The sequence below is a fragment of the Nicotiana tabacum genome, chromosome 6, assembly GCF_000715075.1.
Source record: "Nicotiana tabacum cultivar K326 chromosome 6, ASM71507v2, whole genome shotgun sequence".
In the NCBI taxonomy this organism is placed as follows: domain Eukaryota; kingdom Viridiplantae; phylum Streptophyta; class Magnoliopsida; order Solanales; family Solanaceae; genus Nicotiana; species Nicotiana tabacum.
Genome location: NC_134085.1, coordinates 115,488,266 through 115,632,444, shown reverse-complemented (window position 1 = coordinate 115,632,444; position 144,179 = coordinate 115,488,266). Strand labels below are relative to the sequence as shown.

The 144,179-nt window shown below is 38.7% G+C and overlaps 4 protein-coding genes and 2 long non-coding RNA genes across 17 annotated transcripts; 1 reads left to right on the top strand and 5 right to left on the bottom strand.

Annotated features, from left to right (window-relative positions):
• Positions 1 to 61,039: 61,039 nt before the first annotated feature.
• On the bottom strand, positions 61,040 to 62,819 carry LOC107772209 (uncharacterized). The gene is made up of 2 exons (XR_001645015.2): positions 62,231 to 62,819; positions 61,040 to 61,309 (listed from the first exon to the last, which is right to left on the bottom strand). It is a non-coding gene; the product is annotated as an uncharacterized LOC107772209 (long non-coding RNA).
• A 12,039-nt stretch (positions 62,820 to 74,858) lies between these two features.
• LOC107772208 (uncharacterized) lies at positions 74,859 to 76,648 on the bottom strand. Its single transcript, XR_001645014.2, has 2 exons — positions 76,126 to 76,648; positions 74,859 to 75,190 (listed from the first exon to the last, which is right to left on the bottom strand). It is a non-coding gene; the product is annotated as an uncharacterized LOC107772208 (long non-coding RNA).
• Positions 76,649 to 78,595: 1,947 nt separating this feature from the next.
• On the bottom strand, positions 78,596 to 80,486 carry LOC107772207 (PLAT domain-containing protein 3-like). The gene is made up of 2 exons (XM_016591700.2): positions 80,335 to 80,486; positions 78,596 to 79,110 (listed from the first exon to the last, which is right to left on the bottom strand). The coding sequence occupies exons 1-2, from the start codon at positions 80,476 to 80,478 to the stop codon at positions 78,670 to 78,672; spliced, it is 585 nt and encodes a 194-aa protein (XP_016447186.2). The 5' UTR covers positions 80,479 to 80,486; the 3' UTR covers positions 78,596 to 78,669.
• Positions 80,487 to 82,962: 2,476 nt separating this feature from the next.
• LOC107772206 (autophagy-related protein 3) lies at positions 82,963 to 112,107 on the bottom strand. 11 transcript variants are annotated; one of them, XM_075255206.1, is made up of 10 exons: positions 111,791 to 112,107; positions 110,890 to 110,960; positions 110,270 to 110,386; positions 110,026 to 110,192; positions 91,118 to 91,203; positions 90,936 to 90,987; positions 85,104 to 85,169; positions 84,611 to 84,738; positions 83,844 to 83,948; positions 82,963 to 83,260 (listed from the first exon to the last, which is right to left on the bottom strand). In XM_075255206.1, exons 1-9 carry the CDS (start codon positions 111,949 to 111,951, stop codon positions 83,852 to 83,854), a joined length of 945 nt encoding a protein of 314 aa, XP_075111307.1. In that variant the 5' UTR covers positions 111,952 to 112,107; the 3' UTR covers positions 82,963 to 83,260; positions 83,844 to 83,851. The 11 variants fall into 11 exon arrangements, 2 of the variants coding, with proteins under 2 accessions (XP_075111307.1, XP_075111308.1); XM_075255207.1 differs by lacking the exons at positions 110,026 to 110,192; positions 110,270 to 110,386; positions 110,890 to 110,960; positions 111,791 to 112,107 and adding an exon at positions 104,870 to 107,238; XR_012710644.1 differs by lacking the exons at positions 82,963 to 83,260; positions 83,844 to 83,948; positions 84,611 to 84,738; ... (3 more) ...; positions 110,890 to 110,960; positions 111,791 to 112,107 and adding exons at positions 91,344 to 91,461; positions 94,261 to 94,371; positions 103,178 to 103,266; positions 103,670 to 103,729; positions 103,828 to 104,863.
• Positions 112,108 to 118,248: 6,141 nt separating this feature from the next.
• On the top strand, positions 118,249 to 131,150 carry LOC107820404 (8-amino-7-oxononanoate synthase-like). Of its 2 annotated transcripts, XM_075255204.1 has the most exons (11): positions 118,249 to 118,642; positions 118,989 to 119,128; positions 119,224 to 119,331; positions 127,307 to 127,545; positions 127,629 to 127,670; positions 127,949 to 128,036; positions 128,614 to 128,747; positions 129,440 to 129,528; positions 130,123 to 130,273; positions 130,358 to 130,426; positions 130,841 to 131,150. In XM_075255204.1, exons 1-9 carry the CDS (start codon positions 118,411 to 118,413, stop codon positions 130,242 to 130,244), a joined length of 1,194 nt encoding a protein of 397 aa, XP_075111305.1. In that variant the 5' UTR covers positions 118,249 to 118,410; the 3' UTR covers positions 130,245 to 130,273; positions 130,358 to 130,426; positions 130,841 to 131,150. The 2 variants fall into 2 exon arrangements, with proteins under 2 accessions (XP_075111305.1, XP_075111306.1); XM_075255205.1 differs by lacking the exon at positions 129,440 to 129,528.
• A 517-nt stretch (positions 131,151 to 131,667) lies between these two features.
• Positions 131,668 to 135,503, bottom strand: LOC107820403 (protein AMEIOTIC 1 homolog). Its single transcript, XM_075255777.1, has 9 exons — positions 135,383 to 135,503; positions 135,062 to 135,183; positions 134,271 to 134,968; positions 133,805 to 134,188; positions 133,612 to 133,674; positions 133,446 to 133,509; positions 133,288 to 133,344; positions 132,189 to 132,896; positions 131,668 to 132,079 (listed from the first exon to the last, which is right to left on the bottom strand). Exons 1-9 carry the CDS (start codon positions 135,501 to 135,503, stop codon positions 131,855 to 131,857), a joined length of 2,442 nt encoding a protein of 813 aa, XP_075111878.1. The 3' UTR covers positions 131,668 to 131,854.
• Positions 135,504 to 144,179: the final 8,676 nt, after the last annotated feature.

Here is a 144,179-nt window from a genome sequence, read left to right as displayed (position 1 = left end):
AAATCACACCCTTGCCCCGATCATTCTCTCCGACATTTATCGGGCGTTGACTTTATGTAAATCAGGGGCAAAGGTCTTCGAAGGGTGCAAAATTTTGTTGCAAATGTGGATGATTGAACATCTCCAACGTCACCCCAAGCTCATACAGTATGGTCCAAGCCATCGAGAGTTATGAAGAAAGAATAAAAGATTATAAGTCACCAGAAGGGGTCGAAGCCTGGGTATCTCATCTAAGATCTTTAACGGCAAGTCAAATTGAGTGGACTTTGGGATGGCTCCCGGTAAGGGAAGTGATACACATGTCAACCTCGAATAGTTATTTGCTACTATTGGGATTGAGAAGCATCCAGCCATATGCGCCACAAAGAGTTCTAAGACAACTAGGGAGATACCAAGTAGTTCCCGATGATGAAGATTTGAGTAAGCAAGTAATCGAGTTACACCCTGAAGCCACTCTTCCCGAGGCTTTAATTCAGCAGATGTGGAATGGGTGTCGATACTTGAAAGATGATACTCAAGTTCCAGACACTACAAAGGGCGATATAAATCCAGGATATGCAAGGTGGTTTGAGAAACGGTCCCGCGTGGATGATGCACTAGAACCCGATCTAAAAAGGCCAACAAAAAGACCCCATGTTCAAACCTTTAACGACAAAATCCAAGAGCGGTTGATTTGGGGAGAAAAAGAAAAAGGGTACAAAGCAACTATCCATGCCCTAAAGGAAAATCTGAGGAGCCTCAGTTTGGAGAAAGATTTGCAAGCACAAGAAGCAGAAGGCGAGAAGAAGAGTCTAGCTTGTGAGAATAAAAATCTTCACGCTCAATTTCAAAAAATGAAGAAAGCTTCCGAAACACCAATGAGGAGTTGGAAGGATCAAAAAATCATCGCCAATCTTTTTGAAATAATGCAAGATTGTGATTCCATTTTGGCAAAAACCGAAAAGGCGTTGAGCAAAGCTAAAGAAAGAATCCAACAATTAAACGAAGAGGCCAGATCTAATAAGGAACGCCAAGTAAGGCAATCCGAAGAAGACAGGGCACAATTCAAGAAGGAAAAAGACCGTTGGATACATTCAGAAGCCCAATTTCATGCACAACTGGAAGAAGTGAGAAGATACAACAGAGAGCATCAGCATGCAGACATCGACAAAGAAAGAGCACAAGCAAGACTCGATCAGGCCAGACTCCAAGCTCAATTAGAGTCAGCTTTAGATCGTGAAGACCGTATCAGAGATATAGCCACCACTCGCCAACAGCAACTGCAAAACCAAGACCAACGTCTCCAAGACTTCAGGGCACAAATCCATGATTTAGCGGTTTACACATCTCAAAGTTATGTAAACTGCCAAGGGATGGATTGTGAAAGGTTTATAGAGCATGCACCTATTTTTGCCCGTCATCTGGCAATGGAGTTAGAAAGAATGTATCATACGCTGGGAGGTCATCCGGGTCAAGCCCCACCATGAGCAGATAATCCGATGATTGACAACAAAAGTGGGAAGTGGAGCGTGTTCAGAGATGTTAAGAGTTGTGTCTTTTATTTGATTTGGGTGTGTGTCGAGTTTTTAAATCATTTTTCGTATAATGTTTTCCAAATGTAATGTTTGTTCCATTTTTATAAAATAAATAAAAGTGTTGACAATTGCCTTATGGTCCGAACTACGCAAGGTCTGATTCATGTGGGGGCATGATACGTAGGCAATCTCTATAAGATTCGACCACAATCATAAAAAATAATAAATAAATTGAGAGTGAGTAACAATAAAAAATTTCAAGAAAGCTGGGATGACACAAGCAGCCGAGCAAATGCATAATAGAAAAGGGTTATTTGTCTAGGAACATTGCATCTCCACGTGCCATTATATATGTTAACTCTCAAAACTAACAAGTTTGCTCATTTCCAGAATTCAAGCAGTTAGTTTTTCTAAGAGATACTGGCATATTATCATTATCACACCAGATCAAAAGGATCGATACCCGAAAGTATGTCTATTCCAGATGTCGACACAGGTATTGAGATAGAGGAGATGGACGTTGGAAAAATGAAAGAAGAAATGCTTAAGCTCAAGCAGCAAATGGCTGAGATTTACCGAGCCTGGTCTACAGGGCAACCACCCCCATCTTACCCAGCTAACCCTTCTCCATCACTAGCCCAAGCTCAGGATAATCTTACCACTGAACTATCCCCAAATTTCCCCATCTACCAACACTACCGAGGCACCACCTCTCAGACACCGCAGACTCCACCTCCGAAACCAGTTCCATACCATCCTCCACCAGTGACTCCTGTCTTCGTAGCACCTCCCCCGGCTACATTCCACAAATCTCCTAGTGAGCCTATACTCCAGGCCCAGGACAATCAATACTACCCCCGGAGCCCACCTTCAAAGCCTCCGAAATCCATTCAACTACTCCTCGTTTTGACCTCCCAACCGAAATTGACAAGCCAGCCAAAAATGCTGAACAAGAAGAGATGTTCAGAAAGGTCAAAAGTCTAGAACAATCGTTCCGAGACATGCGAGGGTTAGGAGGACAGGTCAGTGTGGCCTACAAGGATTTATGCTTATTCCCAAATGTGCAATTGCCAGTTGGTTTCAAGATGCCCAAATTTGACCTGTATAACGGGCACGGTGATCCAGTAGCCCACTTGAGAGGATTCTGCAGCAAGATGCGAGGAGCTGGGGGAAGAGACGAATTATTGATGGCTTACTTCAGTCAAAGTTTGAGCGGATCAGCTTTAGAGTGGTATACACGCCAGGACCTTGGGAGATGGTACACCTGGGATGACCTAGCACAGGCATTTGCTTACCACTTCCAATACAATCTGGAAATCATCCCAGATCGACTATCTTTGACAAAATTTGAGAAAAAACACAATGAAAGTTTTAGAGAGTATGATTTCCGGTGGAGGGAACAGGCAGCAAGGGTGGATCCTCCTATTAAGGAAAGTGAAATGGTAGACTACTTCCTACAAGCCCTGGAGCCAACTTACTATGCCCATTTGGTTTCAGCGGTAGGAAAATCATTCAACGAAGTAGTGAAGATGGGAGGTATGGTGGAAGAAGGCCTCAAGACAAATAAAATCATGAGTTATTCGGCTATTAAGGCGACTACTCAAGCTATTCAAGGCGGGGTAGGAGGAATCGGAAGAAAGAAAAGGGAGGAAGCAGCGGTGGTTGATTCAGGAACTTGGTCAGGATCCGGAGGTTCACCTCATTACTACAATCAACATCGGTCCCACCAATCAACTTACCACCACAATTCACCGCAACATTACTATCACCCGTCGGAACCTCATTTTTCCATCAATCATGCACAAGCATATAATCAACCACTTGCTCACGCTCATTGGCGCGCCCCTGTCATATCAAGTACTTACCCACGAGCCTACCCCGGACCAGGTTTCAGGCCTAGGCAAGCATTCAGGGGAGAAAGGGAACAGAAAAAGAAAACCTTCACTCCATTGGGTGAATCCTACACTAGTCTGTTCCACAGCTTGAGACGGCTAGACATGCTAAGGCCGATATAATCCAAGCTGTCCAATCCTCCTCCAAAGAATCTGGACTACACCATAAGCTGTGAATATTGTTCCGGTACACCAGGCCATGATACAGAAAAATGCTGGCATTTGAAGAATGCAATACAAGAGCTGATTGATACTAACAAAATTGAAGTTCAAACCCCCGAAGCTCCCAATATCAACAAAAATCCAATGCCAGCCCATCAGGAGGCCAATATGATAGAAATAGTACGGGCTGATGGGGAAACAAAGAAGCCATCGCAAACCGTCATGATGATTAGGTCTCATGAAGCCAAGCCAAATAAGCAGTTAACAGAGGAGAAGTTGGTACCTAAGAAGAACAAAAATGGTGCTGAACCATCTGTGGTATTTGAGAAGGGATCTTCAAGCAAAATTGCTACAAAGCAGGAAGGATTAAAAGTGATTGTACCAGGGGTCGCCAACAAACCCATTGTAGTCGTGGAAGGAGCCCGTAAAGAGCGGGTTATTATCAAGCCGGTAACCCAGTTACCAGTGATCAACAACAAGGCCATTCCATGGAACTATGAACGGATGATGGTAATGTACAAAGGAAAAGAAGTCAAGGAAGAAGTCTGTGAGGTGCAAGGCTTGACTCGGTCGGGAAGATGTTTCACTCCCGAAGAGTTAAGAAAAACTAAAAATCCAACACTAATAAAGAAAGCTGTGACGGAAGAAGAAGCGGAAAAATTTTTGAGAAAAATGAAGCTCCATGACTATTCTGTTGTGGATCAATTGAAAAAGACGCTCGCTCAAATCTCATTATTGTCATTACTAATCCATTCAGGGGAGCACCGTCAAGCTTTGATGAAAATCCTGAATGAGGCACACGTTCCTGATAAGATCTCCGTGAATCATTTGGAAAAAATAGCCAACAGAATCTTTGAGGCAAACAGAATCACATTTTCTGATGATGAACTGCCTATGGAAGGTACTGAGCACAACAGAGCTCTTTACCTCACATTGAAATGTGAAAACTCCGTAGTAACCCGGGTATTGGTTGACAACGGGTCAAGCGCAAATATCTGCCCTCTCTCCACTCTGGGCAAGTTGAAAATCAAAGAGGAGAGGATCCAGAGGAATAGTATTTGCGTACGGGGGTTTGACGGTGGAAGTAGAGATTCATTTGGCGACATAATGCTGGAACTGACAATAGGGCCAGTTGAATTCACAATGGAGTTTCAAGTGCTGGACATAACTGTTTCCTATAAATTGTTGTTGGGTCGACCATGGATCCATGCTGCTAAAGCAGTCCCGTCAACACTACATCAGGTAGCTAAGTTTGAATGGGATAAATAGGAAATAGTTGTGCATGGGGAAGACAGTTTAAATGCTCGCAGCGGTGCCATTGTACCAGTCGAGGGAATAGAAAATGACCAGGGACCATGGGTTTACCAAGTGTCCGACACAGTGTCGGTAGAGAAAATTCCAGAGGGGAAGTACCTTCTAAATCCAAAGATAACCTCTGTATCAGTCATGGTAGCCTATGAAATGTTAAAAAATGGTTTTATACCCGGCAAAGGTTTGGGCTCATCTTTGCAAGGAATTATACAACCAGTATCTCTCCCCGAGAACTGGGGAACATTTGGTTTGGGATTCATACCCACTGTCACCAACGTGAGAAAGGCTAGAAAGCTGAAACAAAAGGCATGGGTTCTTCCAAAACCAGTCCCACATCTATCAAAGTCTTTTATCAAGATCGGTGCTAAAAATCACCCGATAACAACGATTCCTAAATCCTTGGTCAATCCTGAGGAGGAATTAATTGAAAGATTCGAGAAATTGTTTGACGATGTGAATATGGTGGAAAGCAGTGAAGGTTCTAGCAACACAGAAGTGCAATTCGTCGGGCCAGAGACAAGGCTTAATAATTGGAAAGCCACTCCTCTCCCTATTCGAAAGGAGTCTTGGTAGTTTATTTTGATTTTCCTTCAGTTTGTTTGGGTTACCTCAGTGTTGTAATCCCAATGTTTATCTTACAGTTTGTTTGAAGTGTGCGAACCATGTTATCTTTCATCATCCAATAAAATACAGTTTCCCTTTCATTATCATTCCTGATATTTTTCTTTTCTTTTCTTCTTTTTCTGTACAGTTCTTTTTACGCTGGCTCTAGTGATATGGCATGCATGAGGAATCCTCAACCCAGTCTTAAAAATCAATCTGACTCCGAAATAATAATTCAAGAAGTATATTGTGATTATGAATCAGAATATGATGAGGATGAGGCTTTCGAATAGATTAGTAAAGAGTTAATTCATTTTGAGGAAAAAACCAAGCCTAACCTGAGTGATACCGAAGGCATCAACATAGGGGACAAGAATAATATCCGAGAAAATAAAATAAGTGTCCATCTCGAACCAAAGATCCGAGAAGAGTTAATTAAAGCACTCATAGAATTCAAAGATGTTTTTGCATGGTCGTATGATGACATGCCAGGTTTGAGCACTGATTTAGTGGTTCACAAATTGCTCACTGATCCAATGGTGCCTCCTGTCAAGCAAAAATTGAGAAAGTTCAAGCCTGATATGAGTGTGAGAATTAAAGAAGAAATCACCAAACAATTGGAGGCAAAGGTCATTCGAGTCACTCGATATCCTGTTTGGTTGGCTAATATCGTTCCTGTGCCAAAGAAAGACGGCAAGATCAGAGTATGCGTCGATTATCGCAATCTCAACAAAGCAAGTCCGAAGGATAACTTCCCATTGCCCAATATCCATATTTTGATCGATAATTATGCCAAGCATGAGATAGGATCTTTTGTGGATTGTTATGCCGGGTACCATCAAATTCTGATGGATGAAGAGGATGCAGAGAAGACGGCATTCATCACCCCATGGGGAACTTATTGCTACAGGGTAATGCCCTTTGGTTTGAAGAACGCCGGGGCAACTTACATGAGAGCAATGACCACGGTGTTTCATGATATGATACATAAGGAGATTGAGGTATACGTGGACGATGTGATCATAAAATCAAAGCATCAAGCCGACCACGTTGGGGATTTGAGGAAATTCTTCTTGAGACTTCGCAGGTACAACCTCAAGCTTAACCCTGCCAAGTGCGCATTTGGTGTTCCATATGGAAAGCTGTTGGGATTCATAGTCAGTCGGCGAGGCATCGAGCTAGACCCATCAAAAATCAAAGCCATCCAAGAACTACCACCTCCAAGGAACAAAACTGAAGTAATGAGTTTGTTAGGGAGGTTGAATTACATCAGCAGGTTTATTGCTCAGCTCAAGGCAACCTGTGAGCCTATTTTCAAATTGTTGAAGAAAGATGTTGCGGCCAAGTGAACTGACAAATGTCAAGAAGCATTTGATAAGATAAAAGGATACTTGTCAAATCCACCCGTGCTGGTTCCGCCAGAGCCAGGAAGACCTTTGATTCTTTACTTGACGGTCTTAGAAAATTCCTTTGGTTGTGTATTGGGGCAACATGACCTCACCGGCAGAAAAGAACAGGCCATCTACTACCTTAGCAAGAAATTCACAGCTTATGAGGTTAAGTACACTCATCTGGAAAGGACATGTTGCGCCCTAACTTGGGTAGCTCAGAAATTGAAACACTATTTGTCATCCTACACTACTTACCTCATTTCGCGTCTGGATCCGTTGAAATATATCTTTCAAAAGCCTATGCCAACGGGGAGACTTGCAAAGTGGAAGATATTGCTCACCGAATTTGACATCATCTATGTGACTCGGACTGCAATGAAAGCCCAAGCATTGGCCGATCATTTAGCCGAAAACCCGGTCGACGAGGAGTACGAGCCATTGAAAACCTATTTTCCCGATGAAGAAATAATGCATATCGGTGAGATGGAGCAAATTGAAAAACCTGGCTGGAAACTTTTCTTTGATGGAGCCGCTAACATGAAAGGAATTGGGATAGGAGCTGTAATTATTTCTGAGACCGGGTATCACTATCCTGTTACGGCTCAACTTCGATTTTATTGCACCAATAATATGGCTGAATATGAAGCTTGTATTTTGGGGTTAAGGCTAGCCGCAGACATGGGTATCCGGAAAATCTTAGTCATGGGAGATTCGGATCTTCTGGTACATCAAATTCAAGGAGAATGGGAAACCCGAGACTTGAAGCTCATACCATACCGACAATGTCTACATGATCTTTGTCAGCGGTTTCAATCAGTGGAGTTCTAGCATATTCCAAGGATCCATAATGAGGTTGCCGATGCATTGGCTACCCTGGCATCAATGTTGCACCATCCGGACAAAGCTTATGTGGATCCACTACATATTTAAGTCCACGGTCAGCACGCTTACTGCAATATGGTTGAGGAGGAATTTGACGGTGAACCATGGTTCCACGACATCAAAGAGTATATCAGAATGAGGATATATCCAGCACAAGCCACAGGGGATCAAAAGAGAACCATTAGGCGATTGGCAAATGGATTCTTCTTAAGCGGAGGAGTTTTGTATAAAAGAACACCAGACCTTGGATTGTTAAGATGCGTAGATGCCAGACAAGCTACGGTTGCCATGTCTGAAGTACATGCGGGAGTTTGCGGACCCCACATGAGTGGATATGTGTTGGAAAAGAAAATTCTCCGAGCCGGTTACTATTGGCTTACCATGGAGCGAGATTGTATCAGTTTTGTGCGCAAGTGTCATCAATGCCAGATACACGGGGATTTGATTCATTCTCCACCATCTGAGTTGCATACAATGTCGGCACCATGGCCCTTCGTCGCCTGGGGCATGGATGTGATTGGACCAATTGAGCCGGCAGCATCCAATGGGCACAGATTCATTCTGGTAGCCATTGATTATTTTACCAAATGGGTTGAGGCCAAAACATTCAAATCAGTGACCAAAAAAGCTGTGGTCGATTTTGTTCACTCAAATATCATATGTCGATTCAGAATCCCAAAGGTGATCATCACAGATAACGGTGTTAATCTTAGCAGTAACTTAATGAGGGAAGTATGCCAACAGTTTAAGATTATACATCGCAACTCTACCCCATATCGGCCCAAGGCGAATGGAGCAGTCGAGGCAGCCAACAAAAACATAAAGAAGATACTTCGGAAAATGGTAGAAGGTTCCAGACAATGGCACAAAAAATTACCATTTGCGTTGTTGGGATATCGCACTACTGTTCGCACTTCAGTAGGAGCAACTCCTTATTTGTTGGTATATGGCACCGAGGCAGTAATTCCTGCAGAAGTTGAAATTCCTTCCCTTCGGATCATCGCCGAAGCTAAGATTGATGATGATGAATGGGTCAAAACCCGTCTGGAACAGTTAAACTTGATTGATGAAAAATGATTGGCAGCAGTATGTCATGGCCAATTATATCAAAGAAGAATAGCAAGGGCATACAACAAAAAGGTGCGTCCCTGAAAGTTTGAAGTGGGTCAACATGTGCTGAAACGTATTCTTCCACATCAGGCTGAAGCAAAGGGCAAATTTTCCCCAAATTGGCAAGGACCATTCATTGTGACCAGAGTATTGTCCAATGGTGCATTATGTTTAACAGATATTGAAGGAAAATGCATAGACATGGCTATCAATTCTGATGCGGTAAAGAGATATTATGCATGATTTCTCTTTGATATAGTTATTAAATGTTTGTATTCGGCATTATTTCAAAGATTGGAATGACAAAGGCAATTTATTCTGCTATCCAAACACCGTACCCTTTGTTTCCCCTTTGAGCCACATTCATTTATTTCTTACCCTCTCTTGGAATCAATGAAAGTCAAATAAAAAAAATAAATTAAAAAAAAAAGATAGAAAATCACTATTATGGAGCGAACTACGTTTGACCTGATTCCTCAAAGAGGATACGTAGGCGCCTCACGGTTCGGTCGTAGGGTGCATAATATGCATAATATGCATAATGTGCACAAAAGGAAACATCAAGAGACCTCAATCAAGAAACTGGGGCAGGAATTGTATTGGCAAATAAGAAGAATGATTCCAAGGGTTGTAATTTTTAAAACCCCTATCAAAATTGTTTAACTTTTGATACCTTTCCATTCCAACCACATACCAAAAGACCTTTCGACCAATCTTAGAAAGAACGCCGAGTCAAACAAATGAAGATGATTCATAACACTCTGGTCCAAACAAGAAGAAGTAATGAAAATGAGAGAGTCTCATAGGTGAAAACCCTCACGGGCACCATGAGACGACGGAAGCTGAGAGAAAGAAAATGAGAGAGTCTTATTGGTGAAAACCTTCGCAGGCACCATAAGGCGAAAAGGAATTAAGAAATGAACAAATGAGGAAGGTTTGTCAGTGAAAACTCTTTTAGATACTGCAAGTCGAACAAGGTTTGTAAATTGGTAAAAGTAAAATTGGGTTATGGAAATTTTGGGAAAACAAAAACAATTGAAAAAGAGATTGGTTAAAAAGACTGGGTTGATTAATCCAAAATGCATACCCTGATCATTGGTGCCAGTGACTCCAATCAGATAAGTTCTTTATTCCTTCTCCAACAGTCATCCAAATTTGGATTTTTCTTTTCATTCTAGATTGTCGAAAATCGTCATGTTTTCGTCACTAATAATCTTACTCTTCTAAAGCTTTTGAGGTAAGTTTTGTTCCAAACCAAACAAGAAGGAATGTCAAGGTATACTACCAAGATTCAAGATTGCATAAGGCAAAATACGGCCATGATGGGCAGGAAGTAATAGGATAAAAAATAAGATATGGATGTAAGAAAAGTTGAATCAAAAAGTGGTTCAGCAATGTCAGGAGAGACATATGATTACACTTGAAAGGGTTTGAAGTGAAAACAACAGTTGAGGATACTATGGTTAAGGATCAATTACAAAGACAAAATTGTCTTTTCAACCGCTCCAAGGCAGTAAAACAAGACAAAGAGAAACACCACCCTCAGCAAGAATGCCACAACTGACCACCCTGCTTTAAACTGACGAAATTTTCTTTGATTTGAAACAGGGGCAAAAACAACATTTGTGTCAGGAAACACCCGGTGAAGGAAATAGAAAAAATCAGGCGTCCACCTGGAGAATAAGGAAGAACAAAGGAAATAGCAATCAGGCGTCCACCTGGAGAACAAGGATGAGGAAAGGAAATAGCAATCAGGCGTCCACCTGGAGAACAAGGATGAAGAAAGGAAATAGCAATCAGGCGTCCACCTGGAGAACAAGGATGAAGAAAGAATAGCAATCAGGCGTCCACTTGGAGAACAAGGATGAGGAAAGGAAATAGCAATCAGGCGTCCACCTGGAGAACAAGGATGAAGAAAAGAATTAGCAATCAGGCGTCCACCTGGAGAACAAGGATGAAGAAAGAATTAGCAATCAGGCGTCCACCTGGAGAACAAGGATGAAGAAAGGAAATAGCAATCAGGCGTCCACCTGGAGAACAAGGATGAAGAAAAGAAATAGCAATCAGGCGTCCACCTGGAGAACAAGGATGATGGAAGAATTAGCAATCAGGCATCCACCTGGAGAACAAGGATGATAAAAAGAAAATAGCAATCAGGCGTCCACTTGGAGAACAAGGATGAAGAAAGGAAATAGCAATCAGGCGTCCACCTGGAGAACAAGGATGAAGAAAGGAAGAAGTAATCAGGCGTCCACCTGGAGAACAAGGATGAAGAAAAGAATTAGCAATCAGGCGTCCACTTGGAGAACAAGGATGAAGAAAAGAATTAGCAATCAGGCGTCCACCTGGAGAACAAGAATGAAGAAAGGAAATAACAATCATGCGTCCACCTGGAGAACAAGGATGAAGAAAAGAAAATAGCAATCAGGCGTCCACCTGGAGAACAAGGATGAAGAAAGGAAATAGCAATCAGGCGTCCACCTGGAGAACAAGGATGAAGAAAGGAAGAAGTAATCAGGCATCCACCTGGAGAACAAGGAAGAGCAAAGGAAATAGCAATCAGGCGTCCACCTGGAGAACAAGGATGAAGAAAGGAAATAGCAATCAGGCGTCCACCTGGAGAATAAGGAAGAACAATTGAAATGGCAATCAGGCGTCCACCTGGAGAACAAGGATGAGGAAAGGAAATAGCAATCAGGTGTCCACCTGGAGAACAAGGATGAAGAAAGGAAATAGCAATCAGGCGTCCACCTGGAGAACAAGAATGAAGAAAGGAAGAAGTAATCAGGCGTCCACCTGGAGAACAAGGATGAAGAAAAGAAATAGCAATCAGGCGTCCACCTGGAGAACAAGGATGAAGAAAAGAATTAGCAATCAGGCGTCCACCTGGAGAACAAGGATGAAGAAAAGAATTAGCAATCAGGCGTCCACCTGGAGAACAAGGATGAAGAAAGGAAATAGCAATCAGGCGTCCACCTGGAGAACAAGGATGAAGAAAAGAAAATAGCAATCAGGCGTCCACCTGGAGAACAAGGATGAAGAAAGGAAATAGCAATCAGGCGTCCACCTGGAGAACAAGGATGAAGAAAGGAAGAAGTAATCAGGCATCCACCTGGAGAACAAGGAAGAGCAAAGGAAATAGCAATCAGGCGTCCACCTGGAGAACAAGGATGAGGAAAGGAAATAGCAATCAGGCGTCCACCTGGAGAACAAGGAAGAAGAAAGGAAGAAGCAATCAGGCGTCCACCTGGAGAATAAGGAAGAGCAGTTGAAGTATCAGAAGTCAGGCGTCCACCTGGAAAACAAGGAAAAGCAATTGAAGTATCAAGCAATCAGGCGCCCCCCTAAAGAACAGAATGGCAATTTATCTTGACATTGCGGGATGAAGTCAAAAGCCCGCCCATATAAGAAAAGAGCACACTTAGAGTCAATAAAGCAGAGGAGACCAACCAAGTCCCCAGCAGGACACAACAAGAGTCCCAAACAGATAAAGGAAATACGAAACACAATGAAAGGAAATGCGTAAAAGATGCCCAAGAGTCACCAAGACATCAAGACAACAAGAAACGCAAGGGCAGAATCTAGATAAGATTTTGTAACTCATATACCATATTCTAGTTTAGCTTTTTGTTTTACCTTTAAAGCAGGGTGTAATAAGGAGGTCAGCAAGCAGTAAAAGTAGCACAAAACAGCAGTAGCATCACAGTCCCATGGTAGTCCCAGCTACCCGAAACTTCCCGAACTACATTGACCTGATTCCTTTATAGCCAAGGATATGTAGGAAACCTTTGAAGCAGAGGTTCGGTCAAATCTTTTAAAAAAGTGCTTCCCACAGAGTATTCGAACAGGCAAAAATCGCTCGTATCCGCTCACTTTATCTTTGCACGAAAACTCTTCGCGTTTCCGCACAAAGAGGGGCAGCTGTGAGCACGTGATTTTTGCCTCACGAAAACTACTCTAAAATAAATCAAAAAATAAAACAAAATTCTCTTAGTATGCAATTTTTAGAATTTATGTGGCGTTTATTAATTATTTATGTTTTGTCCGTAAATGTTTACTTTGTTATAGTTAAATGAAAAAATAAAATAAAAATACATGTTGCATGCATATCTAGGATTTAATTATGCATTTAAGAGTTAATTAAAAATCACAAAAAATATGCATTTATCTTATTTGTTCGTCATTTAAATATGTCATTGTGTGATTAATGATTTGTCTTGTATGTTAATGTTTGATAAAGGGTGATTAATGTTTTGTAAGGTTAATTTTGTTTTTATAATTAAAATTAGGAATTTAATAATTAGGAATAAAATTAGGAAATGGAAAATAAGTTATAAAGGTAAAAAAATCGGACCTGGACTGAAATCCAGGCCCAAACAAAATAAACTTCCCCACAGCCCAATCCAAACACCCCATATCCGGTCGAATTCAACCAAACCAAACGACGACGTTTGGTCATATTTCATCAAGGGCCGTTGGATTAAATCAATCCAACGGTTGATATTCCACACCCCTTACCCATAACCCCTACCCGATCCATTGCCCGGGCCGACCCATTCCCTAACTAAACCAAAACGACGCCGTTCTTGTAAGTGGATAGATCCTGGCCATCTATTCCGCTTGATCCAACGGTTTAGATCAATTCACCCCTCCCCTATATAAACCCCAAATCCATACCCCGACCCCCTAACTAAACACCCCCCTCCTCTCATGTTCATCATCATCTCCGAAAACACACCTCTAACCCTAGCTGCCCTAACTCCCCCTCGCCTGAAACCCGGCGGCAACAACACCGCCGGTCACCACATTAACACCCCTGAATCCCTTGACCATCCTCTATCCAAATCTGTTAGCCACTGAGCTCGAATCCTCCTGGAGGTTCTCGAATCTTCATTTGAAGATTCGAGCCAAACTCAGATCCAAACCAACCAGCCCCTAATTAACACCATAGCACCCCCTAACCTACCTTGTTATGGATCTGTTATTAGTTTAGCTCGAATCACCTCAGAGCTTCTCGAATGTTCATTTGAAGATTCGAGTCAAACAAGAACTCACCCAGATCTGTCTTACATTCACACCCAATGACCCATAGGCCTCCCTCACCCCTAAGGCATCTTTGATTCCCTTCGAATCTACCCAGAATTGGTCGAACCCTAAATTTGAAAAAATCTGAAACCCTAAATGCCAAATCGTGGGAGTTGTCCGATTAATTAAGGGATTGAGGTCTAAGAGACTTTAATCGAGGTATTCTCAATTGAGAATACTTCGAATAAAGTCTGTTCAGCCTCAAAAGGTCCAAATCCAAGTTGACCCTGTGTCCGTATAAATTTGAAGGTTCAAAGGTATTTTTCCTACTCCTTTCTGAGTTTTATGTGTATATTGTTGCCTATTTTCAGTAGCCTGTGTAATTTTCCTATTTGTTTATTTGATTCTGTCTCATACCCGTTCATGTGATCAAATAGGGGCATTGTTTCTGTTGGTTATGATTATTGACAATGTGTGTAATCGACTCGATTAAGTTCGTCGATTAGTTATATTATAAAATCCTGTTTCTGATAATGCTGATTGCAATAACTTGTTTACCTGTTTTTGATTGATTATTATCATTTTATTGTAATCAGTTAATTAGTTCTTGCCAATTAGTTGGTTCTTGTTTAATAAGTCAAAAAGTTTATCTAATATTTGTGTATTGATTTCTGAGCAGTTGGTTTCAGGCAGTGTCAATACTGACAATGCTCCTGCATTTGTTTGATTTTAGTTCTATTTCAAGGTTAGTTCAAATTGTTCTGTTGTTTAGTGTGATTGTGATGTTGGGTTTAAATGCAATTTCACAAGTTTTGATTAGATACAATTGTGTTAGAAGGTTGCATTCTCAGTTAAGGTTCAGTCTAGAGCTTAAGAAAATTGGTTATAGCTGTTTAAATCAGAAAGCAGGTTGATAATTAAGTTTGAACAGATTATAAAATCTGTTTTGTATCAGATTCTGATTTTTGTACTAAGGGCAGTAATAACAGTAGGATTTCAGGGGTATTTCTGGGATTGAAACAGTAGGGATAATATGTTAGTATTAGTGTGTTATAGTGGAATGTTGATGACTATAATTTATTGGGATAATGGGAAATAAAGGATAATGGAAATGCTGAAAATAAGGAAAAAAGTACCTTTAGTGGCTGATTTATTAAAAAATCAGCCTTAGTGCTATGGGAGTGGAGATTTTCTGATTTTTAAAAGAGAAAGGGGTTCGGACAGTAGGCTGCTAGAAAGGGGGCAGACCTGTATAAGATAGAGGGGTTGGGACTAATTTGAAAAAAGGAGAGGAGAGAGAGAAGTATATACAGAGGAGAAAGAACACACACAGAGGGAGAATATAGAGAGGAATCTGAAAAAGAGAGATTGAGAAGAGAAGAAAAACAGAACTAAGAAAAATAAAAAAGAAGAAAGAATCTGGAACAAGAAAAATAGAAGAGAAAGAAAGAAAATCTGAAACATTGTTTCTTGAATCTGTTCGGGTTTTGTTTGTCGATATTGCTTGGTTTTAAACCGAAATTCTTCTTAAATTTTTGTTACTGTTCGTTTGGTTTCACGGGACTTGTCTTGCTCAAATCTGCTGCATTATTGGTATATTCTGTCGGTTTTGCTGTTGTTGCTACTGCTGAACTTTACCTCTTTCACCCTTATTTCCAGGTATATATCTTTAGACTCGTGCTGTGGAAAGTTTCAAAATTGCAAAATGAATGAAGTTTGGAATTAATATTATGTCTTCTACTCGTTTAAGTCGATTGGTTTAAATTGTAATTTTGTTTCAGTTGGTTAATATAGTAGTATGCTTGACATGATGACTATTAGTTAATCATTCCCTTTTTAAGTTCATATAAGGGTTGTAATAATGTTATCTATTTCAGAATTTCGTTAAGTATAAGTTATGTTCGAATTGTCAAGATAGGGAACATGGTAGAAAGTTGGCCATTAATTCGATCTTGTGATATTGTTAGCTAAGTAAAGAATAGTGTAGAAATATCAAAAAAAAACTATATTATTAGCCTATTTTGTCAAATATCCGATTTTGTTTAAGGCTAGATAATGTTAATTGTATTTCGTTCACAGATTGCATAATAACGGTTATGTGAATAGCCATGGTAGAAATATGAATTGATATGATCCGTCCCGTTTATGATGTTGGAATATGATGAATGGTTCGGACGTACCACTACATTGCATGTGATGCCATTTTATTAAGTCAATTTGTATAATAGTTCTTTTTCTCACCAACTAGATTATTTATCATTGTAAACAAATTAACCAAACAATTATAACTTTGGACTAAAAACAAGTATATGAGAATGAGATGGGATGTATAAGCACGAATTGCAACATTTTATGTCAAGGATATGTAGAAATAGAGTTTGCACTAAATATAAATAATAAAAATTCTTCGGAAACTATTAACTTGTTTATCAAATTAATTCTTTTCCCAGTTTTTATATGTGATTCGATTTTTGTGTATACCAATGTTGTATTCACGATAAAAATGGTAGTACTAAGCCCACGCTGTTTATTTTTTTTTACTCTTTAAATTCGAATGGTTTTTGAGGAATATAATTCACACGCGAAAAAATATAATTTGTGGTCAACACTTAATAAATTGTGAATTCTTTCCAAGGAATTTAGAGGCATCTCAAATAGGGATTTCTAATGACTTTCACATAAAAATGCATGGACGTAATAAACAATTTGTGGAAAATTTATACTACCATCAAGAATGTTTTGTGTGATTAGGGATACGTTCGCGTGACCTGATTATATTTCTGAAAGCAATTCGGATTATGCGTTCGCGCAATTTCGAGCGAACATTTAATAAAAAAGGGGTTCTTCGGAGAATATCAAATTAATTTCATATAACCCGAGATGTGCAGTTCACTATTTAATCATACAAGAGCGACTAACATTCTTAATTTTATTTTTAGCACATTTTCGAACATAAGTCTATTTTATTTTTTATATTATCAATCTTATCGTGTACACGTACGCGTGACACGATTCTTCACGTTTATAAAATATATACGACATGAATATACGTACGCGTGATTCGTTTAAGGGTCTATAATTATGAACAATCTAAAGCGGTAACAAAAATCATGCAATAAAAATGTATTTAACAAATCAAGATAATTAAGCCAAATATAAAAATGGTTAAGCGACCGTGCTAGAACCACAGAATTCGGGAATGCTTAACACCTTCTCCCGGATTAACAGAATTCCTTACTCAGATTTCTGGTTCGCAGAATAACAAATAGAGTCATGTTCTCCTCGATTCGGGATTAAAATCGGTGACTTGGGATGCCTTAAAATTCCCAGGTGGCGACTCTGAAACAAACAAACAAATTCCATTTCGACTGTCCTTTAATTGGAGAAAACTCTCTCGCACCCTCGCCGGGGGCGGAAGAAGGAGGTGTGACACCGACTTCTTCTCCCGTCGAAGGCACTCCGAGGGATGTTCGAAGCCAGGGTCCACATATATCGAGCGATTGTATCCCAACTGGGAGCAATTCTACTAGGGTTGATGGAGCTAGACTAGTAGATGTATGCTCAACTTTTGAGGAAGCTCAGCGGCTCTACTTTGTGGTGAGTTTTGGTCGATCGTATTGGTTTTTTAGTTTTTGCAATTTTTACTCTCTTATTGAGTTTCTCCTTTATAGGCTTTTAACAAGCTCAAGTCTGAGCTACTTCATCGTGAGACCAGGCTGCGAAAAGTCGTGGATGGGGAGAAATCACTCAGGCTTCTTTGCAATGAAAGGGGAGACGAGTTGGCACACTTGCGGTATGAGGCGAGTCGAAGTCTGAACTATTAAAGCTACCTTGAGGAGAAGGTAATTTTTGTTTCAAGGGAGTGCATGTTTCTTCTTCTATCTTCTGAGGCTAATGTTTTGTTTAATTCAGTTGTAGAAAAAGATGGAGGACCTGGAACGCCTTTGGAGCGAAGTTGGTCAAGCCAAGTGTGAGTCTCATGAGCTAAAGGCTCGGGTGGACACCCAGGTTGCGGCTAAGAAGGATGCTTTGGCCAAGGCTTCCGCCCTTGAAGTGAAACTTTGCAACGCTCGAGTCTGAACTTGTGAAGATGAAGGCTGAAGTTGTGAATGCCCGAGCTGAAGCCGAAGCGATCCTAACTAAGGCTGATAAGTAAGTGGTCGTCTATTTGAAGGACGCTGCCGACGCTCGTGCTGAGCTGATGGGGGCTATCGACCAGGAGAGTAGGAGCAAAGAGTTTGTTAGGTGTCAATCCTGGAGGGAAACCCTTGAGGAGATCCATGCCAGGGGCTTCGATCTCTCGGAAGAGATAAAGCAGGCAAAGGCGGACGAATATGACGCTAAGTTCCTTCTGTCTGATGCTGAAGATAGCGAGAAAGAGGCCAACGGGCCATAGTCCTCGAGGGGGATATAGATTAGGCCGTTCTTTTCTGATTTTGTGTATAGTGCTTTTAAAGAACATGGAGCTTTGTATTTTTATCACATATACGTACATAAAAGGAAGCCTTGCGGTTTCATTTTTTATGCACTTCCCCTTGCTTTAGCCAGATGAACTGGTCTACGAGTCAAAAGAACCCTTAGGTTTATAGTACGGCCCTAGGGCTTGTTGGGCTGGCCCGCAGGCTCTTACGTGTTTGGTCGGTATGACCTTTAAGTATAAGCCAGCGTTTAAGCTCTTATGCTTTTGCTCCTAGGCATATCCAATTAACTATTTCGGGTTCAGTCTTCGAGTCAGGTTTCGACTCGAGTTCATTGACCCTTAAGTTTTTGAATTTAAAGTTGGTCCTTAGGCTCTTACGTGTTAGGTCAGCATGACCTTTTATATGGGCAAGCGGTAGTAGCTCTTACGCGTTGGGTCAGTACGACCCTTTATATAGGCTGGCGACAGTGGCTCTTATGCATTAGGTCAGTACGACCCTTTATATGGGCTAGCGATAGTGGCTCTTACATATTGGGTCGGTACGACCTCTGTCGCGCCCCCTTTTTCCTCGCAGAATCTGGGTTTATGACATTTGAAAGGACAACTCATTCCTTTTGGGAATTGGGTTTGAATTTGAAGAGTCGCTACCTAATGATTAGGGTGCATTAGGTCATCAAAGGGTTTGATTTGAACAACCAGAGATAGGGTAAGGGCTTGAAATTATTCCAAGGGGAAGGTGTAAGGCACCCCTCAGAATCCACTAGTGTGGTTTTCGGCCAAACAATTATTGTGAATTTGGAGTGCAATTACCATATAAGCAAATAAGGCTCAAATAAGAGGGGATTTCAACACATGATGGTTTGAAAGTAAATAAAGTTTGAAAGAACAAATAGAAAAGCTGATTTTTTAGAATAAGGAGTTAAATTGCTAAAAGAATAAAGAATAAAGAAAAGGTGGTCCTAGGTTTATAAAAAATATGGATCACCCCACACAATGTCCGGTAATCACTCCTCAATGAGGGGCTACACGTGACATTATCGTGTGGTCATCATATCCATATCTACCATTCCCAGTCCGTTAAGGTATTAAAGTGCGGATTGGTCTCGATTACTTATTGAATGCTATTACCCGTACCATTCCTATCAGTCCCGGAGGCACCTAGGACTACTAATCCTAAAAGGGAGGGATGTTGTGCTTATTTAGAGTTTCAAAGGTAAAAAAATTCTAAGGCGACATACAAAACACATATTGCATATCAAGGGGAAAGCATATACACAAACAAGGCTCATATATACCTCCTTAAACAAAGAAAGTACATAATTAGAATGACTTGCACATACTGTTTAGGTCTGATTTCAAGGTAAGGGGATTGTTGAAGCAGTTTTAGTTTATTACATAACTCAGATAAGAAGCTCGAATCAGGCCTGCCTGCTGGTTGTAATGATTAACAGGAGCAGGTTTAGTTTATAGTTATTACTCTAAGGATTTCCTAAGTGTTATACGGGTCCTATAGGCATGATATCTACCGAATTTAGAAGGGGATAAGACAGTAAAACTCGAAATGAATTGTTTGACCCATATAGGCATGCTTGCTAAACTTTATTAAGCTAGGGGCTTAGATTGTCAAAGAGATGCAAAATTTAAACAAATTGATTACAGGTTCTACTATTACTGATTTTATATCTAACGTCGGTTGTGAATGAGAACGGATCAAAATTACTCGAAAAACCCTATAGGCATAATTTCTATGCGTGACTGATTTCAGACATAATGCACGACTCGTTTAAGCCTTATAGATATGGTATCTAAATGCAGAATATTGTTTTAAACCTTATAGGCATGGTATCTAAATGCGGTTGAGTATACAGGATTAATTAGTCCTATAAGAATGGTTTCTATATGGAGTTGAATGTGCAGAATTAGAAAAACCCTATTGGCATGATTTCTATATGTGACTGAATACGCAAAAGATAAAGCATTCCATCGTATTCAGAGTATAATGAGTAAATCACATAGAAAATTGTCTCAGGACTCGAATGAACTCCAAATTTTAGGGTTTTCACCATCACTCGAGTATAGAGATGAAAAACAAGTAAATCGGGCAAAAACATCAACAAAATAAAATCAGAAAACTCAAGAAGGAACTAAGACTTTTAATCATGCACACTCCAGTAGAAGAACAACATAAAGAAACACAGTAGAACATGCTAAAGATCAGAGAAAGCTTCTGAATAACTTAACCAAACCCTAAATTGGAAAAGATAAAGGTTCTAAAGGTAAAGTTTTGAAAGAAACTTTGAGAAAACGTTTAGAAGTTTAGAGTAAACATAGATCTACAAGGGATCTAAAAGAATCGGAAGAACCTCGAAGGTTTAGGGTTTCAGAAGAACCCAGATGGTGAGAAAGGCTTGGAAAGTCAATGATCTAAGCAAGAGAAGTCAAGATCAGGCTTGAATAGCCATGGCTGGACGGAGCAAGGTCGGAGACATCCAGAGAACTGAAATCAACCCAGGTCTGGACCAAAACTTCTTCAAGGTTCGGCCTTGAAAACATGATAATCAGGCAGGTAGAAATCATAGGAGGTAGATACAGACCTTTAATGGCTTTGGAAGCCATTGATTCAGGCGGTTTTAGGGTGGTGGTTGAAGGTGGAGACTAGGGTTTGAGAGGGAGATTGAGAGAAAATTGGGAGAGAAGGGGAAATTCAAAGGAGGCTGTAGGTGGAAAGTGATTAGGGTTAGGGGGTAGTTGGGAATTAAAAAAGGAAAGGTTTAATGTGAGCCGTTGATCTGAGCGATCAACGGCTGGGATTAAATGGGAATCCGAGCGGGTCGTTTAAAAGGGGTCATGGGTCGGTTCAGATAGGGATTGGGTCCTAGTAATTGGGCTCCAAATTGGGGTTCAATTCAGGCCATAATTGAAACAAAATGAGGGTAACATTTAAATAGCCACTTTTCCCTATTTGATTTATAAAAAATAATAAAATAATTTTTGGAAATAAATTAAAGGTACAAAAATGATTAATAGTACATAATTATCAAATTAAAAATATTGGATCTGATTTTTATATATATAAACGTAACTAAATCTAAAAGAGGCTAATATTGCAATTATATGCAATTTAGCTTCAAAAATACTAAATAAATTTGTAAAAATGTGCAAAAATCACATTAGCTATATTTTAGTATAAATATGAGAGTTCAATAAATGAATCACCAAAAATGATAATTTTGGGAATAATTATTGGGTTTTTTATGGATACAGAGCTTAGTCTCGAAAGGCAGAATGGTAACCTTATGCAATGCAAAAATGCATATGGAGGTAGAGCTTAACCTCGGAAGGCAGAATGGTAGCCTTATACAATGCAGAAATGCAGATGGAGACAGAGCTTAGTCTCAGAAGGTAGAATGGTAGCCTTATACAATGCAGAAATGCAGATAGAGATAAAGCTTAGTCTCGGAAGGCAGAATGGTAGCCTTATGCAATGTAGAAATGCAGATGGAGACAGAGCTTAGTCTCAGAAGGTAGAATGGTAGCCATATGCAATGCAGAAATGCAGATGGAGACAGAGCTTAGTCTCGGAAGGTAGAATGGTAGCCTTATACAATGCAAGAATGCAGATGGAGACAGGGCTTAGTTTCGGAAGGCAGAATGGTAGCCTTATGCAATGCAAGAATGCAGATGGAGATAGGGCTTAGTCTCGGAAGGCAGAATGGTAGCCTTATGCAATGCAGGAATGCATATGGAGACAGGGCTTAACCTCGGAAGGCAGAATGGTAGCCTTATGCAATGCGAGAATGCAAATAGAGGTAGAGCTTAACCTCGGAAGGCAAAATGGTAGCCTTATGTAAGAAATAAAATGGCAAATGATGATAGAGCTTTCTTAGCGGATAGCATATTGCGGTATCATGACTGCTGGGGATATTGTGACACACGGAATATCACCGACATGAGTGGATAGCAAATGTTGGTAAGTGCGATAGTTCTGGGAGAATTCCTGAACAACGTTCATCTGATGAGTGTATAGTATGTCTGATGCTTTCGCAATCCCAGTGCCTGCATCCAAAGAAAAATCGTGAGTTTTGTAAAGGGGGAAGGTTAGTTCGTATCCCCATTGGCTCTGCTTGACTTGCTCGGCTTCGATATGGTGATACTATATGTATCATTGGGGTAGCGTTGCTAAACAAGGCAATTTCAGCAATAAACATGCATGATTTTGTAAAAATATGACATAAGTATATAATCAAGAAATAACTTTTTAGATGAACCGGCGACTGTGACGTGGTTCAAGACATTGTAACCTCTCTTGCTACGGAATTTTGAGGGCCCTCCTCAAAATTCTGCCCCAGTTGTTTACAACGATTGACTGAAATCACTTCTAAATTTTTAGGGTCCTCCTCAAAATTCTACCCCAGTTTCCAATTTGGGGGAAATGAAAATTTTATTGCATTGTGACCGAACCCATAGGGCTGCCTACGTATCCCCTCTTAAACGGGAATCAGGTCAGGCGTAGTTCAATTTACATCATATAGGAAAGCATAAGATTACACATAGTTTTTATCAAGTCACTGTTGAGATTGGAGCCATTATCGGTAATGATTGATTCTGGAATCCCGAATCGACAAATGATGCGGTCGCGGACAAAGTCTGCCACGACCTTCTTAGTTACCACTCTGTAGGATGCTGCTTCGACCCACTTGGTGAAATAGTCAATTTCTACTAGGATAAACCTATACCCGTTGGAAGTGGCAGGTTCGATTGGTCCAATAACGTCCATTCCCTAGGCGGCGAACGGCCACGGTGAGCTTGTTGCATTGAGTTCGTTTGGGGGTACCTTTATCATGTCTGCATGTATTTGGCAGCGGTGGCATTTCCGTACATATTGGATGCAGTCTATCTCCATAGTCATCCAAAAGTAACCGGCTCGGAGTATCTTCTTTGCTAAGACAAAACCATTCATATGTGGACTGCAGGTCCCAGTATGAATTTCCTCTAGTAGCCTGGATGCTTCCTTTATGTCGATACACCTTAATAATCCAAGATTAAGAGTCCTCCTATACATGATTCCTCCGCTATGAAAGAAATTATTGGACAACCTCCAAAGTGTGCGTTTCCGAGTAGGATTTGCAAGTTTTGGGTATTCGCCTTTTGCCAAATATTCCTTGATATCATGAAACCAAGGCTTTCCGTCTGTTTCTTCTTCAACATGGGCACAATAATCTGGCTGATCGCGGATCCTTAATGGAATGGGATCAATGAAGTTTTTGTTTGGATGTTGTATCATAGATGATAGGGTAGCCAATGCATCGGCGAACTCGTTCTAGACTCTGGGAACATGTTGGAATTCCTTCTTTGTGAACCTCTTTCTCAATTTATGTACATAATGCAGATACAGAAGTATCTTGGAGTTCTTGGTCACCCATTATTCTCGGACTTGATGTATAAGTAGGTCTGAATCTCCGATCACTAGCAACTCCTGAATGTTCATGTCAATAGCCATCTTAAGCCCTAGGATGCAGGCTTTGTATTTGGCCATATTATTGGTACACGGGAACCTATGTTTGGCAGACACTGGATAATGCTGACCAATTTTCAATACTAGGACTGCTCTTATACCAACTCTTTTAAAATTTGCTGCTCTATCGAAAAACATTCTCCAACCGTCATAGGATTCTACAATATCTTCTCCTATGAATGATACCTCCTCGTCAGGAAAATACGTTTTCAGGTGTTCGTATTCTCCGTCCACGAGATTTTCAGCAAGGTGATCTGCTATCGCCTGTCCCTTGATTTCCTTCTGAGTTACGTAGACAATGTCAAATTCGCTCAAAAGGATTTGCCACTTGGCTAGCTTTCCAGTGGGCATGGGCTTCTGAAATATGTACTTCAAGGGATCCATCCTTGATATGAGGTATGTGGTATAGGCACAGAAGTAGTGCCTCAGCTTCTGGGCTACCCAAGTCAAAGCACAATAGGTGGGCTCTAACAGAGAATACTGGGCCTCGTACGGAGTAAACTTCTTACTGAGGTAATAAATGGACAGGTAGAGTAATAGAGGTCTACCTGGCTCGGGCGGGACCAAAATTGGTGGTGTTGACAAGTACTCCTTGATTTTGTCGAAAGCTTTTTAGCAGTCGTCAGTCTATTTGGTAGAGGTGTCCTTCTTTAACATCTTAAAGATTGGCTCACAAATAACTGTAGATTGTACTATGAACCGGCTGATGTAGTTGAGTCTCCCCAAGAAACTCATCACATCCTTCTTGTTCTTTGGTGGTGGCAATTCTTGAATAGCTTTGACTTTTGATGGGTCCAATTCTATCCCTCGGCGACTCACAATGAACCCAAGCAACTTTCCAGCTGGAACCCCAAACGCACATTTCGCATTATTCAGTTTCAGGTTGTACCTTCTTAGTCTATTGAAGAATTTCCTCAAATCTTCCATGTGATCAGTGGCCTTCTTGGACTTGATGATAACATCATCTACGTACACCTCTATCTCCTTGTGTATCATATCATGGAAAATGGTAGTTATGGCCCTCATGTAGGTGGCCCCAGCATTCTTCAGGCCGAATGGAATCATCTTGTAACAGTACATCCCCCACAGCGTAATGAAAGCCGTTTTCTCAGCATCTTCTTCATACATCTAGATCTAATGATAACCAGCGAAACAGTCCACAAATTATTGCATCTCATGTTTGGCACAATTGTCGATCAGGATGGGTATGTTTGGCAAAGGGAAGTCATCTTTCGGACTGGCCCGATTGAGATCCCGGTAGTCAACACAGACTCTAACCTTCCCGTCTTTCTTTGGTACTGGCACGATGTTGGCTAACCATGTCGGGTATTCTACTACCCTGAGAACCTTAGCTTTGACCTGGCTTTGACCTGCTTATAGACTTCTTCCTTGATTTTCAGACTCATGTTAGGCTTGAACATTCTGAGCTTTTGCTCTACCAGCAGACATGTTGGATTAGTTAGCAGTTTGTGAGCCACAATAGATGTACTTAGACCAGTTATATCATCATACGACCAGGTGAATATGTCCTCATATTCTCTTAGAAATTCCGTGTATTCCTTCTATTTTGATGGCGTTAAGTGGACGCTGATTCGTGTTTCTTTAACATTTTCTGCATCTCCCAAGTTAACCACTTCTGTTTCATCTAGGTTGGACTTAGGTATGTTCTCAAAATTCTCAATTTCTTTAACAATCTCTTCTGGTACGTCATCTTCCTCTAAATCTATATTTGTTTATTGCGTTGTCTCGTTGCATGTCACAGTCATTGGTTCATCAAGATAAGTAATAGTAATGTTGTATAAGTAAAGTGATGAGAAAAATAATAATGAGTGTTGATTCATAAGAAAGGTCAAAATACTTTGATAAATTGCATAATCGTTTTGAACGTTGAAGATCTTATTGCAGTAATTGAAAACATGCGAAAAACAAAATCTTTTAGGAAATCAAAACAGTGCTTGTTTTAGCCTCGCTACCTCGAGGCTAGTCGGGCCCTGGTTGTCCTGATGGTCTAGTTATTGAGGCGTGCTCCTCTTCTTACAGCCTGTACGGAAGGGTCTTCCTCCCCTCCTCCTCGAGAACAACATAACAATCCATGTCATTGTCCTATAAGAACAAGTTTTTCACAGCTGCCAGTGCTTCCTCTTCTTCTGACCCATAGATAACATCGACCGGTTGGAAAGTCTGCTCCAAATGTGGTATTGGCTGCTCCACTGGATAGTAAGGACCGCGCCATGGTGGAGACCAGTTGTTGAATTCCTCCCAAGTGTACTCATATCCTATTCCGAAAATGGTGCCATGTTTCTTGAGTTTTATGGGCTTGACGAATCCTTGGAGGTTCTTTCCGAGCCCTTTTCCAGGTAAGTACCCACTCCAGTTCAGTATACTTTCGATCTTGTCATCCCATTATTTGTCTTTGTCAATAGCATTTACCCGCTCGATGTGATGGTAAGTCTCTCCTCCCAGCTTCTTTCTCCCCTCGATTGATGGAATGGTCTGGCGACTGTATATAGGATTGCTACCATCGTCGTGAATGATCACTTCCTGGTGATTCCATTCAAACTTTACCGCCTGATGTAGTGATAATGCTACAGCTCCGGCAGCGTGAATCCATGGCCATCCCCATAGTAGATTGTAAGATGCTAGCACGTCTATTACCTGGAAATCAACATCAAACTAAGTTGGCCCCATTTGTAAACACGGACTAATCTCTCCAATGGTGGACCTTTGGGAACCGTCGAAAGCTTTCACGTTGATGGCTTCATATTTTACCTCGTGCATCCCCTTTCCCAACTTCTTGAGTGTTACCAGTGGACAGATGTTGAGACTTGAACCCCCATCGATCAGGATCTTGGTGATGAAGTGGTCTTCGCATTGCACAGTGATGCGCAACACTTTGTTGTGTCCTAACCCTTCAGGCGGTAGCTCATCCTCATGAAAAGTAATTTTGTGACTTTCCAATACTTGTCTGACCATGTTAGTCATTTCCCCGCCAGTGATGTTGTTTGGCATGTATGCTTCACTCAGCACCTTCAACAGAGCATTCTTGTGTGCCTCAGAATTTTGTAGCAAAGCAAGTATGGAGATCTGCGCCATTGTTTTGTTCAACTAGTCGATGATCGAGTATTCCTTGGCCTGTATCTTTCTCCAAAGATTGTCTAGACCCATCTCAATGATGGGCGGCCGATTGGAGGCCAGCTTGCTTGACTCAGCTAGGTGTTCCGGGGTATATACCCTACCAGTTCTTGTAATACCCTGTGCGGCAACAGTTTTCTCGAACCTAACCATGCCTTTCCTCCTTGCCTCAACTGTATAGTCCTATGGTATAGCCTTTGTGTGGAATGGTGTCATGGTCGACGTCGCCACTAGGATCGACACTGCTATCTTTACTCCGAATGGAGCATGGGCCTTGGGTGGAAAAATTGCAACTTCGAATGGCATAGGTGTGTTTGCTGGAGACACGAATTTGACCTCAATTAGCGCTGGTGTCTTTACAGATGACGTGGTTTCAAACTCAGGTGGCACGGACATATTTATCTCAGTGTTCCCCGAGGGCTGAATCTGGACCACGATCGGTTTAAGAGTAATTATTGGCTTCTTTAGGTCATCACCTTCTGCGATCAACCCGATAGACCCCTCGGGATCCCAATCATCCTTTATTTCAATCATGTGAATGCCTCCACCCTTATGGTCTGGTAGAGTTGCTGCAAACATTCGGAGCGGGTTCCTTTGGCACGATAATATTATTGTCAATCAGAGCCTGGATCTTGTCTTTCAAGGAACGACATTCGTTGATGGTGTGCCCTTTCATGCCAGAATGGTATGCACAAAATTTGTTTAGATTAATCCACTGAGAAGGATTCTCAGGGGTTACAGCAATGATAGGGGTGACATAACCAGCAGCTTTGAGTCTTCTCGTACAACTGGTTAATGGGTTCAGCAATGGCTGTATACTATTTTAGAGGTCTGCGGTCAAAATTTGGTCGAGGTCTAGGGACGTTTTGGCATGTAGGAGGTGATTGATAGTGTGACAGTTGAGCATTGCAGGCTTGGTAAACATGTGCAGGTTGGGAATATTAGGGTGAAGTAGGCTGATATGTGGGAGGTGGAGGTGATTGATAAGTGGGTGGTGGAGTTTGCTAAAAGGGTGAGGGTGCTTGGTAGTTTGGAGTAGGTTGATATGTGAGTGGAGGCATTGGATAAGTTTGGTATTTGATAAGAGATTCGGTTCTCTGTGCAACCATTACGGCCCCTACGTCCCTTTTCTTGGATGCACTACCAGACTGTAAGGCCTTATTGGTAGCATACAAAGCCTCGAAGTTCGTAACCATACCGCTTTTGATGCCCTCTTCAATCCTTTCACCCAGCTTGATAATGTCGAAAAATTATGGCTCTCAATCAACATCAGCCTTTCATAATACTACGGGTCCTGAGCCCGGACGAAGAATTTGTTCATTTGTTCCTCTTCTAAGGCAGGTCTGACCTTAGCAGCTTCAGACCTCCAATGAGTAGCATACTCGCGGAATGTTTTTGTAGGTTTCTTCTTTAGATTTTGAATGTAGAACATATCCGGCGCATTCCCCGTGCTGAACCTGAACCTGTCCATAAAGTCGGACGCCATGCCTACCCAGTTTGACCATTTCTTAGGATTTTGGCTATTGTACCAAGATAGAGCATCTCCTTTCAGACTTCTCATGAAAAGCTTCATGCGTATTCTCTCGTCTTTCCCTACTCCGACCAACTTGTCACAGTAAGTTCTCAAATGGACCCTTGGACCCCCTGTACCATCAAACATTTTGAACTTCGGAGGTTTGTACCCCTCGAGCAGTTCGACATTGGGCTGTATGCAAAGATCCTCATAATATAGAATTTCAATTCCTTTACTTCCTTCAACGCCTCGAATTTGGCTAGTCAATTTCTTAAGTTCTTCCGCCAGGTTCCTGGTGAGCGAGTCTTTATCATCAGACTCGAGTGTGCTTAAGATGTGTCACATGGAGTGTGGCATGGTTTCCACGTAGATGGGAGTGTTGTGATGAGTGTGGAAGTGGTCATTTGTGGAGTTCAAGGGTTCTGGGACGAGCGGTGAAGTATTGTTGGAAGTATGGCAAGTGTTGCAGTGGTGGTGAGGAGCGGGATGGTTTTGTGGTTTTAGGATATTTTGTGGAGGTGTAGGGTTCTGAGCATTTGGGAAATTTACATCTGGAGTGGTGAGGTAAAATGACAGATTCGCCAAATTCCGAACCTGATCAAGTTCTTCTTGAAATTTCAGCAGCTTTTGTTCAAGTTGGGACGCACTTTCCTTAGGAACCAGAGTACCATGACCATGAGTGACCTCTACCCGTTTAGTTGAATTCTCCTTTCTGGTGTTGCTCAAATCTTCCATTTTTCCTTTGTTCTTGTTTCTGACAGGACTAAGAGGAGGAGTGAGTGGAGGGCCCCTGGATCTCGTGGAATAAGATGATGTTGCCAGAGTGCACGAACTAACCTTTGCGTAGGGGAATAAAACAAAAAATAAAAACAAAAGGTAACAAGTTAGTGAGGATTATAAGAAAATGTTGCAATGTTTAAACACATAATGCAAGAATGTAAATCGTGTCTTAATTTGGGAACCTCTTTGTGCCCGAGGTAAGCCTAGCGACAAGTTGATTTGGAGAACTCAGAATACTAAATACCTCATTTCATTGATCAAAAAAATAGACGAATCCTAAATCGACACTAAATAACACGAAATAAAGTCACTAATGGCCATTGGCCTTGTTACATTTCATAAAGCAAAAGAAAAATCCCTATCTACTTGGTCCCAGAAGGACCCTCCCCAGACTCGGCATCTTTAGCTCTGTTGAACAGCTTTCCCAGCTCGCGAAGTCCCAGAAATAGGTAGGTTGGGGCTAGATGTCCGCCTTCATTTCCTTCAGCATTTTGGCAGTCCTCGACCCTCTTAAGAAACTTCCTTTCTAGCTCCACTATGCCTCGCTCCAAGTATCCCAGACGCTTGTTGGCACTGATAGCCATGTCTTTCCACTTCTCAATCAGCTTTTGGTTGGCTTCTTGTATCTCACGGTGCTCGCTTTCACATTCCCGGATCCTCTTGAGCAGTTGATTGTATTTATCCTGTGCCTCGGCCCTCTCATCTATGATCCTGTGACCCCTAGCAAACCCTGGCTGGGCCAGACCATCGTGATTATCTTCCAACTAGCCCGAATAGTAGGGAGCACAACCAGCATGGTATCTATCTGGCTCAATGGTATCTCTTCCCATGATGATCTTGCAGTGCCACATATGCTGAGTTTGGCACTTATAAGGACTGTTATCAGCCTGGAAGTCAGCCTGGAAATGACTCATCTTGTCAACCCTGGGTATAACCTGCTTCCTACCAGCTTGCCTCATAACCCGGAGAGGGATGTAAGGGTATGTTCCCCTCAGATCGATCAGTATCAGAAAGGGTGCATCCCTAGACCGGGCGATGAATTCCTCGGTAGGGAACCACTCGAACATCCATTGTACCTGATCCTCAGTTAGATTTTCAAACATCTCTACTCATCCCTTGGCGTCTTCTGGCTGGGCGAACATATTGGGCATGTAATTTATTCGCCTCAGATGATGAAGCGATATGATCATCCTAGTCTCTTTGCTGGATCTCTTGTCGGTATTCACCTCTTTGAAGATGCTCCATAAGCCAGAGCTGAAGTAGAAAATTGCAGCCCTCGAAGTGTTTGGCTCCTCGTTAACACTTTTCCAAGGCTCGATATATTTTCGCAATGATCATGAGCACAATACTGAATGGCTGCCCACCAATGCACTCCATCAGAGTTTTAATTACCATAGCTAGCCTGGTATGGATCCTTGCTTTCTTCATTGGAAATACGATCATACCCAGGAAACAGAACATGAATACAAAGACCCTTCGGTGAATATGCCCTAATGAGGTGATAGCAAACTCGTCCGGATAGGTACGGTAGGATTTGTTGTGACCGTACCTCTCGTACAAATAATCAAAATAGATATAAGATTCTATTAGACATGTCAGTTCCGGATTCTTCTTTAGACCCATCATTTTGAGGAAACCCCTGCCCTTACGGTTCTCGGGCATTAATAGACCCAGAGTTTCCCATAGTATACTAGCCAATCCTCCTATTTCTTCTAGAAAGGGGGTAATTTCAATATCCCCAAAGCGGAACACAGACCTCTCGCAATCCCAGAATAGAGTAGCATCTTCTATAATCTTGTTGTTGGATTGGATTTCTAGAAGGGAAGGTAGATTTCTCAAATATTTCCAGACAAGAATCTAATCACTGGAATGAAGATCCCCCCACCAACTTAGCAATTTTGGGTGGATGTTAGTAACCATGCTGAATTTGGGGACTTCGTGCCTCATATTTCTGCAAGACAAAAGGGTTAGGCCCTTACCCCCACCGGACTTGACTATTTAATATCAACAATTGGCATAAAGCATTTAGTTCTCCAAATAAATACACAGAACGTGATAATGTCCGTTTGGGTTTAGGGAAACCCAGTGAACTTTGGACAAGGCTATCTTAAAGAGTCATTATGCGGACAACATAACTGACTTGGCTAGGCTGACCATGATGCATGCACAGTTTAAAGAGAGTAAGGTTTCTATGGGGTTTTAGACTAGCACCCTTGAGCAGACAACTCAAGGGGGAAAGGCACGGAACCGTCGACTACACTGTTGATCGACTGGTTTTACCGCAAATACGCCTTTTTCGGATTTAGGAGGTGATAATATCGGAAGAGCGCAACCACTCATTATAAGCGTTGCTATAGGATTTGTTTTGGCACGAGTGGAATATGATGTTGAACATGATTATGCAACAATTAAAGGCATGTTGTCATTTATTTGCACGTTTAAGAAAGCATTAAATACAACAATTTCATAATTTAAAGCAGTAGTAAAGGAAAGAAACAAGAAGACAAGTCAGTTTGGCAATCGAAAAGGAAATTGAATGCTTAAAAGAAACAAACAAATAATTGCGCATAAATTCACAAGAATAGTCTGAAATGGTAAAAGTCTAAAGATTCCCAGCAGAGTCGCCATGCTGTCGCGCCCTCTTTTTCCTCACGGAGTCCGGGTTTATGACATTTGGAAGGACAACTCATTCCTTTTGGGAATTGGGTTTGAATTTGAAGAGTCGCTACCTAATGATTAGGGTGCATTAGGTCACTAAAAGGTTTGATTTGAACAACTAGAGATAGGGTAAGGGCTTGAAATTATTCCAAGGGAAAGGTGTAAGGCACCCCTCAGAATCCACTAGTGTGGTTTTCGGCCAAACAATTATTGTGAATTTGGAGTGCAATTACCATATAAGCAAATAAGGCTCAAATAAGAGGGGATTTCAACACATGATGGTTTGAAAGTAAATAAAGTTTGAAAGAACAAATAGAAAATCTGATTTTTTAGAATAAGGAGTTAAATTGCTAAAAGAATAAAGAATAAAGAAAAGGTGGTCCTAGGTTTATAAAAAATATGGATCACCCCACACAATGTCCGGTAATCACTCCTCAATGAGGGGCTACACGTGACATTATCGCGTGGTCATCATATCCATATCTACCATTCCCACCCCGTTAAGGTATTAAAGCGCGGATTGGTCCCGATTACTTATTGAATGCTATTACCCGTACCATTCCTATCAGTCCCGGAGGCACCTAGGACTACTAATCCTAAAAGGTAGGAATGATAGGCTTATTTGGAGTTTCAAAGGTAAAAAATACTAAGGCGACATACAAAACACACATTGCATATCAAGGGGAAAGCATATACACAAACAAGGCTCATATATACCTCCTTAAAATAAGAAAGCACATAATTAGCATGACTTGCACATACTGTTTAGGTCTGATTTCAAGGTATTAAAGATGAGGGAAAGGGGATTGTTGAAGCAGTTTTAGTTTATTACATAATTCAGATAAGAAGCTCGAATCAGGCCTGCCTACTGGTTGTAATGATTAACAGGAGCAGGTTCAGTTTATAGTTATTACTCTAAGGCTTGCCTAAGTGTTAGACGGGTCTTATAGGCATGATATCTACCGAATTTAGAAGGGGATAAGACAATAAAACTCGAAATGAATTGTTTGACCCCTATAGGCATGTTTGCTAAACTTTATTAAGTGAGGGGCTTAGATTGTCAAAGAGATGCAAAATTTAAACAAATTGATTACAGGTTCTACTATTACTGATTTTATATCTAACGTTGGTTGTGAATGAGAATAGATCAGAATTACTCGAGAAACCCTATAGGCATGATTTCTATGCGTGACTGATTTCAGACATAATGCAGGACTTATTTAAGCCTTATAGACATGGTATCTAAATGCAGAATCTTGTTTTAAACCTTATAGGCATGGTATCTAAATGCGGTTGAGTATACAGAATTAAATAGTCCTATAAGCATGCTTTCTATATGGAGTTGAATGTGCAGAATTAGAACAACCCTATAGGCATGATTTTTATATGTGATTGAATACGCAAAAATTAAAGCATTCCTATAAGCATGACTTCTACCCTTGCATGCATAGCTACCTAACCCTTTTCACTAGACAGTCCCAAATGTTTATTACAACGAATTACAAACTAGAATAATGAATTACATCAGAACAGAAAAAATACAAAGAAATTACAACCAGAGGAGGCCTGATTCTCGACTTCCTCTCTGAGTTACGAGATAAACCAACTCAAAGATCATTGATCCAAAGCCTTTCTCCAATTTGAGTGTGTCAGAGTTCCCTAAGAGCCTCAATGGGACTCTGGGCAGTGCTCACACACAAATTGTATTACCAGAATAGGGACTAGTGTAGTGTGGAAGTGTCAGCCCTCAAGTGTCCAAGTTCAGAGGGAGCTCATGGGTCCCAAGGCAAGGCTCACAAGAGGGGGCAGATCTTAAGTCTAAGAGAGAGTGCAAGTAAATAAACAGAGTAAAGAAGAGGGAAGGAGGTGCTGGGAAATAGTTACAGAATTAAGGACTTCACACAAAGGGGTTCAGGGATTGGGGATTGCAAAAGGCCTATACACTTAGGCATTAGTTAATTTTGGGCATGCACAGCAATAGGGAGTGTTGTTATTCTTACAAAATCAACCAGAATACACAACCATATAATGGTAACATAGAGGCTATGATCCCGAGGGAATCACGTTTGAGTCATAGACAGCAATACTTAATACTGTCATGCCTCAAACAAAACATCAGTATCAAACACATTGGGGTAGGGGTTTAGGACACATAATAGATTCAAAATAGGTAGAAGGAAATTACAGCATGCTAAAATAAGTACTGGACTGAACAGAAGCAGTAGGCAAACGAGAAGGTAAAAGTATTAAGTAAATACATTGTTGTGATGCTGGAATTTTAATCGGAACATACTAGTTCAAAGAAGCAAAATACAGTAAAAGCAGGTAGCAAGACTTTGAAAATAGCTTTGGCTTTCAGCCAGCTAAATGGGTCACAGTAGTAGTAAAGCAGGAGAGAATATTTTTAGTGTAAGAGATTTTAGAACTAAGTGTGTTCGTGTGTGTATTAATGAAAGAACAAGGTATTTATAGTGTGAAAATAGGCAGAAAAATAAGGCAATAAAATAATTATGGAACTGTGTACCAATTAAAATCAATCAGTATAAGAGCTTCCTTTAATTAAGGAGTTTAAACTTAAACGGTAATGGACAGAAAACCTTTAAGGAAAGAAATCAAGTAAGCATCTTGTGCAAAGTAGGCAATTAGGGGTAAATACATAAGGGTTTAATTAAGGGAAGAATCTTTGAAATACTCATTTAACCAAATAAGGTAAGAAAATAGAGTAAAGTTGCAGAATATAGAGGCAAATAGTAAATCAAGGAGTCGGGGATTTAAAATTACGGATTTGGGGAGAATAACAGGGGTTCCCATGAACAAACAAATAAACCAAGTCAGAAACAGGAGAATGGAAAGTCTAAGGAAAGTTTTCAAATCAACCCAAGAAACAGGGAAATCAGTAAGGCGAAACAAGGAAAGAGTCAATCACTTAACACATGAATGCAATCAAAATTACACAAGGAGATCTGAAATCAATCCCAAAATTGAAGGTCACTTCAGAGGGAAATTCAGCATATAAAAGAGTACACAAGTATTAGGCATGCAAGGCTGAATTTAGGACAAAGAGAAGTGTCATGCAGTCACAAAGTCAGTAATAGTGAACTATAGGAACATAGTAGTCCCATAGGTCAATCTTAGTAACTCAGTAATAGAGAAAAGAGAGAGTATCAAATAGTATGCAAAAGGGGTCAAGTAAAAGACCTTATAGAGTTTAGCAGGAAGTCAGAATCATATAAAGAAACAAAGATTTTGAAATTTAGTCGAGCAACAGGTGAAGCAACTTCAGAAACTTGAATAGGTTCAAAGGGGTTTTGAAACCCATCGTATTCAGAGTATGACGAGTAAATCACATAGCAAATAGTCTCAGGACTCGAATGAACTCCAAATTTTAGGGTTTTCACTATCACTTGAGTATAGAGATGAAAAACAAGTAAATCAGGCAAAAACATCAACAAAATAAAATCAAAAAACTCAAGAAGGAACTAAGACTTTTAATCATGCACACTCCAGTAGAAGAACAACATAAAGAAACACAGTAGAACATGCTAAAGATCAGAGAAAGCTTCTAAATAACTTAACCAAACCCTAAATCGAAAAAGATAAAGGTTCTGAAGGTAAAGTTTTGAAAGAAACTTTAAGAAAACGTTTAGAAGTTTAGAGTAAATATAGATCTACAACGGATCTAAAAGAATCGGAAGAACCTCGAAGGTTTAGGGTTTCAGAAGAACACAGATGGTGAGAAAGGCTTCGAAAGTCATTGATCTAAGCAAGAGAAGTCAAGATCAGGCTTGAATAACCATGGCTGGCCGGAGCAAGGTCGGAGACAGTCATAGAACTGAAGTCAACCCAGGTCTGGACCAAAACTTCTTCAAGGTCCGACCTTGAAAACATGATAATCAGGAAGGTAGAAGTCACAGGAGGTAGATACAGGCCTTTAATGGCTTTGGAAGCCATTGATTCAGGCGGTTTTAGAGTGGTGGTTGAAGGTGGCGGCTAGGGTTTGAGAGGGAGTTTGAGAGAAAATTGGGAAAGAAGGAGGAATTCAAAGGCGGCTGCAGGTGGAAAGTGATTAGGGTTAGGGGGTAGTTGGGAATTAAAAAGGAAAGGTTTAATATGAGCCGTTGATCTGAGCGATCAACGACTGGGATTAAATGGGAATCTGGGCGGGTCGTTTAAAAGGGGTCATGGGTCAGTTTAGATAGGGATTGGGTCCTAGTAATTGGGCTCCAAATTGGGGTTCAATTCAGGCCATAATTGAAACAAAATGAGGCTAACATTTAAATAGCCACTTTTCCCTATTTGATTTATAAAAAATAATAAAATAATTTTTGGAAATAAATTAAAGGTACTAAAATGATTAATAGTACATAATTATCAAACTAAAAATATTGGACCTGATTTTTATAGACATAAACGTAATTAAATCTAAAAGAGGCTAATATTGCAATTATATGCAACTTAGCTTTAAAAATACTAAATAAATTTGTTAAAATGTGCAAAAATCACATTAGCTATATTTTAGTATAAATATGAGAGTCTAATAAATGAATCACCAAAAATAATAATTTTGGGAATAATTATTGGGTTTTTAATGGATAAAATAGGGCAATAAATTGATTTTTAAAATCTTTAAAAATTAAGGAAAAATAATTAAATATTGGACATACTTATATATGCATACATATGCTATTTTAAAAGTATTTTGCATATTAGAAATATATAGAGAAAAATTGGGTATCAACAGCTGCCTCTCTTTACCCGGGAAGGATGAAAGAGTTGTCGGGTAAAGATATGATGGCCAATTTTGACCGAATGAAATGGTTCGAGGAGACCTGGGCCATGCTCTAACTTCTGAGCTGCCTATATATCCCTGGTCTTACAGGAATCAGGCCAAATGTAGTTCAGGATCCATCGGCGGAGTATGTCGATAGAGACTTTCAAGAACGGACGCAGTATTTAAGATGGGGTGAATGGTTAAAGTCTGATAGGGCTGCGGGAACTGGAGCGGGATCGCCCCTACCGAGATGGTTATTGCTCGCCGATTCACCTACAAATAAGTAATACAAGCGTGTATGGTGTGTAAATTTAAACATGATGCAAATTTCTGTCGGACCATGAATGTTTGTCTTTGGACGGTTAGGATGACGTCCTTTGACCGTGATGTCCTGGGCCACGAAGCGTGTAATAAAGGATTCGCGGGCCATGAAATGATGCTCTCAGGCTCTGAGGATGATGCCTCCGAACCATGATTCCTTTGAATAATGATATGCAAAATATTAAAAGGGGTCCTCAGGCCATGGCATGGTGTTCTCGGGCTATGAAAATGGTGCCTCCGAACGATGACGCCTTTGGACAATTTGGTGATCTTTCAGCCCATGAGATGCAGTAGGTGGCGATCTTTCAGCCCATGAAATGCATTAGTCGGCGATCTTTCAGCTTTGCAAACGTAAATAGGGTGGCGATCTTTCGGCCATGTAAACGTAAATAGGGTGGTGATCTTTCAGCCATGCAAGTGTAAATAAGGCGGCGATTTTTCAGCCATGCAAGTGTAAATAAGGCGGCGATCTTTCAGCCATGCAAATATAAATAGTTGGCGATCTTTCAGCCATGCAAGTGTAAATAAGGCGGCGATCTTTAAGCCACGCAGATGCAGATGGAGGTAGAGTTTAACCTCGGAAGGCAGAATGGTAGCCTTGTGTAATGCAGAAATGCAGATGGAGACAGAGCTTAGTCTCTGAAGGCAGAATGGTAGCCTTATGCAATGCAGAAATGCAGATGGAAGTAGAGCTTAACCTCGGAAGGCAGAATGGTAGCTTTATGCAATGTAGAAATGCAGATAGAGACAGAGCTTAGTCTCGGAAGGTAGAATGGTAGCCTTATGCAATGCAGAAATACAGATAGAGATAGAGCTTAGTCTCGGAAGGCAGAATGGTAGCCTTATGCAATGCAAGAATGCAGATGTAGAAAGGGCTTTGTCTCGGAAGGCAGAATGGTAGCCTTATGCAATGCAGAAATGCAGATAGAGTAGAGCTTAGTCTCGGAAGGCAGAATGGTAGCCTTATGCAATGCAGAAATGCAATGGAGGTAGAGCTTAACCTCGGAAAGCAGAATGGTAGCCTTATGCAATGCAAGAATGCAGATGGAGACACGGCTTAGTCTCGGAAGGCAGAATGGTAGCTTTATGCAATGCAGAAATGCAGATGGAGATAGAGCTTAGTCTCAGAAGGCAGAATGGTAGCCTTATGCAATGCAAAAATGCAAATGGAGACAGAGCTTAGTCTCGGAAGGTAGAATGGTAGCCTTATGCAATGCAAGAATGCAGATGGAGACAGGGCTTAGTCTCGGAAGGCTGAATAGTAGCCTTATGCAATGCAGAAATGCAGATGGAGACAGGGCTTAACCTCGGAAGGAGGAATGGTAGCCTTATGCAATGCGAGAATGCAGATAGAGGTAGAGCTTAACCTTGGAAGGTAGAATGGTACCTTATGCAAGAAATAAAATGGCAAATGATGATAGAGCTTTCTTAGCTGATAGCAGATTGCGGTATCATGACTTCTGGGGATATTGTGACATACAGAATATCACCGGCGTGCGTGGATAGCAAATGTTGGTAAGTGCGATAGTTCTGGGAGAATTCCTGAACAACGTTCATCTGATGAGTGTATAGTATGTCTGATGCTTTCGCAATCCCAGTGCCTGCATCCAAAGAAAAATCGTGAGTTTTGTAAAGGGGGAAGGTTAGTTCGTATCCCCATTGGCTCTGCTTGACTTGCTCGGCTTCGATATGGTGATACTATATGTATCATTGTGGTAGCATTGCTAAACAAGGCAATTTCAGCAATAAACATGCATGATTTTGTAAAACTATGACATAAGTATATAATCAAGAAATAACCTTTTAGATGAACCGGCGACTATGACGTGGTTCAAGATATTGCGACCTCTCTTGCTACGGAATTTTGAGGGTCCTCCTCAAAATTCTGCCCCAATTTAGTGGGTTGATGCTTCTGACTATTTCTTGCGACGATTTACTAAAATCACTTCGAAATTTTGAGGGTCCTCCTCAAAATTCTGTCCCAGTTTCCAATTTCGGGGGAAATAAAAATTTTATTGCATTATAACCGAACTCATAGGGCTGCCTACGTATCCCCACTTAAACATGAATCAAGTCAGGCGTAGTTCAATTTACATCACATATCAAAGCATAAGCACATAGTTTTCATCAAGTCACTGTTGAGATTGGAGCCATTATCGGTAATGATTGATTCTGGAATCCCGAATCGACAAATGATGTGGTCGAGGACAAAGTCTGCCACGACCTTCTTAGTTACTGCTCTGTAGGATGCTGCTTCAACCCACTTGGTGAAATAGTCGATTGCTACTAGGATAAAACTACGCCCGTTGGAAGCGGCAGGTTCGATTGGTCCAATAACGTCCATTCCCCAAGCGGTGAACGGCCACGGTGAGCTTGTTGCATTGAGTTCATTTGGGGGTACCTTTATCATGTTTGCATGTATTTGGCAGCGGTGGCATTTCCGGACATACTGGATAGAGTCTGTCTCCATAGTCATCCAAAAGTAACTGGCTCGGAGCATCTTCTTTGCTAAGACAAAACCGTTCATATGTGGACTGCAGGTCCCGGCATGAATTTCTTCTAGTATCTTGGATGCTTCCTTTGCGTCGATACACCTTAGTAATCCCAAATCAGGAGTCCTCCTATACAGGATTCCTCCGCTATAAAAGAAATTATTGGACAACCTCCGAAGTGTGCATTTCTGAGTAGGATTTGCAAGTTCTGGGTATTCGCCTTTTGCCAAATATTCCTTGATATCATAAAACCATGGCTTTCCGTCTGTTTCTTCTGCAATATGGGCACAATAAGCTGGCTGATCACGGATCCTTACTGGAATGGGATCAATGAAGTTTTTGTCTGGATGTTGTATCATAGATGATAGGGTAGCCAATGCACTAGCAAACTCGTTCTGGACTCTAGGAATATGTTGGAATTCCGTCTTTGTGAACCTTTTTCTCAATTCATGTACATAATGTAGATACGGAAGTATGTTGGAGTTCTTGGTCACCCATTCTTCTCGGACTTGATGTATAAGTAGGTCCGAATCTCCGATCACTAGCAACTCCTGAATGTTCATGACAATAGCCATCTTGAGCCCTAGGATGCAGGCTTCGTATTCAGCCATATTATTGGTGCACGGGAACCTGCATTTGGCAGACACTGGATAATGCTGACTGATTTCTGATACTAGGACTACTCTTATACCAACTCCTTTGAAATTTGCCGCTCCATCAAAAAACATTCTCCAACCGTCATAGGATTCTGCAATATCTTCTCCTGTGAATGATACCTCCTCGTCAGGAAAATACGTTTTCAGGGGTTCGTATTCTCCGTCCACGGGATTTTCAGCAGATTATCTACTAGCGTCTGTCCCCTGATTGCCTTATGAGTTACGTAGATAATGTCAAATTCGCTCAACAGGATTTGCCACTTGGTTAGCTTTCTAGTGGGCATGGGCTTCTGAAAGATGTACTTCAAGAGATCCATCATTGATATAAGGTATGTGGTTTAGGCACAGAATTAGTGTCTCAGCTTCTGGGCTACCCAAGTCAAAGCACAACAGGTGCACTCTAATAGAGAATACCGGGCCTCGTACGGAGTGAACTTCTTACTAAGGTAATAAATGGCATGCTCCTTCCTCCCTGTTTTATCATGCTACCCCAGAACACAACCGAAAGCTCCATCCAATACTACAAGGTAGAGTAATAGAGGTCTACCTGGCTCGGGCAGGACCAAAACCGGTGGTGTTGACAAGTACTCCTTGATTTTGTCGAAAGCTTTTTGGCAGTCGTCAGTCCATTTGGTAAAGGTGTCCTTCTTTAACATCTTAAAGATTGGCTCACAGATGACTGTAGATTGTGCTATGAACCGGCTGATATAGTTGAGTCTCCCCAAGAAACTCATCACATCCTTCTTGTTCTTTGGCGGTGGCAATTCTTGAATATCTTTCACTTTAGATTGGTCCAATTCTATCCCTCGGCGACTCATAATGAACCCAAGCAACTTTCCAGCTGGAACCCCAAACGTACATTTTGTGGGATTCAGTTTCAGGTTGTACCTTCTCAGTCTATTGAAGAATTTCCTCAAATCTTCCATGTGATCAGTGGCCTTCTTGGACTTGATGATAACATCATCTACGTACACCTCTATCTCCTTATGTATCATATCATGGAAAATGGTAGTCATGGCCCTCATGAAGGTGGCCCCAGCATTCTTCAGGTCGAACGGCATCATTTTGTAACAGTACATCCTCCACAGCGTAATGAAAGTTGTTTTCTCAGCATCTTCTTCATCCATCCAGATTTGATGATAACCTGCGAAACAGTCTACAAATGATTGCAGCTCATGCTTGGCGCAATTGTCGATCATGATGTGTATGTTTGGCAAAGGGAAGTCGTCTTTCGAACTGGCCCGATTGAAATCCCGGTAGTCGACATAGACTCTAACTTTCCCGTCCTTCTTTGGTACTGGCACGATGTTGGCTAACCATGTCGGGTATTCTACTACCCTGAGAACTTTAGCTTTGACCTGCTTAGTGACTTCTTCCTTGATTTTCAGACTCATGTCAGGCTTGAACTTTCTGAGCTTTTGCTTTACCAGCGGACATGTTGGATCAGTTAGTAGTTTATGAGCCACAATAGATGTACTTAGACCAGTCATATCAACATACGACCAGGCGAATATGTCCTCATATTCTCTTCCGTGTATTCCTTCTTTTCTGATGGCGATAAGTGGACGCTGATTCGTGTTTCTTTGACATTTTCTGCATCTCCCAAGTTAACCACTTCTGTTTCGTCCAGGTTGGACTTAGGTCTGTTCTCAAAATTCTCAACTTCTTTAACAATCTCTTCTGGTACGTCATCTTCCTATGAATCTATGTCTATTTGTTACGTTGTCTCGTTGCATATCACAGTCATTGGTTCATCAAGATAAGTAATAGTAATGATGTATAAGTAAAGTGATGAGAAAAATAATAATGAGTGTTGATTCATAAGAAAGGTCAAAATACTTTGATAAATTGCATAATCATTTTGAACGTTGAAGATCTTATTGCAGTAATTGAAAACATGCGGAAAAAAAAATCTTTTAGGAAATCAAAACAGTGCTTGTTTTAGCCTCGCTACCTCGAGGCTCGTCGGGCCCTGGTTGTCCTAATGGTCTAGTTATTGAGGCGTGCTCCTCTTCTTACAGCCTGTACGGAAGGGTCTTCCTCCCCTCCTCCTCGAGAACAACATAACAATCCATGTCATTGTCCTATAAGAACAAGTTTTTCACAGCTGCCAGTGCTTCCTCTTCTTCTGACCCATAGATAACATCGACCGGTTGGAAAGTCTGCTCCAAATGTGGTATTGGCTGCTCCAGTGGATAGTAAAGACTGCGCCATAGAGGCGACCAGTTATTGAATTCTTCCCAAGTGTACTCATATCCTATACCGAAAGTGGTGCCATGTTTCTTGAGTTTATGGGCTTGACGAATCCTTGGAGGTTCTTTCCGAGCCCTTTGCCAGGTTCGTACCCACTCCAGTTTAGTATACTTTCGATCTTGTCATCCCATCATTTGTCTTTGTCAATAGCATTTACCCACTCGATGTGATGGTAAGTCTCTCCTCCCAGCTTCTTTCTCCCCTCGATTGATGGAATGGTCTGGCGACTGTATATAGGATTGCTACCATCGCCGTGAATGATCACTTCCTAGTGATTCCATTCAAACTTTATCGCCTAATGCGGTGTTGATGCTACGGCTCCGGCAGCGTGAATCCATGGCTGTCCCAACAGTATATTGTAAGATGCTCGCACGTTTATTACCTGGAAATCAACATCGAACCAAGTTTGCCCCATTTGCAAACACAGACTAATCTCCCTAATAGTGGACCTTTGGGAACCGTCGAAAGCTTTCACGTTGATGGCTCCATATTTTACCTCGTGCAGCCCCTTTCCCAACTTCTTGAGTGTTACCAGTAGACAGATGTTGAGACTGGAACCCCCGTCGATCAGGATCCTTGTGATGAAGTAGCCTTCGCATTGCACAGTGATGTGCAGCGCTTTGTTGTGTCCTAACCCTTCAAGCGGTAGCTCATCCTCAAGAAAAGTAATTTTGTGACTTTCCAATACCTGTCCGTCCATGTTGGCCATTTCCCCGCCAGTGATGTTGTTTGGCACGTATGCTTCACTCAGCACCTTCAATAGAGCATTCTTGTGTGCCTCAGAATTTTGTAGCAAAGCAAGTATGGAGATTTGTGCCGGTGTTTTGTTCAACTAGTCGATGATCGAGTATTCCTTGGCCTGTATCATTCTCCAAAGATCGTCTGGACCCGTCTCAATGATGGGCGACCGATTGGAGGCCTGCTTGCTTGACTCAACTAGGTGTTCCGGGGTATAGAACCTACAAGTTCTTGTCATACCCTGTGCGGCAATAGTTTTCTCGAACCTAACCTTGCCTTTCCTCCTTGCCTCAGTTGTACAGTCCCATGGTATAGCCTTTGTGTGGAATAGTGTCATGGTCGACATCGCTACGGGGATCAGCGCTGCTATCTTTACTCCGAATGGAGCATGGGCCTTGGGAGGAAAAACTGCAACTTTGAATGGCGTAGGTGCATTCGCTAGAGACACGAATTCGACCTCAATTGGCATTGGTGTCTTTGTAGATGACGTGGTTTCAAACTCAAGTGGCACGGACATATTTTTTTCAGTGTTCCTCGAGAGCTGAATCTGGACCACGATCGGTTTAAGAGTAATTATCGGCTTCCTTTGGTCATCACCTTCTGTGATCAACCCGATAGACCCCTCAGGATCCCAATCATCCTCTATTTCAATCATGTGAATGCCTCCACCCTTATGGTCTGGCAGAGGGTTGTTGCATACATTTAGAGCAGGTTCCTTTGCCACAATAATATTGTTGTCAATCAGATCCTGGATCTTTTCCTTCAAGGAATGACATTCAACGATGGTGTGCCCTTTTATGCCGGAATGGTATGCACAGGATTTGTTTGGATTAATCCACTAAGAAGGGTCCTCAAGGGTTACAACAGGGATAGGGGTGACATAACCAGCAGCTTTGAGTCTCTCGTACAACTGGTCAATGGGTTCAGTAATGGTTTTATACTGTTTTGGAGGTCTGCGGTCAAAATTTGGTTGGGGTCTAGGGAAGTTTTGGCGTGTAGGAGGCGATTGATAGTGGGACGGTTGAGCATTGTAGGCTTGGTAAACATGTGTAGGTTGGGAATATCAGGGTGAAGTAGGCTGATATGTGGGAGGTGGATGTGATTGATAAGTGGGTGGTGGAGTTTGGTAAGAGGGTAAGGGTGCTTGGTAGTTTGGAGTAGGTTGATATGTGAATGGAGGCATTGGATAGGTTTGGTATTTGATAAGAGATTCGGTTCTCTGTGCAACCATTAAGGCCCCTACGTCCCTTTTCTTGGATGTACCACCAGACTATAAGGCCTTATTGGTAGCTTGCTAAGCCTCGAAGTTCGTAACCATACCGCTTTTGATGCCCTCTTCAATCCTTTCACCCAGCTTGATAATGTCAGAAAATTTATGGCTCTCAATCAATATCAGCCTTTTATAATATTGCTGGTCCTGAGCCCGGACGAAGAATTTGTTCATTTGTTCCTCTTCTAAAGCAGGTCTGACCTTAGCAGCTTCGGACCTCCAGCGAGTAGCATACTTGCGGAATGTTTCTGTAGGTTTCTTCTTTAGATTTTGAATGTAGAACACATCCGGCGCATTCCCCGTGTTGAACCTGAACCTGTCCATAAAGTCGGACGCCATGCCTACCCAGCTTGACCATTTCTTCGGATCTTAGCTATTGTACCAAGACAGAGCATCTCCTTTCAAACTTGTCATGAAAAGCTTCATGCGGATTCTCTCGTCTTTCCCTACTCCGACCAAATTGTCACAGTAAGTTCTCAAATGGACCCTTGGATCCCCTGTACCATCAAACATTTCGAACTTCGGAGGTTTGAACCCCTCAGGCAGTTCGACATCGGGCTATATGCAAAGATCCTCATAATTTAGACCTTCAATTCCCTTACTTCCTTCAACGCCTTGAATTCATCTAGTCAATTTCTTAAGTTCTTCCGCCAGGTTCCTGATGAGCGAGTCTTTATCATCAGACTCGGGTGTGCTTGAAATGTGTCGTGTGGAGTGTGGCATGGTCTCCACGTAGATAGGAGTGTTGTGATGAGTATGGAAGTGGTCATTTGTGGAGTTCAAGGGTTTTGGGACGAGCAGTGGAGTATTGTTGGAAGTATGGAAGGTGTTGTAGTGGTGGTGAGGAGAGGGATGGTTTTATGATTTAGGGATATTTTGTGGAGGTGTAGGGTTCTGAGCATTTGGAAAATTGACATCTGGAGTGGTGAGGGAAAATGACAGATTCGCCAAATTCCGAACCTGATCAAGTTCTTCTTGAAATTTCAGTAGCTTTTGTTCAAGTTGGGATGCACTTTCCTTAGGAACCAAAGTACCATGACCATGAGTGACCTCTACCTGTTTAGTTGAATTCTCCTTTCTGGCATTGTTCAAATCTTCCATTTTTCCTTTGTTCTTGTTTCTGACAAGACTAAGAGGAGGAGTGAGTGGAGGGCCCCTGGATCTCGTGGAATAAGATGATGTTGCCAGAGTGCACGAACTAACCTTTGAGGAGGGGAATAAAACAAAAAATAACAACAAAAGGTAACAAGTTAGTGAGGATTATAAGAAAATGTGGCAATGTTTAAACACATAATGCAAGAATGTAAATCGTGCTAATTTGGGAACCTCTTTGTACCCGAGGTAGGCCTAGCGACAAGTTGATTTGGAGAACTCAGAATGCTAAATGCCTCATTTCATTGATCAAAAAAAAATAGACGAATCTCAAATTGACATTAAATAATAGGAAATAAAGTCACTAATGGCCATTGGCCTTATTACATTTCATAAAGCAAAAGAAAAATCCTTGTCTACTTGGTCCCAGAAGGACCCTCCCCAGACTCGGCATCCTTGGCTCTGTCGAATAGCTTTCCCAGCTCGCGAAGTCCCAGCAATAGGTAGGCTTTGGCTAGACGTCCGGCTTTGTTTCCTTCAGCATTTTGGCAGTCCTTGACCCTCTTAAGAAACTTCCTTTATAGCTCCACTATGCCTCGCTCCAAGTATTCCGGTCGCTTGTTGGCACTAACAACCATGTCTTTCCACTCCCCAATCAGCTTTTGGTTGGCTTCTTGTATCTCACGGTGCTCGCTTTCACATTCCCGGATCCTCTTGCATAGTTGATTGTATTTAACTTGTGCCTCGGCCCTCTCATCTATGATCCTGTGACCCCTAGCAAACCCTGGCTGGCCCAGACCATCGTGATTATCTTCCAAACAGCCCGAATAGTAGGGAGCGCAACCAGCGTGGTATCTGTCTGGCTCAATGGTATCTCTTCCCATGATGATCTTGCAGTGCCACATATGCTGAGCTTGGCACTTATAAGGACTATCATCAGCCTAAAAGTCAGCCCGGAAATGACTCATCTTGTCGACCCTGGGTATAACCTGTTTCCTACTACCTTGCCTCATAACCTGGAGAGGGATGTAAGGGTATATTCCTCTCATACCGATCAGTATCAGAAAGGGTGCATCCCTGGACTGAGTGATGAATTCCTCGGTAGGGAACCACTCAAACATCCATTGTACCTAATCCTCAGTTAGATTTTCGAACAGCTCTACCCATCCCTTGGCGTCTTCTGGCTGGGCGAACATGTTGGGCATGTAATTCATTCGCCTCGGATGATGGAAAGCGATATGATCATCCCATTCTCTTCGCTGGATCTCTTGTCGGTATTCACCTCTTTGAAGATGCTCCATAAACCAGAGCTGAAGTACCAAATTGCATCCCTCAAAGTATTTGGCTCCTCGTTGTCACTTTTCCAAGGCTCGATATATTTCCGCAATGATCATGGGCACAATACTAAATGGCTGCCCCCCAATGCCCTCCATCAGAGTTTTAGTTACCATAGCCAGCCTGGTATGGATCCTTGCTTTCTTCATTGGAAACACGATCATACCCAGGAAATAGAACATGAAAACAAAGACCCTTCGGTGAATATGCCCTAATGAGGTGATAGCAAACTCGTCTGAATAGGTACAGTAGGATTTGTTGTGACCGTACCTCTCGTACAAATAATCAAAAGGGATATAGGATTCTTTCAGACATGTCAGTTCCGGAATTCTTCTTTAAACCCATCATTTTGAGGAAACCCCTGCCCTTGCGGTTCTCGGGCATTAACAGACCCCGGAGTTTCCCACGGTATACCAGCCAATCCTCTTATTTCTTCTATCAAGGGGGTCATTTCAATATCCCCGAAACAGAACATAGACCTCTTGCAATCCCAGAATAGAGTAGCAGCTTCTATGATATTATTGTTGGGTTGGATTTCCAGAAGGGAAGATAGATTTCCCTAGGTATTTCCGGACAAGAGTCTGATCACTGGAATGAAGATCCTCCCACCATCTTAGCAATTTTGGGTGGATGTTAGTGACCATGCCGAATCTGGGGACTTCGTGCCTCATATTTCTGCAAGACAAAAGGGTTAGGCCCTTACCCCCACCGGACTCGACTATTTAATATCAATAATTGGCATAAAGCATTTAGTTCTCCAAATAAATGCATAGAACATGATAATGTCCGTTTGGGTTTAGGGAAACCTAGTGGACTTTGGACAAGGCTATCTGAAGGAGTCATTATGCGGACAACATAACTTACTCGGGTAGGCTGACCATGATGCATGCACAATTCAAAGAGAGTAAGGTTTCTATGGGGTTTTAGACTGATACCCTTGAGTGGACAACTCAAGGGGGAAAGGCACGGAACCGTCGACTACACCGTTAATCGACTGGTTTTACCGCAAATACGTCTTTTCTGGATTTAGGAGGTGATAATATCGGAAGAGCGCAAATACTCATTATAAGCGTTGCTATAGGATTTGTTTTGGCACGAGTGGAATAACATGTCGAACATGATTATGCAACAATTAAAGGCATGTTGTCATGTATTTGCATATTTAAGAAAGCAGTAAATACAACAGTTTCATAATTTAAAGCAGTAGTAAAGGAAAACAGTAAAGGAAAGAAACAAGAAGACAAGTCAGTTTGGCAATCGAAAAGGAAATTGAATGCTTAAAAGAAATAAATAAATAATTGCGCATAAACTCACAACAATAGTCTGAAATGGTAAAAGCCTAAAGATCCCCAGCAGAGTCGCCAGGCTGTCGTGCCCCCTTTTTCCTCGCGGAGTCCGAGTTTATGAACAACCAGAGATAGGGTAAGGGCTTGAAATTATTCCAAGGGGAAGGTGTTAGGCACCCCTCAGAATCCACTAGTGTGGTTCCCGGCCAAACAATTATTGTGAATTTGGAGTGCAATTACCATATAAGCAAATAAGGCTCAAATAAGAGGGAATTTCAACACATGCTGGTTTGAAAGTAAATAAAGTTTGAAAGAACAATTAGAAAAGCTGATTTTTTAGAATAAGGAGTTAAATTGCTAAAAGAATAAAGAATAAAGAAAAGGGGGGTCCTAGGTTTATAAAAAATATGGATCACCCCACATAATTTCTGGTAATCACTCCTCAATGAAGGGCTACACGTGACATTATCGCGTGGTCATTATATCTATATCTACCTTTCCCACCCCGTTAAGGTATTAAAGCGCGGATTGGTCTCGATTACTTATTGCATGCTATTACCCGTCACATTCCTATCAGTCCCAGAGGCACCTAGGACTACTAATCCTAAAAGAGGGGGATGCTAGGCTTATTTGGAGTTTCAAAGGTAAAAAAAATTCTAAGGTGACATACAAAACACATATTGCATATCAAGGGGAAATCATATACACAAACAAGGCTCATATATACCTCCTTAAACAAAGAAAGCACATAATTAGCATGACTTGCACATACTGTTTAGGTCTGATTTCAAGGTATTAAAGACGAGGGAAGGGGGATTGTTGAAGCAGTTTTAGTTTATTACATAAGTCAGATAAGAAGCCCGAATCATGCCTGTCTGTTGGTCGTAATGATTAACAAGAGCAGGTTCAGTTTATAGTTATTACTCTAAGGCTTTCCTAAGTGTTAAACGGGTCCTATAGGCATGATATCTACCAAATTTAGAATGGGATAAGACAGTAAAACTCAAAATGAATTGTTTGACCCCTATAGGCATGCTTGCTAAACTTTATTAAGCGAGGGGCTTAGATTGTCAAAAAGATGCAGAATTTAAACAAATTTATTACAGGTTCTACTATTACTGATTTTATATCTAACGTCGGTTGTAAATGAGAACGGATCAGAATTACTCGAGAAACCATATAGGCATGATTTCTATGCGTGACTGATTTCAGACATAATGCATGACTCGTTTAAGCCTTATAGACATGGTATCTAAATGCAGAAGCTTGTTTTAAACCTTATAGGCATGGCATCTAAATGTGGTTGAGTATACAGGATTAAATAGTCCAATAAGCATGGTTTCTATATGGAGTTGAATGTGCAGAATTAGAACAACCCTATAGGCATGATTTCTATATGTGACTGAATACGCAAAAATTAAAGCATTCCTATAAGCATGACTTCTACCCTTGCATGCATAGCTACCCAACCCTTTTCACTAGCTAGCCCCAAATGTTTATTACAACGAATTACAAACCAGAATAGCGAATTACATCAGAATAGAAAAAATACAAAGAAATTACAACCAGAGGAGGCCTGGTTCTCGACTTCCTCTTTGAGTTACGAGATAAACCAACTCAAAGATCAGTGATCCAAAGCCTTTCTCCAATTTAAGTGTGTTAGAGTTCCCTAAGAGCCTCAATGGGACTCCGGACAGTGATCACACCCAAATTGTATTACCAGAATAGGGACCAGTGCAGTGTGGAAGTGTCAGCCCTGAAGTGTCCAAGTTCAGAGGGAGCTCATGGGTCCCAAGGAAAGGCTCACAAGAGGGGGCAGATCTTAAGTCTAAGAGAGAGTGCATGTAAAGAAACAGAGTAAAGAAGAGGGAAAGAGGTGCTGGGAAACAGTTACAGAATTAAGGACTTCACACAAAGGGGTTCAGGGATTGGGGATTGCAAAAGGCCTATACACTTAGGCTTTATTAATTCAGGGCATGCACAGCAATAGGGAGTGTTGTTATGCTTACAAAATCAACCAGAATACACAACCATATAATGGTAGCATAGAGGCTATGATCCCGAGGGAATCATGTTTGAGTCATAGACAGCAATACTTAATACTGTCATGCCTCAAACAAACCATCAGTATCAAATACATTGGGGTAGGGGTTTAGGATACATAATAGATTCAAAACAGGTAGAAGAAAATTACAGCATGCTAAAATAAGTACTGGACTGAACAGAAGCAGTAGGCAAATGAGAAGGTAAAAGTATTAAGTAAACACATTGTTGTGATGCTGGAATTTTAATCGAAATATACCAGTACAAAGAAGTAAAATACAGTAAAAGCAGGTAGTAAGACTTTGAAAATAGCTTTGGCTTTCAGCCAGCTAAATGGGTCACAGTAGTAGTAAAGCAGGAGAGAATGTTTTTAGTGTAAGAGATTTTAGAACTAAGTGTGTTCGTGTGTGTGTTAATGAAAGAACAAGATATTTATAGTGTGAAAATAGGTAGAAAAATAAGGCAAGAAAATAATTATGAAATTGTGTACCAATTAAAATCAATCAGTATAAGAGCTTCCTTTAATTAAGAAGTTTAAACTTAAACGGTAATGGACAAAAAACCTTTAAGGAAAGAAATCAAGTAAGCATCTTATGCAAAGTAGGCAATTAGGGGTAAATATATAGGGGTTTAATTAAGGGAAAAATCTTTGAAATACTCGGTTAACCAAATAAGGTAAGAAAACAGAGTAAAGTTGCAGAATATAGAGGCAAATAGTAAATCAAGGAGTCAGGAATTTGAAATTACGGATTTGGGGAGAATAACAGGGGTTCCCATGAACAAACAAATAAACCAAGTCAGAAACAGGAGAATGGAAAGTCTAAGGAAAGTTTTCAAATCAACCTAAGAAACAGGAAAATCAGTAAGGCGAAACAAGTAAAGAGTCAATCACTTAATACATGAATGCAATCAAAATTACACAAGGAGGTCTAAAATCAATCCCAAAATTGAAGGTCACTTCATAGGAAAATTCAACCTATAAAAGAGTACACAAGTATTAGGCATGCAAGGCTGAATTTAAGACAAAGAGAAGCGTCATGCAGTCACAAAGTCAGTAAGTAGTGGACTATAGGAACATAGTAGTCCCATAGGTCAATCTTAGTAACTCAGTAATAGAGAAAAGAGAAAGTATCAAATAGCATGCAAAGGGGGTCAAGTAAAAGACCTTATAGAGTTTAGCAGGAAGTCACAATCATATAAAGAAACAAAGATTTTGAAATTCAGTCGAGCAACAGGTGAAGCAACTTCAGAAACTTGAATAGGTTCAAAGGAATCAGGGTTTTGAAACCCATCGTATTCAGAGTATGACGAGTAAATCACATAGCAAATAGTCTCAGGACTTGAATGAACTCCAAATTTTAGGGTTTTCACCATCACTCAAGTATAGAGATGAAAAACAAGTAAATCAGGCAAAAACATCAACAAAATAAAATCAAAAAACTCAAGAAAGAACTAAGACTTTTAATCATGCACACTCCAGTAGAAGAACAACATAAAGAAACACAATAGAACATGCTAAAGATCAGAGAAGCTTCTGAATAACTTAACCAAACCCTAAATCGGAAAAGATAAAGGTTCTGAAGGTAAAATTTTGAAAGAAACTTTGAGAAAATATTTAAAAGTTTAGAGTAAACATATATCTACAATGGATCTAAAAGAATCGGAAGAACCTCGAAGTTTTAGGGTTTCAGAAGAACCCAGATAGTGAGAAAGGCTTGGAAAGTCATTGATCTAAGCAAGAGAAGTCAAGATCAGGCTTGAATAGCCATGGCTGGCCGGAGCAAGGTCGGAGACAGCCATAGTACTGAAATCAGCCCAGGTCTGGACCAAAACTTCTTCAAAGTCCGGCCTTGAAAACATGATAATCAGGCAGGTAGAAGTCATAGGAGGTAGATACAGGCCTTTAATGGCTTTGGAAGCCATTGATTCAGGCGGTTTTAGGGTGGTGGTTGAAGGTGGTGACTAGGGTTTGAGAGGGAGATTGAGAGAGAATTAGGAGAGAAGGGGGAATTAAAAGGCGGCTGCAGATGGAAAGTGATTAGGGTTAGGGGTAGTTGGGAATTAAAAAAGGAAAGGTTTAATGTGAGTCGTTGATTTAAGCGATCAACGGTTGGGATTAAATGGGAATCCGGGTGGGTCGTTTAAAAGTGGTCATTGGTCAGTTCAGATAGAGATTGGGTCCTAGTAATTGGGCTCCAAATTGGGGTTCAATTCAGGCCATAATTGAAACAAAATGAGGCTAGCATTTAAATAGCCACTTTTCCCTATTTGATTTATAAAAAATAATAAAATAATTTCTGAAAATAAATTAAAGGTACTTAAATAATTAATAGTACATAATATCAAATTAAAAATATTGGACCTGATTTTTATAGACATAAACGTAATTAAATCTAAAAGAGGCTAATATTGCAATTATATGCAATTTAGCTTTAAAAATACTAAATAAATTTATAAAAATATGCAAAAATCAAATTAGCTATATTTTAGTATAAATATGAGAGTCCAATAAATGAATCACCAAAAATAATAATTTTGGGAATAATTATTGGGTTTTTTATGGATAAAATAGGGCAATAAATTGATTTTAAAAATTTTTAAAAATTAAGAAAAAATAATAAAATATTTCGACATACTTATATATGCATACATATGCTATTTTGAAAGTATTTTTCATATTAGAAATATATAGGAAAAAATTGGGTATCAACAACCTCTAGTATAGGCTTTATTTTTCCCTCGTGAAGGACTTTTTGAAATTGTGTTTGCATGACTCTTTGACGGTTCGATAAAAACCTTGATTGTGAGTTGCTATGTGGTGACGAGCACCTCAGGAGGTTTTGCTCGGTGGCTGAGTGTTTCGAAGCCTATAGTTCAGAGCTGACATGGTCGAAGCTCTTTTGCCTATGTCGAGAGTAGCCTATTTAACTTGTTCTTTTCGAAGTACTTTCAAAGTAATTGAAGGCCTGTGATTTTACAATGACAGTCAGGCATCCCCGAGTCACGTTAGTTTGGCTAGTACAGTCTTGTGATAGTAGTCATTGTGTTTGGCCGGAGCCTTTCAGTCCCCGAGTGAAGTAGTTTCGGCGTCTACATCGAGGGTATGCCTTTTTAGGGGTCTTACAAGTTCGAATATATATATCCTTAACTTTAAGTTCGGGATAATGCCTTTTTGTAACGTCTTATAATTTTTACATGTCTTTGAGGTCTTATAGTTTTGGTTACCTGGTACAAGTATGGTTCATGCCTTGCTTGAGGTCTTACAGTTTTGGTGTTGCCTTATAAAGGTCTTACGGGATTGAGGTTGCCCATATGGGGTCTTATGGCCTCGGCAGTCCCCGGGAAATTGAAAGTTTTGTTGGCCCTGGAGCTATTTTGTAGACTTGACGTTGTCTCATTAAGGGCTTACAAGTTTGAAGCTTCCGACCCGGGGGTCATACGGTTTCGAGTTTTTGACGCCAGTCCCCGAGTGTTCAGGGCGTTCTTGGCTTCTATAGCCATTTTTGTAACCTTGACGTTGCCTCATTAAATGCTTACAAGTTCAAAGATTCCGACTCGGAGGTCATGCGACTTCGATTTTTTGACATCAGTCCCCGAATGTTCGGGACGTTTTTGGCTCTGGAGCCATTTTTTTAAAAATACCGAACTCCTTCGAAATGCTTTGATGGAGGGGAAAGTATTCTTTGATTACTTCGTACAAGTATACATGTTTTTGTTGTCAAGGGTTCGGTTATTCTATACGAACACGGTTCATTCGACCGTTTGGCCCGGTACATCATTTTCCTATCGAGACCCCATTTAACACATTTTGGCTTCTCCGAGGAGGTGACCTTCTGGGAGGATGCCCCCAGTATTCGAGGTTGATTGAAGATAAGCCTTGAATACTTGTTGAGTCTTCCTTAGGTAGCATATGGATGTTGCCTCGTTAAAAACCTTGCCGGTAAAACCCTTCTTGGGATAAAAACCCGGTCGAAGGAAAAGAGTGCAACGTACGCTTTTGGAACCTAAGGCCTTCGGTTTGGAAAGCGCTTAGGCCATTTCAATCGGATACCTACACTCGGGTTAGTATAAAATGTAACTACTAAAAAGAAGAGATGACCATACCTTAGTGATGATGGCGCTTCGGGCCTCGATATGTTTTAATCGTTTGTTCTGAGGACGCGATATGGTCCTTTGCTTTGTTTGGTCGGGTGTAGCCGAGAATATAGCTTGTTATTTCTATTTTATTGTTTGCTTATCCTTTAGCTCCTTTGACGGTGGGGGTATTGGCACCGGTGCCACATCGTGCACCGCAAACATCTCTTTTGCTGCATGTTGTTCCCCGTAAACGGTTTTTATCCCATCCGTTGTCGTAAATTTCATCATTTAATGGAGGGTGGATGGTACTGCTCTCATGCAGTGTATCCACGACCTTCCAAGCAATGCGTTGTACCTCATGTCTCCTTCGATGACATGGAATTTGGCATTTTGGATAGTGTCGGCCACATTGAGCGGGAGGGTGATTTCCACTTTCGTTGTTTCGCTCGCCATGTTGAACCCGTTGAGGCCTCAAGAGGTGGGAACAATTTAGTCAAGAAGTCCGAGCCGTTATACTACCCTCGACCTGATAATATTGGCCGAGCTACCTGGATCCACAAGTACACATTTAATTTGAAATTTATTTACAAGAAAAGAGATTACCAATGCGTCGTTGTAAGGATGGGACAAGGTCTCGATATCCTCGTCGCTGAATGTGAGAGCATCCTTAGGTATGTAACCTTGAGTTCGCTTTTCCCTGGTGATGGATATTTTTGTTCTCCTGACCATGAGTTCTTGTCGATGCCTCCTAAGATCATGTGGATGACATGTTGTGGCTCATCTGTTTTATTCTTCTTGGTCGTCTCTCTTTCCCAGAATTGATTTTTGGCTCGGTCGCTAAGGAATTCTCGGAGGTGACCTTTGCTGAGTAATCGGGCTACTTCTTCCCGGCGTTGTCGGCAGTCCTCGGTCCTATGACCGTGTGTGCCGTGAAATTCACATGCCAAGTTGTGGTTCATTTGCGAAGGATCTGACTGTACATGCCTTGGTCACCTGGCGTTTCTGATTTTACTGATGGCAAATACGATGTCCAAAATGTCGACGTTGAAGTTGTATTCCGACAAGCGAGGTGCCTCCGTCGGCCCTGTGGGCCTATCGAATCCAGCTCTGCTAACAAGTCCCCGAGGATTCTGGCCTCGATCCATCCTTCGATCATTGTAGGGTATGTTGTGCCTCGGGGCATTCCTTCTATCCTCAGTGTATGGTTGGTATCTTTCTTTGTTTGGTTTTGGCTCCTTTGCCGGAAGCCTTCTAGGATATACCGATCCCGAGGGGACTCCTAGTTGGTCGTCTTTGACCCTGATCTTTAATTGGTATCGGTTGTGGACATATGACCAAGTCACGGCGGGATATTCGACTAAGTTCTGCTTCAGCTGCTTCGAAGCCACCGAGCTTTATTTGTTCAAACCTTGGGTGAAGGCCTGCACTGCCCAGTCATCGGAGACTAGTGGTAATTCTATTCGCTCCATTTGAAAGCGAGATATGAACTCTCGCAGCATCTCGTTCTCCCTTTGCTTGATTTTGAAGACGTCGGATTTCCTTGTAGCTACCTTGATGGCACCAGCATGTGCCTTTATGAAGGAATCTGCCAACATGGCAAATGAATCTATCAAGTTTGGGGCCAGGTTGTGATACCACATCATAGCCCCTTTGAAAGCATCTCTCTGAACGTTTTTAGTAGGAAGGATTTGATCTCGTCGTCCTTCAGGTCTTTGCCCTTTACTGCACAAGTGTAAGCAGTGACGTGCTCGTTAGGGTCCGAGGTTCCATTGTACTTCGGAAGGTCGGGCATTCTGAACTTCTTTGGAATGGGTTTTGGGGCCGCTTCCTGTGGGAACGATTTTTGTGCGAACTTCTTTGAATCTACACCCTTCAAGATTGGGGGTGCGCCTGGAATTTGATCGACCCTAGAATTGTAGGTTTCCACCTTCTTGTCATTGGCTTCTATCTTCTTCTCGCCTCACTCGATCCTCTTTGTGAGGTCCTCGAACATCTTTATGATGGCGGGGTCGGTTGCCGACTCGTTGTTGTTTGATATTTCTAGTGCCTGCTCGGCTTGGGGAGCCGTTTCCGATGCTACCGTACTGGGAGTTTTCTGGTGGCTTTCTAGCTGAGCAATTGCCAGCTATTGTGCCTGTAACATTTCAAAAATAACGTGAAGGCTAACCTCTCCTTATTCCCTAGCTAGGATTTTCTGAGCTTCTTGTTGGTCTCTTTGGTGTATGCTCCTGTTAGTGTGGGAGCTTATATCGATGTGTTGGGCATCACGTGAGACCACATCCGCAGAGATTTGCTCTGGCACACCTTCAGGGTTCAGTGATGGTTCGCCAATACCTGGAACAGCTACACCATTTTCTCCATCGTCCTCAAGACCGTTGTTTTCATACGCATTCACTGAGTTAGACATTTTTGACCTGAAATCAAAGATTCTTGGACAAGGAAAAACGTGAAAGATAACTCGTGTTATGTAGTAAACCATCAAGAAAATAATCACTATTATTTTTAGACCCACGGTGGGCGCCAAACTGTTTACTTTGAAAATGATAATAATTAGATTTGATTTTGTGGTTCTAAAAATATGTGATCTATTTTATGCTAGTTGTTAGGGAATAGATGCTAAGTGAAGGATTAGAAAATAATATAATAACTTGTAGATAGTGTAATAATCAAACTGAATGGTTGGGAATCGGGGCCGCAAACTTGCATATACGGGGCTTCGAGATCGAGTCGGATGCCTGGCTAAGGGCAGTTGATGGGGGACTAACAATTATGACAAATTTGATTGCGGCTCTTTATGACCAATAATGAGCAATAAAATGAAGAACAATAAATAGAACACAATGAATATAAGCAATAAATGTAAGTATCAAGACAGTGAGTCCAAGTTAGAGAACAAAGAGAATGTTCTTGTATTGAATGTGGTGTGTAGTATCTATTCTTACAAAATGACAAGGGTCCAATTTATATATGAAGGGGGAATCCCAAAATAGTACAAATGCATTTATTACCAAGATAGATAGCTGGTACAGCCATTTAATGTCACGGTATGGGCTTGAACTAGCCAAATAGACTTTGTCAGCTCTAGTCACGTGCCTTGGGAACCTCACATCGATCCACTGTAGCCACTAAGTTACACTGCCTCGAGGTCGATCATTGAGAACCTCGGGGTTGAAACCCCAGGCTGAGCTTCGAGCCTTCTGGGGGCAATCTTTACGAGGCGCCTTAATGATCATAAAATTGGACCACCGATTTTTACCATATACAAATACTGAATAATAGTCGCTAAATATTTTGCTAACTCTAACAGCTTCCAAAAACAAGTAGCGAGTCAAATTTTACCTTGAAATCAGATTTAACTCTTTGTTCGAAGAGATAATAAACTTCTAAGTCATCAATGTGAAGTATAGATTCTGTAAAAAGCCCTAGCTATTTCGCATTCATATCAAAATGTACTTGTTATGCTTGTGCAGAATATTAAATATAATAATCCATATACTTAGTTTTTCGTATTGCTAAGCTCATATGTGAAATTGAGAATATGTTGAGCCTAACTATGGTTGTCCAATGGTGTAAATGGAACAACTCGTTAGGCCCGTCCTGTTCTATTAACTAACGGGAGGGGAAGGGACGAGACGGGATATGGGCCCCACGTGAATTTTTTTATTTAAAAAAAGTTAATTTATGTTGGCAACGACTATTTTCTAAATTTACCAACTACTAATATTTTAAAAGTTTGCAACAACTAGTTTTTTAAAGTCAGCAACTCGTACTATTTTTATGATCTTAAACTAAATGAATTATAAAAAGCTAAGTAAGAAATTATAAAATATTAAAACAAAATACTTATAGCGAAATATTTTTGTAAATATAATAGACTTGTATATATATAGGCCCGGTATTTTTAGTTTGGTGTCATTTTGATCCATATTTTAACTGGCTGTGATTGGGACCGGTTAGGATCGATATATGCAGCCCGATAATCATTTCGGTACGAAGACCGGCCATGTTGTTTTTTGCCAAGATCGGCGCGGAACGGCCCCGACCCTTTGTCACCTTTAATTTTCCTTTTGTGTTAGACAAAACATCAGAGGATTTGCATCTATACCTATTTTTTGGGTCATGTTTTAACTTGTGCCCGCTTTACAAAAAAAATTGCAATCATACTCACTTTTTCGCGGTACTTCAGCATACGGGGCTGAAGTAGCAAAGGTAATCACGCAAAACTTCAGCATTTTAGTAGCCGGGTCTGAAGTAGACCAAGTGTGTTGAAGTTTTTGTTTGTAATTGCTGAACTTAAGCATTCTAGTGCTGAAGTTTTGTTCTCTATTTGCTGAACTTAAGCATTCTAGTACTGAAGTTTTGTTCTCTATTTGATTAACTTGTTTTTGTTATAATTGTTGAACTTAAGCATTCTAGTAAAGAAGTTTTATTTTCTATTTGCTGAGCTTAAGCATTCTAGTAGCTGAGTTTTGTGATGCTGAAGTTACTTAGTTCATTTGTAAAAACTTCAACACTAAAAACGCTAAAGTTTTTTTGTTCTGGATAAGCTTTTTCAAAAACTTCAGCAGAAGATGCTGAAGTTATTTAGTTCATTTGTAAAAACTTCAGCACTACATAAGCTGAAATTTTTGAAATAAAATTTGACTTGAAACTAAATGGCAGTAGAAAGGGGAACATCAACTTCAGATTAACGGACATGCAAAGCAAGCTGAAGAATCAGCCAACTCCATACAATCCAAAGAGCTGAGCAAAAAGAAACGCAAGAAATTCTTAATTTTTGTTGCACTCTCTACTCTGTTTCAAATTGCAATCACTCTCCTCTCTTCATTGTACATAATGAAAGTCAGAACTCCCAAGTTTCACGTCCAGTCCGCTACCTTTGATGTGTTGTCTAAAAATGCAGAAAACTCTTCATTCAACATTACAATAAATGCTGAATTTGGTGTCAAGAACACCAATTTTGGACCTTACAAGTACAGAGACAGCAGTGTTTATTTTTTCTATAATGGTACGAGTATTGGAGAAGCCTTTGTTTCCCATGGCAAAGCTGGTTTTCTATAATGGTGCGAGTATTGGAGAAAGAGGGGGAGAAAGGGGGCTGAAATTGTTTTAAAAGTGGGTACAAGTTAAAACTTTTTAAAAAATAGGTATAGGTTAAATGGGGGCGACCAAATAGGGCGCCCCGTGCAATTTATACCAAAACATCGTATATCACTAAAGTCGAGTCATGTGTCATTGTTTTAGCTTATTTACAAATTGGCAAGTAAGAAAATTCTATAAACTTGTAACATGTTTGTCACACCCCATTTCTACCCCCCAATAAAGATATGTACGATGAATTGTGGGTTAAAGATTTTTTTCAATTAAAGTGACAAATTTGAGTAGGGATTATTTTATTGTTCAGAGACGCCACTTGGAATTAATTTTTGGGTGTTCCAAGTCACTTTTTATTTTGAATCCCTAGTCAAAGGAAGGTTTGACTCTATTATTATTGGTCTGCGAAAACAAAATCCGGGTAATGAATTCTGTTGACCGGGAAGAAGGTGTAAAGCATTCTCCGAATCCCGTAGTTCTAGCACGGTCACTTTTATTGACTAAAATTGGCTTGAATTAATTTTGGATAAATTGTGCTTTATTTGATTTTCATGTTTGCATATGTCCACTTTTATTGTTGATGACTTTATTAATCTCAAACTAAGACAAGTATCCCCGACCCTAGCTTACACTAACCAAGATGAGTATCCCAAACCTTAGTTCGTGCGTCGTATCCAAAATTGGAGTCTACTCGAAGTTAATTAAATAACAAAAGTTTTATTTACTTGAAAGAATTGGAACAAGATGTCCTCACGACCTTGCCATTTATTTATATTTTTATTCTGAAGCGAGTCTTCCCGACATCAGTTAAAACGAAATTATTTACCTTAGTTAAGACAAATTACTATAGGGGTTAGATTACGGAAAAATAATTGTTTATCTGTATTATGAAAAGAAAATGCCTCTTTATAAGTTAATGGTGGTAGGACAACATACGAATATGATTGATATTGGACTTTATTTATCACCTTTATTTCTACTAAATTATTAAACCCAGACTAATTGACTTACTGCCATGAAACGATCGCCTTTTGAAGCTTTGATATTATTTAAAAAAATCAACCAAATCAAATGAATTTTTGTTCAAGAACGTCATTTAATGCCAATGATTAAACCATAAGGAAATGAAAGAAAAATTACTTAAATACGAAAACTTACTTAAATAGGAAAGTTTACTCTACTCTTAAGAATTGCACTTGAAGAACAGGGAACCGTCATCATAATAACAAATTTTAATCTCTGAAGCTTAACTTTGGCTAGCTAAATAACGTTGAAATAGAGACCCAAATACAAGATTCAATTTTATTTTATTTTAATGGAACAATATTTCAATTAATTTAAAACATCAACCCAAAAAAAATACTATTATCTGCTAGATGTATGACCATGGATTGCTATTCTCTTGAAATGAGTAACATGAATCTATATGCCAATTCATTATCAAAACTGCTCTACATGAAAATAGAAACCTTTTCAAAACCAATAAAGCAGAGCACCTAATTTAAGCTCAACTACGGGCTGAGACAAAGAAATAAAATACATAACAACACCACAGATTTCATTTGTCATGTAACCACAAAGAAAAACTAATTGATACCTATAATATTTACTCCATGTTTAAAACCAAGGAAAGAAAAGGCAAGTTAACATGTTGTTTTCATGGAAATACCTTATACATTTAACTAAATTTATGATATTAAAAATTGAGACAGAAACTTAAACATTTGAACCTATATCAGTACATTGCTGTTTTGTTGGCGATTTTTTACAAAAAACAAACAAAAAAAAAAAAAAAAACAAAGGTGACAGTGAGTCACAATAACAAAGCAACTATTTATTATATATGCTCACACACAAAACCTTACAAAAAAACAGAATGCTTTAAAAGCTTAGAACAAACTGAAGAGAACTCAAATTGGTTCGTCTCCATTCATTCTTGACTCAAAATTACTGTAGCACTTTAAGAGAATTACCTGGATAGCAGAAAGAAAATGTCAGCAAGGGAGGAACTAAATTTCAGCAACAAATAGCAACGCAACAGTAGCAAAATCAACAACTTATGACCCGAGAAACAACCCAGAAAAATCCAACAAAAAAGTATTTGAAACCAGTAGCTACTTCCCCAGCAATCACCTAGGATTCCTTTATTTTCTTACAAGTTTTACACTCTAGGAAGCACTCACGAAGTTCAGAATTTTCAGCTTACTATTATGTATGTTCAGGTGATCTCTTCTGAAGTTTGTGTGCCTTTTTAGAGTGTAGAAGGTGATGTCTAAGTGTGTTAAGAGTGTCTGAAAAATCTGCAACTTAATTGAAAGAAAGACCTCTCCTTTCATAGGAGAGGGTGGCATTCAATTATTATTGACAACCTATATTCAAGGATAGATTTTCCACCAAAAATCTGTCCCAACAGTTCAATGGACAGATTTTTGGTCAAAAATCTGTCTAAAGAACAATTGCTTTACCAACTGTGTGTAGTGTTTGGAACAGTGTACTCAAAATAGCTATTAAAACACTAAAAGCAACCAAACATGGGCCCTACACTCAAGTACCCCTGACTTTATCAACAAATAACTGAATTCAAAACTCAAAACTTCAAACTCAACAAACTATGGATTGATAAAGCAACACTCAAACAAACTAGATTGATATAAGCTGGTTCAAGTATAAAAATAGTGAACGACTACAATCACAATTATTGTGAAAACGGAATTTAACAAAACCTGAGCTAAAATATGATTCAAAGTTATGAAGTAATAGGTAATTCAAAACTTATATGATCATCATTCATTTATACATAACTAACAGAAACATGAATAAAAAATTAAGCCTTAAACCTGATACAAGTTACAAAATCGAAAAATCAGAAAAAGAAAAAAGGAGACAGGGTTTACTGAATACACGAGTCTTGGAGAATCAATCGGCTTGCCGGAATAACAAACGGGCAGCCACCAAACTTGGGATGTTGTGCCATCTCCAATCGATATAACAAAAAATAGCCAACTTATTGAAGAGCGCACAATGTCTCAAGCTTAATGACTCAAAAAGAAGGCAATTTCAAGTAGTAATGGTGGTATGGAAGTGATGGTCGCCGGAATTTTGGTCGTCGGAGTTCGGCCGTGAAACCAAAGGGGGATTGATAGATCTTTAAGAGATCTATCCGGTGATGAAAGAATTAAAGTGTAGGGATGGCCAGAGTTCGTCTAATTCGAGAAAATAGGCGGCGGCTAGAGTTCGGTTTTGGAGTAGACTTGAGAGGATTGAGAGGGATTTGAGAGATATGGGGTTTGGATTCAGGTAAAAGGTGAAGAGAGGGATGGTTGGGTGAAGTTTTGGGAGTGTTTGGACGGCGGCAGGTGGTGGTGCCGCCATGGAGAAGGCGGGGGCAGCGGCAGAGGAGGAGTGGGAGAGAAGAGAGGGGGCTAGGGTTTGTGTTACGTGAAAATGAGGCCAAAAATTCTGATTATTAGAGCTTTATATACGTCATATGAGATTGATTTTGCACAAAATAAGTGGCCAGGATTTGATCTTGAATATTTAACCAAAATGACGTAGTTTCGATATAAAACTATGTCGTTCGGACCCTCCTCTGGCAGCCCCATTTGGACCGAATTTGTGGCTCTATGGGCTTCTGATTTTGGGCCAATTTTGGCTCAATTTCAATTAAAATACAGTAGCCCAATCCCTTAACCCCTAATTATCTTATTTAGTCCTAAAGAAAATATACAAGTAGAAAGAAAATCTTTTTGGTATATATAATTTAAAGATGCAAACTAAAATATACAAATAAAAGGTAAAAAATATTTTTATATATTTAATAAAGGAAGGCAAATAAAAATGCACAAATAACTAAAAATCATCCAAAAATTAATATTTGTAGGAGAATTTGAAGCGAGCAAAAATTAGTTATTCACAGCTGCCTCTCTTTGCTCGAGAACATGAAGAGTTTTTGTGCAAAGAAAAGTGAATGCTATGACTAATTTTTGCTCGTACATCACTACAATGAAAGCATTTTTTGTGAAAAAGGTGATCGAACCTTGATTCCGAGGTTGCCTACATATCCTTGACTATAAAGGAATCAGGTCAGTATAGTTCTGGAAAAATTTGGTAGCTGGGACTACCGGACACTAGAGTTAAGACTGTTGCTGTTGTTGTTGTTGTTGTTGTTACTGTTACTTACATTAAAAGAAAAAGAGAAGAGAACTACATATTACTACAAACTAAAAAGTTACAAAATTCTTATCTGTGTCTTCTAGAGTCAAATCTTGATTCTTGACTTGCACGTTTTTGTTGACCTTAGTTTGGATCTTGATACTCTTTGAAGAAAAGATTATGACTCAATCTGAATTGCTTGCTTTCCTGATCCGAAATTGAGATGATAAATCTTCTGAAGCTGGGTTACTAACAGATTGTCAAAGTTAACTCCAACTATCTTGTGATCAAAAGACCTTTTTCTTCTAATGATAACTAAAACTACAAGCTTTGATCATCACAACATGTGCTCTATGGCGGGGCCTGCAAAGCCATCAAAGTCAAACAAAACAAACAAAATTTTCTGCCCTATCTTGGTACTGAGAAAATTTTGTGAGTTTTGGGTAACACTGCAAATCAGCTTTATTTTATTTGAAAGATGCAAAAAAAGATACTGAAGACTCTGAATCGAATGTGCTTCTCTTAAGAGTAGAATTGATAAACTTAAACTAGGAGGTGCATTTCCCATGGGTAGCATTGGAATGACTACGAGGTTAAAGGACTCGAACTAAAAATTGCGTCTCCTAGGATTAATGATTCATATTAGGAAGTGTGTCTCCTAATAGGATGAATAGAGTTGACTCAAGCTAGGAAGTGTGTCGCCTAGGAGTGAGGTTAAGGGACTTGGACTAGGAGGTGCTTCTCTTAGGAATAAAGGTTTAGATTAGTAAGTGTGTCTCCTATTAGAATGACTCAAACTAGGAAGTGTATCTCCTAGGAATAAGATTGAAAGACTTGGACTAGAAAGTGCATCTCCTAAGATTGATAGTTCAGATTAGGTAGTGAGTCTCCTATTGGAATAACTCAAACTAGGAAGTGCGTCTTCTACGAGTGAGGTTGAAGGACTTAGACTAGGAAGTGCGTCTTCTAGGATTAATGGTTCAAATTAGGAAGTGCGTCTCCTATTGGAATAACTCAAACTAGGAAGTGTGTCTCCTACGGGTGAGGTTGAAGGGCTTGGACTAGGAAGTGTATCTCCTGGGAATGAGGTTGAAAGACTTGGACTAGGAAGTGCATCTCCTAGGATTAATGATTCAGATTAGGAAGTGCGTCTCCTATTGGAATAAAGATATGGATTTAAGAAGTGCCTCTCCTAGGATTGATGGTTCAGAGTAGGAAGTGAGTCTCCTATTAAAATGACTCAAATTAGGAAGTGCGTCTCCTACGAGTGAGGTTGAAAGTCTTAGACTAGGAAGTGTGTCTCCTAGGATTGATGGTTTAGAGTAGGAAGTGTGTCTCCTATTGGAAAGACTCAAACTAGGAATTGCATCTCCTACGAGTGAGGTTGAAAGGCTTGGACTAGGAAATGTGTCTCCTAGGATTGATGATTCAGATTAGGAAGTGCGTCTCCCAATAGAATGACTCAAACTAGGAAGTGTGTCTCCTACGAATGAGGTTGAAGGGCTTGGACTAGAAAGTGCGTCTCCTAGGATTGATGGTTCAGATTGGGAAGTGCGTTTCCCATTGGAATAACGCAAACTAGGAAGTGCGTCTCCAACGATTGAGGTGGAAAGGCTTGGACTAGGAAATGCGTCTCCTAGGATTGATAGTTCTGATTAGGAAGTTCGTTTCCTATTTAATAACTCAAACTAGAAAGTGTGTATCCTACGACTGAGGTTGAAAGACTTGGAGGGAATGTAACCAGTGGTTGGCGCCCTGTATCAATTAGAAAGAATATAACCAGGGGTTGGTGCCCTATATCACTAAGAAAGAATATAACCAGGGGTTTGCACCTTGTATCACTAAGAGGGAATATAATCAAGGGTTGACGCCCTGTATTAGCGATAAGGAATGTAACTAGGGGTTGTCACCCTGTATTACTAAGAGAGAATATGGCTAGGGATTGGCACCCTTTATCGCTAAGAGAATGTAACCAAGGGATGACGCCTTGTATCACTTAGAGATAAAGTAACCAGGGGATAAGATACCTTGTATGAAAATGGAATCTCACTAAAGATTGTTGTACCTTATGGTTTCAGCTATGGATTGGTGTACCCTATACTAAAGATGAGACTAGGGAGTGGTGTGCTCTATGTCAAAATGTAACCTCAACTAAGGACTGTTGTACCTTATGCTGGAAAATGCAGTGGTCGATTATGTGATTATAGGCATATCTAGAAAGAAAAAGCACAAACTTTGAAGAATTTACCTTTGGTGACATTCCTCCTCTGAAAACTTCATTTCTACACTACTTTGTTTCATGCTTCAAACAAAGAAAGATTTGTGAGTTTTCAAAGTGGTGGTCGGTTTGTGGCCTTGAGGTCCTGAGTAGTCTAAATTCGCGGTGACCTTCTGAGGAAGAATTGATTCTTTCAGTGCGGTACTGAGTTGCTCGGATAATCTGTATTAATTTATGAAGACCTTGGCTTTCTATCGTTGCCCCCGACTATTTCGTACCCGGATGTCACACACCCTTTGGCGATTTTTTTTTTATCAATTTTGATTATATTGTGGCCGGTATCAGTTTATGTCTGGGGTGCGATCCACTTTTCCCATGAAGTAAGTCTTGCTTAGCGACCTTTTCAATTTCTTCGAAACACTTTGTTCGGCTTATCAGAGAAAATCACGGTTGGGTTTGTGCCTTTGTCAATGTCGTGTATGCCCCACATCATTTGTTTTGCACTTTCGGGAAACGGTAACCAATTTTGTGGCTCTTTCTTTGATGGATTTCTAAGCAAATAGACCAACAAAGTTTTCTCTTTGGAACTTCTATTTGCATGAACCCTCGGATCTTGTTTAACTTCAACAACTTATTGTGCATGTTGCTCCCTAGGTATCTCCTCTTTGATGTGATAGGATAGACAGTTAGAAAGCTAGTAACAGATTTTGAAATCATTTCTTGTTTGTTTTAACAAAGTTTGACTCAAAATAATAATGCAAATGGACACAATGACGCGATGTAAAAGTGAGAAGGAACAGTATTTAACTAAAAAATGCTACTTTAGGGGAAAAGAAAGAAAGAAAGAGATTTTTTGAATGTGGTAGCCAACTTTAATGATCATGACATGCATTTTGGACTGAGCTGCCGAATCTGTCCAACCAATCTACCTTTTCTTCTTGTTGTTCCTTTTTCGTCTTTAAAGTTGGCCTCTTTATGTCAAACATTTGCATCAAATCACAACTCACTTTTGACGAGCAGTGCCCTGAAATATTTTCACCAACCATCCTCTCTCATTTATTTATCTCTACTTACCATCGTCTTACAGTTCCCATGAGGGTTTTTACCAATAAGACTCTCTCATTTTCATTCATTATCTTCTTCTTCTTTTTCTTCTTCTTCTTTTTTTGCCTTTTTGTGCGAGCAACTTGACATTGTTCTATGTCGTGTGACAATTGTTGCTTATTGTGTGCTTCCGATGGTATGATAAAAGACTAATTGGAAGGTATTTATTTGGAAGGGTTTTGGAGAGGGTAGAAAGAAAGAGTCATATTAAGGCTCAAAATAAACTCAAGATGATATGTCGTATATTTACAACTCTTGGAATCGACTCTTCATAAAAACATAACATAAAAAAAATCTGCCCTAGTTTCAGATACTGGGGAATTTTTTATTTTTGATTTGGTTAGACTAAACCCTAGTGTAGAGCTGCCTATGTATCTTTTAAAGGAATCAAGTCAAACATAGTTCAAACTAACACGAAAGATTCCTTTGTTGTTTTTCTTTTCATTTTTCTTTCTTTCTTTCCTCTTTTCCGTTTCTTCTCTTCTTCCTCTTTTTTATAAAACAAAATGTCCTAGCTCCTATTTTCTAGTGGCATGGATATTAGATTCTTTTTTTTACTCTATACTTGATTCCAACAGAGGGGGGTCAGGAAAAAAAAACAGGCTCAAAGGGGTATCGAAGGGTATAAAGTATTTGGTTAGCAGAAAAAAGGCCTCCCAGCCTCAAGAATGCCAAACATTCTATCTCTTCTCAGGTTCGGCATTGATGGACATGACTGCCTTCTTAGTTTTGCTAGTTGTATAGCTCCGTAGTCAATATCTTGTTCGCATCAAATGGCCTTTGACAAATTGGAGCCACCTTTTCTTGGTCTTTGCCTTAATGTGAAATGATGCACTTCAGTACCATCTAATCAATTTTAAATTCCCTGGAATGCAACTTCTTTGGAGATTTGGGTCATCTTTCCTGATATGATTAGATTATGGCAGGTCGTGGCCAAAAAGCCTTTCATCGATTAGTCCAACTAGGCTTCAAAACTTTCAATTATCCTTAAGCCGATATTCATGATAGGTTTGAGATAAACATCTTTAACCTCTACGGATATGACTATATTGGTTCCATATGACACCAGCATATTATCAAAGTTCTTCAACCTCTTGTTTATCCTCTGACTATTTTTTCTCGATTCAATTCAAGATTAGACTGTCTTTCTAAAATCTAGCCGAAAACTCCGCATGCATGTCATGTCACTAAAATTGGCGTGAAAAGAACTATATATGCAAAAGAACCATACAGAATGGATTAAAATGACACAAAGCGAAAAGTTATATTTTATTAATTAAAGGATAAAGAGGCTTGATGACAGGACAAACAAACAACATCTGGATCACAACCTCGAAATAATCCAGATGATAGAGATTATGACAAAATAAGTTACCAAAACTCCTTCCCGGCAAAGTGGGGAGTGGCTTTCCAATTATCAAGTTCAACATCTTAGCTACGAATTTGGGCATCAGCATCAAACAAGACCTTCAACAATTTTGATTGACTTGCATTCAGTGGACAGGTTCTTGACATTAAAGCCATGTTTGGGGAGTAGTATTGTCCATCATAAACATGATATGGTGGCTCATTATTTGGCCTCGTCACAGGAGGTGGTGGCGGAATTGTATACACAGGCGCACCAGACACAACGAGAGGTGTGTTCCTAACCGGTGCGGCAGGAGGCTGCACATTAGAGGAACCAGGGTCGGCATGGAAGCTGTAGTTTGGCACATACCCTGGTGGTAGAATGTGATCGCTCGTTGCAGGGAGCGATGGTTGAATATCCTGGGGTATGGTGGAAGTTCCCTCAGAGGGACCCTAAGGCGGAGGCTGACCAGAGACCCAAGCCTGATACACATCAGTCAGTTGATGTTTCAATCTTCTTACTTCCTCCATCTCTTGCTCAACCGATTGACTCTGAGGGTCGTCATTGGCCAACTCGATTTCATCATTGTTAACCATCGCTACCTTCCCCTTAGATCTGGTAAAGTAATGATGTGTTTTTTCACCATAAATTGACCATCTTAAGCTTACTATATAAGAGGAACAAACGTGTTAGGGTTAAGCATTTTACAAATACGAATCACACGTAAATATGCAACGCTCCTAACATTGTCACCGCCTCTAACATGTTTTTAGAAGGCTTCATGTTTCATTCCGGCTTATAAAGTTGCTGCTTATCGACACTCTTATTTATTCATCTTTTTCGCCTTTTTTTACACCTCGCCTTATTTTAGAGCCGTTGAAAAATATTTTGGTCGAACCGTTTGGGGGTTGCCTACATATCATGTCGCCGCATGAATCAGATCATTACGTAGTTCAAGGACCATGACCATTTGTTTTGTTTTGTTTTATTTTTAAATTTACAAAAACAACTTCTTTTTGGTTCATTTTTGAATTTTTCTAAAACAAAATCATTTTCATTGATTTTCGAATTTTTTCTTCTCTTTTTCTTTATACAAGACTCAAAAAACAAAACTTACATAAAGATAAAACCTAAAAAAGACAAACATTTAAACAAGAACGGACTCGATTCAAAAAAATCTTAAAAAATAAATGTCAAATAACAAGACTCGAAACACCAAAAGACTCTTACAGAGCTGATGACAACAAATGAACAATCAAAGTGGACTGCTAACTAAAAGAAGACTTCGATCTCTGTAAGAGAATCCACTAACATCATTGTAGTCAAGGTGCTTATTCTTGTGGTTGACCTCCCATATCATGGTATATGCGCTTCAAGTCTGTGACAATATGGCGTGCAAAGTTGGGCGCTACTATAGCAAATTGCTCTCGAGTCAAACCTTGACAAGTCACACACCCTCAGGCGGTATAAGTAGCCACTTCATAGACCCTCCTTCTAACATGCTCCTAGCTCTGACTTAAGAACTGGATCTGTCGTTCATGGTTATTGGATATGTCTGATATATCCGCCTCACATTGTAATGCAAGATTCAGCTGGTTCTGGACCCTTGCTATCTCATTCTCTAGCTGGTTCTTACTTGATTTTGTAGCCCTGGCCCGAGCCCTTAGATCATGGATGATAAGGTTGTAATACATTTCTTCATGATTTGGAATGGCCGTTTGTTGCTGAGTAGCGGCCTCTATTCTCGCTTGTTGAAGTTGTGCTTGAAGCGCTTGAACCTCATGTATTAATCTGGTTTTCTCCTCTTTAAACTCAATATACTGCAAATCCCTATTCACGTTGGCAATACTTATATCCCTACATAGTTCTTGGATGATGGATTCATAATCTCTTGATATTTCCTCCTTGGCCTGCCCCACTCTTGTTCTGATTTCAGTCTCTCATTCTGTCGTGCTCTTTAGAACTGTCTCTTGCCTAGATCCAAAAGCATCTTGGTCATAGAACTACCCAAAATATGGGGGTCTAACTCTCCTCGATCCTGATCTTCTACCATAGTATGAAATTCAAGCACCTTAAATTCATCCCAAACCTGCTGAGCATAAGCCTCACGAACAGGACCTCCGATGTTACCTCCCACATGAATCTTTGCATGTGCTCCACTGTGGGCACTACTTGTTTTCGACCTAATTAGCGTAGAGCTCTCATAGGCACATACGGCTGAAAACCCCGAAGACCCATCAAAATAAAAAACGAATGGTGGTAAGACCTGTATATGACCTCTTTTAGTGAGAACCAGTGGTATTTCCATGTGATTTCAGAAGCGGTCAACTTTTGAAAATACCCTCTCCATGCTTCGACGCCCTTGGGGAAGCTACTATCTTCGGTCAAAACTTTAGACCTATCTTCGAGCTCATTGTTGCACCAACGAACGCTAAAATTTACCCGCACGGGATGAAGGAGAAGGTGCTCTAAAAACCATATCTAGAGTATGATGTTACAGCCCTCAAAGAAATCTTCTCCTTTCTAACATTTGGTTAGGGCACGGTAAATATCCGACAATACCATAAGAATGATAGTGACATCCTTTCCATGCAATAAATTGGTGACTATTCCATATAATCAAATATCAAAAATTTTGTCATGCCTCAGGAAATACATCGTCCCTAGAAATGCCACTAAGAATGCTCTTCGCTCATGGCTTTGTCAAGCTTTGTATCCAGTTTTATTATCAAGCTTTTTCCCGTGCTTTGAAAATCCACCCGGACACTCATACCTGTCATACAAGACATCTAATCGAATGTGCCCTCATTCCACATTTGCTATTTTATTTTGGTTGATTGTCATCTGCTCAAAGAACTTACTGCCAGGGACATCCCTTGGGGCCAAGGGTCTCTTCTTCAGAAGCTCATCTCCTAACTTTATGTATCCAGCTAACTCCTCCAAAGTGGGACTCATTTCGAAACCATTAAAATGGAACATATTGTTATTAAGATCCCAGAAATGCAGCAACGCCTTGATTAAGTCCCGCCATGGTTTGATCTCCATAATATTCACAAAGTGACCTAGATGGTCCTTTATCTTTTCCTGCTCACAAACGCCCATATTTTTCCACCATTGCCTCAGCAACCGGGGTGTTTTATGCACAAGCCAAATCTGTAAGGGCTCATCTTCCTTTGGCTTTTTATCATGTCTTCCACTTATTGAATTCATATCTTACCTGGATAAATAAAAATGTGAGGTCAAGTCCTAATATAAACTCGAAGAAATGACACCAAGCAGACTTGTGGATAAGACAATGAACGAACTTCTCAGGGAAGAATTCCGCGTATTGAAGGATCAGTCAACTAAGACCCAACTTATCAGACTTGATTGATATGCCAGATTTGGATGAAACGGACCAGACTCAAGAACGACTAACCACGTATCTCACCGAGGAACAAGACATGATAAACCCGGTTGGTCGAGAGACAAATGATAAAAGATGACAAAAGGGACAAGATGGTTATTCTTATGAAAACGACTATTCAGTACTTTGAAGGAAAGTACTAAGGCTGTCTCGGCAAAAACATCCGGACACATGGATAAACGGGTAAAAACAGACAAAAATTTATTCTTTTACGAAAACAGCCATTTGATACTTCATAAAAAATTTTAAGGTTGACTCAACAAAGATGGCCGAAAATAAGGGCTACAAAGCAAAAATATGAAACTAAATAAACAAAATGAATATTTTGCGAAAATAGCTCCTCGACCCTTCCAGTGGAGGTTTAAAGATTGTCCCGGAAAAAACGGCCAAAAACAAGGACCAATTGGTAAAAGGTGTTCGAAAAACGAGCAAAATAGCCATTTTTAAAAATGGCCCTTGGACGTTTCCGAGGAAGGTTTTAAGGCCATTTCGATAAAATGATTCGTCATGGGGGAAATGGTAGAATGTTAGCTATTTTACGAATACAACCCTTCGACGCTTCTGCAGAGAGGTTTGAAGACTGTCTCGACAAATATGATCAGACAAAACTAGATATGATGGTTATTTTTATGAAAACAATCTTTCAGTACTTTCGTAAAAGGTTTAAGGCTATCTCGGCAAAAACGTCGAATATAAAGGCAACAAAGTAAAAGGCAGACAAAAACAGATGAAATTGTTAATTTTACAAAAATAGCCTTTCAGCACTTCCGTGGAAGATTTAAGACTATCTCGGTAAAAAGGACCAGACATAGGGACAAAACAATAAAAATTACCGCAAAGGAGAAAATGGCTATTTATTCGAAAACAACCATTTGGTAATTTTGAGAAAGATATTAGGGATGTATTGGAAAAAATAATCAGATATAATGACAAAATGACAAAAACGACAAAATTTTCGATTATTTATTTATTTATTATTATTATTATTATTATTATTGAAAAATATTATGGACACACTAAGTTTTCAAAAACTTTTGCAAAAATAGAGGCCGAACCCGATAGAGGTTGCCTACGTATCACATTGGATTTGTGAGAACCCGTATAGTTCAAACCAATACACAAAAAAAGTTGACCAATTTGAAAATTTTGATTATAATTTTTTTTTTACAACTTTACACCGAACCACTTCCAAAATATTAGTAAAAGTTGGGTATTTGTACCAAGCCCGGGGGGAATGATGATTTTTTTTATAACTCCGCTCTAATTTTTTTTAAAGCCAGTCAACCATGCAAACAAGCCTTCCAAATGATGTAACAAGTAGCACATAAGTGAACATGGTGGTCTCAAAAAGGATATTTGTCCTATACGAGTCTGACCCCTATGTCGACCTTCGCTAAGTTGAATGTTGCAATAAAATGATCCTACTAGGGATAACCAGACATGTGGCTTGTTCTTCTAGGTTTTTAAATCTTACAGGAGAAGGTATCTAGACATGGCTTACTCGGGCGGACAACCCAAGATGAGGAGCGTCAGCGTGCCAGCCATAGAATGATTCCAGCTTTACTAGTGGTTCTCCCCGCCTAAACATGTGTGACTAAATCCTTCACCAGGAGCAGGTCTGCACACTGGCTTTATCTCAGACAGAAAATTTTGTGGAGATGGTCAGCACATACAACACTATTACTTATCAGAAGACTCAGATGGGGTAAGAGAGAAGATAGTTTATATATATAATTAAAACAATATCAAAGCAGTAAATGAGCGACAATTAGCACATTAGGCTCACATACACAGTAATATTTAAAATTAATAAAAGCCAAAAATTAATCAATGTACAAGCTCGAATTCTTATAAGTCCTCAGCAGAGTCGCCAGAGCTGTCACACCCCTTTTCTACCCCCAATAAAGATATGTATGATGTATTGTGGGTTAAAGAATTTTTTCAATTAAAGTGACAAACTTGAGTAGGATTATTTTATTGTTCAGAGTCGCCACTTGGAATTGATTTTTGTGCGTTCCAAGTCACCTTTTGTTTGAATCCCTAGTCAAAAGAAGGTTTGACTCTATTATTATTGGTCTGCGAAAATAAAGTCCGGGTAAGGAATTTTGTTGACCTGGGAGAAGATGTAAGGCATTCCCCGAGTCCCGTGGTTCTAGCACGGTCGCTTTTATTGACTAAAATCGGATTGAATTAATTTTGGATAAACTGTGCTTTATTTAATTTTTATGTTTGCCTATGCCCACTTTTATTGTTGATGACTTTATTAATCTCAAACTAAGACGAGTACCTCCGACCCTACCTTACACTAACCAAGACGAGTTTCCTCAACCTTAGTTCGTGCGTTGTATCCAAAATTAGAGTTTACTCGAAGTTAATTAAATAACAAAACTTTTATTTATTTGAAAGAATTGGAACAAGACGACCTCACGATCTTGCCATTTATTTATGTTTTTATTCTGAAGCGAGTCTTCCCGACATCAATTAAGACGAAACTATTTACCTTAGTTAAGACAAATTACTATAGGGGTTAAATTATGATAAAATAATTGTTCATCATTATTATGAAAAGAAAATGCCTCTTTATAAAATAAAGGTGGTAGGACAACATACGAATATTATTGGACTTTATTTATCGCCTTTATTTTTACTAAATTATTAAACCCAGACCAATTGACTTACTGCCATGAAACGATCGCCTTTTGAGGCTTTAATATTATTATTTTTTTAAAAATCAACCAAATCAAATGAACTTTTGTTCAAGAACATCATTTAATGCTAATGATTGAACCATAAGGAAATGAAAAAAACATTATTTAAATAAGAAAACTTACTCTACTCTTAAGAATTGCACTTGAAGAACGGACCGTCATCATAACAACAAATTTTATTCTCCGAAGCTTAATTTTGGCCAGCTAAATAACGTTTAAATAGAGACCCAAACATGAGATTCAGTTTTACTTTACTTTAGTGGAACAATATTTCAATTAATTTAAAACATCAACCCAAAAAGAAAATACTTTTATTTGCTGGATGTATGACCATGGATTCCCGTTCTCTTGAAACGAGTAACATGAATCTATATGTCATTTCATTATCAAAACTGCTCTACATGAAAATAGAAACTTTTTCAAAACCAATAAAGCTGAGGACCTAATTTAAGTTCAACTACGGGCTGAGACAAAGAAATATAAAATACTTTCTTATAACTACACCACAGATTTTATTTGTGGTGTAACCACAAAGAAAAACTGATTGATACCTACAATATTTACTCCATGTTTAAAACCAAGGAAAGAAAAGGCAAGTTAACATGTTGTTTTGTCATGGAAATATCTTTACATTTAACTGAAATTTATGATATTAAAAACTGAGACACAGCAACTTAAACATTTGAACCTATATCAGTACATTGCTGTTTCATTGGCGATTTTTCACAAAAAAATAAAAAATAAATAAAGGTGACAGTGAGTCACAATAACAAAGCAACTATTTATTATATATGCTCACACACAAATCCTTACAAACAGAGTGCTTTTAAAAGCTTAGAATAAACTGAAGAGAACTCAAATTGCTTGGTCTCCATTCATTCTTGACTCAAAATTACAGTAGCACTATAAGAGAATTACCTTGATAGCAAGAAGAAAATATCAGCAAGGGAGGAACTAAATTTCAGCAACAAACAGCAATGCAACAACAGCAAAATCAACAACTTATGATCCGAGAAACAACCCAGAAAAATCCAGCAAGAAAGTATTTGAAACCAGTTGCTACTTCTCCAGCAATCACCTAGGATTCCTCTATTTGCTTACAAGTTTAACACTCTAGGAAACACTCACGAAGTTCAGAATTTTCAGCTTATTATTTTGTATTTGCTTACTATTTTGTATGTTCAGTTGATCTTTTCTGAAGTTTTTGCGCCTTTTTAGTGTGTAGAAGGTGATGGCTAAGTGTGTTAGAGTGTCTGAAAAATATGCCCAATTGAAAAAAGAACTCCTTTTATAGGAGAGGGTGGCATTCAATTATTATTGCCAACCTATCCAAAGGATAGATTTTCCACAAAAAATCTGTCCCAACAGTTCAATAGACAGATTTTTGGTCAAAAATATGTCTAAAGGACAGTTTCTTTACCAACTGTGTAGAGTGTTTGGAACAGTGTACTCAAAATAGCTATTAAAATAGTAAAAGCAATCAAACATGGGTCCTGCACTCAAGTACCCTCTGACTTTATCAATAAATAACTGAATTCAAAACTCAAACCTTCAAACTCAACCAATTATGGATTGATAAAGCAACACTCAAACAAACTAGATTGATATAAACTGATTCAAGTAAACTAAAAATAGTGAACGACTACAATCACAACTATTGTGAAAACAGAATTTAACAAAACCTAAGCTAAAATATTATTCAAAGTTATGAACTAATAGGTAATTCAAAACTTATATGATCATCATTCATTTACACATAACTAACAGAAACATGAATAAAAAATTAAGCATTAAACCTGATACAACTTACAAAATCAAAAAATCAGAAAAAGAAAAAAAGAGATAGGGTTTACCGAATACACGAGTCTTGGAGAATCAATCGCCTTGCCGGAATAACAAACGGGCAGCCACCAAACTTGGGATGTTGTGCCATCTCCAATCGATGTAACAAAAATTAACCAACGCATTGAAGAGCGCACAGCGTCTCAAGCTTAATGGCTCAAAAAGAAGGCAATTTCAAGTAGTAATGGTGGTATGGCAGTGACGGTCGCCGGAGTTTGGCCGTGAAACCAAGGGGGGATTGATAGATCTTTAAGACATCTATCCGGTGATGAAAGAATTAAAGTGCAGGGATGGCCGGAGTTCTTCTAATTCGGGAAAATAGGCGGCGGCTAGGGTTCGGTTTTGGGGTAGACTTGAGAGGATTGAGAGAGATTTGAGAGATATGGAGTTTGGATTCAGGTAGAGGGTGAAGAGAGTGAGATTGGGTGAAGTTTTGGGTGTTTTGGACGGCGGCAGGCGGTGGTGCCGCCATGGAGAGGGGCGGCGACGGCGGCATAGGAGGAGTGGGAGAGAAGAGAGGGGGCTAGGGTTTGTGCTATGTGAAAATGAGGTCAAAAATCCGATTATTAGAGCTTTATATACGTCATATGAGATCGAGTTTGCACTGTTGGATCAGAGGAAGTATGTGGCCAGGATCTGATCTTGAATATTTAACCAAAACGACGTAGTTTCGATATAAAACCACGTCGTTCGGACCCTCCACTGACAGCACCATTTGGATCGGATCTGTTGCTCTTTGGGCTTCTGATTTTGGGCCAGTTTTGGCTTAATTTCAATTAAAATACAGTAGCCCAATCCCTTAACCCCTAATTATCTTATTTAGTCCTAAAGAAAATATACAAGTAGAAAGAAAATCTTTTCCTTCCCTCTTATATCACTGAAGGAACCCGAAATCATAACCATCAAAAGTTATTGTTGTGTATGAGCTTTGAAGATTTGGCTTCAATTTTGACTGGTTGTAGAAGAAAAAACCTTGATTTTGGACGGTAATGATAGAGAGTTTCAATTGTTTTTCTGGTTTTAACAGAGGGAATAATGGTTTGAAATGTGGGTGTATGGTGATACATGGGTGAGGTTGTGGGGTTGGGAGAGAGAAACGTGGGGGGTGGGGATTTGGAGGAATACGGTACTATAAATTTAGGAGTGATATAAGGTACAATTAATGTACAGTTAAAACACCTTATGGTATATAATTGGTAATTAGGTATACTAAATGTAATTATATCAAACCTTAAATATTGAGGGTAATATAGTTTCCTATATGGCATAGGAATATAAAAATTCCAATTGAAAATATGTTAAGCCTAACTATGAGTGTCCAATGGAACGGAACGGGACGATTTTACCAGAACGGAATAGGACGTGACGTAAACTTAATCGAATAAAAGGGGTTGGGCCTTACCCAGGCCGGGCGACTCGTTAGTCCCGTCCGTCCTACTAACTAACAGCGGGATGGGACGGTACATAGGTCATAAGTGATTTTAAAAAAATAATTTATTAATTTAAGTTGGCAAAGACTATTCTTTTAAAGTTACCAACAACTATTTTTTTAATAGTTTTGTAATGGCTAGTTTTTAAAGTTAGCAACGGCTAATTTTTTAACGACTATAAAGAAGCTAAGTAAAAAATTATAAAATATTAAAACAAAAGACTTATAGTGCAAAAGATTTTGAGGAGAAATTTCGAGCTAATATCTTATAGATCCACAAGACACACAAATGTCAAGCATAAATTATAAAGACTGTCTTTTATCCATTAGAGTCTGCAGCAGCTTCATCATTTCTTCTGTTATAAACACATTTCTTCTATCACTCGGGTTGATAAGAACTTACCTTCTTTGCAATTCAATAATTTGTCCAACAAAAGATATTTTGTCTCTTTTTAGAATACTAACAAATATACATAAGAATATAAACTAATTGAGCATAAATAGATAGGACAAAAACATTCATCGAAAGAGTCTTTTCAACAACGAACTTTATCAGTACGAACTCGAATCAACGACGAATTTTTGAGCGATAGCATATTACCTTGTGCAGAAAAAAAATGCTATTGTGAAAATATTTCAAAAACTGAAACTTCGTTGAGTACAATTCTGATAATGTAATTACGTTGTGTTTTCATTCATAGAATTGTATTTTTTAAATTTATTCGTGTGTTTACTTCTTTATATTTTAACACCCCTTTAAGAAAATCATGGCTCCACCATAGCTATAGGCTTATGCTACGTTAATTTTTGGGATTTTTACATAAATTGCGAGCCATATTTATTATTTATTTTTTCTAGCGATATATAGTTTATACATTGACTATACATAATTATACACATATAACACATAAATTATGCATATATTATACTTTTACTAGCTATTCTTAGTTTAAGTGGTTGCACAGACGGTTATTTGGGTTAATTCTTAAGAGAGTTTTAAAACCCGTACATAAAAGATTGCAATTGCCAAAGAGCCAATAAGTCAAAAGATATGACAACTAAACAAACAAGAAATTTATTTCAACACAGGACAACGCGTACACATCAAAATCATCTCATTGGGCTTTCACACAACAAAACGCCGAGCATGTTGTCGAAGCCCAGTCTTCTTTTTACAACCATCAAGAGAAACTGATAACTCATAGGGAGGAGCATCAGAAGCCAACCATTGTTCGACATAGAATATGGATTGGCTACAAGTTTTGTGTGGCCCAGTAAAAGTAGTCTCAACAAAATCAAGAAACCAACCGTGGTGGTCACCTGATCCATCAGAAGTAACATTAAGCCTGCAAATTGGTGGGCTAAGACATAGGCCTCTACCAGTGAAGATGTCCACATTACCCCTTTCGTAGTAATCATAATTTGGGCCCATTAAACCCCACTTTTCTAGATCTGGAATATATACTGATTTTCCTTTAGCATCGCCAAGTGTAACGCTGATTTTGGAGTCTGTTCCACCCTTTATGATTGATCCAGTTTTAACATACAATGTGTATACACACTCTTCCTGCATCACCAAAATATCCATAAGACATCATCTTCCAAAAATTGCGAAAGTTTAAGAATAATAAACACCGAAAGTATAAAGATTTTTTTACACTAGCAGCGTAGTTAATTTGTTATTCCAGGTCAGTCACCATTTTTATTTGGTAATCAGTTACTCCCTCCGGTTCACAATAAGTGTCCAATTTGCTTTTAGCACGCCCATTAAGAAAATACTAAATTATATACAAAAATACCTACTATGACTAAACTACCCCTAATTAAACATTTAATGTGAGGAGTAAGAAAACTTTTTAGGAATATGTTGTAAAAACAAATTGAATTCTTTCTTGATTACATAACTGGACACTTATTTTGAACCAAAATGAAAAAGTAAATTGGTCACTTATTGTGAATCGGAGGGAGTAACGTTTTATCATAAAAAGCTACCTATAACTATCTTATAAATTACCTGATTGTGCACGGTCTTTTTTGTATCGTTAATGCATAAAATTTTGAACTTATAGTTATCACAAACGTAACCATAAAGTCATGGCATAGAAAGCTGCAATTGACCAGGAGGAGTAAATAATGTACTAAAATTTCTCGTTCCTCCTTTTCTTGGAACATTTTAAATGTCTCAAAACCATTGTATTTATATCCAACTTTTCTAAGAATGAAATCCGTCAAGCTAATCAAATACTACTACTAAACTTTGATGTGATGTTCCTTTGTCAAACTAACAATTCAATTATAAATTTTAACATTTTCCTCTATGACTATGACAGTTAATAAAAAGACTAGCTTTACAGGATGGTGTTTATGAATGTACAGATTCAGATCTCAAGCATATGCTTCACTATAGAATGAAAAGAAGCAGGGAAAACAGGTAAATAGATACTGGTTCAAAAAGTTATACGAGTGTGTTGATCTAAAAATGAAGAGCAAGGCAAGCAAAAAGGGACATAATCATATATCATATATAAAAGCACAGTCACATTATACTGGAATCTGGATTATGCAATAAATTAATAATTACAAAAGCAACATATGATCTGTAATCATAGTAGAGTTTGACGGTTATGTAAAGAAACAAGAAGCAACAGTAAGTATTAGAGTCAACATATCGTACCACCAAAATTAATGAAACTCAATCCTAAAGTTGGATCAATTGATCTTTAAGATTTCAGCTGGAATAAAGCTAAAAGATTCAAGTATAGTGAAATCAAGAAATATATAAAGGGCTTACAGAAGAATCTGCAGCAACAGCTGAAAGAAAGAAAGTGAAAACAACAGCAAAGAGGAAGTGGCGATTCGTCATCATTTCTTTCTTTCTTTTGAGATTTTCCCAAACTTGGCTTCGTCTAATTAAAATAAAAATAGCACCCTTCATTATATAGGAAATACGGGGCCGCGTCATTACTGATTTGCTGTGCGAAAAAGTCACTAGGCCCACCACACCCCCTTTCATTAATTAACTCAATAACCTAATGGATGAATTATATATATATCGGCTAACAAAAGTTACTCAATATTGATTGATATTTGTGTAACAACAACTTTTGAAATAAAGTTAAATTGCTTTTCTCTTCTTTTTTTTATTCATATCATTTCTTTTATTAAAAAGAAAATACTATATGTAAATTCTCGATCCGGAATCCACTCTTCTCTATCTTTCTCTAATATTTTTATTTTGCTCTTTTCATTGACTTCAGATATTCAAGCTACTCTCCAATTTCAACAATTAAATTCACATTTCTTATTCAGAAGATCATTACTATTTTACCAGTTCGTGAACAGTTCATTGGTTTTCTTTTTCTCCGGGTTCATCGGTAACCTATATCTGCCTTTTGTTTTCCCATTTGAGATAAATTATTTTCTTTAATCTATTTGTTGGGAACGTGGAGCGCAGAACTGGATATTGTATTTGTTAAGAAAAAAAAAGCTAATGGGACCAGAGCCCTAAAATAATAAATACACATAATGAGTAACGACAATAATAATTAATAACCAGTAAATATATAAGGGTGTATAATCTAATGTCTACATTACTTTCTGAAAATTAGGCTATTTCGGGAAGGCCTCGTCTCTACTGCAGGTTTAAAGATATGCCACGAGAGGCATTAAATGATAATTATTCATCAAATTGGCAAATTTTCTAGTATTTGCTGTCACACATGGGCATTGGCAGATTTATTTCGACCATACCTAAAAACAGAGGCGGATTCAGTGTGAGAGTTACGGATTTAATTGGACCCATAACTTTCGACACGGAGTAAAAATTTATGTGTAAAAATTCATTAAAATTGCAAAAATAATAGATTTAAACCCATAACTTTAAATATATAATGAGTTCAATGTTAAAAATCTTAAAAATTAAACTCATAAAATTTAAATCCTGGATCCGCCTCTGCTTAAAAACTGTTTAATTGTTCACCTACTCAATCTGAACATAAAATATTTAAGAATGGATGATGATTCACGTATGAGGGGATAAGAACGAGCACCACGACAGGCATCTAAGATCGACACTGTTATCATGCTAATTATTCTATTCTTTTTTATAATAAAAATTGATTACGAATATCAACTGATATCACCCTCATATTGAATCAGAGATATTTTCCCCTGATGGAAGGGATAATTGAGTTTTCCAGAACAGAATTACAGAGAAAAAATATACATGAAAAGAAATAAGTGTATGAATCAGCTATATCGGTGTATAATGCTTGTATGCTTAACAGTTGAAGCATATAATAAAGAAGAAAACAGATTGTGGAAGCTCATGGATTGAAAAATTACATCTTGAAAAAAAGAAGATTTTGGGAAATAATCCAAAGAAATGTGCTGTTTCGAATACTTGGTCCGAAATATTATTATTATTATTATTATTTTTAAAGCAAAAACATCAATTTGGATTCTTGTCTTGTTCTCCGGAGTATATTTGTTGATTGATTTTCATGTGTATTTACATTTAAGCATGGCTAAACTTCTATGAAAAAATTTCGAGAACTTTTTATTAAAAAAAGTCCAAACGATTTTAGGTTCTATTATTGCTGGTGATGACGGTGAGTTGGTGACAATGTCAGTCCTTTATTTGGTTAGTAGAATGCCCTGACCACTGTTATTTAATGTAACTTCTCCTCATCTAAACTTTACGCAGAGGTGCATAAGAATAATGTTGAATAGGGTGTATTAGTAATGCTGGTATTAATTATGCTTACATTAGTTATATTGGTATTAGTTATGCTGACATATTTCTTATCCATTGTTTGGTTTGATGTATCAAAGCATTGCACAATTTCTAAAAGAATTGTTTGTTTACAAAAATGCCCTCAAAACTAGTTCACACTAACTTTTTAAAAGAAATTTATGTTGAGAAATATTTTTATATGAAAAAGTTTACAAAAAATTATTTGATTTGTCTACCTATATTGTAAAATAAATTTAATATTTATTTATAAAAAAGAAAATATGCTAAGTATTTATTTATTAACTAGGGATAATTTTATTTCTCACTATTTGGATTATTTTGAACTTGCATTAATATACTAACTAGCATATTTTAATCAAACATAAATTTTGAAGGACAATTTTATCTTTAACTAAGCTAATGCATGTATTAAAACTCATTGCATTGCTAATACCATTGTTTTTTATGCATTAGTTATGCATAGGATAATACCAAATAGGATGTATATCTAATGCTTGCATAACTAATGCATAGGTTCAAAATGTGTACCAAACAATGTATTATTAATACACAAAGCTAATGCATGCATTATTTTATCTAATGCATCCTACCAAACGACCCGTAAGTACCAAAAAAAGGGGGGAAATAGAAAAAGAATCGATGTAGGGAAACAGAGACCGTTCCTTTTAGAGCAATTTCAGTTAATCACCACTTCTGTTGTTATCGTTCAGTTACCTTAATAAAAACTAATAAAAAGTTTCAACCTTTAAGTTAATCGTGCAAATTTACATTCAGAATTAAGATCAAATTCGTCTTACTAAATGTAAAATAAACAAGAAGCTGCTGATAAGCATATGCACCACATATTTCAGAATTAGAGCTAATAATGCTATGTACAAACTGTACAAGCAACACTGATCACAGGTTGGATGAAATGAAAAGACGCATCATCGCTAGGGTCTCCGGCATGACACATATTCATCTGAAAAGAGGTGGGGAAAAGGAAAGAGCTTGAAGCAGGAACATTCAAAATCATCACCATACCAAAATATTGAAAACCCCGGAAAAAAAAATAAAAAAAAATGACACCATGCCCCATTCACTCTTAGTATCTGAAAATGATAAAGCATACAATTTTCAGCAGACACTTCACTTGGGGTCTTTTTTGCCCCTAGCTTTAGAATGCAGACACAAGCCAAAGCAGGAAACCTCTTTTTGGGTACAGCAAACAGCAAAAAATCCCATCGACATCAAAAGCCTTACAAAAAAAAGGGAAGTCCGGTGTACTAAGCTCCCGCTATGCGCAGGGTCTGGGGAAGGGCCGGACCACAAAGGTCTGTGTACGCAGCCTTACCCTGCAAGAGGTTGTTTCCACGGCTTGAACCCGTGACCTCCTAGTCACATGGCAGCAACTTTACCAATTACGCCAAGGTCCCCCTTCATCAAAAGCCTTACAAGGTAACCTAAAAACTTATCTAATGGAGGTCATTTCTGATTTATGGTTAGCCTATAGTATAAGCTTGAAATAACTCACAGAACTATAGACGTCAAATAAGGAAGTTTACCTCTTAATTCAGGTGCTGCTGCTACCAAGATCAAAGTCCATGGTGTAATCATATTCAATTGTCGGAATGACGGAAGCCATAAATTTCAAGAATAGGAAAAGGTACCTGTCAATCGGGGTGCTTCAGATCAATGTTCCAGAGAAGAGATAAAAACTTTTATCATGAAACCTCATGCAAATATACAAAAAATTCAAATGAATTACTTTTAATCTAGTAAAATGAATTTCTTTTATAATAATGTTTTACTTTTCAAAAGAAAAATCTAATGGGGCTGGAGATTTGTATGTGTCCAATTTATTCAAATGAAACAGCATGTCTAAGACTATTGTGGCTACAAGATGCTCCTGCAGCTGCATGATCCCTTCCAGGAGTCCCCAATGAGATATGAAGAAGAATCCGAGAACATGATGCAAGGTTGCCAAATAGCTTCTAGCAAAGACACAATTGATTCCTAAACTTCATGAGGGAAACCATCACTGCACGTGAAAAAGCTAATGGCAAAATTTAAGCTAAAACCCCCAGGTGGTTAATAGCTACAGATCAAAGAGCGTTTCCGTGTGTAATGACTAACATAACTAGTATTGCATATGCATGCTATACATAGATGCCATGACGTGCACAAGCATTTGTATGTATTCACATATGTTGTGTACAATTGATCTTCCAGTGACCAAATTAGATCATTTTGTACCATGCATATTATGTGAGCAAGTCTATTACTGGCTGAAAAACATAGGTAAATGAACTAAAGTTAGAATTTACTGTACTTGTCAACTTCTGGTTCAACTCCCCGTGACATCAGAACATCAATGATCTTTTTCATGACAGCCCCATGTCGACATGGATGTACCGAAGCATGTTTTCCTGGTAGATGTGGATGGTCTTCAATGGTTACCTGTATACCAATATTGACAACCAACAACTAAAAGTAAAGTGACAGACTTCCCAATGAGGAATTCAGAGACTTTTTCTTAAAGGCAAAAATACCTAGACAAACTCACAAAATGCATAAGAACTTAAAAAAGAAATAAGGGTAAAATACACGCGCTTAAACCAGACTCCGCCAGGAAACAACACAATTTTTCCAACTTGATCAGAAATTGTAATGGAACTAGATTCAAGCAACAATGCACCTGCTTGTATTGCTGTGAGTCTCTAACTCAACAGCAGTAGCTTTAAAGAAAGAAAAGAGCTAATGTCTCACAAATTTAACTGAAGCTTGTCCATAAATAACATCCAGACCTAAAACATGTTGCTCACCGTTTTACGTGCATGGTCTTGACTGACATCTTCAAGTACAAGTTCTGGTTGCAGAAGCATCCTTGACTGCCATAAAAAAAACAAGAGCAGCACTCATTTACTATGTGCCAAACAAAAACTTAGGCCTCGTGAAATTCCAAAGGCCCAAAAGTTTTCATAGTTGATCAGTTTTCAAACAATTATAAAGTTCTGCAGAGAGGACCGTGATGCATGCCTAAGAAAGGGAATCTTATTTCCTCCAGAGGAACATACATTATCGCCTGTATAATGATGTTTTGAAAGACCAGAATATAACTTATGTGACTTTCAATAAGGGAACCACACTGATTCAGTGTTAGCTGAATTGTTAAGTATGAATACAGTGCTTCAAGCAGTATCCGTAAATAGGCAAAAGAAATCAATCATTAAGATAGGTAACCTATATTTCGTCGCAAAAGAACGCTGCACAGTTCTGCAGATAAAAGAAATATAAGCACGGCATGATAAAAATAAAATAAAGATGGAAGGTCGGATAATGCTGCTCGGTGGGCCGGGCCTGAACCGGACCGGACCGGGCCCGCGGTCCTAACGGGCCTGGTGGGCCTGGTGGGCCGGTCCTGGGTGGGCCGGTCTTGGTGGGCCTCTGAGCCCGTCACGGGCTGGTCTCCATGGTTGAGCCCACGAGCCCGGGACCGTTTGGCCCGGGACCGGCAGGCGGGCCTGGGCCGGTCCTGGCGGGCCTGGCGGGCCCAACGGCTATTTTAAAAAAAAAAAAAAAAAAAAAAAAATCAAACGGCCATATTTAAAATCTAGCCGTTTGGGCTGAAAATATGACCGTTTTTTAAGTTAAAAAAATGGCCATTTGGCCCCCAAACTTTATTTTAACCCCAAACTTTATATAATTACACTTTTCCCCATTTCTCAACTATAAATACCCCCTCATTCTTTCATTTTTATTCACCAATTCATCAATATCTCTCAATATCTCTCAATCTCTCTCAATCTCTCTACTACAATTACTTAATTTATTGTTGAAATTTCGTGAAAAATTGTGAAGTTGTTGAATTGAAGTTTTCAAGTGTTCAACGATTTTCAATTTTCAAGAAGTTGTTCGGCAATCCGGTAAACTCGTTTCAACTCTTACGTTTTTATAATATATTTTTGTGTGGTTTAGTTTGCATAATTATAATTAATATGGCATTTACTTTGAAAAAAATGTTTGGTAAAGGAAAAGATAAAACCGGTGAAAGTAGTGGCCAACCAACTACCCTTCCCCCGGCTCCCCGACCTAGAAAAGATAAGCAAGTTGAAAGTAGTCGCCAACCTAGACGTCCTCCTCCTTCCGTAATTCTTGATAGTGATCACCCTTGTTTTCAATTTACCGATAGTGAATTTTATCATAATGTTGCACCAGGTGATAGATTAGATGATGAAATTATGAATGCTCTTTATCCTAATGAAACCATCTTAGAAAATAATGAGGAAAATGAGGATGATGATGAAACTCAAGCACCGGATTTAGATGATACACCTACTAGTCCTCTTAATAACCCAAGTGATGCACCGGTCGACCCACCTGTAGAAACTCCTACTTTTAATAGAGAACCTGCTAAACGCTTAGAAACATCATTAGTTTGGAATTTTTTTACTCAAGTAAGAGAAAAAAATAAGGCTAAGTGTAAAACTTGTGGGAAATTAATGTCGCATAAATATGTAGGAGACCGTAGCGGCACAGGTAGTTTGACTAGGCACATAAAAACACACCCTAGAGATAAGGCTAGATTTTTTCAAATGAAAGCGCATCTAGAGGGGACAAGTGTAGATTCTGCGATTAACCCTAGTACAGGTTCAAATCTAGTTCAACCAGGAATTAACACTGTCACTGGAGGTATTTTATATTACGATCCAAATAGAGATCGTGAAGAATTAGCAAAGATGATTACTGTTATGTGCTTACCTTATACTTTTGCTTCTAATCCTAATTGGGTTCATTATATTAGAAGAGTGTTTAATCCTACTTATAAAGGTTGGCCTCGCGCAACAGTTAAGAGTGATATTTATAAATTCAAACATGAATATGAACAATATTTGCGTTATTTATTTACTCATATACCTAATCGGATTTCTATTACTACTGATATTGGTAGAAGTGGTAATGATTGTGATTACCTAACTGTTACAAGTCATTGGATAGATGAAGAATGGATAATGCAAAAACGCATAATTGCATATAGAATAATTAATTCGCGTCACACAGGTAAATTTATAGCTAACACTGTTGCAGATATTTGTAGATATTTTTGCTTTAGCGATAAAATAATGGCAATTTCAATGGATAATGCTTCTAGTAACACCAGTGCTATAGGCATGCTTACAACAACACTAAATCCTGCATTTACTAATATTTTCCATGTTAGATGTATTTGTCATATTTATCATTTAATTGTCGGTGATGGTATGCGAATATTAAACATAGAAATTGAAAAGGTTAGAATGGCTCTTAATTGGCTTTTTTATTCAAACCGTAGAAGTAGACTTAGAGAGTATTTTAAAAAATGTGATGAATATGGCCTTAGAGAAAGAAAGGTTCCTAAACCTTGCCCGACTAGATGGAATTGTATGTACGAAAGTTTAGTAGTAGCATATGAATATAGAAACCCAATTAATGCAACGTTTAATTCTCGGGTAGGTGGTGAAGATGATGATGAAATGCTTACCACTCAAGATTGGACTAATGTTAAAATTCTTTTAGATTTTTTAGAACATTTTCAAATTGCAACAAATGCATTTTCTGGGCAATATTATCCTACTATTTCAAACTGTTTAGTTTATATTGCAGCACTATCTGATTTGTTTGTTGAATTTAGTGAGGGTGGGGATATTTATGAACTTGCTATAAATGAAATGAAACAAAAGTTTAAAAAATATTTTTTCCTATCCCTCCTATTTATGGTCTTGCTGCAATGCTAAATCCTACAATGAAATTGGGAGGTCCTCATTTTTGGTATTCAAATATTTATAAGGCTTTAGATCTTTCAAATGAGGAAATTGCGACACTTGCAGATGCAAAAGCTTCAATTAAGATTAACGCTCAAACAGTTTATAATGCTTATCAACTTGCCTTAGAGCATGCTAGGCCAACTATTCCAACCCCTACTTCGTCTAGCTCACAATCCTCTAAAAGAGTTGCGGGCTTAAAAGCTCTTAAATCTTGGACGGAGTTCAGGGGGTCTCAAGGTGAAAATTATGATGAAACTTCACATCTAAATGAGCTTCAAGTTTATTTGTCTCAGGGACTTGAAAAGGAGAATCCAGACGGCTCTTTTGATCTTTTGGAATGGTGGAAGGCAAGGGAAAAACATTTTCCTGTTCTTGCAAGGATGGCTCGGGATATTTTATCAATTCAAGCTTCAACTGTTGCATCAGAGAGCGCTTTCAGTCAAGCAAGACTGCAAATAGGTGATCATAGAGCGTCTATGAGGGATAGCTTGGAAAAATCAGTATTGTTTAGAGATTGGATCCGCTCGGAAAGAAGAAACTTTGGAATTGCAGAAGCACAACCGGCGATAGATGAAGCTTATGAAGAAATGATAGCGGAACTTACGGAGGATTCGGCTTCGCCCGGAAGTGGTGATGAACAAGCTTCTTTTCCACCACCACCAACGCAACCTCCTCCGAACCTTGAAGGATTTATGAGATTTGTTAGAGATAATACATAGAATAATATGTAACTTGTATTTTGGCACATCTTCCTTAGTTTTTTTCCTTCTAATGGTGGTATTAGTACCTTGTTGTGCTCATTCCATTGGGGGAAGGATGACTAAGAAAGATATGTCATTTTTGGTAATAAAATTTATTGCTTCTACCCATGAGCTTCTTTTCGCAATATTTCTTTGTCTATACTTAGAATTATTTATATGCTACAATATATACATAATATACAATATATATACTACAAGAAAATATATTTATAAGATACAATATATACATAAGATACAATATATATACTACAAGAAAATATATAAGAGAATATATATACATAAGATACAATATAATATACTACAAGAAAATATATTATGCTACAATATATACATAATATACAATATATATACTACAAGAAAATATATAAGAGAATATATATACATAAGATACAATATAATATACTACAAGAAAATATATTATGCTACAATATATACATAATATACAATATATATACTACAAGAAAATATATTTATAAGCTACAATATATACATAAGATACAATATATATACTACAAGAAAATATATAAGAGAATATATATACATAAGATACAATATAATATACTACAAGCAAATATATAAGAGAATATATATACATAAGATACAATATAATATACTACAAGCAAATATATTATGCTACAATATATACATAATATACAATATATATACTACAAGAAAATATATTTATAAGCTACAATATATACATAATATACAATATATATACTACAAGAAAATATATAAGAGAATATATATACATAAGATACAATATATATACTACAAGAAAATATATTATGCTACAATATATACATAATATACAATATATATACTACAAGAAAATATATAAGAGAATATATATACATAAGATACAATATAATATACTACAAGAAAATATATTATGCTACAATATATACATAATATACAATATATATACTACAAGAAAATATATTTATAAGCTACAATATATACATAAGATACAATATATATACTAAAAGAAAATATATAAGAGAATATATATACATAAGATACAATATAATATCAAGAAGTGATATTTATGCATGACAATTTAGTGTTTTACTATTGTTTTGTTATTTTCTTTTTCGTCAAGCACTTTAATAATTAGATATACATATATACTACATATTAATATAGCCATGATACTACAAGAAATTGTCTTTAAAAAAAAAAAAAAAAACCCGCTAGGCCCGCGAAGCCCACGAGCCCGGCCCGTTAAGCACAGGACCATGTGGGCTTAGGCCCGTCACGGGCCGGTTCCACCCATTAGGCCCACGAAGACCGGGACCGCCAGGCCCGGGACCGCCAGAGCCCGGGACCACGAAGCCCGGGACCGCGAGGCCCGGCCCGTTAGGCCCACTAAGGCCCGGGCCCGGGACAAAATACAGCCCTAAGTCACATATTTCAGGAACTCCAGTAAATTCAGTTTATCAGAACCAGTAAACTCAAAGATGATACACTGCATTAGATATTACAACAACAACAACAAAAAACCCAGTGAATTCTCAAGTGGGGTCTTGGGAGGGTAAGATGGGTAAGATGAATTAGATAATCTAATACGCTGCATTAGATATTGCTGTAAATTTTTAACTTCTTTTGTGAATTGCAAAAATCAGGATAAACAATCATTTTGAAATAGAAAAATCTGCAGAGAAATGGACATAGGTTATATTTTACATAATCTAAGCAGATTTCAGTTAGATTAAATCATGCTTTTGCATTTGTTTCTGAAATTAATGATAAATAATGGAGAAAAAACAATGGGAGGAAAATCTGAGTACATCAAGCATATACATAGTGATATAAAAAAAGAAAGGAAACTCATGGGACTTTCTATTCTAGGAACCACTAATTTGTCTGTTTTTTTATATATGTGCAAATTTATCTTAAAAAGATTGTTGAGCACAGGAATGAAATGAGAAGATATCGAGAGTTCATATAGCTGATCCAGCTAATTTGAGATTGAGGCATAGCTGTTGTTTTTTTTGAGAATAAATTTTTTTTTTTTTTTGAGAATGATAGCTGTTGTTGTAGTATGAAAACCAACAATTAATTAAAATAACATCAGTTTATTATGACTGACCTCATCATATCCAGTGAGCCACACACGAGGGGTTTGATAATACTTATCATACCTGTAAAAAGTAACCATCTGATAACACTTCCTTAATCCAGATGAGACATCTAAATTAGGCCCACAAAAATAAGCACTTATATTAAATTGGAAGCACAAGAATGACTAAGCTAATGAATGAGTTGCCTTACGTGATGCTGATATCATAAGTTCGGGTTCTTAGAATATTGTCATCGTCAGGCTCATGAGCCACAAGATATGCAGTCTGAAGGGTAGCCTGCAAAAATTTCACGACAAATTGAAAATATTGGCATTGTGATCAAATAATCTCACAGCATGATAATTTACTGAAATCCAGCCCTTGTATCTGAAGTCTGAACAGATTTGCAGAAAAACATAGGGAAAAAATCTTCTTACACAGACAACAACAACAACGAAGTGAAATCCCACTAATGGGGTCTGGGGAGGGTAGTGTGTACGCAGACCTTACCCTTACCCCGAAGGGGTAGAGAGGCTGTTTCCGAAAGACCCTCGGCTCAAGAGAACAAAAGGACAAAAACAGAGAATATTAGTATCACCACAGAAATAATAAGAAAAAATATGAATATGAAATCCAGAAGAAAAATGCAAAGTAAAGCGATAGCTATTAAATACGTCATGCACTGAAATAGTAAGACACAACAATGGCACTAGCTATCTTAGGTAAAAACTCTGCCAGACTAGTCTCGCAAAGGTATAAGTAAGGCAAGACTCAACTACCTCCTAACCTACAACCTTAATACTCGACCTCCACAACTTCCTATCAAGTGTCATGTCCTCGGAAATTTGGAGTCTCGCCATATCATGTCTGATCACCTCTCCCCAATACTTCTTAGGCCGCCCTCTACCTCTTCTCGTCCCCTCCACAACTAGCCGCTCGTACCTCCTTACTGGAGCATCTGGACTTCTCCTCTGAACATGCCCGAACCATTTGAGCCTCGCTTCCCGCATCTTGTCATCAATGGGAGCCACTTGCACCTTCTCCCGAATATCATCATTCCTAATCTTATCCATCCTAGTGTGCCCGCACATCCACCTCAGTATCCTCATTTCTGTTACTCTCATCTTCTGGGTATGTGAGTTCTTAACAGGCCAACCATGGCAGTTTGATAGGAAATGGAAGGAAGGTGACACTTTCACCTTTAAAACCGAAGCAAGTTTTTGAAGATCAAATGAAGTTGAGACATTCTCATGGGAATAAGGAAAAAGAAAAAAAAACATAAGAAAAAAGAAGAGAAAAAAATAAATGAGTGAGAAAGAAAAGATGATTTTGTGTATATTGAGAGACCCAATGAGCAAGAAAAAAAGAGGGAAGAGAAAATGAAAAACATTTGTGAGGAAAAAGAAGATGAGGTAAAAGAGAAAAAATAAGCATATATGCAAAATCCAGAGAGCGTATAAGTGCTTACAAATCTAGGTCACACCTTGTGGTTCTTTTGTATAAGGGATCTTATTTGAGCGCTAATGAACTAACCATTCCTTTACCTAGTGTTGCTTTTTCTCTTTTGTAGGAATTTAAGGATATCATTCCTGAGGATGTTCCAAATGGATTGCCACCAATTCGAGGAATTGAACATCAAATTGATCTCATCCCGGGAGCGTCTATTCCAAATAGGCCAGCTTATCGAAGCAACCCCGAGGAGACAAAAGAGTTGCAAAGGCAAGTAGAGGAGTTTTTAGCAAAGGGATACATCTGTGAAAGTATGAGTCCATGTGTAGTGCCAGTGCTTTTAGTGCCAAAGAAGGATGGAACTTGGCGAATGTGTGTTGATTGTCGCGTCGTTAACAAGATAACGGTAAAGTATCGTCATCCCATACCTAGACTAGATGATATGCTTGATGAATTACAGAGTTCATGCATATTCTCTAAAATTGATCTTAAAAGTGGATATCACCAAATTCGTATGAAACTTGGTGACGAATGGAAGACTGCATTCAAAACTAAACATGTTTTGTATGAATGGATGGTGATGCATTTTGGATTAACTAATGCACCTAGCACTTTCATGCGTTTAATGAATCATGTTTTACGTGCTTATATTGGAAAGTTTGTTGTGGTTTATTTTGATGACATCCTTATTCATAGCAAGTGTCTTGATGAACATGTAAAGCATTTAAAATGTGTTTTGGAAGTGCTTAGAAAAGAAAGATTGTATGCTAACTTGAAAAAGTGCACATTTTGTGTGTTTTGGAAGTGCTTAGAAAAGAACGATTGTATGCTAACTTGAAAAAGTGCACATTTTGTATGGATAAGGTAATCTTACTTGGGTTTGTTGTCAGTAGTAAAGGGATTGAGGTAAACGAGGAAAAGGTGAAGGCTATCAAGGATTGGCCAACGCCAAAATCTGTGACCGAAGTGCGAAGTTTTCATGGTTTAGTTAGTTTCTATCGAAGGTTTGTTAGGGACTTTAGCTCTATTGCAGCACCACTGACTGAGGTCATAAAGAAGGATCGGGGTTTTACGTGGAGAAAGGAACAAGAGAATGCCTTTAATTTGTTGAAAGAAAAACTTTGTTCTGCTCCAATATTGCAATTGCCAGATTTTGACAAAGCTTTTGAGGTTGAGTGTGATGCATCAGGAATCGGGATAGGTGTTGTACTGATGCAGAATCAAAAGCCAATTGCATTCTTTAGTGAAAAGCTTGGAGGAGCTACATTGAATTATTCAACATATGATAAGGAGTTTTATGCACTGGTGAGGTCGTTGGAGACCTGGCAACACTAGCTTTGGCCTAAGGAGTTCGTTCTTCGGACAGACCATGAATCTTTGAAGCATTTGAAAGGCCAAGGAAAGCTCAACCGAAGGCATGCCAAGTGGGTTGAATTTATAGAAACATTTCCTTACGTGATTCAATACAAGCAAGCTAAGGAAAATATAGTTGCTGACGCACTATCTCGCAGGTATGCCCTTCTGTCAACTCTTACATCTTCGTGTTAGGACTACCTAGGTCAAAAAGGGGGATGGATAGTATATTTGTTGTTGTTGACAAATTCTCTAAAATAGCTCATTTCATACCATGTCACAAAACTGATGATGCTACTCATGTTTCTACTTTGTTTTTTAGGGATGTTGTTAGGTTGCATGGCATTCCTAAAACTATTGTGAGCGATAGAGATGCAAAGTTTCTTAGCCATTTTTGAAGGGTTTCGTGGGATAAGTTGGGAACTAAATTATTATTTTCTACTTCTTGTCATCCCCAAACTGATGGTCAAACAGAAGTGGTTAATAAAATGTTAGGTTCTTTACTGCGTGCTGTGATTACAAGGAACTTGAAACGTTGGGAAGATTGTATACCTCTTGTTGAATTTCCGTATAATAGAACAGTGCATTCTTCTACAGGCTTTTCTCCGTTTGAAGTTGTGTATGGTTTTAATCCTTTGACACCATTAGATTTGGTTCCTTTACCTGTAAAAGAGTTGGTTAGCTTAGATGGTAACAGGAAGGCTGAGATGATGAAGAAAATCCACGAAAAAAATGGACAGTATGCATCGAAAGCTAACAAAGGAAGAAAACGTGTGACCTTTCAAACCGGAGATTGGGATTGGGTACACATGAGAAAAGAAAGATTTCCAACTAAAAGAAAGACCAAGTTGCATCCACGTGGAGATGGACCATTCCAAGTCTTGGAAAGAATCAATGATAATGCATATAAAATCGACTTGCCAGGTAAGTATCAAGTAAGTACGACTTTTAATATCTCTGATCTTTCTCCCTTTGATGTAGGTGAAGATTCGAGGACGAATTCTTTTGAAGGCCGGGAGAATGATACGAGCACGCTCGATGAAATTGCAATCAAGGATCTATATTACCATCTGGACCAGTCACAAGAGCTAAAGCTAGAAAAGCTCAAGAAGTAATGCATGGGTTGGTAAATAAGCTACTTGACATGAGATCAGAAGTCATAGGTGTGGATGAGAATCCAAAATTTATACACGTATCTCAAGTGATCCAAAATGGAGATACTCATGAGTAAATGGTGATGAACTAACTTGTGATTAACTCTTTTGCATCTCTCTTAATAATATATTTTGTAATACTTTATTTTTAGAATATATTACTTTGAGTGTGTTTTTATTTTTGTAGGCATGCAACATTTGGTGAATACTTTGGGAGAATTGGAGCAAAGAAGTGATATTTAATGCTATCCAACATTCACAAAAACTGTTTGAATAATGACCCAACTTCAAATATTAATCTGTTCAAGTGTAGATCAAATTGTGCTACAAAATTCATCATGATTAAAGATATTGAAGTCTAGATTCTAATGAGCCAAACCGTTCTTAATTTGGAGCTTCCTACATCAAGTTATGGCCATATAAGCTACAGTTATACAAATCTGGACAGAATCACACTAGTCCACTTCAAAATTAGTTGTGGAATAGAATACAATGAATTTAGCTGTGAAACTTACCAAACGTGTAGCCTCATATGTCTTCTTTTCAGAGAATCAAGAATGCAATTTCAACACTCCTAGACAAAATTATGGACTTTCTACCAAGACTGCACCAATCTGCCGAGATTTCCAATACAAGAGATTCAATCATTCATATTTGGTGGAAACATTGAATTGAATTGTTCTTGTGAACTCATTTAAAAGGTGCAGCAAGTAGTTAGATGATATGACTACATTTGTAGGCCACCATAAGATTTCTTGTAGGACTTTTAAGGCCAACATTGTTGAAGATTGCAGGTAGCCACCATTGAAGACCATTTTAGTATTTGTTTTCATACTTGTAGTTTGGTAAAGAGTGGTTGAAATGACTCTATAAATAGTCATCGCTCTTTCATTGTAAGATCAGATTATTGAGTGTTATATGAAATATATTCATCTTTTTGAGAGTTTAGGAGAGTTCCCCTTAAGTTCTACCAAGAACTTGTCTTGATTGCTTCAAGGATAGTTTCTCCTTGTAAGTAATCTTAGGTGATAGATTAGATTACTTGATTATTGCTCTTGAGGTTGTGGATTTAATATATCCATGGTTGCTTGCGCTTCTAATCTTGGGGTCTAATCTCCTTGTAAGTTTCATAATTTTATCTTTTATCATACGTCACTTCCTATCATATTTACGTCATATATCTTTTGATCTTTGGGTTCCGCATCATTTGGTATCAGAGCTTTTGAGGTTGAGTGTGATGCATCAGGCATCGGGATAGGTGCTGTACTGATGCAGAATCAAAAGCCAATTGCATTCTTTAGTGAAAATCTTGGAGGAGCTACATTGAATTATTCAACATATGATACGGAGCTTTATGCATTATCTTATATATTTGTCTTATTGTAATAATGGAGCAGAACAAATATATTGTCTTATATATTTGTTTAAGTTTTGAGCTCTTTATTTAAAACAAAAAAAGATATATGAAGTAAATATGATAGAAAGTGACGTAGGATAAAAGATAAAATTATGAAACTTACAAGGAGATTAGACCCCAAGATTAGAAGCGCAAGCAACCATGGATATATTAAATCCACAAACTCAAGAGCAATAATCTAGTAACCTAATCTATCACCTAAGATAGAAGATTACTTACAAGGAGAAACTATCCTTGAAGCAATCAAGACAAGAACTTAAGGAGAACTCCCCTAAACTCTCAAAGAGAAAAATATATTTCATATAACACTCAATAATCTGATCTTACAATGAAAGAGTGATGACTATTTATACAGCCATTTCAACTACTCTTTACCAAACTACAAGTATGAAAACAAATACTAAAATGGTCTTCAATGGTGGCTACATACAATCTTCAACAATGGAGGCCTTAAAGTCATCATAGAAATCTTATGGTGGCCTACAAATATTGCCATACCATCTAACTACTTGCTGCACATTTTAAATGATTTCTAAAAGGAGCAATTCAATTCAATGTTTTCCGCCAAGTATGAATGATTGAATCTCTTGTATTGGAAATCTCGGCAGATTGGTGCAGTCTTGGTAGAAAGTCTATAATTTTGTCTAGGAGTGTTGAAATTGCACAATTCTTGATTCTCTGATAAGAAGACATATGAGGCTATACTTTTGGTAAGTTTCACAGCTAAATTCATTGTATTCTATTCCACAACTAATTTCGAAGTGGAGTAGTGTGATTCTGTCCAGATTTGTACAACTGTAGCTTCTATGGCCATAACTTGATGTAGGAAGCTCCAAATTAAGAACGCTTTGGCTCATTAGAATCTAGACTTCAATATATTTAATCATGATGAATTTTGTAGCCTAATTTGATCTATACTTGAACAGATTAATATTTGAAGTTGGGCCATTGTTCGTACATTTTTGTGAATGTTGGATAGTATTAAGTATCATTCCTTTGCTCCAATTTTCCCAAAGTATTTACCAAATGTTGCATGCCTACAAAATAAAATACAAACACACTCAAAGTAATATATTCTAAAAATAAAGTGTTACAAAATATATTATTAAGAGAGATGCAAAAGAGTTAATCACAAGTTAGTTCATCACCATTTACTCATGAGTATCTCCATTTAGGCTCACTTGAGATACGTGTATAAATTTTAAATTCTCATCCACACCTATGACTTCCGATCTTATGTCAAGTAGCTTCTTTACCAACCCATGCATTACTTCTTGAGCTTTCTAGCTTTAGCTCTCGTGATTGGTACAGATGGTAAATACAAATCCTTGATTGCAATTTCATCGAGCGTGCTCGTATCATTCTCCCGGTCTTCAAAAGAATTCGTCCTCGAATCTTCACCTATATCAAAGGGAGAAAGATCAGAGACATTAAAAGCCGCACTTACTTGATACTCACCTGGCAAGTCGATTTTATATGCATTATCATTGATTCTTTCCAAGACTTGGAACGGTCCATCTCCACGTGGATGCAGTTTGGTCTTTCTTTTAGTCGGAAATCTTTCTTTTCTCATGTGTACCCAAACCCAATCTCCTGGTTGAAAGGTCATACGTTTTCTTCCTTTGTTAGCTTTCGATGCATACTGTCCATTTTTCTTTTCAATTTGTTGTTGTTAGCGGAAACGTAAAAGAAAGAACACAAGATTTAACGTGGTTCGGATCAAAATAATCCTACGTCCACCAGAGAACAGTTGCCTTTTTAATATTAACAAAGGAAGGGGAGAGTTCCCAATTACACTTAAGAGAATTTCTCTCTTAACTCTCTACTCACTACAATGTGTTGTATTATTTTTGGGATGGTTTCTACAAATGAAGGAGTGCATCTATTTATAGAGGTAAAGACCTCCTCTTGATGTCATTGGTGACATCAAACTACCTCCTCTTGATGTCATGGGTGACATCAAAGGAGGAAGCTTCCTCCTAGCATCCACACCAACTCTTCCAATTGGCATGTCATTGTTGACTAAACATAAACCAACACCTTCAATCTCCACCTTGGTTTGCGTTTCGAGCGTGCATGTGAACAACTCTGGCCAAAACTTCTAAGCTTACTGGGCAACCCCGTTGTAAGAAACAAGAAGAATCAAACCATTATTGAACATACCACCTCCATCTAACAAATGTTCTCTTCGGAGTTGCATCAGTTGATGCACACCCCCGCCAAGTCCTTGCAGTGTGCAAACTTAGCGAGTGGGACTATCTTGGTCAACATATCTGCAGCATTATCGTCTGTGATAACCTTCACGACCTTGATAGTTCCCTCTTCAGCAATATCTCGAATAAAATGAAATCTGACATCAATGTGTTTAGTGCGCTCATGAAATCTCTGATTTTTCATTAGATGAATAGCACTCTAACTATCACATCTAAGAGTTGATTCCAGCTGAACCAAACTCAATTCTGCTACTAAACCTTTCAACCAGATAGCTTCCTTCACCGCCTCCGCTGCTGCCATGTATTCTGCTTCTGTCGTAGACAAAGCGGCAATCGACTGCAGAGTCGACTTCCAACTAACGGCACTGCCAACGAGGGTAAAGATGTATCCAGTTGTGGACCTTCTTCTGTCAAGATCTCCTGCATAGTCAGAATCTACATAACCGAGAATTGAAATACCTCCACCACTTTTTCGAAAGGTCAGACCAACACCAGAAGCTCCTTTGAGATATCTCAATATCCACTTGACAGCTTCCCAATGCCTCTTTCCTGGGCTGGACATGTATCTACTTACCACACTTACAGATTGAGCAATATCTGGATGTGTGCATACCATAGCATACATAATGCTACCAACTGCACTGGCATAAGGAATCTTTGACATATGCTCCACCTCATCCTCGGACTGAGGCATTTGTAACTCTGAAAGTTTAAAATGAGGAGCTAATGGTGTACTTACAGGCTTGCACGTATGCATATTGAATCTCTTGAGAACCCTTTCAATATACCTCTTCTGAGAAAGATGTACAACACCGTCTTCTCTTGAAATCTCCATACCAAGGATTTTCTTTGCAGCTCCTAAATCCTTCATGTCAAATTCCTTACTCAACAGTTTCTTCAAAGCATTTATCTCTGTAATGTTGTTAGCAGCAATAAGCATATCATCAACATACAACAGTAAATAAATCATTGAGTTACCAGACATCTTCTTGTGATACACACAGCTATCAAATGCACTCCTTGAGAATTCATGTGTAGTCATGAATGCATCAAACCCCTTGTACCACTGTCTAGGGGATTGCTTCAAACCATACAAAGACTTCTTTAGTTGGCATACGTGATCTTCTTTTCCCTCAGCTAGGAAACCTTCAGGCTGATCCATATAGATTGTCTCTTCTAGATCACCGTGTAAGAAAGTAGTTTTGACATCAAGTTGTTGAAGCTTCAAGTCAAATTGGGCAACCAATGCTAGTAGCACGCGAATTGAGCTATGCTTCACAACTGGAGAGAAAATCTCATTGTAGTCAATTCCCTCCTTCTGACTGAATCCTTTTGCAACCAATCTCGCCTTGAACCTAGCATCTTCCACTTCAGGAATTCCCTCTTTCTTTCGGTAGACCCACTTGCATCCAACTGTCCTCTTCCCCTTTTGTCTTTTCACTAAGACTCATGTCTGATTCTTGTGAAGAGACTCCATCTCTTCAGTCATGGCTAACCGCCATTGTACAGCATCCTTGCAAGAAGTTGCTTCAATATACGAGGAGGGCTCCAGATCCTTAATCTCTTCTTGTGCAGCTACGAACGCATATGCAATCAAGTTTGCTTGATCTATAAGGCGTTCCGGTTCTCGTGTCTGCCTCTTCTCCTTCCCCTTTGCAATTGTGTATGGTTCATTGACAACAAGTTCTTCAAGGTCTACATCTTCTGACTCATCTTTAACCTGAGTCTCTTGATCCTTTTCCTTGGCAAGCTCCACTGGAAGCTCCACCTGCTCGTCGTTCTTGTTTCCTGAAAACTCCACGGAAACTTTACGGGGATCAAGTATAGAGGATTCATCAAAGGTGACATCTCTACTAACTATAAATTTGAGTAAAGACAAACACCAAAGTTTGTACCCTTTTACTCCATCCACATACCCTACGAATATGGCCTTCTTAGCCCTTGGTTCAAGCTTTCCTTCATTAACGTGATAATAAGCTGGACACCCAAATACTCATAAGTATGAATAGTTAGAGGGTTCACCTGACCATACCTCATTCGGAGTCTTAAAGTCAATTGCCGATGCTGGAGATCGATTGACAATATGAGCAGCAGTGTGAACTGCTTCAGCCCAAAATACTTTGGACATTTTGGCTTGTAGGAGCATACAACGAGCCTTTTCAAGAAGAGTTCTGTTCATTCTCTCGGCAACTCCATTCTGTTGTGGGGTATGTCTGACAGTCCTATGTCTTGAGATCCCATGAACCTTGCAGAATTCATTAAACTCTTCATTGCAAAACTCCAAGCCATTGTCTGTGCGAAGATACTTGTTTTTCCGCTCCATTTGATTTTCAACCAAAATCTTCCACTCTTTAAATGCTTCAAAAGCATCACTTTTTGCCTTCAAAAAATGCACCCAAACCTTTCGTGAGAAATCATCAATAAAAGTGAGAAGATACCTCTTTTTGCCCTTCGATGGAAGTTTAGAGGGACCCCATAAATCTGAATGGATGTAGTCTAGCACTCCTCTTGTCTTGTGTTTGCCAGTGCTGAAGCTGACCTTCTTTTGCTTCCCTAGAACGCAGTGCTCACAGAAGTCAAGTGTGCTGATCTTCTCACCTTCCAAAAGGTTACGATTGCTCAACATCTCCAGTCCACGTGCGCTCATATGACCCAGTCTCATGTGTCATAGTCTTGCCTTGTCATCATTAGATAACTGCACTGTAGATGCATTTGCAGAGCCAACAATGGTGCTTCCGGCCAATGTGTAAAGGCCGTTCTCCAGCTTGCCTTTCAGCATGACTAAAGAACCTTTAGTCACCTTTATAGTTCCTGCTTCGCCCATGTACCTGTAGCCTTGTTCATCCAGAGTACTCAGGGAGATCAAATTCTTCTTTAGATCAGGAACATGACGGACTTGTGTAATAGTCCTCAGGACTCCATCATGGCAGCAAACCCGAACTGAGCCAATCCCAACTATTGCACAAGTTGCATTATTGCCCATTACTACGGTTCCTCCACTTTTCTCATAGCTGCTAAACCAGTCTTTTCGGAACGTCATATGCAGAGTGCAAGCAGAGTCTAACACCCATTTGTTTCCATAACTACTATTATTATTACACGATGTTGTTAGTACATAATCATTATCAAAATCATGTACCTGTTCAACTGTGGATGCACTCGCCTTTTCCTTGGACTTTGACATTGGGCAGTCTCGTTCAAAGTGCCCCTTCTTGCCACAACCCCAACACTCTGTATTCTTCTTGTTCACACGAGACTTTGATCTGTGCTTTGATTTGCTCTTTCCCTGTTGGCTAGTCCGGCCTCTCACAAAGAGCCCACTTGCCTGGTCATCTCTATCTCCTTCAATGTGCCTCCGCACATCACTAGAGTTAAGTGTCTGCCGCACTTGCTCAAGCTTGATAGGCCTTCTTGCTATACATCATTGAATTCTCAATATCACGATATCCTGAAGTCAATGAAAATAGCAAAGCACATGCAAGCGTCTCCTCCTCCTTTTTAATTCCTGCAATCTGTAAGTCAATGACAAGTTTATTGAACGCATCTAAATGATCTTGTAACGAAGTACCTGACCCCATCTTAAATGTGTGAAGACGTTGTTGTAACAACATCCTTATTGTCACTGATCGGTCTTGGTATAGCCCTTCTAGCTTTTCCCATAACTGTTTGGCCGTCTCTTCGATACCCGTACTCACTTCACAAAGCACGTTAGGTGCAAGGGATAGTTGGATTGCACTCAATGCATCTCCTTCAATCTTCTCCTTGTCGGGAGCTGATATATCCTTAGGATACTTTCCGTCAATAGCATGGATTGAACCTTCCCTCCGCAGTAACGCCATCATCTGGATCTTCCAGATATTGAAGCTGTTGCGTCCACAGAATCTATCAATTTCAAACTTCATGCAACTCATCTTTGCTTGTTCTTCCTCCTTGGATCGTTAAAGAATCTTGTTGCTCTGATACCAATTGTTAGCGGAAACGTAAAAGAAAGAAAACAAGATTTAACGTGGTTCGGATCAAAATAATCCTACGTCCACCAGAGAACAGTTGCCTTTTTAATATTAACAAAGGAAGGGAAGAGTTCTCAATTACACTTAAGAGAATTTCTCTCTTAACTCTCTACTCACTACAATGTGTTGTATTATTTTTGGGATGGTTTCTACAAATGAAGGAGTGCATCTATTTATAGAGGTAAAGACTTCCTCTTGATGTCATTGGTGACATCAAACTACCTCCTCTTGATGTCATGGGTGACATCAGAGGAGGAAGCTTCCTTCTAGCATCCACACCAACTCTTTCCACCAACTCTTCCAATTGGCATGCCATTGTTGACTAAACATAAACCAACACCTTCAGTTGTTGTGCTTGTTGGTGGATTTTCTTCATCATCTCAGCCTTCCTATTACCATCTAAGCTAACCAGCTTTTTTACCGGTAAAGGAACCAAATCTAATGGTGTCAAAGGATTAAAACCATACACAACTTCAAACGGAGAAAAGCCAGTAGAAGAATGCATTGTTCTATTATATACAAATTCAACAAGAGGTATACAATCTTCCCAACTTTTTAAGTTCCTTGTAATCACAGCACGTAGTAAAGAACCTAATGTTCTATTAACCACTTCTGTTTGACCATCAGTTTGGGGATGACAAGAAGTAGAAAATAACAATTTAGTTCCCAACTTACCTTACAAAACCCTCCAAAAGTGGCTAAGAAACTTTGCATCTCTATCGCTCACAATAGTTTTAGGAATGTCATGCAACCTAACAACATCCCTAAAAAAAACAAAGTAGAAACATGAGTAGCATCATCAGTTTTGTGACATGGTATGAAATGAGCCATTTTAGAGAATCTGTCAACAACAACAAATATGCTAATCCATCCCTCTTTTTGACCTAGGTAGTCCTAACACGAAGTCCGTAGACAAAGCAACCCAAGGTCCACTAGGTACAGGTAAAGGTTTGTACAACCCATGAGGCAAGAGTTTGGACTTTGCTTGCCGACATGATATGCATTGGACACAAATTCTTTCGACGTCCCTACGCATATAAGGCCAAAAGAAATGTTCATGCAATATGTCCAAAGTCTTTTGAACACCAAAATGCCCCATCAAGCCTCCAGAATGGGCTTCTCTTACTAGTAACTCTCTTATAGAACACATAGGAATACATAGTTTACCTTCTCTGAATAAATAGCCTTCGTGTCTATAATATTTACCAAAAGAAGAGTCTCCACATGCTGCAAATATTTGACAAAAATCATGATCTTTAGCATACAATTCTTTAATATGTTCAAATCCTAACAACTTAGATGTAAGAGTTGACAGAAGGGCATACCTGCGAGATAGTGCGTCAGCAACTATATTTTCCTTAGCTTGCTTGTATTGAATCACGTAAGGAAATGTTTCTATAAATTCAACCCACTTGGCATGCCTTCGGTTGAGCTTTCCTTGGCCTTTCAAATGCTTCAAAGATTCATGGTTCGTCCGAAGAACGAACTCCTTAGGCCAAAGGTAGTGTTGCCAGGTCTCCAACGACCTCACCAATGCATAAAGCTCCTTATCATATGTTGAATAATTCAATGTAGCTCCTCCAAGCTTTTCACTAAAGAATGCAATTGGCTTTTGATTCTGCATCAGCACAGCACCTATCCTGATTCCTGATGCATCACACTCAACCTCAAAAGCATTGTTAAAATCTGGTAATTGCAATAATGGAGCAGAACAAAGTTTTTCTTTCAACAAATTAAAGGCATTCTCTTGTTCCTTTCTCCACGTAAAACCCCGATCCTTCTTTATGACCCCAGTCAATGGTGCTGCAATAGAGCTAAAGTCCCTAACAAACCTTCGATAGAAACTAGCTAAACCATGAAAACTTCGCACCTCGGTCACAGATTTTGGCGTTGGCCAATCCTTGATAGCCTTCACCTTTTCCTCATCTACCTCAATCCCTTTACTACTGACAACAAACCCAAGAAAGATTACCTTATCCATACAAAATGTGCACTTTTTCAAGTTAGCATACAATCTTTCTTTTCTAAGCACTTCTAAAACACATTTTAAATGCTTTACATGTTCATCAAGACACTTGCTATAAATAAGGATGTCATTAAAATAAACCACAACAAACTTTCCATTATAAGCACGTAAAACATGATTCATTAAACGCATGAAAGTTCTAGGTGCATTAGTTAATCCAAAAGGCATCACCATCCATTCATACAAACCATGTTTAGTTTTGAATGCAGTTTTCCATTCGTCACCAAGTTTATACGAATTTGGTGATATCCACTTTTAAGATCAATTTTAGAGAATATGCATGAACCATGTAATTCATCAAGCATATCATCTAGTCTAGGTATGGGATGACGATACTTTACCGTTATCTTGTTAACGGCGCGACAATCAACACACATTCGCCAAGTTCCATCCTTTTTTGGCACTAAAAGCACTGGCACTGCACATGGACTCATACTTTCACGGATGTATCCCTTTGCTAAAAGCTCCTCTACTTGCCTTTGCAACTCTTTTGTCTCCTCGGGGTTGCTTCGATAAGCTAGCCTATTTGGAATAGACGCTCCCAGGATGAGATCAATTTGATGTTCAATTCCTCGAATTGGTGGCAATCTATTTGGAACATCCTCAGGGAAGATATCCTTAAATTCCTGCAAAAGAGAAGAAGCAACACTAGGAAAAGGAATGATTAGTTCAATAGTGCTCAAATAAGATCCCTTATACAAAAGAACCACAAGGTGTGACCTAGATTTGTAAGCACTCATACACTCTCTAGATTTTGCATATATGCTTATTTTGCTCTCTTTTACCTCATCTTCTTTTTCCTCACAAATGTTTTTCATTTTCTCTTCCCTCTTTTTTTCTTACTCATTGGGTCTCTCAATATTCACAAAATCATCTTTTCTTTCTCCCTCATTTATTTTTTTCTCTTCTTTTTTCTTATGCTCTTTTTTTTTTCTTTTTCCTTATTCCCATGAGAATCTCTCAACTTCATTTGATCTTCAAAAACTTGCTTCGTTTTTAAAGGTGAAAGTGTCACCTTCCTTCCATCTTTTTCAAATGAATATCTATTCTTGTAACCGTCATGCATTGTTTTCCTATCAAACTGTCATGGTCGGCCGAGCAAAATATGACATACTTGCATAGGCACAATGTCACACAGTACTTCATCACTATACTTCCCGATGGAAAATGGCACCATCACTTGCTTACTCACCTTCACTTCTCCACTATCATTTAACCAATGCAACTTATAAGGAGTAAGATGTTTTAAGCAATGTAAACCCAATTTCTCAACCATAGTTGTGCTTGCTACATTAGTACAACTACCCCCATCAATTATCATGGAACAAATCTTTTCCCTTACCTGGCACCTGGTGTGAAAGATATTTTCTCTTTGCACAAGAACATCATCTTCCTTTATCTGCAAACTCATGACTCTCCTTAGCACCATCAATTCACCAATTAGAGGTGACTCAACATCACTACCCTCCTCATAGTGAGGTGCGCCAACCACATCTTCACTATCATCATCATCACTCTCCACATCCGTCTCAAAGCTCCCATCAGTTTTTAAAATCATTGGCCTTCTATTAGAACATTCAGAAGCAATATGCCCAACCCCATGACATTTAAAACATTTAGTATCTCTGTTTCTAGTATTAGTAGGGAATGAACTAGTACCTTGAGCTTTGTTTTCCTTGATTTTGTCTTCTTTAGGCCTTTGGACAGCTCTATCATCTCTTGGCTTACTCCAATTTCCCCTCCAAGAAGTGTTGCCTGTATCCTTCGATTTTTCCCAACTTGGACTAGGAATAGGCTGTTTGTTTCGACCCTTGAACTTGAGCTGCCTTTTACTTTTATAGCCATGTGCACAAGTTCCTCCATCTCCACATAATGTTGTAAGTTTACAACATTTGCAATTTCTCTATTCAATCCATTAATGAACCTTTGCATCGTTGCCTCGCGGTCTTCTTCAATGTTGGCTCTAATCATAGACATCTCCATCTCTTGGTAATATTCCTCAACACCTTTTGTACCTTGGTATAAGGTTTGAAGCTTCCTATGAAAATCTCTATAGTAATGTGAGGGAACAAATCGTTTCCTCATAATAGCCTTCATCTCTTCCCAAGAAGAAACTGGTCTTTCCAAATTTTTCCTCCTATTCACCACTATCTTATCCCACCATGTTGAAGCATAATCGGTGAATTCAGTAATTGCTAATTTTACCGTCTTCTGCTCCGAGTAATTATGGCAATCAAACACCTTCTCGACCTTTCTTTCCCAGTCTAGATAGGCATCCGGATCACTCTTCCCTTGAAAGGAAGGGATGCTCATCTTAATACTACCCAAATTCCTATCAACCCCTTCTTCATTCCTAAGTCCTCTTTGCGGTCTTCCTCTTCTACCCCCTCTTTGACCATGTCTTCCCATATCAATATAGTCATTATCACTATCTTCTTCAATGCCATTGAAGTGTTCTTCACCAACCCGTGGTTGTGCACGTGGTTGTTCTTGCCTCCTTTCGTTCCCTAGGACTCTTCTCCTATTTTCATTTTCTTCCAGCCTCTCTTGCATATTATCTAATCTCATGCTCATCCTTGAAAATTCTCGTTGCATCGCTTGAATGGCAACCAATATATCTGGATTGGCATTTACACTTCCTGTGCTTTCACTACCATTACCTGCATGTGACATGCTTATACAAAAAAAAATTAGGGCCTCACAACACTCCCTCACGTGTTTACACTCGCTCAATTTCACACAACCCTCGTGTTTGTCCCTCAATAGTAAAAATTCACTCAAGCCTTTTACTACTATAGAGTTTTCCTTTGTAGTTCTGCCAGGTAACTAAATCTGGATGACTTCAAAAGAAAGTTTCTATTGTAGAATTCTAATATAAAAGGCTCATGAGTTGACAAGAGAAGAAACAATGATGCTGAAAAAATAAACAAAGGAAACAACAAAATTCAGCAAGAATAGCTGAATACAGAGGATTGACTGTATGGATTTAATCATAACTGAAAATACACGAATAAAATGATTTGATTCAGAGAGGACAAAAAGGATCACAATAGGTAGTATTTAAGTAAAATACTACTTGTTGAGTAAGAAGAATAGATGACTAAAAAAATTCCAGAAAGAATAGATGACTAAAAAAAATTCCAGAAACAAAAGAATTCTCTAGATTATAGTATTTTTGGATATATATAATTTTTTGTTTTTTTTTGTTTTGTTTTTTTGTTTTAAATAAAGAGCTCAAAACTTGAACAAATATATAAGACAATATAATCAACAAGGCTCTGATACGAAATGACGCGGAACCCAACGATCAAAAGATATATGACGTAAATATGATTGGAAGTGACATAGTATAAAAGATAAACCCCAAAAAAAAACCCCAACAACTTTCTTTCCCTCGGGGAGGATAAGATTAATTCATTAAAAATAGCCAAAGGACTTGTGACCCTTCTTTTCACACCAACAAAGTTACAGCAACATAAAATAAATTATCTGGCTCTTCAAGCCTTCCTTTTAAACCATTAACTTATTTATTAATGCATATACGTGCATGGGTTCTTACACAGACAAAGGAGATGCAAAAGGTTTGGGAAAAAACAATCAAGTGCATACCAATACACTCTCATTGCAATTGTACTTGTACGCTCTTGAATAGTAACCTTATCTGTTAAATTTTTTTTTTTTAAAACAACACCGTTAGCTTTGAACAGATCTTTTTCCAGAACATATTAACTGCAGAAAACCATAAACTTATTATATAATCTCATAAGCCAACACAGGCCGTCATACAGGCAAATAGATGCAGAAGGTTTTCGAGTAACACGTATGATCTCCACAACACTTTCATAATCATTTGTACTTGTATACTGTTGAGTAGTAACCTTAGCTGTTCAGAGACTTTCACAACAGATCTTTTCCAAGAATATCTTAGTGGTAGAATAGTTACACAGTCAACTTTTGCCATGAAAGTTATAAGACCCATTTGGTTGGTAATGTGATCATCTATAGTACAAATAAAACCTCAATTCCTTAAACTAACCAGAAGCAGCAAACCCAAGATTTTATAGTCGTGAGTGCTTGTTGGAAGGAGCTCCAAAAGAGGAGTGGAAAAGAAGTTATGTTGTGTTGTGAGGGAAGAGAAAATTTCGTTTGTTTGGGGGAAAATGAGATTGGAAAAGGAAGAAATACAAAAGGTAAGAGGAATTAAGAACGGAAAATAGAAAAGGAAAGAAAAGAGTTCTAGTTTGAGAACGAGGGTTTGGGGGATTAGAGAAAAAAGGTAAAAAGAGAAAAACGAAAGTAAAACAGAAAGCAAATAAGGAAAAATTGGATAATAAGAAAGCAAATAAAGAAAAATGAAAGGAAAAGAGAAAAAAACAGCACTCAGTTGAAATTTTTCAAAGCAGGAAATGATCCTGCACCACAATGTATGGCAGATCACCTGCTTCCAAGTGGACCTATTTGTCTTTTATATTTAAGGGTGCTCACTGAATTTTATGGTACTTGTTCCTCATTGCCTATGTAAGCATATCAAATCTGATCAACTACAATGGACGCGTGAACACCCATGATTCTTCATGTAGGTCGGCCATTGCTAACCAACTGTGCATGACACAAAAGCTAGAACCCAGACTGGTCATTGTGTTTGCACTATTAATATCAGCAACCAAGGGGCATTTTCGTCTCTTCACTACACCTACATGGCTACATTTCTGACTTTTACCCACCATCTCCCATTTCCATCTCTTTTTTGTTATAGTGGGAAAAAAATTCCTAATCTTTGTAATGTTGCTTCAATTCATATTATTTTATATATATGCATGTAGCGAGTCCCACAAATTCTAGCACTATGACACCAGGGGCGGATTTAGGGGGGTAGAAGGGGGTTCGCCCGAACCCCTTCGCCGGAAAATTACACTGTCTATATATGGCAAAAACTGTTTTGTGTCTCTATATATTATATTTTGAATCCCCTTGGCACGGCCCAAATGCATAGCTCAGTAGACAAGGGGGGTCAAAATCCATTGTGAGGTTGTTGGTTCAATTCCCACTGGCCACAGTATCTTTTAATTTTTTAACCTTTTCTTTTTTGAACCCCCTTAGCGGAAATTCTGCCTCCGACACTGATGACACCCGTAACTAGTGGTCCAACAAATGCATGCATATTCTTCTTATATGAACTCCCGCTAGAGTCGAGCAAAACCGTTATCAAAAACAATCTTGTTACCATCATGCAATTTACTTGATGAGTGTGAACAGTTACAACCAGGTGAATAGATCATTTTTTTGTAATATAAAACAATTCATTTGTCTGATTAAAAAGAAAGACAACAGCAAATAGATGCAAAAACTCTGTAAAGGCCTTTTGGAGATAAAATACAAGAAATTGCAGCAGGGTGAAACTGAAGATAGGAGAGATTAACCACAAATCACACACTTTTAGAAGAGCAGGTAACAAGGGGAAAAAGAAAAGGAAACCACACGGAGATTCAGCACATACAGGATCCGTTTCAATGAGATTGTCAGGTTCATCGTACTCTCCCATGTCTGGAATATCTTCCTCCTCCTCACCTCCAAAGTATGAGGAGATTGACTGGATAGTATTCCTTTTGCTAATTTCTAATGTTTCCATTGATGGCAAATTGTCATCCTCGTCACTTTTGCTTTCTACGAAACAAATGGGACAAATGTCACAATGAAAGATTAATGCAATTTGTTGTTAGACACACAGTTATGAAGAATACCTTTAGGTTTCCCATGTGTGGCAAGCCAGCCATCATTTTCCTCATTATCAAGCAGAACTTCACCTCCAGCAGCTTCATATTCTTCCTCTACTGATGCAGCTCTCCTCAAGCAAGGAACTGCGATAAAAGTTAAATTGGCACGTAACTTACTGGTGAATGATAAAACTCTTCCATTCTAGGCATTCCAAAAAGAAGATAAGAGGACGTTTAAGAGCAAGTGAATATCAGAAAAGGTCTACTCAAACTAGCATGATAAGAAAGTTTAATTTGTGTAATTCTTGACGTTCCAGAATTTGATGATGTAGTAGGTGTGAAACGGGAAGATAATATTTGTTCCAACAGTTAAATGGGTACATCAACTGTGTTTAGACCAAGCAACACGCAGAAAATACTTGGCAATTCTATCAGAACTAATTTCTCAGTTATTTAAAGTACTTCTAACACCTAATTTAGCTTTTCAAAATCAACTCTGCTACTTCCTATAATAAAGAAGTGAAAATTAATACTCTAGCTAATTGTGGATAAAAAATGAAATCATCATGAGCACATAAGTTAGCTAGCTCATGTCAACCCAAATGTATTGAATGCTATGAAGAGTGGAGGAGTTATATGATAAGTACCATTTCTAGTTATCAAGAATTGCTTGTCAGCAGGTAAATATGACTTCCTCTTGCTAGGTTCACCTGATTCCCTGTCAATGAACAATTGAAGGGTGACACGAGTAACATATAGCAATAATACTACATTGACCCATGCTTAAACAAAATCCTAGAAAGCAAACAAATTTTTCATCTTCAAAGCATAATAATATGCATCAGAAGCCGAGAATCAATGTAGAACAAGCAAAAGTAGACAACACCCTAAAGACTGAAAACTAGGAAACCTAAAGCATGAGAGATAACAATAGTCTCTAGTCAGTAAATTCATCATTTCAGACGACATAACTAATAATAGTGGGCATCAATCATCTTAGCTCGTTGATAATCAATACCAGATATGAAAGAAAGAGCAGTCATATGGTAAACAGTAAGTCAAAACTCAAAAGAAAAACATAACTGCTCAGCAATACAGTTTTTGAATTTGACAACAAGAAGCAGGGGCAAATCCACCTCTTATAGCAGCAAGTGCGGGACACTAACTACTTTTGGCTAGAATTATAAATCTAGGGGATTCTCAATAATATATTTATACTAAGTCAGCAACCATACTCTGCAACCACGGGCTTTTAGCCTGGATCCATCTCCGACAATAAGTCAGCTCATCCTACCAGTAATGTCCACTGACTATATATACACACCAAATTTTATATTAATTGTACCATCATATACACGTATACTGATCTAATTCCATCTCACATAAGTTTAGAGCATGAATTGGAGCTTATGCATAGAAATTAGACGATAAAATCTGGCTTCTCTTCCGCTTTCTCATAATCTCTTTTTTCACCTTTTTTTTCTCTTTGACTTATAAACTGAGCAATTGATGCTAAAGTTGAAGGGGAAAACGAAGTGAAGGGTTTACCAAGACCAAGTAGGGCATTTGGAGACGAGATTATCGCCGGCGATGATGAACTCATTGATGCTGAGAACGCCTTTCTCTTTGAAAGCAGAAACGGTGCGAGGGCTTGTGATTCTCTCCACTGTGCCCTTGAATGCTTCGTGAATCTTCTGCGACAGTACCATTTTCTCCACCCTCCACTTTCACAGGTATCGGAATTCCGAGAACTGAGTTATAAAGACTTCTCACCTTTCCTGTTGGAAGTCGGAAGTCGACGACTCACGGTGCTTTCCGTGTCCTTACGGGGCTAGTATTGCGCCCAATTACCGTATCTTCAACTTGGCCCGTTATGTTTATACCTTTATCAATTCACACCCCATACATTTATTTTGTCATACGCTACAACGCACTAGTTGGTAATTGGGAGCCAAAAAACACTAGCTGGTAATGTTTACACCAATTCAAACTTATCTCTAATAGTTAAGTGATAAATAAAATTGAGAATGCATATTAATTAATTATGATTTAGTGATATCATACTTGTAAAAATATGTATCATATATTTTGGGTTGAATGCTACTTCTTAATTGGTGGAATCACAAAGTCCTTAAACTCGTGGCTTCATATATATTATTACCAAGGTATTATATGTAGTTGATTTGTTTGGTAATAAAATGCTAATAAATATTTATTATAAAAATGATTAATATTGCTATGGTAAGAGTATTTGGAGAATTTAAAAAGATATTAGAGATGAAATAGTAAAGTATTTAGTCAAACTAAAAGTGCTTGTAAGTCAACTTATGACTTTTGATTCGTTTTAATTTATAAACACTTACAATTTATTTGAATAGTTGTTATGTATCGTTTCATAATGTATCATAAAATATTGCATTGTATTGTACTATATCGTTTTGATGTATACAATGTTTGGATTGATTGTATTGTTTGTTGTCATTTCATGGTGCGTGCACCAATAATATGAAGAATAAATTTGTAATATTATAAAGAAAAAGTAAGGTACTAGGTAATATTGTTATATAGAAAGGTAGGGTAAATGATAAAGTATGATTATTTAATAATAAAAAGGGCAGGATGAGAAAAAGAATAAGGTAACGACGCGACTACACCAAATCGATCGTTCCATAAAGTGACGCTTTTCGTCGTTACGTAATGACGAATTTATCAATACGATACAATAAAATTTAAATAATAATCAAAACAAACATAGTATTTAAAGTAACAATACACTACAATACAATACAACATGTAATAACCATCCAAATAAGTTGTTAACATATCAGCATGTTGGTGTTTGTAACAAGTAGATACAATAACATTACAAGATGTAGGATAAAATATCAGGATGGTGTTTAAAATATTTTTTCATTGTAAAAGATAAAAAATATTTGGTTGTTTTTTCTACAATAAAAAAAAAAGTGTTTGAAATTGGTATTGAAAAGGATATTTAAAGCAGTGTGCACTCTCCCTTCGGAGGATTTGTGACAGAGAATTTAACCATTACTCACTTCGCGTACCCATCTTTCTGACATGCTCCTAAGGTATCATAATCCTCTATTTTCATCTAAAAACTTATATACATACAAGAGGGATGAGTATAGTGGTTATGTAAGTTTAGATCTATCTTTCATTCGGAACCTTGGCAAAGGTTATTTGCCTTGCCAAGAAGAATATGTTCTATAGCATTATCACTCAAGTCTTGCACTTGAATTCTGTGCTGTCTTTGATGTCTGATATTAAGGTAGTCTAATTCCAAACCAACTGCAGTATTTAAGTTATCCTTTAACACATTAACCATTCTATAAATAAGGAGCCTTTGCAAGAAGTCCATAGGCTAGGGAGATCAAATATTTCCTCAGGAATAAGACATAACTATTGGGGTTTCTTTTATAATAAAAAAAATCAAGATCCCTTTTCAACATGGGCTCAAAGGCCGACCTCTTCCGAGCCAAAGCTAGAAGGAAGATGGGGCTTGGTCCATATCGATAAAAAACGTTTGTAAAAAATGAATCTTCGATGGTTATAAGACATCTGGAGTTATGGTTATAATATTATATTTTTTTTAAAAGGATTGGCACATAGTCAAAGATGAAGTAACAGATGCAGTGAATGAGTTCTTCGCCACTAGTAAATTGATGAAGGTTGTGAACTGCACTAGTGTAACTTTAATACCTAAAGTTTCTAACCCAACCACAGTGAAGGAATTTCGGTCAATAACTTGTTTCTCTATCCTCTATAAATTGATCTCCAAGATTCTAGCTTATATAATCCAAAAGGTAATTGTAGGTCTCATTTGTGAAGCACATGTTGGTTTTATATCTGGGAGGAGAATAGCTGACAACATCAGTTTAGTTTATGAATTGGTGAAATCCTATACTAGAAAGAATATATCTCCAAGATGCATGAATAAAATAGACTTCCAGAAAGCTTATGACTCTGTGAAATGGATCTCCCTGACGCAAGTTCTGGAAGGATTGGAATTTCCATCAAGGTTTATATCATGGATTATGGAATGTGTGCAAACAATCAATTACATTATCTTGAAAAATGGAAAAACTACAGAGTTTTTTTCTGTCGCTAAGGGGCTGAGGCAAGGAGATCTTATGTTTCCATTTTTATTTGCAAATGCAATGAAATACTTGAGTAGGAGCCTCAATGTACTTAAAGAAAACAAGCAGTTCAAATTTCATCCCAAATGTGCTAAGCTAGGAATAACTCGTTTGAGTTTTTGCATATGACCTGCTCCTATTCACAAGAAGTGATTTGATGTCTATCTCTGCTATGCAATAATGCTTTCTGGACTTTTCAAATGCCTCAGGGTTGCAAGCAAACATGGGAAAGAGTTCAGTCTATTTTGGGGTATCACACAACAGACCAAAAATGACATTTTGAAACAACTGGATTTGTGCAGGGAGAATTACCATTTAAGTACTTGAGGATCCCATCGTCAACTAAAAAAACTCACATTGCTCCAATGGCAACCATTGGGGGGAAAAATCACTGTTAGAATCTCCTTATGGACAACAAAAAGACTATATGCTGGAAGAGCTCAGTTAATCCAGTATGTATTATTTGTTATACAAGCATACTGGGCACAACTTTTCACCTTGCCCATGAAAGTGATCAAACTAATAAATGCCTATTGTAGGAGTTATTTGTAGTCTGGTGATAATCAACTAACCAAAAAAACTCTAATAATTTGTGATAGAGTATGCGTACATAAAGTTGCAGGTGATTTGAATATAACAAATATCCAACTATGTAACAAAGCAGTTATAACTAAATCCTAGTGGGACTTAGCTCGTAAACAAGAAAGACTATGGATGAAGTGGATTCATGAATATTACATCAAGAGACAACAACTCAATGAAATTCGAGTACCACCACATGCCTGTTAGATGATGAGGCAAATTTTGCATGCTGCGGGGAACTTACAACAACTTCAATATATTTTCCCTCCCGGTAAACGTTATGCAGCTATTGGGAGATTATACCAGAGTACCATGAAAATGCTTAGTATTTAATAATGATGCAAGACCAACGACCAGATTTATTACGTGGCTGCAATTACAAGGAAAGCTATTAACAACTGATCGATTGCTTTGATAAGGACTACAAATGGATTCATGTTTTGTCCTATGCCCAAATTGTAATGAGTTGAGAGATCACTTATTTGTGCAATGTGATTACACAAAACAATTGTGGAAGGAACATATGAGATGGATACAATATGATCACATGCAGGTAGGAACCTGGGAACAACATTTAGATTGGATCATTAGCATGCCAAAAGGCAAATCAAAGGCTGCTCAAATATTCAGGGTGGTATATGCTGAGAGTGTCTATGCAGTTTGAATGGAGAGAATCAAAGAGTGTTTGAGAATAAGAGGAAAGGATGAGATCAAAATGCAAAGGAGATTGCGTATAGCTGCTGTGTACAAGCCCACTAGAATTCAAATACTTTTAGACAAATTTATATTCTAAGTAGTAGCTTATGAGATAGTTTTGATTTGTATACTTTTTTTCTCTATAGATAGCAAGATGTGCGAGCTTGGCTATGGTATTGTAAAGATTACAAGTGGTAATTAATAAAAAGTTCAGTTAATTACCAAAAAAAATAAAAATATTTGAAAGTGAATTCAATTGGGGAAAAAGTTAAAGTTTTATGTTTCTTTATTGGGATCTTTATTTGAAGTGATAAAAACCATTTTCACTTAAAATGTCCTCAAACTAGTTTATTAAATTTTTAATCATCTAGTACAACTTGAAGTTAAAAAAGTAGACCCAATATTTGTTAAACTTTTTTTCCAAATATTATCTATGGGCAATGACACAACATAACTACTCGGATACTTCTAAAATAAAGGCCTTCCCATATAAGAGTTCAAATATTTTCTCCGTTAGGTGAAAAATATTTTCATCGGAGAATATCTTCACAACTTAAATAACTAAACACTAAAATATATTTTCTTAGGGTGTGTTTGGTATGAAGGAAAATATTTTCTGAAAAATATTTTCCAATTTTCCCATGTTTGATTGGCTTGAATGTTTTGGAAAACATTTTCCTTATGAACTCATTTTCTCCAATTGGAGTAAAATGTTTTCCTTACCAAGAGAAGGGAAAACATTTTCCAAAACTCCTTCTCAACCTTCCCCACCCTCACCAACCTACCCCACCCTTCTCTCCAAAAAAGGCATTTGTTTTTCAAATTTCAGTTTTTTTGTTACCACTCACCCTACTACCCCCACCCCCACCCCCTTCCTGCAAAAATATTATTTCTTTTACCTTAAATTTTTTACAATTTCAAATTTCTATTTTTTTTGTTTTCAGCACCACCCACCCCACCCCCTCACCTGCCCCCACCCCGCACAAATTCGTTTTTCTGCACCACCCACCCCCACCCTCTCACCTGCCCCCCACTCCGTACATTTTTTTTTTACCTTTTTTTGTAATTTCAGATTTCTATTTTTTCGTTTTTCGGCCCCCCCTCCAAAAAAATATTTTTAAAATATATTTTTTAGTTTTAGTTTTTTTATTTATTGGTTTAAAGTTTTAAAATTTTACAAGTTCTAAAGTTATGAGTTCAGAGGTTTATGTGACTGGAAGTTTACAGGTTTAGAATTATAAAGTTTACGGGTTTCAAATTCTGCGATTTCGAAAGTTTAGCAATTCGAAAGTTTATGAAATTTGTGGGTGCAGACAGGGGCGGCCCGACGGGTTTTGTGGCCTAAAGCCAAACTTTATGAGGGGCCTTAACTTTTAAAAAAATATTTATTTATTTAAAGTCTATTTTTTCTAGCGTTTCTTAAGTACAAAGTTGTTAATAATTTTCTTATAATCAATAACTCCTAATAAATCTTTCTTAATTGACAATATAACTAATCCATTTAACCTTTCTTGAGACATTGTTAATCTTAGGTAAGATTTTATCAATTTTAATTTTGAAAATTTCTTTCCGTTGAAGCGAGGGTAACAAGATTAATTAACATTATTCCATAATTAATATATACATTGAAAAAAAGAATCAGATCTTTTTATTTGACCGAGTGTATCAATTAAATTGTTATCTTCTAATTGTACTATTTTTCTTAATATTTTTAATTTCGAAAATAAATCTAAACTAGATATCGAAAATTATTATGCTTTAAGGAACATTCAAGATTGAGGCAATATTTTTCCAAATTTCCATCATCTAGTGATCTTAATTTTTACAGCTAAATAGTAAACCAAAATATTTTCATACGCTTCGAATTGTTCAAATCTATTTTGAAGTGAAAAAAATAGCCTTGTTTACTATGTATAAAGTAATCAACCAAAGGACTATTCGAAAGATTATGAGATTTTATTATCAACATTCTCATCAAATTGTTACTTCCTATAATCTTACGAAATTTGGGTTCAATATTCATTTCAAGTGCAATATTCGTGGCAGGAATCATAGCAGTTGCAAATCATTATTCTCAATAATTGTTAAAGAAAGAAATCAAGCTTTTTTACTTCACATAACCTTTTTCTACACTTATACATAGCCTATTATGTGTAACAAAAAATTGGGCCTCCACAAATGTGGGGCCTAACATAGTTGCTTTACTTGCTTTATGGAAAGGCCGCCGGTGCGGAAGGTTGTTGGTTTGAAGTTTATGCATTCATGTTTATTATATCTAAATTATTTATGAATACTCTTGAGAAGTTGTTTTCCTTAATTTGCATACCAAACACCGAAAAATGAATAAGATTACTATTTGTTTTCCAATAAAATATTTTCTTGGAAAACATTTTCGACGGAAAAACATTTTCTTGGAAAACATTTTCCACGGAAAACATTTTCCATATTATAGCAAACACACCCTTAGAGAAAAATCATTTCCTAAATTTAGAATTTGTTTTCGCGGCAAGAACTTAAAAAGAGTTTCACAAGCAAATGAGTTAAGTAGTACTTAACATTTTAAGTTTTTAATTCGTGTAATCAGTATAATCAAGCTGAATAAAATTATCCAGAAAAAAAGAAGAATAAAATACCATTCCACCACAAACATTTCACAAAAACCAACAGCTAGTGATTTCCCTATCGGGTCGGGGTTCAGTACGACTGCCGCTGCCATTGTTCGCCGGCGAAGGAAGAATGAACTCATGGGACGAATGGGTTGAGTTGGCACTGCAGAAACTGGAGTCGCATAAACTCCTTCGTTCTGTTAGACCCATTCATCTATCCAAGGATTCAAACTCGTTAAGCCATTCTAATGCCGACGACTTCGAATTTTTCGATGAATTACGCCAATGGGATAGAGACACAGTGGAAGTTCAGATTTCAGAAACTACGTATCATAAATGGTTGCAAGACATTCCCAGTTCCGGTGCGGGTTATTTTTACTCCATTTCGTTTTTTTTTTTTCATTTTTTTTCGATTTCAATTTTAGTCTTCTCTTGTTGGTAGTTTCACTTGCGAAAAGTTTCGTTTTTTTGTTGCTAAATTTGGAAATAACGACCTAGGTAGCAGCGTTAGAATACTGTAAATTTTAACCACATAGGCTGAATTTAGTATAAATATATGTTTTTGCAGCAAGTGCAGCCCCTCTGACTGAATCTACCACTGGTTACAGAAAAGAATGATACAAATGCTTATGCTGTAATTCTCTTCAGTTGGTTATTCTACGAAGTTGAAATGTTGTCTTCACTATTTTCATTAAAATTCCCTTGTAGGAGATGAGGTTGGTTGCAACGGTGTGGTGGATACTGAAGTAGGGGCAAGTGCTGGAACATTCAAGACGTTAATTTTATTCTCTGGAAATGATTACCTGGGCTTGAGTTCGCATCCTACAATTATCAAGGCTGCAACACAGGCATTATGCCTCTTCAACTTTTCATATATTGATGATTTTTTTGGCTGATACTAAATGCTCCCCATTAGCTAATTTGTTATAATTTTTGTGTTCAGGCAGTTCAAAGGCATAGAATGGGTCCAAGAGGTTCTGCACTAATATGTGGTTATACCAATTATCATCGACAACTAGAGTCATCCTTGGCGGAGTTAAAAAACAAGGAGGTATTCACTTATTTCTTTGATAATCGTCTTAAGTTTCGAATAGTGAACTTGCTTAAATGGAAACCAAATATAAAATACCCCGTAAATAATTGCGGGCACTGGAGTGAAATGAGTTGGCATCTCACGTTATTCTCCTAATTGTCTTTTCCTTCTGGTACTAGAAGAACTTAGGACCTATAATGCTGCATGAGGGTATATAAAAACCCATATGTTTGTTTATATGAAGCATTCATGTTAGAGTAATGTGGAGTTGGTATAGTAGTATGACACATGTTTCCCTTAGCTTGTTTGTGATTTGTGATCTTGATATTGATGTCGAAATCAACCAGATTGATGGAGGATGTTCTTTCATGTCCAAAGTCTATGGTTAATAATCATTTTCATACTTTTAATTTATTCATAAATAAATATAGTCAAAAATTTACAACAGGAAATGAACATCTACATGTTTGTGTGAGCGATGAGGGATTTTCCCCATCAAAGAAGTCAATTTACCATACTTTATCTGTACCTTCGCAATGGTTCAGTAATTACATCTTCTTCTCCATCTTATGGGTGTATTCCTTGCTTCAAGCCTTCAACAAGCTTCTCACTAAACAATTAAATGAGAAAAATGCTTATCCACTTGAGAAATACCTGAAAAAGGGAACTGATATTCTTTGATTTACCTTGGACTTAACCACTAAACAGCTGTCTCTTTCCTTTCAACCATTGCAATTTGGATCTCTTTGAGCTGGCAGGAAAGAAATTTAGTAAAACCTTTGGACTCAACCACTACAACCATTATTATTCATACCAATCAACATTCTCATAATAGCAAATAATCTCCACAGAAATTTCTCAAACAGATCCAAATTCTCATTGTTGGAGGCTGATTGCTTATTTCTTAGTGATTAACTGATGCTAGGATTTGATTTTGGTAGTTGCAGGATTTGAATAATCTTTCTGTAGGTTAAAGTGTCTAATCTATAATGCTTCCATTGTAGTTGATGCTGCAGCTGTTATATATTCAACTAAACATGGTCTGTTTGAGAGAGAGAGGAGAGAATGAACAATGGTTTCAGTTATAGTGTTGATATAGTCATGAAAGTTTCTTGCCTCTGGAAGCTTTGTAGAATGTAGAAGAGAAATAACTTATGCAGAAATGAAAGCACTCTGTTGTTCTGATGAATGTTGATGATCCAACATGCACCCAGTAACGCAAATAGTCCTCTGTTGCCAAATTGATCCTTCATCTAGTTAAGAAACAACTCCTAAAAACAAATACATAAGAAAAAGAAAAAACAGAACTCCTAATGTTCCTCACTGTGAAAAGCTACCCCCCCCCCCCCAAGAAAAGAAAAAGAAAGGGATAAATACCTTCTTGTAAGATGACCGGAAAATGCAGTGGCATCCAGTTTTACTCTTTAATAAATTTGATTGTCGCATCTAACGGCAAAATTACTTCCAGTTAAGGAAGTAACTGTCATTGACTCAGACTTGATTGCCATGAACTACTATCAAATTACATCTCTGTCTACCTTAATACTCTTATTACAAGGAACCCCCCTCAACAACAACAACAACAACAACAACAACAACGGCCCAGTATAATCCCACAAGTGGGGTCTGGGAAGGGTAGTGTGTACGCAGACCTTACCCCTACCCTAGGGTAGGGAGGCTGTTTCCAAATAGACCCTCGGCACAAGAAGATGAAATGCGACAATAGAATAGTAACAATAACATAACCAGAAAGATAGTACCAGCGAGCCAAGAGTCAGGAAATATACCTGGAATAGCAATATCAATAATCAATGTAGTGACAAGATCCTAGAAAATAGTACGAGCATAACATGTACCACTGGCATACTAAAACACGACACTGACCGACTATACTTACACACAGAACGGAGTAGAAAAACGCTCAACTACCTACTAACCTTCAAAAACTCTCCCTCCATACCTTCCTATCAAGGGCCATGTCTTCGGTGAGCTGAAGTTGCGTCATGTCCTGCCTGATCACCTCTCCCCAATACTTCTTTGGCTGCCCTCTACCTCTCCTCATACCCGTCAGAGCGCCAACCGCTCGCACCTCCTAACCGGGGCATCTAGGCTTCTCCTCTGCACGTGCCAGAACCATCTAAGCCTCACTTCCCGCATTTTGTCCTTCATGGGAGCCACGCCCACCCTTGCTCGAATATCTTCATTCCTAATCTTATCCAACCTCGTGTGCCCGCACATCCATTTCAACATCCTCATCTCTACTACTTTCATCTTCTGGATATGGGCAATCTTAACTGGCCAACATTTTGACCCATACAACATTGCCGGTCTAACCACCACTCTGTAGAACATGTCTTTAAGTTTCGGGGGCACCTTTTTGTCACACAAAATGCAAGATGCTAACCTCCATTTCATCCAACCTGCCCTTATACGGTGCACGACATCATCGTCGATCTCCCTGTTCCCCTGGATAATCGACCCAAGGTACTTAAAACTTCCTTTCTTAGGGATGACTTGTGAATCAAGCCTCACGTCGCTGTCCACTTCCTCCGTAACATCGATGAACTTGCACTCCAAGTACTCCGTCTTAGTCCTGCTCAACTTGAAACCGTTTGACTCAAGGGTCTGTCTCCAAACCTCCAGTCTCTCGTCAATACCTCCTCACGTCTCATCTATCAGAACTATATCATCAGCAAATAACATACACCATGGCACCTACTCTTGAATATGGTGCGTTAGTGCGTCCATTGCCAGAGCAAATTAGAAAGGGCTGAGCACAGATCCTTGGTGTAACCCCATAACCATCGGAAAATGCTCCGAGTCTTCTCCTACTGTCCTAACCTGAGTCTTGACTCCATCATACATGTCCTTAGTCACACTAATGTATGCTACCGGGACACCTTTTACCTCCAAGCATCTCCAAAGAACCTCCCTAGAGACCTTGTCGTACGCTTTCTCTAGGTCAATAAACACCATGTGCAAATCCTTCCTCCTATCCCTGTACTGTTCCACCAACCTTCAGATAAGATGAATAGCTTCCGTAGTTGAACGACTCGGCATGAATCCGAATTGGTTCTCAGATATAGACGCCGACCTCCTCATCCTTGCCTCCTCCACCCTCTGGCGGCTTTTCTGTCGGATAAAATTTCAAGGGGTTGGTAGTCGGAGGGTGATCTACCTGATGGTGGTGTTGGTTTTAGCACAACACCGACAGAAAGTGACTTTCACTTAGACAAGCCTTAGGTCACCGGAAAAATTACACGATGACTAAGTTCTTTCTTCCCGGTTAACGCTGGAATGACGCACAGCGATCTTTTCTCACTAATGCTCTGATACCATGTGAGAAGGCACGGGAGAAAATATGTTATTGATATTGGATGATAAATACAATACAAGAGGTCCCTATTTATAGCTATACACTACAAGGAGATATTACTCCTCTTCCAATGTGGGACAAGACTACACTATACATATCTATAAACTAACACTCCCCCTCAAGCCGGTGCATACACATCATATGTACCGAGCTTGTTACACATGTAACTAATACGAGAACCAGTAAGAGACTTAGTGAAAATATCTGCTAGTTGATCATTCGACTTTACAAACTTTGTAACAATATCTCCTGAAAGTATTTTTTTCTCTGACAAAGTGACAGTCGATCTCAATGTGTTTAGTCCTCTCATGGAATACCGGATTTGACGCAATATGAAAAGCAGCTTGGTTATCACACACTAGTTCCATCCTGCTGATTTCTCCGAACTTTAACTCCTTGAGCAACTGCTTGATCCAAACTAACTCACACGTTGCCATAGCCATGGCCCGATATTCCGCTTCGGCGCTAGATCGAGCAACTACATTTTGTTTCTTGCTCTTCCACGAGACCAAATTACCTCCTACTAGAACACAATATCCAGATGTAGATCGTCTATTAGAAGGTGATCCTGCCCAATCAGCATCTGTGTACCCAACAATCTGCTCGTGGCCTCGATCCTCGAATAGTAATCCTTTGCCTAGAGCTGACTTTATATACCGAAGAATACAAACAACTGCATCCCAGTGACTATCACAGGGAGAATCCATAAACTGACTTACAACACTCACCGGAAAAGAAATGTCAGGTCTAGTCACTGTGAGGTAATTCAATTTTCCAACCAACCTCCTATATCTCGTAGGGTCTCTAAGAGGCTCCCCCTGTCCAGGCAGAAGCTTAGCATTCGGATCCATAGGAGAGTCAATAGGTCTGCAACCCATCATTCCAGTCTCCTCAAGAATGTCTAAGGCATACTTCCGCTGTGAAATAACAATACCTGAGCTAGACTGAGCGACCTCAATACCTAGAAAATACTTCAGTCTGCCCAGATCCTTAGTTTGGAAGTGCTGAAAGAGATGTTGCTTCAGATTAGTAATACCATCCTGATCGTTCCCAGTAATAACAATATCATCAACATAAACCACCAGATAAATACACAGATTTGGAGCAGAATGCTGATAAAACACAGAGTGATCAGCCTCACTACGAGTCATGCCGAACTCCTGAATAATTGTGCTGAACTTACCAAACCAGGCTCGAGGGGACTGTTTCAAACCATATAGTGACCTGCGCAATCTGCATACACAACCACTAAACTCCCCCTGAGCAACAAAACCAGGTGGTTGCTCCATATAAACTTCCTCGTCAAGATTACCGTGGAGAAAAACATTCTTAATGTCTAACTGATAAAGAGGCCAATGACGTACATCAGCCATGGACAAAAAAAGGCGAACAAATGCTACTTTAGCCACGGGAGAGAAAGTATCACTATAATCAAGCCCAAAAATCTGAGTATATCCTTTTGCAACAAGACGAGCCTTAAGCCGATCAATCTGGCCATCCGGGCCGACTTTGACTGCATAAACCCAACGACAACCAACAGTAGACTTACCTGCAGGAAGAGGAACAAGCTCCCAAGTGCCACTCGCATGTAAAGCAGACATCTCGTCAATCATAGCCTGTCGCCATCCAGGATGAGATAGTGCCTCACATGTAGACTTAGGAATAGAAACAGTGGACAAAAAGATATAAAAGCATAATGAAGTGACGACAGACGATGATAACTTAGACCAACATAGTGGGGATTAGGATTAAGTGTGGATTGTACACCTTTGCGGAGTGCAATTGGTTGACTAAGAGGAGACAAGTCCACAGTAGGTGCAGAATCTGATGTAGGACGTGAATCACCTAGGCTTGATGCTGGATGTGGACGGCGATGATAAGTCAAGAGTGGTGGAGCTGCAGAAGGTTGAGCTGGATTATGTGGAGGAATTAGAACTATAGGTGGTGGAACTGGAGCTATAGATGATGGAACGAGAGCTATAAGTGGTGGAGCTGGAGATGTAGAGGAAGATGGATGGGAGATAGTGACTGAATCTCCAAAAGAAGAGACTGGTAGTACCTCAGAAATATCTAAGTGATTACCTGGACCTGTGAAGTATGATTGGGTTTCAAAGAAGGTAACATCAGCGGACATAAGGTACCGCTGGAGGTCAGGAGAATAGCATCGATACCCCTTTTGCGTTCTCGAGAAACCAAGAAATACGCACTTAAGAGCACGAGGAGCTAACTTATCTGTTCCTGGAGTAAGGTTATGGACAAAACAAGTGCTTCCAAAGATACGGGGTGGAAGAGAGAACAAAGGTAAGTGGGGAAACATGACAAAGAATGGAACTTGGTTCTGGATAGCTGAAGATGGCATACGATTAATAACTGCATCCCTCCAAAAACGCAACAGAGCATGAGATTGTATGAGTAGGGTACGAGCAGTTTCAATAAGATGTCTATTCTTTCTTTCAGCTACCCCATTTTGTTGAGATGTGTACGGACAAGATGTTTGATGAATAATCTCATGAGATTTCATAAACTGCTGAAATGGGGAAGACAAATACTCTCGGGCATTATCACTACGAAATGTGCGAATAGAAACCCCAAATTGATTTTGAATTTCAGCGTGAAAGGTCTGGAAAATAGAAAATAACTCAGATCGATTTTTTATCAAAAATATCAAAGTGCACCTAGAATAGTCATCAATGAAACTAACAAAGTAGCGGAATCCTAAGGTAGAACTGACCCGACTAGGACCCCAAACATCTGAATGGACTAAAGTAAAAGGTGACTCTGCTCGATTATCAATACGTCGAGGAAAATGAGAGCGAGTATGCTTACCGAGCTGATAAGACTCACACTCTAGAGCTGACAAGTGAGATAAATCAGGTACCATTTTTTGAAGTTTTGACAAACTAGGATGTCCCAACTGTTTATGTAATAAATCTGGTGAATCAGTAACAGGACAAGTTGTTGAAGGAAGACAAGATGTGAGTTCATGTGATTTAGCAAGGATAAGGTAATAAAGTCCATTTCATTCATGCCCGGTACCAATGATCCGCCCTGTACTGCGTTCCTGTATAAAAACATGGTCATCAAGAAATAAAACGGCACATTTAAGTGATTTGGCTAGGCGACTAACAGCTATGAGGTTAAAAGGACTATTAGAGACATAAAGAACTGAATCTAAAGGTGAGGAAAAAATTGGGCTTGCTTGACCTATTGCAGTTGCCATGGTTTGAGATCCATTGGCCATTGTGACTCTTGGAAGAGATTGAGAATATGAAATAGTAGTGAAAAGAGATTTGTTACCAGAAATATGATCCGATGCACCCGAATCAATGACCCAAGACTCAGAGGATGAAGATTGAGAGACACAAGTCATGCTATTACCTGTTTGAACAACGGAAACTATCTCAGAAGATGTCTGCTTACCTGCTTTGTATTGAAGAAACTCAAAATAATCCACTAAAGAAACCATCCGACTATTCGAAGTATCGGTTAACCCTAATTCAAGTAGGGTTAACTTGAAATAGTGAAAATTAGTAACTCCTTTGGGAAAACGGAAGAAATCGCTGAGAAAACACTGTTTACAGCAGGAAAACAGAACACTGTTCTGCGCCGGAAAACACTGTTCACTCCAGAAATACTGTAGCTCTCGGAATATTACTGTAGCAGCCGGAAAAAATTCAAAGTGGTCGGAATGAAATAAAAACAGTAGGGGTAGGATCGGAATTACCAGACGACCCAACTGTTCTGAAGAAACTTTTTCAAAAAATGGCCGGAAGTCCACTTCTGGAATCACTGTTCACGCCGGAAAAGTATAAAAGTTGTCGGAATTTGGTGTAACCTGGATGGGTAGGCTCGGAATTGCAAGGGGAACAATCTGTCCTGAAGAATCGTCGCCAAAAAATGGCCGCAAGGTGGCCCACGCGACGTCAGAACTTCGCCGGAAAATTTTCTTCCGACCGCTACACTACCGCCGGAGATTTTCACTGGGGTTTGGTCGCCGGACAGTGACTACTTTTGTGGTAGTGTTGGATTTTGCACAACACTAATCGAGACAAAGCAGACGCAAAACAACTTTGAAAAGTCACACGAAAAAAGGGTTCCGGTGACTGATTTCACTTCCCGGAATCGCTGGAATTTATGCACAGCGATAAATCTCTCACGATAGCTCTGATACCATGTGAGAAGGCACGAGAGAAAATATGATATATTGATATTGTGTGTTCAATACAATACAAGAGGTCCTTATTTATAGCTATACTATACAAGGACATACTACTCGTATTCCAATATGACACAAGATTACATTATGTACATATCTAACAGACTTGATTGCCATGAACTACTATCAAATTACATCTCTGTCTGCCTTCATGTTCTTGTTACAAGAATGTGTTGGTCACAGACTTTCGTTTTTACCATCTGGCTCCAGAATACATATTAAAATGAGAAAACCCCTTGGGAATCATTTTAACTGGCTGATAATTTCTAAAATTTTCTCTGCATGAAAAAATTCAAAATTTGCTTCGAGTCTAACTGCTGAAGAGTATGATGCTGGAACCTGCACCTTTTAGGGGAATCACTGATATAAACTGATGCATTCTTCCTCTAATTTCATATTAGGATTGCCTTCTTTGTCCCACAGGCTTTTCAGCGAACATGGCTTTTATGACTGCTGTAGGCAATGTCAGTATGCTCTTAGCCAATGGAGGTGAACCTTCAGTAGATGCAAGGGTTGCTGTCTTTTCTGATGCCCTGAATCATGCTTCAATTATTGATGGTATGCGCCTAGCCGAGAAACAAAAGAGCATAGCTGTTTTTGTCTACCGGCATTGCGACATGCGCCATCTTAATGAGCTATTGTATGTTCTTATTTTATTTTATTTTTCTACCTTCCGTGGATGTTATTTTCTCCTTGACTAATCGTGTGTTTGTCTTTTAACAGAACAAATTGTACAATGAAGAGAAAAGTTGTCATTACTGACAGGTTAGCCTCGATTAAAGTTTCAATGTTTATGAATTTCATGTGCACTGGCATCATCCAAGAAATCTACAATGAAAAGAAAGACAAGCAGTAAACTCAAAAGCTGAGATAAAAGAACGAAGGAATTACGGCGGTGCTGAAGTCATAATGTACATAGAGAATTGCTTCTCTTTGATTGAGTTACTTGTATGATAACTTTTGCTGTGCAGAGATGATGCAGTGATTGAGAAAAGTAGTTGTAGGAATATTTGATGAATCCTCAGTTTTGTTCTTATTACCAGCTTATTTAGTATGGATGGAGACTTTGCCCCAATGCTTGAGCTTGTGAAGCTTCGTAAGAAGCATGGATTTTTATTGGCAATTGATGATGTAAGTTTCAAAGCACCTGATACAAAAATCTGTCATTTTATCAATTGATGATGCAAGTTTCAGAGCTTCTGATGCCCAACACCTGTCACTTTATTTTGTTACTCTAATCTCACATAGCTCTAGATATTAAAGTTTCCTCCCTTTATACATAAATCTAGTGCACTTTTATACATAAATCTAGTGCATATTTTGTTGGAAATATTTTACAAAGTAAATGATAATTAAAATTTCACCCCCGGTCTTTGTAGAGGTAAGTGCGTAAAGCGTGATGTGTGGGTTAGGCGTACGTCGCGTAGTTGAACCCGCCTGGAATTTAACTGGAGAAGGATAGAGTTGCGGCCCCATTATCCATCGATCTTCGAACCAGGCACCACTAGCATGGGGGATTTCTCGGATATAACAATAAAACAAATTAAAATTTCAGTCTCCATGTTCATTTACTTTCTCCCTAAATCCTGTTCGTGTAATCATTTGTGAAAGAGAACTGCATTTTTCTACTTGTATAGTTAAATTGAGTTGCTATGACAGCGTAATTGATTGTGACATAATTTAGTTCTTCTTTCCCTCTCACTTGTAGGCTCATGCAACATTTGTTTGTGGTGAAACTGGTGGTGGGGCCGCTGAGTTGTTCAATTGTGAAAGTGATGTGGACATTTGCCTAGGTACTCTGAGCAAGGCTGCAGGTTGCCATGGTGGATTCATAGCATGCAGGTACAACTATTGAAAGAACAGAGGAAACTTGATATATATGCTCTCTGATTTAACATTGTCGAGTACTGCATGGATTTATAGTTCTCATCTTCTGTTGATTAATTTGTTCAATGGACCTGAGACTTGCATTTAGGAGCAAAATATTTTATGTACTGCTGAGAGTCCCAACATTGAAACCGGTTGACAGTTGAATAACACTTTGGTGCCAGTCTCGCTTCATGAGAACTTGAATTAGTCTATGTAGAAGATTGGTTTTGCTTACGTTTATTTGTGCGGATCATGCATAAAACTCTGGGTTTAGATCTGGTTCTCTATCCGTGAAGTTTCAGTTGAAGATATTTATCCATGCAAAAGGCAATACCTGGTGTGCTGTATTTGCTTTTATTCCTATTACATGTGGAATTTTTCCCTCAAACAACAGCACATAGATATTGAACAATCCAATGATAGCCGCCTTTATCTGAACAGAAAGAAATTTGATTATGGCCACACTGCCCACCTTTTTGAAAGTCAAATTGCTTGTTGTGAGCCACAATTGCTTTATGGACACACTAGCCTCGGGGATCTCTCGGTTATAAAAAAAAATTGGACTACTAGGTACATGTTAGATAGTCATATTGACCATTATTTTCAATCAGAAGTTATTATTTACAATTCTTCTATTTTTTGGGGTTGAAATGCTAAATGAACAGCAAGAAATGGAAGCAATTGATACAATCAAGAGGCCGCTCTTTCATATTTTCAACTTCTACCCCGGTGCCTGTAATTGCTGCTGCCCATGGTAAATCGACTTATCAGAATGGAAAATTCAGTTACTGCTCTTATTTGAGGCCATTTTATAGATGACGGTATTTGTTTTTGTATCTCATGATCTCATCTATTAGCGGAGAAGTGGAGAGTTTCTCCTCCGTTCCTTCCTGCCTTTTCCTTCCTTCTTTTTCACTTAAATAATGGTGGTATCTGTCCGGTTTGCATGCACCTCAACTATCTTGTCGTACCTTAATCCTTCCACAAGTACTGAGTAACTCTTCCCGCCAAATCTTAGATAGAAGAGAAGAAATTACCCTTTTTTGTCTCTGGTGTAATTCGAACCCTGGTCTCTCATGGTCTTCGTTCCATCTTCATCGACTGATAGGCTGCAAGAAATGGATAGCCTTATCTGGCACTTTACGTGAAATGTTGTCTTTCTCATTCCCATATTTATGGGCAATTTTTTCCTTATCCTAGATGGAAAAAGTGCAAACAAAATGTGGCCTATTAAAAATAAGTGTGAGCTGGAAAACTGAACCATGTTAGGATGGAGACTGGACATGATTTCTGAACTGCGAGCTTATTGTGGCTTACTTATACATTGTTAATGATGTAACATATGTAGCTGCTGTTGTTGTGGCAAAAAAGGAGATGTGGCGTAGAAGAGCTATTTGGAATAGGGTGCAAGGTTTCCGTGATTTAACAGGAATCCCCATTACAAGTCCTATCATCTCCCTTATTGTGTGAAATGAAGCAACGGCTCTGCAATCTAGCAGGTTACCTTTCTTACTATCCATCTCTCTTTGTCCAGCACGGTCTCTCTTAATTTGTTCATAACTGTCTCATTCATTTCTTAACAGACATCTTTTGCAACTTGGCTTTCACATAACTGCAATAAGACCGCCAACAGTGGCTCCTAGCTCATGCAGGTTTGTCGCTGATCTATCTCTCTGAAGTTGTGATGACTGCTGATGATTTTTTCACATCTTCATCTGCATGATAATTATATATTACATTACTTTCTTTTTAGTCTGCAATTCATAGTGTTGGGGCGTCTCGTACTTGGCTAGGTGTAGAATTTTGGGTTGGTTTTCTTGCATTTCCTCTTTGTTTTCGAGGAACTCTGAATGAAGCTGTCCTCAAATGTTGACATGCTTTTATGATGTTTTCGGTCATCAATTGCACCTTGCTTAATTTGTTTTTTCTGACAGTGGCTTATCTTGGGCTTTTACTTGTTAAGCAGTTTCAGAATATTATCCTACAAATGCAATAGGTTAATTTTTACTTTCTTTTCTCATTTTCTCTGAACTCAAATTCTCTCCTGCCTACTCTCCTCTCCTCAGGTTAAGGATAACTTTGAGTGCAGCTCACACATTGGATGATATAAGAAAGCTCATAGCGGCGCTGTCTCAATGTGTCAGCTTCAGTGAGATCGGATTCTGCTGCACAAGCTGGAATGCCAGACTCTAGTTATATTCATTTGCATTTGTAGAAGAGTGAATTTTAATGAAAACGATGCCTTCTTCAGTAAGTGAAGACATCTGCACAAGAGTGACTTATAATGTTCTTAGCATTCAATACTAATTGAGCAGGTCTTCTTTTCGTACAGTAAATACGAGCCGCAATTAATGAAAACGATGCCTTCTTCAGTAAGTGAAGTCGTGCATTATTTACATGGTTTTTGCCCCATCTGGCTATGAAATCTAGCAGTTAATGAAATTCAATAGTAATAATTTTGGCACCCAATTGATGAAGGGTACGAAGTCTGTTCTCAGCCACTTGCTGGTTTAAATGAAAAATCTGTTCTCAGCCACTTTCTGGTTTAAATGAAAAATTTAATGCCATAAATCATAGTATCATTTTGTCAAGTGTCAGTTGAACTCGCAACTTTAATTCGAGGTTGGATATAGGTGCGTTTAGTTTACTGTCGGTTCTTGATTCAATACACTTCCACTGTATTGTTGATTTGATACTGTTTCGATCTGGTTTGATTCATGATCGCATCAAAGTAAGCTGTGGCTTCTAAATAGGAAGACGAGGAGACTTTTTCTTCTCAATCATGCAAGATATTATGTGAATTAATATATTACTGAATCTACTGGGAATATTTGGTACTAGAGTCTCCCAGGAAATTTGATTTCCAAAGGTTCCGGATGTATCAAATGCTGGAGTATTTTTCCTTCCATACACAGATTACTACCAATACCCTTGGAATAACAGCATCCATAGCAAAAGCAAAACAAGGCCAAAAAAGCAGAATCTTCAACTTATATACGCTTGGAAACGAAAGGACCTAATAATAGTCTAGATACTATACTCTATATAGTTCCCCTAAATATGAACCAGTTGCCAATTTCTCATCCAATGATGGACTCATCTGAGGCGTCAGTGTTGCTTGGAGTAGCCAGAACTAACCAACTTGCAGCTCCCTGGGGCAAGGATGTGGCTGAAGAAGAGCAGCATTTGCTTGCTTGTTGCTGACCTGAGTCCTTCCCACTCAGGGCCACCTGGCTAGCCCTGTCATCTCTTGAAGCTTGCCATGGTTTACTCATCCTGTCTCCATTCACAGGAGAGGACAATGTCTTGAATACATACATAGAGAAAGTGGCAATCAGTTATTAAGTCCTTTCTACAACATGAAGAATTCACTAAAATGCAATAGGCATTGAAGAGAGAAGATGGTATACTCACATGAGGCATGACAGTAGTTGTGGTTATAGTTTGCCTTGATGTTGGGGCTTGTTGAAATCCTTCACCAGCGCTAAAAGGGACATCATTTAAGTTGATCAAAGTGGTTGTCTTGTTGCTAGTAGAGTAATTGTTATCCCCAGCTTCATAGCGAGTTTCACTAGAGATGGTGGAGACAGTAACAGTGACAGCTCGTCTTTCGGGGACAGGCTTGACAGGGGAAACTGGCTTCTGCTGCTTATTATGCTGATAGTAAGGCAGCAGTGAAGGAGCTGCTATGGCAGTGGAAGAAGAGACTGAAGGTGGTGTTGGGACCATATGAACATCTTCAACCAGGACCATAACCTGATTGGACATGTTGCCACCATTGTTCTTGTTGTTGCGAACCATGTTTGGCCAGAGGAAACTACCTTGGGGCTTGCAGATCCTGAAGCCACTCTTAAGTCTTTGTATCTTGGCAGCTTTTTCCTCAGCTGTTGGAGTAGTTTTTTGTGCTTTTGTGGCTGCTTTCAGCTTGGGTTCAACTGCTATTACCTCCTTGCTCTGATCATCAGCTACTTTTGATCTCTTCTTTTCTCCCACTGTTACTACCTCTTGCACTCCCTGTTTCTCTGGTTCCACTTGCTTTTTCTTTTCTTCTGTCGACAACATTAATGTGGAGATTGACTTTTCTTTTTCTTCCAGTTTAGACACTAGGCTCAGACACTTTTCCTGTATTCATAACCAGAGCACCCATTTTAATTACCAGTCCATACAGTAGTTATTTATTACATATCATAGTACATGCTACAGTAATATGCATCTACTTCCTAACCAGTCAAACTTTAGCCTCAACCCACATTCATAAAAACAGAGAGAACCAGAGAGGAGGAATATTGCATGTTTGATGGATTAGAGAAATGAATAAGTTGGGTGTCTCAGATGTAACTCGAAGCACAAGGTGAAAGTGTTAGTGGCTTCTAATTAATTCCCAGCATTCATGTGGCTACATGCAAAGCAATAGCATGGCTCCAATTTGGACTTTGGGATATCCAATACTAATTTAAAATAAAATCGCAGGACTAGAATTTATTCAAAAAGTTTAGTGAATTGATTAGAATACCTCCATTTTGGCCATAAAATCTGAAGTGGTCATCATTAATTGCTTCTTGTACTTTTCCTGCCACAAAAATGGAACATGAAGTATAAATCTCGGAGTAATAACTTTGAAACAACTCAATGGCAAACTACTACTATGTCTTTTAGAAATTAATAAATTACCATTGTCTTTGCCGTCTCAATAGCTTGGCTTTGCTTCTTCTTGAATTCAAGCTCCTCAATCCTTCTGCTCAAACCAAAAAAAAAAGGAACATATTAACACAATCATAGATTATATTTCACCAACACAAAAACTTTGAATTACAGTAATCATCAGTACAGTATTCACCTTTTCAGTCTTCCAACTTCTTCTTCCAACTGTTCCTTGGAACTCGCCATTTCCTCCCAGTCTCTGTTTACGATTACAGACATAACAAAACTCATCAGTGCTCCACATGAATAATATTCATAGAACTACTTCAATTTTTTTCTGTTACAGACATATGCACATTAAAAAACTAGTGAAGAATTTTCTGCTTAACCTTTTGAGTACAAAAATCTCATCTTTCAGGTGCTTGAATTCCTGAGTACAAATGGGGTGTTGAATGGGGGAGTCTCCAAGCTTCCAACCAGGTGGGGGAATCCAATAAGGATCATTAACACCAGCCTCCTTCCTGATGTTGACTAAGTCAGCACTCTCCAGCCAATACTCCATTGCTCCCTCAGCATTGTGACGACGGCGAAAACGTTCAGTTCCTCCAGGTGCAATCTTACCAGCCAAGTGCTTGAGCAGATGATCCAGAAGGCCCGTATCTCCAATGCGCTTCCGCGCCTCTGCTCTCAACTCTGGCCTGATAATAGGGTTATTAGCCGTTGCTCCCTTTGCCTTCATCACCTCCATTAAGTTTTTCTCCGCCAACTCGTACCTTAACACATTAGAAAAAGGAAATGATTCAGGGGTCTTTTGTTTCCTTCTGAAACTGCAATACATATAAAGTATTTAATTACCTCTCAGCAGACCAACGGTCTTTGGGGTCTTTGTATACTGACAAAACCCTGCATTTGTTTTTCTTCTTAATCTTATTTTTCTTCTCAGGACCCCTTGTTGTCTTTGCCTTTTTCTTTACTGTAGTTGCTCTAAAGCTATACCTCTTTCTCTTTAGATTCTTGTTAGTCTTTTCTGTTACAGCTTCCTCATCATCGTCCTCTTCTGCTTCTTCATCTTCTTGCTTTACTGATTCACCATCAATTTCATCTTCTTCCTCATCATCGTCCTCTTCATCTTCTTCTTCAGATTTTTCTGGTGTTTTCAGTTTTGGAATTTCTTCTCCTTGAACGAAACTGGAAGAAGACTTGGTGTTGTTGCTTTGGTCTTCGTGTCTCCCCATAAACTTGACCTGCCGGCGTATTCCCCAAGTAACCATACCATTGACCTTGAGCTGAGATAAGCAGATGCCATTCTTTGCAGCAGGAACAGCGCCCAAAGTAGTATAGTTGACTAACCAAAAGCTATGAAGATGTTTCTTCTCGGCAAACTCCTGAGAAGGAACTTGACGAAGAAGCACTTTACTAGCCAGAGCTGTTCCCATTACGAACTTCTCATCAAAAGCTGGATACATCTCTCGTTTGCTATTGCTGAAGTATGTTTGTAGTGACTGCATGCTCGGGTACCTCACTGCCACATTCAATACAGTTCTCTCGCTCACCTGAAAAATCAGAACATATTTCGCTTAATTAGTCTAGGTTCAAATTTAAAACCAGAAAATAATTTTTGTACTATAACATCAGGATTTTCTCACCATAGCAACTCGGATGGACTTGAGTTGAACTGGGGTCCTAGGAGGCAAATACATATGATCAATCTCGTAAATAGAACCCATCTCAATATTCATCTTTGCATTCTGCAGAATTTCATGGTCTGCTGAAAAGCAAAGAAAAGGATCATAATAAGAATACATTTTCCCAGAAACTATAGTTACTTTTGCAAACCCAAAAGCTTAGTATTAGATATGTAGATACTACTACACAAACAAATGGCCAAATGGGGGTATAAGAAATTGATTCATATGAGGTTAAAATACAGTACAACTAGTGCAGAAAGAGAGTGAGTGAGTGAGTACCATTGCGTTTTAGGGTACAGCGATCAGATGTGGGCAGAAGAGGTTGGTTGTCATGTCTGGCCAAAGCTGGAGTGTCTGCGCAGGCGACACTGCCTTGCTTTTGCCCTTTCAGGTAATCCATTTCCTGTACGTATATATATAAATAAAGCTGTATTACAAAAGATGAACACCCACTACCACCATTATCCTTTCTCTCAGACTAGCAATATATATGCACGTACTCTCTCTCTCTCTTCTTCAAATATATGTCACAGAATATACTCTACACGAGTTTAATATATACACTATGATATGATCATTTAGTTTAGAATATTATACTATTAACATATGCATAATCTGATAGTATTTGTCTAATAAGTGTTTCTTTCGACCCACTCATGCGGGTTATTTAGCAATCACCATCATCATTATCAAGCAGATTTCTTTTTGTCTTTTTGCAGGAAAACACAATACATGCACGCACTAGTATTGAAAGCTACTGCTCAAGTAAAAATACCATTAATGTGGCGCGTGCATTTGATCATAACAATATGTTAAAGGCGCGTGTAAAGGAATCACATTTAATGAAGCCAAAGAATAGCATAACAGAAAAAGGAGACTTTCAGATCTGATAAAAAACCACCTCCATGCCTGAAGTAGTGCACCTATCTAGAGAGAGAAAAAGCGTTTAGAGAGAGCTTACGAGGTTGGCTTGAATGGCTTTTTTGGATCTTTTTCTGTAGTAAGTTTCCATTGTTGCCATTATCTGTAAGCAAATAAAGCAAAGAATATATAAATATGAGTGATTAACGCTAATGATTAGCATAAAAAGTTGGATTTTTTGGGGTCAAATTTGAAAAAGTTGAAAATGACTATCTGGGTAAAACAGAAATCAAAATAAAAGTGGAGTTGAGCTGCCATTAGGGTTTTTTCCCAGAAACGATCAGTTCCATGAATAGTAATGCATTAAAGATAGCGGCTGAAAAGCAAAAAGATCAAAAACACTCATACGGATAAATAACCCAGACATGAACTGCGCTAACCCTCAGTGTCCGTACATTTCAACACTCTCATGCTCTTCTGTATACGCCAACTGAATATTTGTATATTCATATAATATTCATCATACACAAGCAGTTCAAGCACTGATAAAAAGTTGAAAAATCCCACTGCTTTTTGATTAAACTGCTGCTGATCAATCAGAAAAGGCTGTAACCTTACGGAAATCTCTAATAAATGATTCATGAACTTTCATATTCATATCAAAGCAAGACCAAAAAACAAGAAGTTGTGATCTTTTTGTTTTGTTTTGGAGATTTTAGTTTACTAAAGAGAATAAACACATGAAAATGGTTGCAATTTCGATCGAACATCCTAGAGTACTCCATTTTTCTTTCCCGAGAAAAAGAATCAAGATGGTTTCTTGGAAAAATATTTACAGCATCAAAAGAAAGAAACCTTAACTGTCATATATCCCTTCCCGTCTATGCACACAGGCACACACCGATACAAACATTTACACACAGCGAGAAAGAGTCAGAGATATTATTCATGCGCAAGAGTACAAAGACGAAGTTTTACTGAGGCGATTGAGGATTGAAGTGAGAAATAAAAGGAAGAAAATAAGAGAGAAAATGAAAAGCTTTGTTTATACCTATCGTATATGCTGAAATTAAAGACACTGAAGTATGGAGAAAATGCCGTGGAAGCAGAAGAGAGATAGTGAATGGGAAAGATAGAGAGATGGTTAAAAAAACATGTATATAAATGGAGTTTAGATGATTCTGGAATTTGGAATTGTGTTGTTGCAAAATGCAACGAAAAAATGGAACGAAGGAGGTTGTTATAATAAGAGTTGGGAGCAGTACTCTGAAATGAAATTGAGCAGCAACGGGAGAGAGAGAGATGATAAAGTAACTGATAACGCAACGGCGAGTGAGGTCTGGTCTTGGTCCCCGCTATGTAAGAAGACGACTCTGCCCCTACGTGATGCTACACTGCCCTTCTCTTTCCTTCCATTGTTTCTTTTGTGTTTCTTGCTATTCAGCAATATTGACAGTCATTCAAACTATTCAAAGCTAAGGCCGAATTCATATATTACATAAAAATGTGTACTTAATTTGCCTAATAGAGCTATAATTATTACTCAGATGATATACCAAATAACCAATGCCAACCTTAGGTGGATTTAAAAATTTAAGCAGATGGATACAAAATCTTGCTACATGGTATACTTAGTAGGCGTTTGCATATAAAAATTGCAATTTTTGAAAAAAAAAAAACTAGTATGTGGAGCTAAGTTAAAAAAGGCATTTAAAATTTGAAATTGTATTTGGACATGCATTTCACTTTAAAAAATATTACTCCAATTTTACGAGGAAAAATAAATTTGTACTTGAAAAAGTGGTAGAAACTACTTTTTCAAACTTGAAACTCGTCTTTGAGAAAAATTCAAAAATTTAGTCCAATTTATACCCAAATAATATTTTGAAGATGAGTTTCGAAAAGAAATTCTTTTATGAACAATCAGGTCCTTAATTTACAACTTACACGTAGAGGTGTCAGCACGAACTCGTTAACAATATGCCTGAGTGAAGTATATTGTTTAATAAGATAGCCTTCTTTTTCGTATTTTTGGAATCTTATCGACGGTCACTGAATGAAGCGAGACTATTGAGTGTTGTTTATTTACAAAGTTAGATACCCATTTCGTTTTTTTTTTTCTTTTTCCGACGTTGCGTTTAAAGCAAAATTTAACTTTCCGGTAAAGCGACGAGTTCCGCCAAAATATATGGAGTATTTGATTTAGCTTCGTTTTTTACCCCAAAAGAATACATAACATAAATTGATCGGGGTTGGCTTATGTTCGATTGTGAGAGAGAATTGAGAAGGAAGAAGAGAAATTGAAATTGTATTCTAAAATCTGAGTTTTCTTACATACAAGGCTGTATATACAACTTTTCCACTACTTAGATGACAACATATGTACAACTGTCAATTAACTACCTTTTTGTTTTTGCTAGCTTGCACACTCCTACTTGTATTTTGTGCACTTTAACCCCCATATGCTAAGACTCCCCTTCAAGCTGGAGGGTGGAAAGCATCGAACTCTCCAAGCTTGGAAAGAAGGAAGGAATGTTGAGCAACACCAAGTCCCTTTGTCAAGAGATCAGCCAACTGAAGTTTGGTCGAAATGTGATGAGGAGCAAGCAAGCCAGACTTGATTTTTTCTCGAACAAAGTGACAATCTATCTCAATGTGCTTTGTTCGTTCATGAAAAATGGGATTTGCTGCTATTTGAAGTGCAACTTTACTATCACAATAGACATCAACAGGCTGATGTATTTCAATACTCAATTCTTGCAGCAATCCAACAAGCCAAGTAACTTCAGCTGTTATTGCAGCAAGGCTTCTATATTCAGCTTCAGCTGAGCTACGACTCACTGTCTGCTGCTTCTTTGACTTCCACGACAATAAGGAATCTCCAAGCTTGACAACATATCCAGTGATCGATCTTCGGGTGTTTGGGCAAGCTGCCCAGTCTGAATCATAGAAGGCAGAAAGGTGGGCGATAGGACCTTTCTTGAGGAAAATCCCAAGTCTAGGTGACCCCTTAATGTACCTAACCACTCGAAGTGCTGCAGTTAAGTGTGATTGTTTGGGGTGCTGCATGAATTGGCCAAGAACTTGCACAACAAAACAAATATCAGGCCGTGTAATGGTTAAATAGAGTAACTGGCCTACTAGTCTTTGATAGCTCCCCACATCTTGCAACTCTTCATCACCATTGTGCCCAACATGCTTGTCATATTCTGTAGTGGTTAATTCTGATTTAGCTCAATAGGGGTAGATGCAGGTTTAGCAGCAGCCAAGCCTGTGGAAGAGATTAATTCCAGTGCATATTTTCGTTGGTTCAACAATATCCCCTGGTCTGATCTCATCACCTCAATCCCCAAAAAATATCTGAGCTCACCCAAATCCTTGACCTTAAAGCTGTTATGCAATGTGTGTTTGGCCTCTTCTACTAAGGAGATATTACTGCCTGTAATCAAGAGATCATCAACATACACCAATATAATCACAATGTCATGTGACGTTTGTTTGGTGAATAGAGAATGATCATATGCACTCTGTTGATACCCTGCTCCCACTAAGGCATCTGTGAGTTTAATATTCCATTGCCTTGAAGCCCGTTTCAGCCCATAGAGTGATTTCAACAACCTACAGACTTTGTTCTCCCGCTGTCGTTTAAAACCCTATGGCAAAACCATGTAAACTTCTTCATAAAGGTCCCCTTGGAGGAATGCATTATTGACATCCATTTGATAGAGGCTCCATCCCTTTGAGGCTGCTATACTTAAGACAGTTCTCACAGTTACCATTTTGGCAATTGGTGAAAAAGTCTCATGATAGTCTAGCCCTTCTTGTTGTGTGTATCCTTTAGCTACCAACCGTGCCTTAAACTTGTCAATCTCACCAGATGACTTATACTTGATCTTAAACACCCATTTGGAACCAAAAGGTTTCTTTCCTTCTGGTAAATCAACTACTTCCCAGGTATGGTTCTCTTCAAGTGCCCTGATTTCTTGATCCATGGCTTCTATCCACCTTGGATCATTTGCAACTTCTTTGAAGGATTGTGGTTCAGTTAAAACTGAAAAAACATTGAGGAATGACTGGTAGGCAGGAGATAGATGATCATATGAAAAGACATTAGAGATAGAGTACACAGTATTTGTATGTGTCTTGGCCTCAGTGATGTAGTCCTTAAGCCATATAGGAGGTTTTCCCTTTCCTTATCGATCAGATTTCCTAGGAGGTCCCACTATAGATGGTGGCTGTGAGTGAACAGCTTCTGACCCTGCTTCTTCTATGCTTGTCTGGGCTTCTGGTTCCAAGATGATAGGAGAGGGATTCTCATTTGCTGAAGCATCTGCTGGGATCTCATGGTGTATATGGGACTCTGCATGAACTGTGGCTGAATCCAGATTATCTGAAGTTTCATAATTATCACTACATTCTGCATGGTCTGTGACCAACTCCATATCAGCAGTCTCCACCTCTGTGGTGCCATTTGCATTAACTGGCACTTGTATGTTCTGAGATGGAGTTGTAATTATAGGAGCTTGTGATTCCACAACTGGAGGTTGTGAAGCAAATAGATCCTCTGTACAGTCTGAATCAGCAACCCTTGCAAAAGGAAAACTCTGCTCCCTAAAGATCACATCTTTGCTAACAAAAATATTTCTATTCTCTAAATCATACAACCTATAACCCTTTTGCGTTTCTGAGTATCCAATGAGAACAGCCTTCTTAGCTCTAGCTGTAAACTTATCACCTTTAGGTAAGTTGCTTGCATAACATAAGCAACCAAACACCCTTAAGTGATCTATTCTAGCTGACTTTCCAAACAACAACTCATAAGGAGATTTTCCTTGCAAGATACTGGTAGGTAGCTTATTTATCAAATATACTGTTGTTCTTACACAGTCACCCCAAAATCTCTTAGGAATTGAGCTTTGAAATTTCAAGGCCCTTGCAACCTCCAGTATATGCCTATGCTTTCGTTCAACCACCCCATTTTGTTGTGGGGTGTATGGACAACTACTATGGTGTATAATTCCCAGAGAAGCAAATAAAGTATTACATTGAGAGTTGAAAAACTCTATACCATTATCTGATCTAACAATCTTCACAGCAGCTTCAAATTGGGTCTTTATCATTGCAAGAAAGTTTTTAATCACAGTAACCACTTCACATTTAGACTGTATTAAGCACACCCAAGTAAACCTGCTGTAATCATCTACTATTGTGACAAAATAAAGCTTTCTGTCATATGTAGGTACCTTATGAGGTCCCCAAACATCCATGTGTACGAGTTGAAAACAACTACTTGATCTAGTGCTACTAGTTGGAAATTGTAATCGACATTGTCTTGCTAAGGGACATACTTCACAGTTGTTTTCTCTTCTTGTCTGTATTTTATTCTTTAGTTCTGAAATATGCTGCATTGCCTTGGTTGATGCATGACCAAGCCTCAGATGCCATAGTGTCATTTCTCCATGTTCCTTCAAAAAATTGATTGCTGCTGTTGGCAAATTTTCTCTTATTAGGTACAACCCATTATTCTCTCTACCAATCCTCATCACCTTGCCATTGTAGAGACCCTGAAATATACAAAAATCAGGATAAAATCCAACTGAGCAACATAATTGCCTAGTGAGCTTAGACACTGACAATAGGTTGAATTTTAGTCTGGAACATACAATACTCCCTCAATAGTTTTATTCCCTAAAACTACTGCATTTCCTGTATGTGTAATTTCTGCTCTACTGCCTGTAGGCAACTATACTCCATCTGCTTTATGATCTGCTTTTCTAAGGTTATTTAAGGCATCCTTACAATGTGTCACATGGTGAGTAGCACCTGAATCCACTATCCAAACTTGATCACTAACACTTGTATTTGACATTAAAGTAAAGATACCTGCAGTATTAATGGAACACTCATCTGTGGTAGTCTTCTGCAATAGATTTACCAGCTGTTTGTACTGCTCCCCAGTGAAGAAATTTCCTTGTGTGGGGAGCATTGGAACATGTTTCTCTTCACTAGTTGCACTGTTCACATAAGTTTTGCCTCCGTGTTCCTGCCGTAAAGTTGAATCTCGCCGGAGCTAGATCGGAGTTAAAGCCCGCTCTGATACCATGTTAGATTGTGAGAGAGAATTGAGAAGGAAGAAGAGAAATTGAAATTGTATTCTAAAATCTGAGTTTTCTCGCTACATACAAGGCTGTATATACAGCTTCTCCACTACTTAGATGACAACATATGTACAGCTGTCAATTAACTACCTTTTTGTTTTTGCTAGCTGGCACACTCCTAGTTGTATTTTGTGCACTTTAACCCCGATAAATTGATCGGGGTTGGCTTACTCGGTGAAATTTCTGAATTTTACACTTGATGTTGAGGGTTTAAACCCCATCATTACTGTAGTATCCCCTTTCGTTTTCCTTCTCCCCTCACCCCAACCAGGATGTAATTTAAAAAATATAGATTGATCTTACGACATGCCAAAATTGAAAACAAAAATTTGGTATATAACCTCAGCTTGATCTAATTAAAACATGTCAAAATTGGAAACCAAGATTTGATATATATATATATATATATGTATATATATATATATATATATATATATAGACACACACACAATTTTGGTGTATGCGTATATTGTGATGACCCAAAATGTCATCTTTAAATTAAATAATCATCTCAATATTTTAAGATCTTGAAAAGCGCTATCAATAATTCCTTGACTTGCGTGCACAATACGTATAATTTTTCGTAAGGTTGTTATGTGAAAAATGGATTAAATTGTGAATTAGAGCTTTAAAACTCAACTGAGTTGACTTTGGTCAACATTTTGAGCAAACGAACCCGGTCCGAGTTTTGACCATTCCGGTAGTTGCGTATCGTGATTTGGGACTTGGTCATATGCCCGAAATCGAATTCGGAGGTCCCTAGATCAAATTATCGGCATTTAACAGAATCTAGAAATCTAATGCTAAAGATTTCTTAAGTTTGACCGGAGATTTGGTTTTTGAGCAAACGACCCCGGATTAGATTTTTGATGATTCCAATAGTTTCGTATGGTGATTTTGGTCTTAGGCGCATGTTCGGATTTGGATTTGGAAGTCCGTAGGACAATTCGGCGCATTTTGGCGAAAGTTGGTAAATAGAAGATTTTTGAAAAAATGTGACCGAGAGTTGACTTTTTGATATCAGGGTCGGAATCCAGTTCTGAAAAATTTTCATAGCTTCGTTATGTCATTTATGACTTGTGTGCAAAATTTGAAGTCAATCGGACTTGATTTGGTAGGTTTTTGCATCGAATATAGAAGTTGGACGTTCCTAGTTTCATTAGGCTTGAATTGGGGTGTGATTCACGCTTTTAACATTATTTGATACGATTTGAGGTTTCGACTAAGTTCGTATTATGTTTTAGGACTGGTTGATGTATTTTGTTGAGGTCCCGAGGGCCTCGGGTGGATTTCAGAAGGTTAACGGATTAATTCAGACTGAAGAAAAGCTGCTGAAATTGTTTTGGACATCAACTAGATTTTTTATAGCAGCTTGAACAGTACGAGTAAACAGTACCTCCGAAAATTTTGGGCAGTTAAAGGGCGAGTAGTCCATTTTCTCTCATTTTTTTGAGTTTCAAACTCGGATTTTGGGCGATTTTGAGCGAGAAATCACGAGAATTCTTGAGATAAGTCCCTTGTGAACATTTTTAGTCAATAATATTGAATTATCATCGAATAATCCGACTAGATTACATGTTTTTGAGCTTTAAATTGGGGATTTGGGCCTAGGGATTTGAAAATAAGATTTGATGATTTGGAGGCCGAATTGTTGTTGGATTTTTGAAAAATTTGTATGGATGGACTCGTGGTTGGATGGGGGTTCATATTCCGTGATTTTTGTCGGATTCCGAGACGTGGGCCCCACGGGCAAATTTTTAGTGCAATTTCGGATTTGTAATGAAAAATGTAGAATTTCATATGGAATTAATTCCTATAGTTTTTATTGACTGAATCAAATTATTGTGGCTAGATTCGAGGCATTCAGAGGTCGATTTGAGTGGAAAAAGGCATTGCGGAGCAAGATTTTGCTCAGATTATAAATTTGGTCCTAAGGGTATGAAACCTTGGACATTGTGTCGTATGACTATTTTTGAGGTGACGCACATGCTAGCTGATGGGCGTGTGGGCGTACACCGTAGGGATTATGACTTGGTCCATCCCGCGAGACTGTGGAA

Bases quoted from the DNA above. Each gene is read 5' to 3' on its own strand.
- LOC107772207 (XM_016591700.2), bottom strand. From the start codon at position 80,478: ATGAAGGGTGCTATTTTTATTTTAATTAGACGAAGCCAAGTTTGGGAA. The intron at 79,111-80,334 runs GTAAGCCCTTTA...TTGGTGATGCAG, and splicing joins CTGTTGCTGCAGATTCTTCT to GAAGAGTGTGTATACACATT.
- LOC107772206 (XM_075255206.1), bottom strand. From the start codon at position 111,951: ATGGTACTGTCGCAGAAGATTCACGAAGCATTCAAGGGCACAGTGGAG. The intron at 90,988-91,117 runs GTAAGGCAACTC...TACTTTTTACAG, and splicing joins ACTTATGATATCAGCATCAC to GTATGATAAGTATTATCAAA. The intron at 84,739-85,103 runs GTGAGCAACATG...ATTGGTATACAG, and splicing joins AAGACCATGCACGTAAAACG to GTAACCATTGAAGACCATCC.
- LOC107820403 (XM_075255777.1), bottom strand. From the start codon at position 135,503: ATGGATTACCTGAAAGGGCAAAAGCAAGGCAGTGTCGCCTGCGCAGAC. The intron at 135,184-135,382 runs GTACTCACTCAC...TTTGCTTTTCAG, and splicing joins CTGTACCCTAAAACGCAATG to CAGACCATGAAATTCTGCAG. The intron at 134,189-134,270 runs GTAATTAAATAC...TAATGTGTTAAG, and splicing joins GACCGTTGGTCTGCTGAGAG to GTACGAGTTGGCGGAGAAAA.
- LOC107820404 (XM_075255204.1), top strand. From the start codon at position 118,411: ATGAACTCATGGGACGAATGGGTTGAGTTGGCACTGCAGAAACTGGAG. The intron at 128,037-128,613 runs GTAAGTTTCAAA...TCTCACTTGTAG, and splicing joins TTTTATTGGCAATTGATGAT to GCTCATGCAACATTTGTTTG. The intron at 129,529-130,122 runs GTAAATCGACTT...TAACATATGTAG, and splicing joins TGTAATTGCTGCTGCCCATG to CTGCTGTTGTTGTGGCAAAA.